Raw genomic sequence first — 140,977 nt, 5'->3', positions numbered from 1 at the left:
CTTGACGCATTTGCTTGTATATCAATCTCCACGAAAGCATCTTCTTCAGAAGATGGCTCTATTGACTGTTTGTGAGCTTAACATCCAGTTCTTTGTATCACTTGCAGCTACTTGAGCACCCAAAAGCTTCATAAACTTCTCCTGAACACTAGCAGAACGATTCTCGTAGGGCTCCACACACATTTTGCTCTAATGTTCGTGAAAGAAGGCGTGGATATTATGACAAAAAAAAATATAACTATAAAGGTAATGATTTACATGGATACATAGACTGTTTCAATAAAACTTGAAGACCCATTGAACACTAGACTAACCAATACTAATAAGCGGCTTCATCTCTACCAAGCAGCTGCTGAGTACTCTGAAGACGACACCAGCCATTGCCATGTTAATTTGCTCCAGATCCTTCTCTGGACTTAGCATTGTTCTCCAGCCATATCTCCTGGGAACTCTTTTCTCGCGGCTTGAACAAATGGATGACTGTAGCGATTAGAACACCACACATGACGCCGTTGTACATCGGCAAATGACTGTACTTTGCTGCCGCAGAGTCCCGCGCACGCAGGTGGTCCCGTGTCATCCGCTTAACCTCCGCGATGGCTCTCTCCCTCTCGCTGCATCGTCTCTGAGCTTCACAAGCACGCCGAGCAGCCGGCCGCAGCACACGGCGGACAGCGGAACGCAGCAAGGGATTCATGTTTGCTCGATTGACTTCTTCAGCGGTAGGCTTTGGGGAACGATTTGACCTAACATATATAGGAGGGTAAGAACCGATTCCATGGGGGTCCGGATTTAGAGGTATACTCGGACCGAACACGGATCCGTGTAGGATTGGGATGAGGGAAATCGGATGGATCGAACACGGATCCGTGCAGGATTGGGATGACATCGGATTGAAACTTACCTGGTCGAAGAAGGCCTCTCCTTCGAGAAGACCGTGGCGGGTGGAGCTTGCGGCTCGCGGGAGGCTGCGGTGGCGGGTGGTGCTCGGCTGCGGCTCGCGGGCGGCGGCCGGCGGGGAAAGCCGAAAGGAATATGGGAGAGACGGTAAATCGGGAACGAGATCGGAGATCCCGGGCCCAACGATTTTGCTCGGTACGCTACAGGGACGTCGGCCAAAAAAAAAACAAATGCGGCCCAGGTCCGATTCCCAGGACCAAATTGTACTCTTCAGCCTACGCCCCCATTTAGGTCATTTTTGTTCTAAATAAGTCACCTATTTATAAATCAGGGGTATTGGATTGTTAAGTGACTTAAAAGATATGAGCCCCACGCGGAAAAAAAAGGATTTATAAGGCCCTGTTTGGTTTAAAATAAGTCACCTACTTATAAATCAAAAAGTATAAAAAGTGACTTATTTTGCCAAACATTTCTAGCTTATAAGTCATCCCAACTTATAAGCAATAAGCAGCTCCACCCCAACTTAAAACTTATAAGTCATCACTTTTTGTGTGGGGCCCACACCTTTTTATGTGTGGGGCCCACGGCTAACCCTATCTCCCCGCCCCCGCCCCCCACCTCCACCCCGCGCCCCGTCTCCGTGCCGAAGCGGCTGCCGCTGCCCCACGCCGAAGCGCCCGCCCCCTGCCGAAGCCCCCGCCGCCGCGGAGACTTCGCCGTCGCCGCGCCCCTCGGCCGCCACAGCCGCCGGCTCTCTCCGCTGTTTCCCACTTCCCCATCGCCATAGCTCGAGCTCGAGGCCGGCATGGCCTCTGTGCAACTGCAGCCCTGCTGGCCCGTAGCCGCGGCCGGTGCTCGCCGCTGCCCTGCGGGCCCGGCGCCGTGGCAGGTGCTCGCCGCCACTCTGCTGGCCCGGCGCCGGTACCAGGCCGCGGAGGGAGGGAGGGCTCGAAGGGGCGCGACGAGGAGGCACCGGGCACCTCCGCCACATCGCGCGGGCGCCGGCCGCGCGGGCCTCCGCCGCCCCGCCGCCATGGCCACCGAGGGAGGGAGCAGGGTGGAGGGCCCCAGTTTTGCGGTGAGCCGCGCCGCCATAGGCAGGGCACCTACTCCGCCTCGCCCTCCGCTGCCATGGCCTCCGCCTCGCCATGGGCGGAGCTCGAGGATCCATCGACCTCCGCGCCCGGATCTCGCCGTCGTGCGTGGATCTCGCCTCCACGCGGCCCTGCTCGCCCCAGATCTGGCCGCGCGCACGAAGGCGGAGGAGGGCGAGGTGATCCGCGTCGGAGGAGGTGCTGGCGTGGGGCGGTGAGGCTTCGTCGGGCGGGAGGGAGAGAAGGGGAGGGGGCGGGCCGATCGGGCTGGTGGAGTAAGGGGCTTAGGGGGATGGGACTTATAGTCACCTACAACCAAATATACTTGACTTATAAGTCATTAGATTTAAGTCACCTGACTTACAAGTCAAGTGACTTATGGAAACCAAACAGAGCCTGAGTTTTAAGTTGGGGTGGAGCTGGTTAAAACTTATAAGTTGAGGTGACTTATAAGTTAGAGTTGTTTGGCAATTTAAGTCACTATTTTTACTTTTTAGCTTATAAGTAGATAATTTATTTGGAACCAAACAGGGCCTTAGACAAACTTCTACTGGTTTGAACGATTTGGAAAGTTTTTATTATCGAAAACTGAGTCAACCCTTGATTATGTATCAAGATTCAAATCATGCTATCTTTGACCAATAATTTGACTATTAATTTTTTATTTTTACAATGTAAATTTTATATAATTGAATTCACAATCAAATATAGTTTACAATAATTATAAGTTTATAATCATAAATGATATAATATATGATAAATATTTAATCAAATTGTTATTTGAAAGACTATACCATGTTTCACTATGCCTTATAAAAGTGGAAGGAGGGAGTAGTACTTTCTTCTTTCTAAATTATATATCATTTAAGTATGCATTACATAAAGTATGTTTTTATTTATGAATAGCAGAAGATATGTATCCAAAAAAGAAAAAAAAACAACTTATAATTTATAAGGGAATGTCTTGATAGACGATACAACGGTCCGTTTGGTTTTCTAGAATTCTACGAAATCAACACTTTGACTGCTAGGTACTGTATTAAATAAAAGCAGTTTACAAAACTAACTTCAGAACCCCTGTGCTAGAAACCCTGACGAATCTAATGAGGCATTTGACCGCATGATTAGATGATGGTTACTGTAGCCAATCATCGATTAACTACAGTCATTAGATTCGCCACAAAAAATTACACCTATTACTAAAGAGATTTTACAAATAGACTTCATTTAGTACGCCATACATGCACGATTTTTTTTCGAGATGCGTGTTCTAAGGATTTTTAGAAGAAACGAAACACGGCCAACAAAGCGACCACAATAACCCTAGAACCTGCTCCCGGCACGCGTACAGGTACAGCCACGCCTCTGCAGTTGACGGATACAGAGCGCGCGCACTTCTACTCCTAGTCTGCTACATGACCGTGGCAGACACATTTGAGGATTCCTGACATGCTATTGGTTAAATTCTAGATTATACCATTGTTGGTGATTGTAGGGGGATCACATATTCACATGTCATAAACACAACAATAGCATGAGAGATTACAAGTTTTCTCTGGCATGTAAGGAAATCGCGTTGTTGCGTGTGCTACAATGAATGAGTTCCACGAAGCATCACACCATGTAAATGAAAACCTGGACAAGTCAAACTGTCTGATACCTAATTATGCGGATGGAAACTATCTGCGGCGGTGCCGCATAGTGCACCTGTGCGACACCGCCCATGATGCTTACGCGTGGCGATCAAAACCATCGCGGAACTGCGATTCTGCCGGAGGGACGCGAGTGCTTCGCGTCGTTCGAGCCGGCTGCGATCGGCCCGCACCACCAGGAGAGCCGAGCCCTCCAGCGGCCTGGCGACCTGCCATTGAGCCAGCTCCACAGATCTTCCGAATAGATCGAGCTGATCCCTTGATCTCCTTGTGAACTAGATGGAAGCCCCAAATCTTGCAGACGCTGCCAGCCGCTAGGTTGTTCTTCATCGTTGAGCTGAGTAGGCACATCGCTCATCTGCAAGTCTGTAGCGAACCAGGCAAAAGCTAGTTGGTCTCCAGCAAGCCAGCGATAACTCTCTCGTTGGTCTGCATGCCAATATTTAGCACAAGAATTTTCTATCGATGATACTGGCCGGCGGCTGCAGAATTCTTTAAGCAACTAAGAGCAGTCCAGCCCGATCCGTTTTTGACGGAGCTGTCTGTGAAACAGACGGATGCGGGTGGAACACCGAACACCGTCCTGATTGATTTGATCATGGCTGGAGGGCTCGGCTCCCTGGTGGTGCGGGCCGATCGCAACTAAGGCTGGACGAAAAAACTCGTAGCTCGGTAGTTTGCTTGGCTTGACTCGTTAGTGGCTTGGTTCGGCTCGGCTCGTTAAAAAATATTATCGAGCCAAGCCAAGTATTTAGCTCGGTTCCTTAATGAGCTTCTCGCGAGCCACACGAGCCGGAGGCTGCAGCCCAACATTAACCCAAATAAGATTCAGCCCAATGAACCTATCATACGAAAGGTGGTCCTCTCAAGTCTCAATCCCTACCGACCTTCGAGCCCCTTCCTCTCCCTCACAGATGCCCTGCCGCAGCCCCATCCCCAGATCACCGCCCGTCGCACAGCCACGCGAGGGCCCAGCGCCCGCCTCCCTGCCCTCTCCTCCGCTCTCCTTGGCCCTCGGGCGGCCAGCGCAGGCGGCCGCCGCGCCACGCCCTGTGGCTCCGTGCCGGCCACGCCAGGCTTCAATCGCTCACGTCCAACACGCCACCGAGTACCCGGGCCCTTGCCTCCTGCGATCTGCGGCATGAAGAGCGGCGGCACAACGAGCATCGCCTGCCTCCCGCCCTCCCCATGTGCCTTCTGTCCTCCCTGCCCTAACCTCTGGCTCCCCTAGCACCGGCGGCCAGCTAGCAGGCGGCAGAGTGTGTAGCGCTGCGCCAGGCTCGACCTCAACGCCCTACGACCCCGCTGCCCCGAGGCCCCTCCCCGCGGGCTGTGGCCATGGAGAGGAAGCACCGTCGGCACGGCAGCCCCAGCACGACAAGACCGAAAGCGTCATTTTTGAGCGGGCTCGCGTGCTAATCAAGCCAGCTCGAGCGAGCTGGCAAACGAGCCGAGCCGAGCCTTACTTCTAGCTCGTCACAATAACGAGCCGAGCCAAGCCAGCTCACTATCTTAGAGCTGAGCCGAGCCGAGCTGGCTCGATATCCAGCCTTAATCGCAATCGGCTCGGACGACACGAAGCTCCCACATCCCTGCGCCAGAATCATAGGCCTGCTACGGTTTGATCGCCACGTGTAAGCATCTTGGGTGGTGTCGCACAAGTGTGCTGTGCGGCACCGCCGCAGAGAATTTCCATCCTAATTATGCACTACCATATTCGCTCATGCATGCTTGTGGATATATTTCTTGATATAAGGACTGAAAGGTGGCGGGCATAGCCCAGTTCTGAGCACTCATGGATGAGAGATCGTCTAATTCCATATAAGCATGATGAGCCAAAATGCTACTCAGTCGGAGTCTAAAAGAGAACACCAGAAGTTGATATTTATTCAGGTCACATTCCAAGCACTTGAGCTCTACAGCTGCATCCGGTACAAATATGTTATCGTAGGTTAAAAACCAGTCAGCAAATTCAATGCTTATCAGATAAGTATCCATCGTATACATGTAAGGGAGGAAAAACATGGCAATGCTTAATAGGATCGCAACTGATTACTTACTGATATGTAAATTGCCGTGTTAAAGCTGTGCACTGGCCAATCAAAATTTACAGAGAAGATCAGGGGGAAGTAATGAAAATAAGAGTAATTTATCAAATACAACAGGACAACAATGTATCATAAAAATGCACCTTATTCGAATATGTCGCCGCTTGGATAATCCACTTCTCAAATCGAATATCTGAGAAAAATTGGATCCACTACAAATCAAATCACAAAGATAAATGGTTGCTCCACAGAAGCACATGAACCAAAGCAAGCCAATAAGCACTAATGCATTCCTTTGAGATTGCAAGACTGGTAAATGAGTGTCTGGACAGATTATCCAAATTGAGATACAAACAGAAACAATATAGCATCTATTATATTAATAAAGGAGTGTTAAAAGAAGCCACCACGTTCGCCGAGAGGGTCTAGAAATTCCCACGTTAATCTAAAAAAGAGAAGAATTTGCACCGTTGGATTTTATGGGAGTGTTAAAAGAAGCCACCACGTTCGCCGAGATGGTATAGAAATTCCCACATTAATCTAAAAAAGAGAAGAATTTGCACCGTTAGATTTTATGAACATCCGACGGTCCAAAGTAACTCTAGAATTCATATTAAATACGATTAATAAATAGCCAATTTCAGATTTAAAAAATATAAAAATTAGAACATGACCAAAGAGTCCATGCCAAAATAGGAAATAAGAAAATTTATAAGAAAGATTGCTTAATTGTTTCAACTCGGTCACTCATCCAACTCAAACACGTGCAGGCATCCCAGGCCAAAACACATGGAGCAAGGCACCAAGGCAAGCACCTCTAGATTGCATCAGCCGCAGTCCATCTCATCAATAATCCTCAAGCGGCCATGAACCCACGAAGGAAGGCATCCTCACCATCCCTGTTCTGCACACGCAGCCGCAGATGCAGGGTGAATGAGTTGGGTATCGCTGGTTGACCATCGCGAGAACTCCAATGCGGTCTGGTGCACAGCAAGGCCCACTGTCGGCCTCATAGCGCGGGAACCCACAGAGCACGACGAGGAGCACAAATCCATCAGCATTGTCGAGGAACCACTGCCGCAGGTGGCAAGAAAGTTGCATGGCACTAGACCAAGAAGCCGCTTAGCAGACATCCGTTCAGTAAAAGGCGTCCATTCACACAAGCTACTCTCTCGGTTCCAAATTATAGGTCCTTTAATTTTCTTATCCCAAGTTTGACCGCCACAGGCACCCGGCCGCTTAGCAGACAATATATCCGTTCAGTAAAAGGCGTCCATTCACATAAACTAACTGCCATCCATTGCATGACACCGCACAAGGCAAAACACATGCACGTGCATTAAACAAATGTTTGGTCATGGCCAACGGCAGGTCTCTTATATTAATGCACTAGCTAATGTGCAGTGTTTTCAAGAGCGCAAATAGCACATACACATACATGAACTTTCAATTAATTAAGGAAGAGAAGAGGGAATTAAAACCCCATAATTCTAAATCAATAATATTTACCAATAATTAATCACAGGTTCCTTACTAAATCTTTAATATTAGAATTAATCTATTATTTACATTGGCCATTTAAAGATTAAACTAATTTTACACTATATGGTAAAAATGGGGTCGAGGAGTAGGCCGAGGTCAACAGCAGTGTGGAAGTCGGCAGACGAAGTTGTACACGGTGTTGGAGCCCCGAAAGCCTGGATGAAATGCTTATATGACCAGTGATTAGGTAAGTGGGTGAGCTTCCCTCTTTTCTCGAAGTTAATGTGGAATAATGGTAGATACAAATAATGGAGTAATATTTTGATGTTAAAAAACTTCAATACAATCTCTCGATAGTATTTTTTCTAAAATTGGATTCTTTTACTAATCCATTTTTTTGGAGATTAAAATATCAATCTGGAAAATAAAAAATATATAATGTTGGATTTTATTATGATCTAATTGTCTACAATAACTTAAAGAGTCCATGTCAATAGCTAAATAATAAAATAGCTAGATACTCTTATCTATCTACTTAGTATATAAATTTTAGTATAAAAATATTAAGCCACCATTTTAATGTTGCGTGATAAGAAATTATCACATTAAATGGTGGTAAACACAAGCATTTTAGACACTGCTAGAAATTATTGGGTCTTCCTCTACCCACACCATTGTAGAGCCAGGATTGTCAGGAAATTAGGTTTAAGAAAATTTAGCCTCACGAGAGCATGACCCGATATTATAATTTAATTAATTTTCAACCAAAAAGTAGTGGAAAGCTCGAGTTGGGTCCGAAAGTTGGCCATAGGATGGAACTAGGTGCGAAGATTAGACCGAATTTAGTCATACTTTTTTGGGCTTGACTTGAAAAATGCTCAAATCTAATCGGTGGAAATGCGAGAAAATATATATTATTGGTAAGGATAGATGCAAGTTACAACCGATCGATATATGAAAAGAATATATAGAAATAAAAAACAAGAAAAAGATTAGATTTGTTGTAGTTGTGTATGTATTGCTATGACTTAGATTCTGTATGGAAATTAAAATTCACGATGAATAGGATAGAAGGAACTCTTCATTAGTATGAAAACAAAAGAATATATAGATCTATCTATTATCACAATCTAACTATTACATAAGAAGGAGCTTGCATCTATGGAACCCTCAACTTCTATGATGTCGTCACCCACATTGGTAATGTGGGCCATCGTGGGAAGAGACACCATGGATGCAGCCATGGCATGCACATCCTTCAGCAAAGTATATCTCTTGACACCAAAAGTGAAAACACAATGTTGCTATGGCTACAAGGCCGATGAATGTATCTGCAATACAAGATTGAATGGAGAAGTCAAATATAGCTAGCCTAGCTAGATATAATAATTTGGTCGAGTGGGGCCAAACTACATTCACAAGCTTTTATTCTATACGGACCACACACTACTAACACATTTATATCTTCTAATAACCTTAAAAATAGCTATCACTGTACCTAAAACTCTCTATGAGGAATTCACATTATAAGACCAAAACTATAATACTTTCAGTAAGAATAAAAGATATATTTCTGATTATAAAAAAGATATATTTTGTATAATGTATTATTTTTACAAAGAATTCATCGTCCACCACAAATATGATGATAACAAATGTGACACCATGGTCTCTGTCATTTGAACAAAAGAATAACAATGACATCATGAATATTTGGACAAATTATTTTGAAGTAAAAAGAACGTAAATTTTAAAAAGAAAAGAAGCTAGCTACCCGCGCTATTTGCGTGGGCCACCTTGCTAGTTGCATTATAGTACGACGAAGAGATTACCAAAATGAGAACCTAAACGAACAAACTTGGTCAGCTTCTTGCCATCAATCATTCAAGCTGATGACTACGCACCATTTAATCAGCTTACCACAGACCTCATAATGCTAATATTGGACTGAAGATCTATCTCTGCTTTTTTAAATTGCCTGCTCATCAACACAATGCAATCAAAAGTAAGATAGGAAGTAAATGGCAGAAACGCTAGGCAAATAAAAGTTGTTACCATCCTAGAGCACCATGATACTTACATCTCATTGAATCGTGAAGGAAACAAACCCTTCCACCAGCTGCTCTTGGTGCTGGGCTGCTGGGCCTTGTTGCCAACCTCAGTCTCCCCCCTAAGATCCCTGTTCTCCTTCTCTAGAGAGATGGTCCTTATCTGCTCCATGGTGAGGGTGTCGGAGCTCTCAAGGTAGCAGATCCCCAAAGTAAGGGCATCAGCTGTGGTCAGCATCCCCGGCAGGAATTCCGCCCAGACCTAAAACAACCACAACTTATATTGACAAAGAAATTGAAGCACTGTGTACGAGGTTTCTGGACAAAGAGTACCCACATCTGGGACTCACCCGTGCGACTTACAACTTCCGAACCCTCTTCACAAACCTTCGACATTGACCTGCTCACAGCTCTGAAATAAATGCAAGAACCCCGTTCAAACCTTCAAATCAGGCAATATTCCACAAGAATTGATGAGATTAGTAAAACATCCAACAAATCTCAAAGAATAACGTTAGAAACCAACATGTTCATGTAGCACAACTAATATTACGGCCCTTAGGCTCCCTGCAGAATTGAAATAATGGACATATTCTCAAGAACTGAAGCAATTAAGTAACACACCCGACAAATCCCCAAAGAATCATTTAAAACCTACGAGCAGCAAGATCATCGCAATGGATTCCTAAGCACTCGGCAGAATTGAAATAATGGACCTCAAAGGATCGGCGAGGGGCGGCTCACCACGCATCTCGCGGAGTGGAGGGGTGCGGCAGTGGTCGGCAGTGATGTTGGCAGCGTGTGGCGGCGCCAGAAGCCCCGAGCGGCGGTAGCCGCGCGCCTGAGAAGATGCAGACCCATAGCGGCGGGAGAAGGAAGGAGGCCGAGCCAGCGAGGGGGGGGGGGGGGGGGGGGGGGGTCTCGCACTGGAGAGGAATTGCAATGGGGATTTCAGATCTCGGGCCATTGTATATGGAGCAAGTGAGCCCTCTCTTCCCCCTTGTCAAAAAAAAACTGCATGGGATGCCCCGATGGGTGGGCCTATGGCAGTCGGGGCCACACACTAGTGACACCCTTCGCAGTTATTGCAGAGAAAAAACCCTCATGATCCATAGAATTATGAAAGAGAAAAAAAAGGTCTAAATTAGCCCCTTCAACTGTAGTCAAAATCCGGATAATCTCCTAAACTATCGTTTGTTTTATTGTAGAGCCAATTCCTTTAGTGGCACAAAAATTGATGCCTCTTCCTTTAGTGCCATAAAAATTTTGAAAATCCTTTTAATGGCATAGAAATTGATGCAGCGGCTTGCAGTATCCGGTAGGATTTCTCCTTCGTGTGCCATCCTTGAAAAAAAAAAAGAGAAGCTAGCCATGGTGTGGGCCGAAACCATCTGCCAGGCCCAATCAAAACTTTTTCATCCTGGCCCACCACTAATCCTAATTTTGATATGGATTTTGAAACCAACAGTGATTCAGCAGATTTTGAAACCAACAATGATTCAGCAGCCTTCGTGGAGACGGCCTTTGTGTAATCCACGCCGATCTTCTTGCCAAGTTCATGATCCAAGGCAACTGCTTTTCCCTTTATCGATTGATTTCCAACATGAGCACCACCGGTACTTGCTGGTGATAAGCCCTGTGAATATGTTCGTTGCTTGCTTCTAAAATTAGTATCGCTTAGCGATTTGTCAATGAAATCCCCAATGCTTCTTGGTTCTGGGTATGGTAATGGACATTGCCAAGATATTTCAGCCATCCTTCGATGCACCAAAGTATTGATAGTTTTGGAATTTTGAATTTTGCAATTTGCAACTAAACAAGGTCTAAAGAAAAGGGTGTTGTATGCTCTTATGTATTGTTATGTTAAGTCTTGTTCTGATAAGTGTTAATCTCCCACCAAATGTAGACCTTGCAAATGGATGGAAAACCGCAAGCAACACCTAACTTTTCTATCCAATTTCATAGAATGTACCAACAAGAAAGCCCTTATACCAGCAAGAATACACAAAGCATAGCCACAGTTCCAATTAGCAAACCAATCTTAGATTATGTTCAACTCTCCCTTTACAATTTGTTCGGAATTAGAAACTGACTTGCAGTTCAAACATAAAATCTAATTTAAAGCCTCGCTTGCTCCTTTTTTTTTTGCTCATCCCTAATATTGGAGTGAAGACCTATCTCTACTTCTTTTCAATTGCCTGCTCATCAACACAATACAATCGAAAGTAAGATAGGAAGTAAATGGCAGAAAGCCTAGACAAATAAAAATTGGAACCATACTGGAGCATCAAGACACTTACATCTCATTGAATCATGAAGGAAAAAAACTCTTCCACCACTGGAAAATTGCAATGAGAATGTTTGGGGATTTCGGATCTCATGCCGTTCTGCAGGGGACGCCCCACTGACGGGTGGGCCTATAGCAGTGGGGCCCACACATCAGTGAGACAGTCCCTTTGCAATTATTGCAGAGGAAGTCCTCAGTACTGCCGCGTTATTATGAATGAACTTATGATCGATGGAAATGTGAAAGGATGACTTGGTTAAGTTTTTTTTTCCTGTTTAGATAATGGTTTGGGAAATGATCAAAAATTAGGTTGGAGATGTATGGCCAGTCTTAGTGAAATTTTGTAAGAGTTTTATAGGTACTTTGCTGATGTTGCAGGTCATTTATGAGAACGGAAATGGCTGAATGTGAGAGGAGTTTTATTCGTATAACAATTATCTGATGGCGGCGTCGTCTTTAATCACGGGAGGCGGAGTCGAAATGAAGCGACGCGGACGACGCGTCCCAGGGCGCCGGACGGGGTTGCTGCGGGGGTTGAGTTGCAAAAAACTGAGATTAGCAAGGCTAATTGCGGGTGGTTATTTACAAAATTGTCCCACCTCCATTCCTATCTATCAGATGCCCATCTAGAGGTCTTGATTGGAGTTTCCAAAGTTTGCACATGATAGCTGGTTTTCATAGGATACGTTGTCATTATCAATAGAACACAACAGTTATGTAAGAGTTAACCAAATTGTCTAATTGAATATAGACAAAATACATATGCATACATAACAAATATTAAGTAACTCACATTTCCCAGATTTTTGGTACTTTGTACCAGATAGGGGACATCCACAATATAGCATTGAAGCAATCGTTTGTAACTCCCATTTTATTACACAACAAACAAAGCTTAGAATCGCCAAACTTCATCATAGATGCAAGCTTAGTGCCCAACAAGAAAAGGTGGTTTATCAACACACTTCGTCGTCAAGGAGTTTTCCATCAGTGATAAACAATTCTTTTATTCATAAGACAAACTGCAAGGATATTACAATGCTGGCACGAACACCCTGGACATCAATACTCATCTTTCTACTAGTATCAAGAAGAGTAGTAGAGCCCTGACAAAAAAAACACTCTTGCTCCAAGTTTCCTATCATTTGCCTCAGATAATTGTGAGGAAGAGACAGCACCACCCGGACACGGACATGAGCCTACATTTGCCTCAGACTTGTTCCTGACGACGAGCCTCTAACCATAATTCCTCTAGAGTCTTTGGAGGCGGCTTAAACTTGAAGGCGATGTCAGCGAAGAGGACACCACCAAACATGGCGCCGCTCCAAACGATGCTCGTGAAACCCAGGCCCATGGGGGCGGACCTGCGCGAGCTCCTCCAGCGCATGCATCTGGGCGCGCACCTCCTGCTGAGCCAGCGGAAGCGCCCCCTTCTTCCCGGAGCCGCAGCCGCCCCGTCGCCAGCCGGCGGCTAATGCCGCACGCTGAGCGAAGGATCGCATCAAAGGATGCATGATTTCTTATTCCGTCTCACTACTTTTCTCCTCTTCCTGCGATTGGATCCAATTGTTCGGGTTCTCGATTTGGGACATGCGGCCTGCGTTGCCCTAGGATATATAGAAAGCTGAGGGGTAGAAATTCTTGCGTTCCGATCCTACCCGGAGCCGAGAATACCACTCCGAATCGGAGTCCAGGGCATGGTCCCATTCCGTTTAGATCTGAAACGATTCAGGATTCTGAGACTTACACGGAGTGATCGAGGAGGGCGGCGCCAGCAAGCAGTGGACGGTGGCACGGGCTGCCTACTCTCGTAGGAAGAGGCCGGAGCGGCTAGCAGGCGAACACCCGGTGGGAGCGAACGGGGGCGGCGCGGTGAGAAATGAAGAAGAGGGGCGAATAGGGTAGGGGTCGAGAAGAGGGGGCTCGCGGGTTCGGGGAAGACACGAATTCGGCCAAAGACATTTCTGTTGATGCCCAGGATGCGGCTTCAGTTTCTTCTTCAAAATAATCTGATGGCCAAGGGGACAGGGGGCAGGGCCCAGGATGTTGCATGGAGCCTGTATTTTTCTTTCCTATTGCTGCTCGACCCTACGGCGACACCATGTAAAGTGAGCTCTCCTTCAAAGAAATCCCAGGAAGACGAAGATGAAGAGTTGTTAGGACTGAGGATAGATCTTTTTTGATGGTGCAATGAAAACAACATAAAAAACTCTGGACAATTTCGAAATCAAACCAAGCGTCTTAATACATATGCAAAAAAAATTCATTATTGGCCCACCATTGATTACAAGATTTAACTTTTATGAATCACTATTGGTTAGATACGAGTAATGGCAGTCGTTTCAGTATGTTAAGTATACAGATGTATCCACAATTCATTTAGAGTTACTTAATAGCCTATTGATAGGAGATCTACGGCTTTTGCACTTGGGCTACAAAAACTCTCTTTCCTCGTTTTAGTCCTGATGACTAGGCCTCGTTTAGTTGCCGCCTGTAAAATTTTTAAAATAGATTTTTTTTATATTTGAAGTACTAAACATAGACTAATTACAGAATTCGTCTGTAAACTGCGAGGCGAATTTATTAAGACTAATTAATCCGGCATTAGCACATATTTACTGTAGCAAATATTATAGCAAATTAGTGTCTAATCATGACCTAATTAGGCTCATTAGATTCATCTCGTAATTTACAAGCAAACTATGCAATTAGTATTTTATTTCATCTAGATTTAATACTCCATGCATGTAAGATTCTTATTCGATGTGATAGTTTTGAAATTTTGAATTTTGCATCTAAACAAGGGGTTAGTTTGCTTGTCTTGTAATAATTAGACTTCAAGAGGCTTTTGGTTTTTCCTAGGAAACCCAGGACTCTTGATGATAATTAGAGGCACCATGCAGTGGCGGATCTAGAATTTAATCACTGGGTATGCCGCAACAATTTTTCATGTACAATTCAATAGTATATAATTTTGTTAGTAATTCTCAGTTTTTTCTAGAATTTAATTCACAAGAATAAAAATAAGAAACCAACTTCTAAATTCAACCAACAAGTGCAAAAGTTGTATAAACTAATTATAAATAGTTCAAGTATAATAAGTTCAAAATATGCAAAAGAGAAGCGTACGCACCTATAAATGTTTAAAGATGAGGGCTCTTCTTCTTGTTGTTCGATCTACGCTTTTTAAAGAACATGGAAGTCTTAATTATCACTACAAAAATGATTTGTATGAAAGTTCTATTTTTTTTAAAGGCGGGTAAAAAAATAACCCGCCTCTGCAAATAGTATTTGCATGCCACCCGCATCTAGAAATAGTTTTTTACCTGCCCCTAAAAACTGTTTTCGTAGTAGTGTACATCCAAAATTAAATTGTTTAAAATGCAATGTCTCCGTTCCTCTTTATAATTTAGTAATTCTAAAAATAAATACGCCAAGAGCATTAACAATAACTACTGAATAATACTCAACAAGTTACATGTGTATGGAACAGGAAGAGGTGGAACCATTGGCAAAAAAGACTAGCCAGCAAACTATAATTCTTGGCGATGAACACGATGAAGAGGGTCTGCAATCCACAACAAATACTACAGCTAATGAAGATGAAATGGCAGAGGGCAGCATGAAGGATAGCGGCAGGGCAACAAAAGGAATGGATGGTGGAAGGGCAGCGACCGGTCCTGGGGCTACCGGCAAACTGCCGGGCGCTACTGAGAGCGTCCGGCAGGAACCATGAATCCCTTCATGGTGAACGGCCATGGTATGGGATGGCCACGGTCAGTTCAGTTCTTTGTCCAGCTTGCCTGGACGATAAATCCTGAGATGGTTTTCTCCTCAGGTCGTGAGCGGAAGGTTATGTTCTCGTGCTCTGTCAATCTGCGAAGTGGCTTTAGTAGCAGGTCCCTGTTCCCAACAAGACTCTGCATGGATGTCTTTGCTGCAGTTTGTTTTTACCCGCCAGATATCCTTTTTCTCCTTGTAATGGCTTCCCTCCCTTATGAAATAAAAGATTGGAGCTGCTTGGGGTATGTGTCTATGTGTCCACTAATCTGGTTATCTTTATTTTTTTTGGCAAAAAAAGATATGTGTTACTTTCTTGGTACCATTCCAGAGAGGGTTTTTGAGCAGGAAACTTGCCTCCATGTTGTGCACAAGTAATGGTTCCCCCCTTGAACCAAATGCTGCCTCGGGAACTTCAGTCAAGGTGCCTGACCAACAGAAATTAGGTGTGATGATACTGAAAGTTCAAGTGGGTAAAAAACAAATGTGTAGTGGAAAGAATGGGTTCAGAGTTTCAATCAAATTATCAGCAAAGAAGGGTATGGCAGTGAATAAGATTGTTACTGTTTTTTTTAGACTAGAAAGTGAACTCCCTGATTCTGATGAGGAGGCAGAGGATGATGAATCTATGGGGGATGCTAGTGAAGATTTGACCTCAAAATGCTGTAAGATAAAAGGCTTAAACACAGTGAGATATGACAACCTGGTGGGAGCTCATGGCGAGCCCCACCAGGAGCAATGAATGCTATAGCCTGGAAATGCCGGGGGTGGGGAACTCCCGGACAGTTCGAGACTTGACTGCTCTTGTGCAGTCCTATCACCCCAAGCTTGTTTTCCTATTGGAGACTAGGCAAAGTGAGCAAAAAATGAAGAATTTGTGTTGGAGAATTGGTTTAAAGGGTGGTCTTGCAATGGGTAGTGATGGAAATAGTGGAGGGATTGCTTTGTTCTGGGACGAATCAATATCGGTCAAACTGATTGGCATGTGCAACAGAATTATAGATGTCACAGTTCAGGAATGTCCGACATCACCTCCTTTCCGGGTTATTTTGCAGAAATAGCATCTAGAGGTATATCCTTACTTTCAATGTTTTAGCCGCATTTTATCAAAAAAAAATTTACTAATCATCTATGTTTGGCGAAACTACAACAATCAAGGTAATCAAATCATTAATTGGATGTCATCAGCCCACATTTCATCACTTCTCATTCTACTCATTTTCCTTTCTACGATGTGACCAAGAGATCAAGGCTCTCATAACCGCGAGACACGGCGAATCGATCCGATTTAACCTTGCAAGGTGAACCTAACCAACACGGCATGCAAAGGCCCCGTCGGACCCCACGCACCAACCTTTCCCCTCCCCGCCTCGAACTACAGGAACCAGCCCAACGACATATGGTCAGCCGAGCTCAATGTGAGACCACCAAAAGTAAACATATGCATCCCAATTCTCCGCGAGTACTCGACTCGCCCCAGGAGTTGGGTGCGGGTTCCTGTACTTTCGAAGCAAAGCAGTACTCGGCTTACCGGTTTCGACTACCTCCTACTCCTGGTATGCGGCTAGTACAATTCAATCCCCGATCAGCACAGCCGACAACGGAACGGTCCTTAATCGACACGGATGAGGCTACTCCTTCCCACATCCGGTCTCCCATCCCATCTCTTTCCTCAGGAATACAGTACCTCTTATAATGTAATATAGAAACAACCTACCTCTCGCGAGTGATAGCATTATCACTCGACTTCTATCGAGCCCTATTAAGCATAGCAGTGCTAGCGACCTATTCATACTAGTAAAAGGCCCAGGAAAACCTAGGGATCATGCAACTAAGGTTTCAAACAATTCCTATACCTAATGCACAATTATTAGAGACATATATACGTGGCATAATGTAACATAGTAGGATGTGCACCGGGGCTTACCTTGCGTCTGCTGCTCAACACTGGGGTGAGTTGGGCCTTGGGCCGACTCCCCGCGAACCTCTTGCTGCGGGGCTTGCCCCTGCGGCTCCTGTGGCTCCGCAACCACCTCGTATACGACCTCCTCCGCCGCGGCTGCTACACGTATGCATATGCGTATGACATGAGAATACATGCATGATTTTATAAAAATTACAAGTAACCCATAGCCAAATACAATACTAACTTTTGCATCAACTAACCCTAATCGAACCCTTCTCAGCCCAGCTATACCGGTCAGACCGGTCCATAATACCGGTCAGACCGGTCCTACTCGACGCAGCAAGCTACCGGTCAGACCGGTCCTACCCAGCCAGAAGCTAGAATCCTTGGCCTGGCGAAAATCGCCCACCAAAGCCATCACCCTTCTAGGCACTAGTTCCTGGGATCCATTAGGACGTATATAACCAGATAGAATCACCTAAAACCATCTAGAGGAGGAGATCGATCCAAACCCCTAAATTACCTTGAATGAGTCTCTCCCCCGCGAAGACTTGAAATCCACAGCACTCCAAGGAGGAACACGTGGAAAAGAAGCTCTCCTCCGTGTCGATTTGATCTTCCTTGGCCTTTGATCAATTGGAATGGATGGGAATCGGGTCCTAGGGTTTGGGGTGAAAAAAATGAGAGGGGGAGAGCCTGAGCTCGGGCTGAGCATGGTGAAAGGGAGGGAGTGGTTGGGGAGAGAGAAGGGAGTGGTTTAAATGCTGTGGGGCCCAACCGGTGAGAATTCAGTTAGACCGGTCAGACCGGTTGCTCCGACCGGTCAGACCGGTCCGGCCAGATTCACCAGCAGAAGTTTCTGGTCTCGGTTTTGATCATGCCCACTTAATCTAATGGTCGTGGTTAGTGTAAATTATGGTGATTAACACCTGGGTGTTACAATCCTTCCCCCTAAAAGAAATCTCGTCCCGAGAATTAATGAGAGCGCTAAATTGAAAAAGAAGTGGACAGGTTAGCTACCTTGGTAAACTTGTAACAACTCCGGGTACTTGGATCGGAGGAATTCTTCCGACTCCCAAGTAGCTTCCCGCTCGGAATGGTTACTCCACTGAACCTTATAGAAATTGCTGGTCTGATTCCGAGTGACCCTGGTCTTGTGATCAACAATTCTCACCGTGTGCTCTGGATAAATGAGATCGGGCTCCAACTGTAAATTCTCCGTATCTACCACCTCAGTCGGAACTCGAAGGCACTTCCTGAGCTGGGACACATGAAAGATATTGTGGACCGCCGACAAATGCGGGGGAAGCTCCACACGATATGCCACCGGCCCACAACGCTCAGTGATAGGAAAAGGCCCAACATAACGGGGTGCTAATTTGCCCCTCATTCCGAAACGCTGCACGCCCTTCATCGGGGACACCCGAAGGTAAACATGATCACCAACTTCAAAAATCAGAGGCCAGCGCCTCTTATCTGCATAGCTCTTTTGGCGGGCCTGGGCGGCCTTTAAATTTGCCTGTATAAGACGAACCTGGTCCTCAGCCTCGCCAACCAATTCGGGCCCAAAGAAATTCCGCTCACCGGCTTCCGACCAATTTAGTGGAGTCCTGCATCTCCGCCCATACAAGGCTTAAAAGGGTGCCATTTTGATACTCTCTTGATAGCTATTATTGTAAGAGAATTCAGCGAGTGGCAGACACTCATCCCATTTCTTACTATATGAAAGTACACAGGCCCGCAGCATATCTTCCAGAATTTGATTAACTCTCTCAGTTTGACCATCGGTCTGAGGATGATAAGCTGAACTATGGATCAATCGTGTACCCAAAGTGGCATGGAATTGTTCCCAGAACCATGCAATAAACTGTGCACCCCGATTCGAAATAATAGTTTTTGGAATTCCATGGAGACTTACAATACGATCTAGGTACAACTGTGCATATTGTCTCGCCGTATAAGAAGTCTTTACCGGAAGAAAATGGGATACCTTCGTAAATCGATCGACTATTACCCAAATGGAATCATACCCTTTTGAGGTGTTGGGTAAGCAGACAATGAAATCCATACTGACATCCTCCCATTTACCTGATGGAATACTCAAGGGTTGAAGCATACCGGCGGGCTTTAGATGGCTTGCCTTAACCCTTCTGCAGGTGTCACACTCGGACACATATTTAGCAATTTCTCGCTTCATCCTCGTCCACCAAAACCTCTGTTTCAAATCTTGGTACATTTTATTGCTGCCTGGATGGATTGAGTATCTAGAAATGTGGGCCTCATCAAGAATCTGCTTCCGAAGCTCCAAATTTTTAGGTACCACTAATCGATTCTTGAACCATAGAACCCCTCCTTATCTTGATGAAAATACTGAACTCTGGGATCATTTTCACTGAGCCTCTGTCTAATCTTACCCATGCCCACATCACTTTTCTGAGCAACAATAATCTGATCTCGAAGTGTAGGAATAAGGGTAACATTAGCAAGTGTGCCTTTAGATACAATATCCAAATTCATCTTCTCCATTTCTTGACACAAAGTTTCTTGCAGAACTGTAGCTGAGACACAGCTGCAACTCGCCTTGCGACTCAGTGCATCGGCAACAACATTAGCCTTGCCGGGATGATAATGAATCTCCAGATCATAGTCCTTGATCAATTCTAACCACCGCCTCTGGCGCAAATTTAGCTCACTCTGGGTAAAGATATACTTGAGACTCTTGTGGTCTGAGTATATATGCACCGGATTGCCCAGAAGATAATGGCGCCAGATCTTTAATGCATGTACGACTGTTGCCAGCTCCAGATCATGGGTAGCATAATTCTCCTCATGTCACCTGAGGGCTCTGGAAGCATAGGCAATCACTCGCTGATCCTGCATAAGGACGCAGCCTAGGCCCGTACCTGTTGCATTACAACATTTATTAATGGCCGAATATTATCCAGCGAAGACAAACAGGGATGAGACTGTAGCCAAGATCCGTACCTGATGCATCACAATACACGTCAAAAGGCCGGGTAATATCTGGCTGAGCGAGGACAGGGGCAGACGTCAGAAGCCTTCTCAGAGTCTGAAAAGCCTGCTCACATTTGTTGTCCCAATTAAATCTCACCCCTTTCTTGAGTAGTTCAGTCATGGGTCTAGTAATTTTTGAGAACTCCGGTACAAACCGGCGATAATAACCTGCTAGCCCCAGGAAACTCCGGATCTCCGAAACAGACTCTGGAGTCTTCCAATTCAGAACATCCTGAATTTTGCTTGGATCAACAGAAATCCCCTTGTATGAGATGATGTGGCCCAAGAACTGGACTTTCTTGAGCCAGAAATCACATTTACTGAATTTGGCGTACAGCTTGTGCTCCCGCAGGCGCTGAAGCACAATGCGGAGATGCTCTACATGTTCTTCTTCATTCTTAGAAAATATCAGGATGTCATCAATGAAAATCACGATGAACTTGTCTAGCTCGAGCATGAACACCGAGTTCATAAGATACATGAAATGAGCAGGGGCATTCGTTAGCCCGAAAGACATGACCAGATATTCAAAAAGCCCGTATCTGGTGGAAAACGCCGTCTTGGGAATATCCTCAGCTCTAATCTTTATCTGATAATAGCCAGAGCGAAGATCAATCTTGGAAAATACTTTGGCCCAGAATAGCTGATCAAAGAGAATATCAATCCGGGGAAGGGGATATTTATTTTTGATTGTGACGGCATTCAGAAGTCTATAGTCCACACACAACCTGAGGCTTTCATCTTTCTTTTTCACAAAGAGCGCAGGACAGCCCCAAGGTGACATGCTAGGACCGATATAGCCCTTATCAAGCAATTACTGCAATTGTTTCTTTAACTCCGCCAGTTCATTGGGTGGCATCCGGTAAGGCCTCCTAGAAATCGGTGCCGTACCCGGTTGTAATTCAATGGTAAATTCCATGTCACGATTAGGCGGCATTCCAGGCAAATCATCCGGAAAGACGTCCGGATATTCACACACCACTGGTATATCAGCTAGCTTTTTACCCTCAACCTGATTCACCGTAGGTGTCAAAGACATATGATCTTTCAAATGCAAAGTCATACACCCATGAATGGAGGATTTGATGTGCACAGATTGTGAGGTCGTATCCAGACTAACTCCCTGACCCTCCATCCAGTTCATACTCAATATAATATCTATCCTTTGGGTTGGCAACATTATCAGGGCCGTAGGAAAATTTTTTCCTTGCAACTGTAGGGGTACTTGCTTAACAAATTGATTGGTGATTAACTTTCCCTCAGGTGAGTGAATATGGTACGGCTTGGGCATACTCTGTATCTTCAGCCCCAATCTAATAGCACACTCCTTGCTAATAAAAGTATGAGACGCCCCTGAATCAAATAACACTGTAACGGGTTGTTCATTTACTGAGAACGTACCAGCCATCACTGGAGCTCCCTCAGGAATACCCTCGAGGGTGGTGTAGTGCACCTGTCCTAGCTTGAAGTGAGCCACTTGCTGCTTCTGACCCTGCTGGCTCGATTGCTGGCTTTGCTTGGGTGGCATTGGGCAGTTCTGTGCAAAGTGACCAAGCTATCCACAGTTGTAGCACAGAAACAAATTGGGGCACATCCCCGGCTGCTGCACCCACACCTTCTGTTCACTCTGCTAAGGAACAGGAGGCCTAACTGTCCCCTATGGCTGAGTGTACTGAGGGGGCCTATATCCCCACTGCTGCTGTGGCTGGTGCTGAAAGGGGGCTCGCTGTGGGCCCGACTGCACCAGACGGAACCTCTGAGGGGCGCTACTAGAAGATCCCGCTGCCGGCGCCTTTCTCTTTTTCTCCGCCTTGTGAGCTAGATGGGCGTCCTCCTGAATGATAGCCATATTGACTAGCTCACTGAAACTGTCGAACCTGACCATTGCCAAGCGATCCTGGAGCTTGCTACTGAGCCCCTGCCTGAAATAGGCTTGCTTCTTCTCATCGGTGTCCACATGGTACCCGGCATACTGTGATAGAGTGTTGAAGGCCTGGGAATATTGTAGCACACTGTTATTGCCCTGCTTCAGGTCCAAGAACTCGGTAAGCTTCCTGTGAATGACCCCTGCAGGAATGTGATGTGCTCTGAAGGCGTTCTTGAACTCCGCCCAGGTGAACCGAGTGCCCGCAGGGAACATGGCCACGTGATTGTCCCACCACGTGCGTGCAGGACCCCTGAGCTGCTGGGCTGCAAATCCCGCCTTGTCCCCATCCTGGTACGGGTGCAGGGTGAACTTGGACTCTATGGTCTGGAGCCAACTATCCGCCTCCAATGGCTCGTCCGCTTTATGGAAGAGCGGTGGTTGAGTAGCCAGGAACTCTGGATATCCAGGGGCAGGCGGCTGGTGGTGATGTTCAGGCCGCGGCGCTCTGCCCTGTGCCACAAGCTCACGGAGGAGTGCCGTCTGCTCATCGCGCCCAGTGAGCATGGCCGCAATGGCCTGGGCCAACTCAGGAGGGTTTGGTGGCTCTCCCATTCTGCATTCAACCATGACTGGGTTAGTTATATTTTTCTGATTTGATAAGAAAAATCTTGACTGCAACTAACGTCCAAATCATGGAAGAAATCGCCGAAAATCGATTATTTGAACACAACTTAGGGGTCTCTGTCCGCGCTCAACCGGTCAGACCGGTGCAACCGACCGGTCAGACCGGTCTGCATGGATCTGCATGGGGTCTACGTAGATCAACCGGTCAGACCGGTGTCCAAGACCGGTCAGACCGGTCCCTAGCAGAGATGAACTTCTAAGTCCTGACTGTGCACCAACCCCATAATTCAAACCATTTACTGCAATTTTTGGAAATCACGATGCCATGATGCATGATATAATACATAATTGTTTTATGTAAATCTATATGCCATGATGCATGATCGTCTTATGTAAATCTCTCCACTAAACTAAGCACCTATTCAATACCAGAACGTAGACTATATATAGGGTTTAGTACGAATAATCCCCACCCTTATTTGAAAACCACTCTCACCCTAAGTCGGAAATTCATTTTCAATTTGTACTTTCTGAAAATTAGTCATGCTCGTACCACCCCCAGTGTGTTTCGGCTCTGATACTAGCTGTGACGGAACCGCCAAATTAAAACTCTAATTAAGCGTAATGGCCGTCATTCGAACACATCGGGCACATTAGCTTAACGGCTTAATTTGGCGATCCTTTCTCAACCCACGGCCCGATCGAAACAACACCGGTAGTCCCACACGATGGTGGGCGCAGATGGTACAAGCACCGCAAAATACTTGAAAATATACAAGGATGAAAGAACCGATAACAAGGGTTTTACAACTGAGTTCAAATTTACACATGGTAGTATCATTTACAAAACTTACAATAGTTGTGACTGAAGTTCGAATATAAAAGATCCTATAACTACTTTAGCTTCCACTAGTTCTGATCCTACCCGACCGGTCAGACCGGTTCCACCATCCGGTCGGACCGGTCGGCGCTTCCTGTCGACGCCACCGGTCAGACCGGTCCTACGGGCCGGTCAGACCGGTCCGCACAAAATAGAGAGGCTGACCTCTCAGCCCTCGAGTGTACAACCCAACAACGCCCTAACCGGAAGGGTCTCTCTCCTCGACCTGCCACCCCTCTGCATCCCGGCGGATGAACTTGACACAACAGGGGCAGAAGTCGATGTCCGGGTGTCCTGTATTAATAAATGTGGCAACAAACCCTGAGTATTCTAATACTCAGCAAGGCTTACCCGACCAGTGGGTATAACATAGCCCACATACCTAGACATGCACGACATTTGGCGGGTGGTTATTTTGCAGAAATAGCATCTAGAGGTATATCCTTACTTTCAATGTTTTAGCCGCATTTTATCAAAAAAAAATTTACTAATCATCTATGTTTGGCGAAACTACAACAATCAAGGTAATCAAATCATTAATTGGATGTCATCAGCCCACATTTCATCACTTCTCATTCTACTCATTTTCCTTTCTACGATGTGACCAAGAGATCAAGGCTCTCATAACCGCGAGACACGACGAATCGATCCGATTTAACCTTGCAAGATGAACCTAACCAACACGGCACGCAAAGGCCCCGTCGGACCCCACGCACCAACCTTTCCCCTCCCCGCCTCGAACTACAGGAACCAGCCCAACAACATATGGTCAGCCGAGCTCAACGTGAGACCACCAAAAGTAAACATATGCATCCCAATTCTCCGCGACTACTCGACTCGCCCCAGGAGTTGGGTGCGGGTTCCTGTACTTTCGAAGCAAAGTAGTACTCGGCTTACCGGTTTCGACTACCTCCTACTCCCGGTATGCGGCTAGTATAATTCAATCCCCGATCAGCACAGCCGACAACGGAACGGTCCTTAATCGACACGGATGAGGCTACTCCTTCCCACATCCGGTCTCCCATCCCATCTCTTTCCTCAGGAATACAGTACCTCTTATAATGTAATATAGAAACAACCTACCTCTCGCGAGTGATAGCATTATCACTCGACTTCTATCGAGCCCTATTAAGCATAGCAGTGCTAGCGACCTATTCATACTAGTAAAAGGCCTAGGAAAACCTAGGGATCATGCAACTAAGGTTTCAAACAATTCGTATACGTAATGCACAATTATTAGAGACATATATAGGTGACATAATGTAACATAGTAGGATGTGCACCGGGGCTTGCCTTGCGTCTGCTGCTCAACACTGGGGTGAGTTGGGCCTTGGGCCGACTCCCCGCGAACCTCCTGCTGCAGGGCTTGCCCCTGCGGCTCCTGTGGCTCCGCAACTACCTCATATACGACCTCCTCCGCCGTGGCTGCTACACATATGCATATACATGTGACATGAGAATACATGCATGATTTTATAAAAATTACAAGTAACCCATAGCCAAATACAATTCTAACTTTTGCATCAACTAACCCTAATCGAACCTTCTCAGCCCAGCTATACCGGTCAAACCGGTCCATAATACCGGTCAGACCGGTCCTACTCGACGCAGCAAGCTACCGGCCAGACCGGTCCCTCAGACCGGTCCTACCCAGCTAGAAGCTAGAATCCTTGGCCTGGCGAAAATCGCCCACCAAAGCCATCACCCTTCTAGGCATTAGTTCCTGGGATCCATTAGGACGTATATAACCAGATAGAATCACCTAAAACCATCTAGAGGAGGAGATCGATCCAAACCCCTAAATTACCTTGAATGAGTCTCTCCCCCGCGAAGACTTGAAATCCACAGCACTCCAAGGAGGAGCACGTGGAAAAGAAGCTCTCCTCCGTGTCGATTTGATCTTCCCTGGCCTTTGATCAATTGGAATGGATGGGAATGGGGTCCTAGGGTTTGGGGTGAAAAAAAATGAGAGGGGGAGAGCCTGAGCTCGGGCTGAGCACAGTGAAAGGGAGGGAGTGGTTGGGGAGAGAGAAGGGAGTGGTTTAAATGCTGTGGGGCCCAACCGGTGAGAATTCGGTTAGACCGGTCAGACCGGTTGCCCCGACCGGTCAGACCGGTCCGGCCAGATTCACCAGCAGAAGTTTCTGGTCTCGGTTTTGATCGTGCCCACTTAATCTAATGGTCGTGGTTAGTGTAAATTATGGTGATTAACACCTGGGTGCTACACTTTCGTCTATGGTGAACCGCGCGTGGAGGATAGAAAAAAGATGTGGGAACTGTTGCAGCACATAAAGGATAAGTCACACGATCCGTGGCTTGCCTTGGGCGATTTTAATGAAGTACTATGGCAGTTTGAACACTTCTCAACTACTAAGGGGGGGGGGACAAATGGAAGATTTTCGAGATGTGCTACAAATATGTGATCTGCATGACATCGGTTTTGCCAGACTTCCTTGGACCTTTGATAACAATAGAGGTGGGCAACAAAATGTGAAAGTGAGCCTTGACAGAGTTGTGGCCTCCCCTTCATGGTCAAGTTTGTTTAGCAATGCCTCTGTGAAACACCTTGCTTCCCCATGCTCGGATCACTGCCCAATTTTGCTGCAGATGTACAAAGAGAAGGGATCTATGAAGCTAAATAAAATTAGGCATTATGAAGTTATGTGGGAACGTGAGGAATCTCTAGGACAGGAAATAGAAGCTGCATGGGAAGCTGCAGGAGCAAAACCATGTCTTGGAGCTGTTTCTAAGGCTCTAAAGGAGGTGATGTGCTCCCTGCAATAATGGAGTCATACTAAATTCGGGTCCATCAGGAAGGAGCTTGAGGAGCTAAGAAGTAAACTGGAAGCCTTGCAGGGACAGGGTGACCAATCTAATGTAATGGAGATAAAAGCAACCATGAATAGTATGAATGAAATCTTATATCGAGAGGAGATGATGTGGCTACAAAGATCGCGAATCTCATGGCTCAAAGAAGGTGACCGAAATACAAAATTCTTCCACCAGAAGGCACAATGGCGCTCTAGAAAAAACAAAATAAAGAAGTTGAGAAAGGGTAATGGTGAATGGTGTGATGATTGGGAAGAAATGAGTGCTCTAACCAGGGATTTTTTTTCAGAATCTTTTCACCAAAGATGAAGAAGTTGATCCTGATTCACTGATGCCTCTTTTTGAGAAGCGTATTACACAGGATATGAATGATCGTTTGTGCAAGGATTTCACTGAGGAGGAGATAGGAGATGCTCTGTTTCAGATCGGGCCGTTGAAGGCGCCGGGACCAGACGGTTTCCCAGCACGTTTCTTCCAGAGGAACTGGAGTGCATTGAGGAAAGAGGTGACGATCGCTGTCCAGCAATTTTTTCGGACTGGTGTGATGCCGGAAGGAGTTAACGACATAGCCATTATTCTGATTCCTAAAGTAGCACACCCATAATGCTTGTCTGAATTTAGGCCAATAAGTTTATGCAACGTGATTTATAAGATTGTCTCCAAATGCATGGTAAACAGATTAAAACCGTTGCTAAATGAGCTGATATCCCCACATCAAAGCTCTTTATCCCGGGGCGTTTGATTACTGATAATGCCATTATAGCTTTTGAATGCTTGCATGCAATCCAGTAGGGGACGACTGAAAGGAATAATTTCTGTGTGTATAAATTGGATCTGTCAAAAGCGTATGATCGGGTGGATTGGGGTTTCTTAGAAAAAGTTTTGTCGAGGCTGGGCTTTCAAAGTTCATGGGTGCAGTGGGTGATGTCTTGTGTTACCACTGTGCGCTACTCGGTGTGCCTCAATGGGGTTCCCCTGGAATCCTTCCAACCATCCCGTGGATTACGCCAAGGTGATCCACTTTCGCTATATCTGTTCCTTTTTGTCGCTGATGCCCTTTCCTATGCTCTACAAAAAGATGTGCAGGACAATATTATTGAAGAGCTCAAAATTTTGAGGCATGCACCTGGTATTTCACACCTCCTATTTGCAGATGATGCTCTACTTTTTTTCAGAGCTAATGCTGAGCAAGCAAGTAGGATCAGAAATCTCATATCAATATTTGAGAAAGGTACAGGCCAAAAGCTGAGCCCAGCAAATGCTCACTGTTAGCTCGGAATTCACTAGATGCAGGGTAAAAAGAAGATATCCGTGCTGTTCTAGGAGTTGAAAAGCTCGAGTTCGAAGCAAAGTACCTTGGGCTACCGACCCCAGAGGGCAAACAGAAAAGAGATTGTTTCCAACGGCATGAACGTATGGGAAAACGCATGGCAATGTGGTCAGAAAAACACCTTTCAGCTGCTGCAAAAGAGGTGCTCATAAAAGCTGTGGCACAGGCTATTCCGACTTATACTATGAGTATTTTCCATCTGTCAGCAAGCTTCTGTGAAGAACTCGCACGTGGTGTGCGAAGGTATCGGTGGGGAGAGGATGCTGACAACCGAAGAACATATTGGATAGCATGGGAAAAGTTTAGCATGTGCAAAGCTAGAGGTGGATTGGGTTTTTGGGACTTTCAGGTTTTTAATCAAGCTTTGCTAGCCAAACAAGCATGGAGGCTTATCGAGTTCCCTGATAGCCTTTGTGCAAAATTGATGAAAGCCAAATATTATCCGAATGGTGATCTACTGGATACAACATTCCCTTTGCAAAGTTCTTCAACGTGGAAAGCAATTATGCATGGTTTAGACCTGCTGAAAAAAGGTGTGATATGGCGAGTAGCAGATGGAACCAAAATCAAGATCTGGAGACACCACTGGTTACCAAGAGCTTGGTTTTTGAGTACAATTGGTAGCAAAAGACCATGCCGACGTAAGTGGGTTTCACAATTGATCCGTGATGGATCCAGGCAATGGAACGAGGAGATACTGGAGAGGTTCTTCCATAGGAATGATATTGATGAAATCCTTAAAATTAAACTGCCAGGAGGAAATTATGAAGATGCTGTTGCATGGCATTATGAAAAGACAGGCTGCTTCTCGGTTAGAAGTGCTTACAGGCTGAGCATGGATTGGAAAGAGATTGGAACGACAACAAGTCCAAGCTCTAATACTAATGGAGAACGAATGGTTTGGAAGAAGCTGTGGGCTCTGCAGCTGCCCCCAAAAGTGAAAGTTTTTGCCTGGAAGCTCGCACATAATGGTTTAGCTACACAATCAAACAAAGTAGCTCACAGAATGGCAAAACAAAGCACATGCCTGATATGTGGGAGGGAAGAGGATGGACATCATGCAGTCCTTATGTGCCCGCATGCAAGAACCCTGCATTCAGCAATGAGGAAATTTTGGAAGCTCCCATCAGAGGATAAACTGTCTTTTGAAGGTTATGAGTGGTTACTACGGCTGATTGATAATAATGAGGCAGAGATAATGGGGCACCTTATCCTTATTCTCTAGAGAAGCTGGTTTGTTCGTAATGAACTAACACACTCCACAAGGGTCCCAACGACAAATAGTTCAATAGGTTTCCTGATGAACTATTGGGAAATAATGTGCAACATCCGAGAAGAGGAAGTGTCTGATAGAAAGGGGAAGCAGGTGAGAAACCATCACAGCAAGGTGAAGTCCACAAAAGAGAAAATGAACCTTCGGTGGATACCACCAGAAGATGGTCACATCAAAATAAATGTAGATGGTGCTTTCACGAATAATGGTGATGCTAGTGTTGGGGTAGTGATGGGGTAGTGATCAGGAACTCGGAAGGAACTGTCTTGCTATCAGCATGGCGAGTAATCTCCCAGTCTTCGTGTGCTGAAGAAGTAGAGTTGATGGCTTGCCGGGAAGGGGTCGCTTTGGCGGCTGAATGGACCCCTTTGCCGGCCATCCTGGAGTCGGACTGTCTATCTGCAATACAGCTTCTAAGCAAGGCAGGAGAACAGTGATCTCCATCGATGTTTCTCGTAAAGGATATCTGTGATTTGGCACGGGGTATGCCCTCAATCCGCTTCCATCATGTAAAGAGAGAGCAGAATGTAGTAGCACATGAGCTTGCACAGCTCGCAAAGCAGTTGTTTCATAGTGCAGTATGGCGCAACCGAGTTCCGACCTGTGTTGAGCAACTTGTTGCTCATGATTGTAATACTGTACTTTTGAGTAATCAGTAAAGTTCTCTCTTTGTCGCAAAAAAAAAGCTATTAGATATATATTTTACAAAGTAGATAGCATATATGAATCTTGGATGCCTGGACAATGTCTTGCCTCTCCTGCACGGCTGCACTTGATTGGGCAGTCGACAAATGGGGCACGTGACCGCGCGAGGCTGGAGGCCACAAGCAGCAATTAGCAGCGGCCCGATGGCGGTGGCCAAGGCCTGAGTGTGCTCAGCAAGGTAGAATTCTAACATGCAGAATTTTTTATATAAATACATGTACTATTTGTTGGATTGTGTTGGGCCATAGGGTATGTCGTGGCCCAACTGGCATACCTGTGGCTCCGCCACTGGCACCATGGCTTGAATGTCAAGTCTTGGAGCTTTCCATTTGCTTGTGATCATCCTCTTCTTCTCCATTGTAAGACTTTTTGGTATTTCCATTAATGAAAATGGCGTAGCCTCTATTCGGAAAAAGAAAGTAAAGTGAGCTCAGCCATCCAATGATAGTTTGGATTTCTTAAGTGGACGGCTGATATATGTTTTATTTGTTATATATGCCATATCTGTCTATGATACAATTTGTGACTCATCAACAGCCACCACACAACCTTCTCTCCAGCCAAACAGCCACGACCGACCGCATCACCTCCACCTAGCCGCTCTGTCAGCCGTCCACCACCCGCCACTCACTCTCTTCTCTTCTCTTACCTTCCCTAATCTGCCGGGCCCTTCCCGAACTCCGCCCACCGCTCGTGGCCGGTGGCGCCACAAGCTACCTCACCACACTGCTCAAAACCCCACAAAAACCATGACAAGAGTAGAGTGTGCCTTGTTAGCGCGAGGCAAGGACCCTATTGCTCAGCGGCGAGCGGCTGCCACCAGCTATCTCCAGGTAGAGCGCGATGGGCCCCATCGGATCGCCAGGGCAGGTGGAGAGGGGTCGAGGAGAGTGCCCAGTGGACAGTGGTCGAGGAGAGCGTAGAGTGTTTTTACGTGTCACACCACGCTCACGTGTGAGCTTTGTCCCTAAAAAAAGCTTGTTCAAATTTACGGTTTGTATTGGAATCATCAGGTAACTAAAATTTACCATTTATGTCAATCACATTTATCAACCATTATATATTGATCTAACTACTCATAATTATAGGGGTGATAAGAATTAAAAGTTTGCCTAGATAATCTAAGAGACGGATTTAAAAGAAACTGGACTTATATTTATATAACTTAAATTAAGAATAATTAATGATTGAGTTGGATTATGAAGTTGGCACTAGTACCACGATCCATTACCACCTACTCACAATAAACTAGAAAGAACAGGGCCCAAACAGAAAGAAACAATAAGCTGACCATTCTAGAGGGGAAAAAAGGAGGTCTCTTTTGCAAAAAAAGAACAGGGCTGACCAGTATTGACATGGGTCGGATCTGATCCAATCCATTATATCGAGATCCAACGGTGAGAAGGGGTTCGGGCGGCTCAGTTGGCGGCTCAGCTCGGACGGCTGGCGAGCGGCTCAGTGGCTCGGCTGCGTGGGGGAGCTGGCGACGCCGCTTGCGGTGGCAGACGGCGGCGGGTTCGCCGGAGTCAGCCGAAATTGACCATCCGGCCTCGGTATAGGTCGGGGAAAGGCCGAGGAGGGACAGGAGAGCATGGGGAGTGTGGAGGCGGGCTTGGTGAGAGTGCGCGGGTCGGGAAGCGACACACCACGATGAACGGCATGACACACACACAGAGAGAGAGAGAGAAGCGGGTGGATAGGGCCCTCACCCTCGTCCGTTGCTTCGCGGCGCTTGGTTGGGGAAGAAAGGCGGCGGATCGGTGGCGAGGCAAGAGCAGGGTATTCCGGCGAGGAATCGCCACGGCGTTGAGAGGCGAGGGAGGGCGAGAAGGGGTTGGTGAGAATCCCCACCATCACGCGAAGCTTCGGCGGTGGTCGAAGCCGACGAGGGCATGGCAATGCGGCGGATCGAAGGCGCAGCGCTTCGGCAAGCTTGTGCGGCGGCACTGCGGAGCTGTGGAACAGGAGGCGACGAGCGGAAGTCAAGAAAGAGAGGTAGGAGGGGCTTGGAGCACCTTTTTATAGGCCGATGGAGGGAGAGGAATGGTCAGCACAGGGGGGAAGAAGGAGGGGCGGGGCTCGGGTGCCATTGATGGCACTTCAAGGGATGAGGCGCCATGATGGGGAAATGGAAGGAGAAGGCTAGGGGATGCGCGGCTCATTACGAGCATTGAAGGTGGTGGTGGGCGCAGACGGGAGGGAGGCGAGCGGTTGCAGGAAGAGAGCGGCCGGGCGAGCATGCGGCACGGAGAGGAGGGCGCGACTGGAGGTGGCAGACGAGCCTGATAGGTGGGGTCCACCTATCGGTGGCAGAGAGAGGTTGGGCCGTGCAGAGAGAGAGAGAGATGGGCTGGGCCGGTTGGGGAGAAAAAGTGAGACATGATTTTAAAAAAAAAAGAAAAGTGAGAGAGGGAAGGAAAGAACTGGGCCAAGAGATAGAAAGAAAGGAGAAACATAGGAAAAACTTTTATTTTTTAACAAAAGCAAAAGGTCCTTTTCTTAATAAAAACATTTCAGATTGAAGCAAATTTATTTTTGATGTGACATCTATCTTCTATCCTATCTTCTATCCATTTGTCAAAAAATCAAGTATTCCATGCTAGGACAAGCATATAGAAGTTCATTATCACTACAAGTCCATTATCACTAGATACTAAGATGGTGCCTACCAAAATAGAAGAGTGGATTGCTAATATCCTCACCAAAGGCCTTCACAAGGCAAAGTTTGAGAAGTTTTGAAAGGCACTCGGCATGATCTACATGACATCTCTATAGAGAAGTTTGCCTTGAGGAAGAGTGTTGAAAAAAGCAAGGCAATCTTCTAGACTATTCTCCACTATGCAAAAAGGAGATATTTTTAATGGAGCACTCTAAAATTAGTAATAAGTACAATTAGAAATGCTACAATGTTTAGGAATCCACTAGAGAAGGGATACTTATCTTGGTACCATGGTCCCTCTTGCCCTATAAATAGAGACCCCCTCCTTTACCATGGCATTCATCCATGAGCATGATAGAAGAGAGGTGGTAGTGCTAAGAGACAGCAAGAGAAAAGGGTAAGTGTTAGGCTAGCCACTAAAGAAAAGAGTGTTGTATGTCTTGTGTAGTATTGTTAAACCATATAGTTACTTTTGTGTCTTGTGATCCATCGAAGGGTCCGGACTTTATTGTAGGTTGACTCTTCCACCCGGAAGCCAGCTTCATTTGTTGGTCTGCCACCCGGAAGTAAAAAGACGGCTCCACCATCAAAATGACTCAATACACTAAGTAATTAGAAATTTAAGAAGTTGACTGTCTAGAGTGAGTTGGTGTGTCATATGTGTAGGTCCTCAGCATAATGAGTATTAGACCCACCCTAAGTTCCAACAAAGACTTATCGATGATGAAGTCTGCAATTCCTTCTCGACCTACTCCGCCACCGTAGCTTCAGCCTCTCCATCTCTTTCTCCTCTTCCTCAACCACCCAGAACTTTGGGAATAAAGGCCGGACACCATGCCTCAGTTTAGTTCTTCCCCAAGTTTTCTCAATGTAGGCAAATATAAGGGTGGTAACAACACTGGAGATATAAACAGCGAGAGTGGTGGTCTTTGCTGCAAACCTAAATGGAGAAAACTTTGATATTTGGTAAATTAGCAATGGAATATGTTGTCAAATTTAAATGATTTTGCATGCAATACCTCAAATTTTCAGCCAGAGAAGCCCCAACTCCCTTTATCTCCAAGCAATTGTCCACGGTCCTCTACACGTTTATAACAGTCTAAGCATAGTAAGGAAGTAAAAACGGGTTAGTTAAAATGAATAACACTAAACAACAACATAGGATCTGGAGCAAATAGCTAAATGTAGCACCAAAATACCAACACCTACAGAAACTTTCAGATCACACTAAATCGCACAGTTTAGGAACCTAACATAACCCCTCACCACCACCACACCACACGCACACCACCCACCACTACCACCAAATTGGCTACCCTAAATTGCCACAAACTAATTATCCTAGTAACGGAAAAAAGGGACAGGTGCTCTTTCCTCTCCAAAGACGAACAGGAAGGAGGAAATGGAGAGAAGCCATCCCCACCAAACTAAAACGGCAACAGCAAAATCCTAAATCGCAGCATGATATCCACACCAGACTAGATTCAAACACCATAGCAAAACCCTTACCATCGGTGATAGCCTGCCTTAATCGCCAAAGCAAACTAATTACAAGAGCCAGATCATTCGCACTCCAAAATCACAACAGCAAACTAATTATTTGCACCGGACTAGATTCAAACACTTGGAATTAGCATAATTTTTACATACATTCATGCAATGTCTGATAAATGAGCAGAAAATTGTTATAGTAGCTCGATTGCTTGATGTACCTTACAGTGGCATGTCCAGACCCCCTGGCCGAACATCCCCTCCTTACTCATCTTTAGCACAGTGATCCTCACCATATCCTCCATCTAATGCAACAAGAATCCATCATAAGAGCCAAACCTACACCCCCTAATCCGCTGGCACCCGACCCAGATTGCAAAAATTGGAGCAGTGGGGCTGTATCCTCAACCAAATAAACCCATCGAGAAACACTTTAAGCCCTAAGGAGAAAATCTCCCAAGAAAATCTTACCAGCGCCTTCGCGCGATGAGCGGCGGCTGCCGCAGCCACCCTCTGCACCATGTGCAGGGACACCATCGACGAGGAGGGAGCGAAGGAGAGGGTGCGTATCGCGACGGAGAGGAAGGGAAACGGGGCGGCTCCGCGGCTTCTGACTCGCAGTGTGGCTGACGGCGGATGGATGGGGACAAGGCGGAAGGATGCGAGGTTTTAGGCCAGTCTCAGTGGGAGTGTCATCGACATAGCTATCTAGACTGGAATCTTAAGAACTGTGTCAGTGGAGTGTAAGGTGATGACACTGCTCTCACATTTCATGACACTCATCTCTTCTCTCTTCTCTCGCCTCATATTATTGGTATATATTAGCAAATTTAATGTCCATGACACTCTCATGATACTTCTAATGAGATTGGCCTTAGGGTGCCGGTTCCCTGCCTTACGGTCTTTCGGATGGGCTTCTGCTGCGTGTCGCGAGCTCTCTGTACACTCCTTGCCACTGAAATTAGCTTGACGTCGGTCCAAAGTCAGACCATTTGCGTAAAGGGCGGCCCAATTGCTTGGCACGGGCGAGCCAGCCGAAGCATAGAGCAAGCAGGTCTAGCCAAAGCAGCCACAGGACGCAGCGGCTTCGAGACGAGCAAACTTTTCTATTTTTTCTTTCTACTAGCATAAATATACACGCGATTTAAAAAATCTAATTAGCATATAATTTAAAAATATATTGAACTATATATTAATTAAATTAATATTCAAATTAAATCCTGAAAATATGTACCATGATAGACGTCACCGCTATCTCGCAGCTTACATTGATACGAACCTATTGCAATAGAAATGGAGCTAAAATAATTAGGCTAATAAGGTTTTAAGATATAGGAATAAGGGTATATTATTAACTCTATACATTGGAGGTTAGCATGAGGTTGTGCGTGAATAATGGGAAAAATCTTAGGTTAGTTATGCAAAATGTTTAGGTTAGTTTGGATCTCAAGATCCTATATTTTTATGGAGGTTTTATAAAACTATCAAGACTCTTAGAATAGAATTCAATTTTAGATTTTTTTTAAGGATCTATTTGCAAACTGGTAGCTATCGCTTGCGAGCAGCGTCAAAGCCCCGTGAGGCGGTAGCCTCCCACACTGCAGGGTCGGTCATGGCAAATGATTCCGAACACGGGGTGCAGGAAGATGGAGGGGGACGAGGACAGGAGAGGAAAGTACATTACAACATAAAAAGTGTTGAAATGTTGAAAATAAAAGAACATCCTTATTGAGTTAAAGAATTTTTTAATTTTCTTTGTTGTCTAACTGCCGAGTCCTTTAGAGGAAAAAAAAAAGTAACTCCCGAGTCCTTGCAGCCCTCGAACACCTCCCGCATAGCTGCTGCTCGCGCCTCCTTGATCTTGTTCATGCACGCGCGGTCCAATAACTCCGGCCGTAGTCCGGCGGCACGATCCAACAGGAGCGACTTGACGGCGTCGGATCGAGCGGATGCCGGAGGCGAACTTGACGGGGACTGCGATCCGCGTGGCTGGACGTGGCTCAGCTTCGATCGATTTTGTTTGATAGGGTTACGAGGGGTGGTGGGCCCATAAGATTAGTTCAGGATGGCTGCAGCTTGCCTCTCTCCTTTACGTGTCTCCGTCCGTGTCCCCTAACACGTGGAAGCCATCAAAGAGCTTCCCGCTATAGGCCGGGCCCTCTATTTTTTCGCGTCGACAGCCCATCGCCGAGAAAAAAGGAAGCAGTCACTCCGTTCGTGTGGTACCGTCACACAACAGTTAACAACAATTAATGGTTAAAAAAAGTTGCATATCCTGAAAATTTGTGCTAATTACAACAGACGTCGATCATCAGTTTAGCATCTTCTTCGACAAGTATTGACGTCGAGGGTGTGGCCCGTGCCATTATTCCACAATCACAAGTACAAAGCATCATCACGCCCCCTCACTCAGATCAGATCGAGATCCCCTATCAAGAATCGAGTTTGTGGTCACCCAAATCGAAATTAAAAAGCAAAATTAAAGGTCCTGAGAAATCAAAATCAAGATCAAACAGCTCGAGATTGCTGCTTCCGCTGTCAAAGTATGAAATTTGTCTCTTCTCAAATCGATTGCCTCAGAGCTACTCCAATAGATTGATTTTCCCTTTTCTCATTTCCACTTTTTAGTGATAAAGGGGGTTTAGAGGAAAAATTTAGCTCCAACAGATTAATTTTCTCTTTTCTCTTTCCCCTTTATTTCCCTCCCCTCTCCCCTTTTTAAAGGGGAATTCCACCTCTCTTTCCTTCTCCCTTTCTATCCATTCTTTTCTAGCCACAAGATTCACATGCATGAGAAGATCATGGCCACTCATGAATTATAGGAGAAAGGGAAAAATCAATCTGCTGGAGCACATCTCTTCAATAAATTAAAATTGTGATGGTGGATTCCCCTATAAAATGAGAAAGGGGAAAGGAAAAAATTAATATGTTGGAGTTGCTCTCAACCTAAATTAATCTTCTTGCCGCACACGCACAAATTAATCGAGCAGAGAAGCGGAAAAGAATAGAACAGAAAGAGGCGATAACGGGGAATGAGACGGTTCCGTTTTCTCGGTGCGGGACTCTTGACGGGTGGAAAAATAGAAGACCCAGCCCTGGCAGGAAGCCAATAGGCGACTTCCACGTGTTGGGGGATACGGAAGGGGATACGAAAAGGGGGACAGGCAAGTTGCAGTCGTTCAGGATTGGGGTAAGTGTGGACTGGCTGAGAAAAAATTAGTTTTTGGCAAAAACACTCTCCAACTCGTGATTTATATGGGTCTACTCTCCCTCTCATCTCCTGAGTAACAAAAGTTTGCAATTATTTTTTTATTTTTATCTATATATATATATATATATCTCTATTTCTAAAGCAAGTAAGGTTTCCACCTAAATTTTTTATTTCGTCACCTAACTTTTTAGTTTAGTCCGTCTTATGTCATTAACAGATGTGCCTTAGTCCATCTCTTATGCAAGTCGTACTAGCTCTTCGTTCATGACTCGATCACGTGAATTCCTTTAAATTAATGGGCAGCTATACATACATATCCGATACGTATACTAATTTTGTTCGTAGCAACGCACGGGCATAATTGTCTAGTCTATATCTATACCTATTTATAAAGAGCGGACCGTTTCTACGGTATTGTTGACTTTGATTCGTCATCTATCAATGACATGTGGGCCTGAACGCGTGCCCTGGTCGGATCTACCGCTTCAACGCGCCTCCCTCCCGCGCCTACCGCGCGCGACGCTCGCAGCGCTCGTGGTTTGAAAACAAGTAGCCTCTCTTTTTCCCTTTTTTCCCCTCAGTTCTTTTCTCCCCCTCACCCGCGAATCCTCCCGTGCGCCAGCCGTCGCCGTCTCCCACGTGCGGCCCGTGGCTTCCCGCGCCGGCCGCGCCCCTCGTCCGCTCGCCTGCGCCCGCTAACGCTGCAGCCACCTCAACCATGCCCTAGCCGCCGCCGCGCTCGCCCGCACGCCCACGCATGCCACTGTGCAGGGAGGAAGGGAGGGCGAAGCCAGGGCGAGTCGAGGCCAGGAGGAAGCAGCCAAAGGGAGGAGTTCGACCAGTGGCCGGACTTCCGGTGGGGGACTACTCTGGGCGGCCGGATATCGATTGATTCAGACCGGGGGAGAGCTCGGTCTGTCTTGGTGATGCGCGGCGGAGGTGGAGGAGGCGGTTGTGGGGAAGCCTGTGGGAGAAATCGGCGAGTGGCTGCCAGAGGAGGCTGGAATCGCCGATGGCACGGACTCGGCTCGGTTTGGCGTGAGAAAGAAGGGGAGAAGGAAAGGGAAGGAGCGATGGGAAAGGAGATAAGGGCAACTCAGATTGATCTTCCTCTTTTCTTTTTTCACTTTTTCCCAATATAGGGGATTTATGTTGAAAAAACCTACTCCAGCAAATTGATTTTCCATCTCCTTTTTCTTTTTATTTTATCTCAATCCTCAATAATTTCTCTCCAATTCCTAATAGAAATGGGAGAATCACATCTCTCTTTCTATATAGAAAGGGAGGAAAATCAATCTGCTGGAACACTTATTACATATATGTTGAAATTGAGAAAGTAAATTTCTCTATACGATGAGAAAGGAAAAAAAAAGGAAGATCAATCTATTATTGGAGTTGCTCTAGGTGGCGTGGGCGAGTAGACGCGTCCGACGTAGGACGGCGATGGTAGGCATCCGGCAGGCCAGCAACGGCAGCTCTGCTTCAAGGTAGAAAAAAATTGTTCTTGCTGCACATGTTCGATGCTGCTACTGCATGCAATTTAATTGTTCGATGAAATGCCTATTAAAGCTGACTGCTACTTTTGCTACTGGGCTAGAATGTGCTAGCTCTGCATGGTGGATTCGTGGTGTGGCCTTTGAACAACCAAGGTGGGCCTGACGCGAAAGAGAGGCAGCGGCTTCAAGGCTGGCTGCTAGCTGCATTGTTGACCGCAGGCAGGCAAGTCATGTATTGATAAAAGTTGTGCAAGAATTTTATTTTTCCTTCCGTTAAGTTTGTAATGACCTCGACGGAAACAGATGCTATTCTTTCGGGTAGGAGTGTGCTAGATTTTTTTTCTCTGCCGTTGCAAGGCATGGACATATCTGCTATATTACTAAAACAATTAATGATTTATTGGTACATCAATTGGAGTCCTAATTGGAATCTGGATGACCGCAGGTGAGCGATAGGTCCGAAACCGTTTAGAATTGGCATTTGACAAGTAAAATAGAAAAAAATAATTTAAGTTATCAACCAATGCATACTATGCTATTATAAAATACTTATGGTATATAATATATAATTTTATATTCTAATTAATATATTTATATAGATTCCGTAGGAACGCACGGGCATGTTTGCTAGTAGTATAGTTAGATACAAAATATTGGCGACGCGTAATAAATTATATTAAATAAGAATTTTATATTTATATAAAGTGTAGTAAATAATAATTTTATATTTTATAATGCAGATGTCCATGCAGAGATAACATAATTTCAAAAACTTTGTAAACAAGAATATAGTAATAAACTAATAATTCAGTATCACATAGATTAAAAACATTCAGTAATAAAAAAAACTTAACCTATGCCATAGTTTTTGTATTCAACCATTCAGAACATGTTTTTAGAAAGATCTCGTAAATAAAGTTTATATTCATGTATCAAAATACGTAATACAATGAATGATGGCAAATGAACATTGTAGCCTTGAATTGAAATAAAATAATATTCATGATGCATGTATATTGCCCATGTATGCCACCATATACTTCAGCAATTTCTATTAATGATTATATAATAATAATTTAACTATTAATTATAACACTAATGGAGTCCCCATAGTTATTGATGTATTCATGGACATCGATCATCTCCACTGGAAGAGTAATCAGGAATAAAAGAACAAATGTTAATTTATTGCATGGCCAAAGCAAGCAAATCCAATGGAAACAAACATTAATTTTATATCCCTACCAATACAGGAGTTCTTCTCTTTATAGTGAGAAGAAAAATTTCAATTTATTGCATATATGGTATTGCAACCCGCTCTTAAAAGGAAACATTTAAAGGAAAACTAAATGTCTGTGCATTTCTATAGGAAAAACAATTTTGCATAATGCTATTGCAATCCAGATTTATTTCTACAGGCAGCAACAATGAAGGACAAAATGACCGATCTGACCTCCTAGGAGGAGCTCTATTGCTGATAAAAAAACATGACGGATCCTATACTACTGCTCTCCAATCAGTTTATTCAAGAATCAACCAGTCTACCAAACTGAATACAGAAAAAATTCACTCACATTTTCCTAGAATTTGAACATTTTCTGCTAGATATGGGACATCCATAAGTAGATCACTGAAGCTATTTCTTTTTTGTCATTTAGTAAACATGCAAATAAAGGCTCAAAACCACTAATTTCATTACAGATGCAAGCATATCGAAAACACAATTCATAATTAACGACTTCCAAAAGCTGCAGTAGACAATTATTTTATCTGTTAAACATCTGAGAAGGAGTACACCCGAAACAAACAAACCAGATTTTATTTGCCAAGATACACTTTCTTCTACTAAAGAAGAGTAGAACTTACAAAAAAAGACAGATCTTATTTGCCCCTGCAGTCTTCTTTCTAGTAAGCAATAGGAGAGTATAACCTGGGACCTTACTTGTCCCCAATACTCTTCCTACTACTCCCTCCTTCCCCGTTTATAAGGCATGGTGGAACATGACACGGTCTTCTAAACAACACTTTGACCATTTATTTATCATATATTATATCACTTTTGATTATAAACTTATAATCATTGTAAAATATATTTGATTATGAATCCAATCATATGAAATTTGCATTATAAAAATAAAAATTTAATAGTCAAATTATTGGTCAAAGATGACAAGGTTTGAATCTTGATATACGTGTATGCCTTATAAATAGGGAAGGAGGGAGTAATTCCTATTTATTAACATGAGTATTACAACCCCAACATTGATAATCGAGATCTTATTTTATCCAAGATCGGGCTCTTCTTCCTAGTAGTAAGGGCGTCCGCAGTGCGCCGGCGATTTGAAGGAGAGAGAGGGACGGCAGACGCTCGGGACTCACGCGCGTGAGAGGGAGCTCTCTCGGCGAGCGTGCGAGTTAGCGACGAGTTCGTCGCTAGTGACTACTGTGCAGCCACTATTCATCGATTAGAAAAATGAAATCGCCGGCTATGTCGTCGATCGTTGCGGACGCCCTAAGTAGAGTGCCAATATTTTCCAGAGAAGCTCGTTCAGAACAGCATTAATCACGCCCTTTGGGAGGAGCACCTTTAGAATAACAAATCTCCATCCAAATCTCGTTGCAAGTCTTCTCAGGGGGTTTGAACAGATGATACAGCAGGCCGACAAGGACACCCAGCCTGATGCTACTCCTCAATGACATTTCGCCGGCATGCTGGTGGCAAACCTTCTGCCTAGCCTCGTCCCTCGGCGCTCTCAGCTTGGGCTCGCGCGCCCCGCTGAATCCGGGTGCTGATTCCCCTCCTGCTGCAAGCGGCGGCCACCGCACGCTGCACCATCGACCGCGTCATGCTATTCATTTTTGCCTGCTCGGCTTCTGTCTCTGCACTACTACTAGCTAGAAGCGGGAAAAATTATCTCGGCTCCGACTTCTGGGATTGGTGCTTTGCCGGGCCGGGACGAGTCGTCCTGTAGATTCAGATTATATAGGGGGGAAGTGAACCTTGTATTCCAATCCGCTCCGACTCGGAGCTGAAAATTCTGATCCTACGCGGAAACGGAGTCGGGAACAGCTGTGGGTCACCGTGTCATTTCCCCACCAGCCACTGCCACCTCGGCCCCACCAGTCATCCTTTCCGACACCTCCCCCACCAACCTTTCCTCCACGCTGCGGCAGTATATTAACCCGGCGACCCCCAATTCCGTCCTCCTCCTCAGCTCAGGCGAGCGGCAGAGCCGAGCAGAGCTCTTACCCTCCTCAAAATCCCGAGCAGGCGACCACCTCCATTTGCCCGTCCGGGGGGAGCCAACCACTTGACCGGCCCAGCGCGATGGGGTCCGTCCCGGAGGACGCCGCGGCGGCCGTGTTCCGCTCCAAGCTGCCGGACATCGAGATCCCGCGCGGCCTCTCGCTGCAGGCCTACTGCTTCGAGCGGCTCCCCGAGGTGTCCTCCCGCCCGTGCCTCATCGACGGGCAGACGGGCGCCGTCCACACCTACGCCGACGTGGAGCTCCTCTCGCGGCGCGCGGCGGCGGCGCTCCGCGCGCTCGGGGTGGGCAGGGGCGGCGTGGTCATGAGCCTGCTCCGCAACTGCCCCGAGTTCGCCTTCGTCTTCCTTGGCGCCGCGCGGCTGGGCGCGTCCACCACCACGGCCAACCCGTTCTACACCCCGCACGAGATCCACCGCCAGGCGGCCGCGGCGGGGGCGGCGGTCATCGTCACCGAGGCCTGCGCCGTCGACAAGGTGCGCGCCTTCGCCGCCGAGCGCGGCGTGCCCGTGGTGTCCGTCGACGGCGCCCCCGGGGGTGGCTGCCCCCTGCTCCGGGACCTCATGGACGCCGCCGAGCCGCTCGCCGCCGACGAGGACGTCGACCCCGACGACGTCGTCGCGCTGCCATACTCCTCCGGCACCACCGGGATGCCCAAGGGCGTCATGCTCACGCACCGCAGCCTCGTCACCAGCGTCGCGCAGCAGGTGAGCGCACGACCTCCCCGCCTGCTTCCGGCTGCCGCTCGCCACCGGGGACTGCTCCATTCCCTCCGATTCCGTTAGCTAGCAGCCGCGAGTAAAAAAAAATAAAAATAAAAACTCTACTACTGGGCGTCGAATTTTTCGGGGATTTCCCCTTTCTGTGCTGCTTCTTCGAAGTGGCGTGATGGCGCCCACGCTTTCCAGCTCGGGAGCATTTGCTTTTTTTTTCCTCCCTTTTTTGTCGGCGCCAATCCAGCCACCATTTACCACCGCGTCGGCCACTAATGTAGACAGCCGACCTCGTGGCTAGCTTCACCTGGACCCCACCTGTCAGCGACACTAACTCTAATCAGCACAGTCAACCAGCCGCTGCCCTGCTGCCATGCATCTCAAGATGCGCGTCGACAGGAGGATTGATGATTAATGGCGCTCCCGTTCGAGTTCTATTTTTCAAATTTCCGTTGAACTTTCTGAATTCTGATTTTTTTTAAAGAAAGTGACTGAGCACGTATTTCGTTTTGAGGGAGACTGAATTATGATTTGAAATGAAATTTTGGTTCAGGTGGACGGCGAGAACCCAAACCTGTACTTCAGGCAGGACGACGTGGTGCTCTGCGTGCTGCCGCTGTTCCACATCTACTCGCTCAACTCGGTGCTGCTGGCGGGGCTCCGCGCCGGGTGCGCCATCGTGATCATGCGCAAGTTCGAGGTCGGCGCGCTGGTGGAGCTGGTGCGCGCGCACGGCATCACCATCGCGCCCTTCGTGCCGCCCATCGTGGTGGAGATCGCCAAGAGCCCCCGCGTCGCCGCCGCCGACCTCGCCTCCATCCGCATGGTCATGTCCGGCGCCGCGCCCATGGGCAAGGACCTCCAGGACGCCTTCATGGCCAAGATCCCCAACGCCGTGCTCGGCCAGGTCCGTCCCCACCATCCACCATACCCGACTGCTACTACTGTTCGTGCATGATTGAACGCGTACGATTTCTTTTTTTGTTGAAGAAATCAAGTGCGAGTTTTGTATACTGAAAATCTTGGGTGGATTTGAGCGCGAATTCGAGTGGGGGGTAGCCGGGTAGGTGGGTGGTAGCGTCGCGCTTTCGGCGTCGTTTGCGGCTGCGCGCGCCGGGGAGGCCAGTCCGTTGGGTTCGCGGGGTTGCTTGTGCCGCATGCCAAGGCGACATCTCAACCACGCGGGGCGGCGCTTCGTGGAGGAGGCGAGGAGCAGGTGGCTGCAGGGGGGCTGGCTGGAGTGAGGTGAAAGGTCGGAGGCGCACGCCAACCCCATGATCCCTCGCGGTTGCTGTCCAGGGTTTACCTTTTCGTTTTTTTTCCGAATCCCGCCGTTTGCCGGAAACAAAATTTCGGCCGAAATTTCGCCGAAATTCGCTAATTCCGAACGGAAAGGGACCTCAAATTCAAAAAACGAAATTTCGATGAATTCCGACCGAAATTTCGGTGATTTCGACCGAAATTTCGGTGATTTCGACCGAAATTCGGTGATTTTCGACCGGAAAATTATGTAATTTGTGTGTTTTCCTACTGTTCCCGAGGTTAAATGAAAAACTTTTGAATACCAACTTTGTTCAGTTTTTCGAGATCTACAACTTTTGTTTTACGAATTTTTTCATTTGAGCAATGGTTTGAAAGTTATTTAATTATTTCAAAAACTACCAATTAAAAGTCTTTCATTTCATGTGACAACTTCCATTTTCTCTCTTAGGCCTCAACTGGACTTTTATTATTCTTGTTATTGCGGATATGCCTATAAATTATTACAACATAATACATCCAAAGTATATTAGAATTATTACAATCCAAAGATACAACAGAGGCAAAGGTATAGTCCATACTAAGTCCATGTAGCATATTCTCTGCATTTAAATACAACAGAGTACACCAATTGTTATATATATTCATCATCTGACAAGGAAGCTTAATTTGTGTAACAATGTTAGAAATTATTCTGTTGACTGCGCATACATTGTAAAATAAGAAAACGAATCTAATCTGTCTCGGTAGTTTACCATCCTTGATAGGACAAAGATACTTTATTCGTGCGTACAAGGCAAGCAACCTATATAGTACAAGCCTAGCAGTCAAATCTCCAGACAAAATTTTATTTTAAAGTGTGAGTTCGGTCATGAAAAACATATTAATAGCTGGTTAAAATTTTCAAGTTCTCAAATACTCCAATCTGTTTTACTCCTACTACTTGCCATACTAAAATAATTACGGTCTCTCACAAATTTTGTCGCTAACTTTAAGGAAAAGCATGCATATAGATATTATTACAGGAAAAAAACAATTCACATGCATGATACGTACGGATTCATCGTCAGAGTTAATTCTACATTACTACAACTTCTCATGGTTTCTGCGTATAGCTAGCAGAAGCGACATAATTAAAGAGTAAACGTGCGTGTGTATTGCACACCTGCCCATGTCATGTCCAAACCACAAGCAAATTCCTGACAAATAAAGAAGAAGCGTTTATGTGTGTATGAAATTGAATAGGTACCTCACCAACATCATGATAAACCAAAGTCTAGTTGAAGTCGAGGGGAGAAAACAAATTTTTGCACATGAAATGACGAGTCATTCAAATTACGATTTCAAATGTTAATTTTAGCCTAGCAAATGATCTTAGATTTGAGTGTGTTCTAGTCCTATTTGCTCAGAAGAACACCTAGTTTTTTATCATATTTTTTCGAATTTTTTATAAATATTTTTGAATTTTTAAATTTGAAAACGAAAAATACCGAAATTTCTCTTCCCGGTAACTAGCGAAAACGAAAAAAACACCGAAATTTCGGCGAAATTCGACCGAAAAGTTGAACCCTGTTGCTGTCTCGCCAAGAAAGCATTTCGTTCGGCTGCTCTTTTGGTCTGTCCTCCCCCCGGGTTCTGGGTGGACCAGTCCCACCACGGGTGCCGGTGCACCGAGCCGTGCCTGGCTCGCCACGTTGCTGAACAGATAATACTCATAACAGTGTCAGGCCCTGTTTTTCCCACCCATAAACTCTGTAAACGCAAAAAAATTGTCACATCGAATGTTTCGACACATGCATGGAGTACTAAATGAAGTCTATTTACAAAACTTTTTATATAGATGGGCTGTAAATCGCGAGACGAATCTAATGAGCCTTCTTAATCCATGATTTGCAACAGTGATGCTACAGTAACCATTCGCTAATTATCGATTAATTAGCATCATTATATTCGTCTCGCGATTTACAACCCATCTGTGCAAAAAGTTTTGTAAATAGACTTCATTTAGTACTTCAAATTAGTAAGATTCCAACGCAAAAAAATTTTGCGCTGGAACTAAACAGGACTGCAATTTTACTGCCAAAATGTGGGTGCAGGTGGATGATTTTTTTGGTACCAAATGTGAACTGGATGGAGAGTTCTAGGTTGCTGAGAAAACAAAACACTGTTCTGTTCGTGTGCCGTGGCAGGGGTACGGGATGACGGAGGCAGGGCCCGTGCTGGCCATGTGCCTGGCCTTCGCCAAGGAGCCGTTCGAGGTCAAGTCCGGCTCCTGCGGCACGGTGGTCAGGAACGCCGAGCTGAAGATCGTCGACCCCGACACCGGCGCGTCGCTGGGCCGGAACCAGCCGGGCGAGATCTGCATCCGCGGCGAGCAAATCATGAAAGGTCCGTTGCTCTCTTCCCTCCCACCACGTCCACGTCCAGTAACTTTTTTTAGCGTAGACAACGACCGGCTCTGCGATCGGGCCGTGCTTACTGATTAGTTAGGCACCGTTGCGTTGGAGCCATCGCTGGCCAATTAAGAAAGGTCTCTCTGAACGTCTGAACGTGGGGGGATTGGTCTCTGTCGCAACACGGTGATGCAATCACGCCCGCGTTGGCTCTCAACACACGAGAGCAGAGCCGCCACGACTCATGATAGCCTGATAGCGTGCACAACATGACAAGTTTAGCTGGAACCTAGAATCACGTAATCTAGTTTGTCTTTGCTTTGGCACCAGGCTTTCAGGCAGGCCTAGCCGCCTGGGTAGCATCGGGAGTTGAAAACACCGTTTCCTTGCGAGCGCAAGGGTATTCTGGTAATTGATTTGGCCGGTAACAATTGGCCCTTTTCTATGTGAAATCTATTTTCTTAAAGTTTCCAAAACAACATGCAGTACTTGTAGGATAAACTCAACTAATTTCTGAAAGTTTCTGCTCCTTTGGTGTTGGAATGGCATTTAGTGTTTCAGTTTCAGTTGGTTCTCTACCAAAAAAGTTGGCTAGTAGGAGTAGTTGTACCAAAGCCTTCTCCTTACCAAAAGTATGTGTCCGGTGCGCGTCCAGTTAGGTAGATGTACGCCGCTCGTTCCAACCTACCACTACAGACATAATTTCCTCCTAGCACACGTCTGATTGCCAGTCGCTTCCCACGGCTGTTGGCATATGACTAGCCATGGAGGCAGGCACACGTTGGTAACCAATCGTCCGCAGCTTGCCAGTCAGCTCGTCATGGCAGCTTGGTTGACGATTCCAGACAAGAACCTGAAGTGTTCTTGGTAAACTGAGACCAGAAAAAAGGAAGTGTTCTTGGTATGTTCCAAGCTCAAGGAGAGCCATCTTTTTTATTCTTTGGCGGCAGCACATCCTGACCACTGCCGCCAGCATTGGGAGTGCGTGGGACGGTGGGAACAGCTCAGTATCAAGTATGGGAAGCCTCGGGTCCATGGATTCAGTTCAAGGCTGCTTCTTGGAAACAGACATGTGCCAGTTGTGCTGTATGCACATCCATTATTGCGAAAGCGAACTGCAAGTGAATAATTCAGACCAAACCCATGGTTGGCTCTCGCCTGCCCAGTGCTCGGACCTGCAAACCCATTGACGCCTAGCGTGTGGATGGTCTCAGCACAACTGTTCGTGTCATGGATAAACTGGCTGCATCCCCTGACTTGAGCATGTGACTAGTATAGAGGTGAGTCGGTCAGGCAAGGCCCTACCACGCGGGGTTCACACCCTGCCCCTGCATGTGCTAGCCTTGATAGGCACTAGAACCAAACCAGACGAAAGAAAAGGCAAGTTCTCCATATCAGCCTGGGGGCGGGGCCATGAATCATGACCCATCATCAAGGAACCCACAAGACCCCTCTGGGACAGGAATCGGTGAATGGTGATCCATCATTTCGTTCCATCCCCTTAATTAATATAAACATCTAGGCACGAGTCTCTCTTTTTTTTTTTTGAAGTGACGCTAATTTTCTTGGACTCTAGCACTGAACTGGTTAAAATAACAATGCCGTGTAAACAAGAAAATGGAGGAATCAAGAAAAATAAAATAGGCATACATTATGGAGGTTTTCTCAATACTTTTAAGTTTCCATTACCTGATCCAATTCAACACGAGCTCCTGAATTGCATGTGACGCTACGGAGCATCCATCCTGGCATCTTCTGGATGGTGCATTTATTTATACCCTATATTCATCGACGCATCAAGCTGGCCATGTGAAAGCATTTCCCAAAGTATCTTCGGAAATCTTAGTTTACACAGACTGTTATAACCTCAAACAACTGAAGATCATCATAATTGGATTCAATCACAAAATTCTTCAAAATGAAAATTTTCGAGCAGGGAGTTTTGCAGATAACCAGTTTTGCAATCTCTGTTTCTCATAAAGATAGGTGCAAGCAAGATACAGACAGACAGCTTCCTTGCTTCCGGTATCTCCTTTCCATGGAGTTTAGTTTGGTTTTTTACCTGATCAGTAAGGTGAAATATCTCTTGGCTGTGAATACATTGTATCCATTGATCCATGATAGCAACAGGCTGGTCTGTGGTCACCCATGTGCATGTTTCTTGATAGGAATCTTCCACATATTCTGTCCTTTTCTTTCTCCTTCACTGCCCCAGTGCCCTTGCATCTTGAATTATTGGTGTAGTTCTTTTTGCTAAGAATTAGATTTCTCTTTCGTAAATAAAACACAAGTCTGTCCTTCCATTCTTGCAACCACACAATATCTGTGTTCCAAAATAGAACTACTGATCTATGTTGCTTTCGGCAGTAATTGTCGAATGCCACCTCAAGTCTCAAAGACTGACCTTGTAGAAATACCTGAAAAATATTGGCGACGTTTTCCTAGTATGTATAAAAAAAAAGAAATGTTGGCATTAGTATATAGGTTACTGTAGGTTGCAAGTGTAACTGATGTCAAGCAGTGTTTCAAAGGCGTCGCCTAGGCATCTAGGCGAACCCGGCTCGCCTTGGGCAACAGTCACGCCTTGTCGCCTAGGCGTCCAGGGGTACCGAGCTTGCCTTGGGTCGCCTTTAAAACACTGATGGCAAGGTTTCACAACTAAGTCATCTCATCTCTATGTGATTTTAACCTGAACTTGACTCTAGACTCTATCTTATAGTTTCTTTTGAAGAATGAACTGTGAGGAAGTTCCCCAATCGGCCAATCCTATAGCTTTCTTTGAGCTGTCTTTTGCTTTGTTTGGACCATCTGGTTTTGTCTCAGCAGTTAACATATTTTCCTGTACTAGCTATCAGATTACATTCTAAATGTGCAGCAGAAGGTAATAATTGTCATGTTTGCTATTAAAACCTACGATGTGCAGGTTATCTGAATGATCCAGAAGCCACAAAGAATACCATTGATAAGGATGGATGGCTGCACACAGGCGACATTGGTTATGTTGATGACGACGATGAGATCTTCATTGTTGACAGGCTCAAGGAGATAATCAAATACAAGGGCTTCCAAGTACCTCCTGCAGAACTTGAGGCCCTTCTCATCACACATCCTGAAATTAAGGATGCTGCTGTTGTCTCGTAAGTCGATCTACTTGCTTTAATCATCAAATAGAATCAGCAGGTTTGCATGGCACATGTTATCTTGAAGTCGAGGAATTAATTATTTGGGATCGGTTGCAGAATGAAAGATGAACTTGCCGGTGAAGTCCCCGTTGCATTCATTATACGGACTGAAGATTCTCAGATCAGTGAGGACGAGATCAAGCAGTTTGTTGCAAAGGAGGTAATACCAACCTTCTGAAAATAAATAATTTTTCGCGTACCAATGCATGTCTGTACATCATGTATAAACATAAAGAATGCTTGCTTCAGTTCATGTGCTTATATTACTTGAAGAGGATCAATAATACTAACAGACTCTACAATATTATAGGTTGTATTCTACAAGAGGATCAATAAAGTTTTCTTCACGGATTCCATTCCGAAGAATCCTTCTGGCAAAATCCTTAGGAAGGACCTGAGAGCACGACTTGCTGCAGGAATTCCTAGCGGTGACAGCACCCAGTCCAAAAACTAAGCCTGATACCCCCCCCCCCCCCCCAAAAAAAAAAAAGTTTGTACACCCTTGTCAAAAATCATGCTGTAATATTCATGATATGGCAATAATACATATAGAAAGGCCAAGCAATTGCTATTGATTCTTTTATATGGGTAAAAGTGTACTTTGTTTATTTGTTCTTATTTATGTATTGCATCATGTATAGATACCCTTTTGACCCAAAAAAAAAGCTGATTATTATATGTACCATGTCTGAGTTCAATCAACCTTTTGTTCAGTAATAGTCATCCTCAGACCCGAATGGTGTCTGCTCTCTGTACGAAAATTCAGACTGCTTTGATGAAATGACAGGCTGATCCAAATTCAGACTGATCGATCCTGGACTGGTTCTCTACAAGACTGAGCCATGTCGCGTTGCTATTGAAATTCGAAACATGAATTTTGGCCGTGTCTGGAGCAACAATTTATGGAATCTTGTGTTTCTTTTTTTTCTTTCCAAATGAAACGTGATATTCAGAATTGGGATGTGAATGACCTTATCAAAGCCAAACTGTAATATTGTCACTACAATTCTACACCAATACAAATACAAACCCTTAACGGCTGGCAGCAGTTGTTTTTTCTTCCCCCATTAGCTGCACAGCAGGTAAAATGTAGCATATTATTATCTATGAAAGTATACTGCAAATACATACAGATACATACACACTCTTGTCTCCACTAACATATCAAGTGCAACAAAAGCAAAATCCATAAAATTACAGTTGTTTTTAGAGAGCACACAGTCCAAAGTAGGTAGAATTCTATTATCTCCATCCTCACAGCCCAGGTCACCTTTCCCAGGGCCCATTGTCAGATTCTTCATAGAAGCCCACGCGCCCCAGCAGCCGCCGTGGGCACAGAGCGAGCTAGTGCCCGGCGGCGTAGGGCGGCGGCGGGTAGAGGCGGACGACGTTGCGCGCGGAGACGGCGGAGAGGACGGCGGTGCCGACGGCGGCGAGCATCCCGAGCACGAGGCTGCCGGCGACCTGCTCGCAGAAGCGCGTGTAGATGTTGCAGAGCTTGGTCCACTGCAGCGCGTGCGCGCCGCCCAGCGCGATCACGCACGCCTGCGCCGCCGCCACCGTCGTCGCGAACGTCGTGTACGCGCACGCCTGCACCCCAACGGCCTCGGTTGTCATCATTCGTCAAGCGAAACCGGAGCACATTAAACAGGTCACGAGCGAACTCAAAGGAAATAGTATTTTCTTTTAACGAAAGACGTGGTCACATGCGTTCGCGAAAAAAAAAAACACACAAAGAAAACGGCATGAGATCGTGCCGGTCTTAACGGTGGTTTGTTTTTGTTGCTGACTTGCTGTGGCTGGTGTGTCCTCGAGGGGGGGGGGGGTCATGGCGGCATTGTTGGAGCGTTTTCCATGGATCTCTGTAGCCGCGGTTGTTGGCAACGCCGAGCTGCAGTGTCCTTCCAGACCTTCCCGCCCGTGTGTACCTCGAGGTGTCTCGTATCGTATGGCTTCCATCGCCTTGAGGCTTGAGCTATCAAGGTGCTGCCCTACAGTCCTACAGTTGCTGCTGTTTACGACCGCTTGGGTGGGGGTTGGCGGCTCAGTCGCTCAGACACAGCACTACCGAGTAAACAAACAAGAAAATTGATGGAGGCACTTAAATCACAAGGCTAAAATTTTATCTATCCTTCTATTTATTTGATTTGACTAAGGTCTCGTTCAGTTGGAATTTATTTCAGACTGAAAATAATAGATACAATAAGAGAGCAGAATTTATTCCGACCTATCATTGGTCTATTTTATTACAATTAGGTCCTCATCTCACTATGTTTGGCAGGCTGTGGCTGGTGACTGGCGCTGACTTGCTGTGAGAGAAAAATACTACTCGCTAGCTGGTGGTTGATGGTTGGTGCTGATTTGATGTGAGAAAAGCACTACTACTAGTTGCCAGCAGAATAGAACAAAAATCCTAATCTTCTGTTGTATCTTTCGTAAGTTTCTTGTTATACCTATTATTTCGAGCTTGGAATCAAACCCATATAACCGAATAAGACCTAAAGTTTTTCTAATGAGGGAGTACTGTAAAGTGAAAGCCTCCTCTGTGTTTAGTTTCTCCAAAGTTTTCAAACTTTCCGTCACATCAAAAACACATCGAAATATTAAATATAGCAAATGACGCATGCATGGAACACTAAATGTGGGTAAGCAAAATAATTTATTGCACAGTTTGAATGTACATTGCGAGATGAATTTTTTGAGTCTAGTTAACCCATAATATGACAATATTTACCACATATAAACGAAAAAATATTACAATACTTTTCAACTTCACTTTTCGCAAACTTTTCACATCTAAACACCGCCCTCCATCCTTTTGAGGTCCTAGCTGCAAATAGATCCCCTACTACGGAGTACAATTAAAGTGGTTCTTAACCGACTGCGATCACTCGCTCGCAGCTCCTCACATGGAGACGCGCCGTACTACTCCACCGGGCGGATCCACATAACCACATGAGCACGCAAGGCTAGCTGCTCTTATTAATGGACGGATGGTGAGGGAGGGCTTGCATAAATCCCCGCATTCTCTTGGAACCACCTCCATTAATGGCGGATCTTGGTGTGCTTAAAGGAAACAACAGTGATGCAGATGATGTGGTGCAACAAACCCTATCCTTAACTTTCAATCATGTTCGAAGTAAACTGATGAGCACTTTTGTATCTCTCCTTTTTTTTCTTTCTTTCTTTCTTTCCGGTAAAAAAAGAACTGATGGGGGGCAATCTGAAAATTGGGGTACTGAAGTACCGTCTCGGAGCAGCTACAAGCATAACAACGACAAGTGTGTGTTGGACTAGAGTACAGTGTCATACCTACCGTATGCTGAAGGTAAAACAACTGTGAAATTAAATGTGCTAATTAATAGTAGGGACGATCAGTTGATAGCTCAGTGCTATCACTAGTTAGAATCATTTGATAAATTCGGTGATGGTGATGCTCCTTCCAAGTATGGTGATGGTCAGGTAAACTGACAAAAAAAAAGCTGCACACAGTTCTGAATACTCATCGTCCAACGAACGAAATCGATGGCGCGGCTAGACTAAGGGCTCGACTCAACACACCAGTGTAGCCTTGTTTTTGTTTCCTTTCCGAAGGTCGGAGCTTGAATTTACACCAATTTCATCCGATTTCATTCATGGGCCGTGTATGTATGCATATTTTGCTTTATGATTTCCATAGGATTTGATTACGTTGCGATCGATTGTGAGCCGGTATACACTGTAACAACAAGAAAGGCGTTTCTTTTTCCTCCATCGGACTCCGAAAGGAGGAATAATGAAATCCTTCCTTCGGAAAGGAGATCGAGTAGGAGCGACGAGGGAGTTGGCTTGGCGAGGCTTACCTTGTCGAGCAGGAGGCACGCCCATGCCAGCGCCCTGCTGCTCCGGCGGCAGGGGTTGACGCCGCCGGCGCCGGCGCGGCCGAGGTAGAGGCACTTGAGCAGCTGCAGCAGGTGGTACCCCGCCGCCGCGGCCGCCGACATCGCCAGCACCCTGCGGGTCGAGGCACGCACGCACGCACAGGTCAGCGTCAGCGCGCGCCCGTGAATTGAGGCCGGCACTAGCCACCGCTACTCACCAGAGGGCCTGGACGTCCTTGACGGTGGCCTTCTTCTGGACGAGCAGCACGGTCTCGGTCTGCGTGCTGAGCCCCACCAGCGCCGCCGCCGCCGCCGCCAGTGCCGCGCACGCGCCCCGCAGGAAGCCCTCCGCCTTCACCTCCGACGACGCCCGGGCCGCGCCCACCATATCGCCTCGCCGCCGCTGGCTAGCTGGCTGGCAGCTCTGGCCGGACGGCCGGTCCGCTCCGAGCCTCCGACGCCCCGCACCGGCACCTATAGAGTCTAGAAGAGGCACGAGGAGCGTGAACGCTCGCGCCGACCAGTACAACGAGCGAGGCCGCGCGCGCGACGCCTGCAATGTGATCCCCCTCCGCGCCGCGGCTCGGCCGGGTCTTATAGGCGCCGCCGGCCGTGCGCCGCGCCGCGGCTCGACACGTACCAGACCACGGTGTGCCGCGGCATGCCGGCGAACAAACTTGTGGTGCACGGTGCCCGAGCCGATACGTCGCACAGTTTTTTTTTTGACGGGGTACGTCGTCGCACGGTTGGTGAATGGTGATAGGCTAATATGCCGCAGCGTGCTGACGGGGTACGTCGTCGCACGGTTAGTAACAGCAGTTAATGGGGGATTATTCACGAGACGTGACCGGACGGCAGTGACAGTGAAAACGCGGCGGCGCGCCAAAGTGTTGTGGTTTACACTTTACAGCAGGATTTAGCAACCATGCGGTAGCCGGTTGGATCGGAACCGAACGGCTGCACGCCGCCACCACCGGATCGCTTTCGGGAGTGGACGCGGCTTTGGATAGGGGTGGTAAAGCGACCAATATATTGAACTAAAAAAATCTAAGAGTCGGATTTAAAAAAAATCGGACTATAATTTTATACAATTTCGAACTAAAAAAATTTAAGGATTTTATTGAGCTGTGAAAATGCCACTAGAACTATAGCCCGTTACCACCCTAGCCTTGCATTGCTCCAACTAACCTGTGCAGGAGGGGGAGCGTGTTAATAACAACGACGAGGCCAAGGAAGAAGCACGTACGTACCGGTGCAGCGGCCCAACTGCCCGGAGCACGACGCCGCCGCCATTGCTAGCTGGTGTAGGTGTGGTCGAGCACTATGCCAAGCCGGAGCCGTCGCGTCCTGCTTCGCGTTCGCCACTGCCACAGGACGTCTCGTTCTCGATCAGATAGCTGACGGACCCCGCGGAGGTCTAGATCCGCTGCCAAGGGTTTTTTTTTTTTTTTTGGCGTCGAGCACGTACAGCGGCACACATTTACTTTCGCTTCACCGAACCATTGGTTGGGATGCTACACCGGTCGCCGCGCGTCACAGTTTTTCAGCGATGTGGTAGCTCCACCGGTTATATACACCAAGTCATTTTCCTGTCAAAATCTGCCGTATCCGCTTTGTTCGTCACACCTTATTTTTAACTCTTGTCAAAATTTTGCCAAAACCTCTGAGAATTTGAGTGAAATCTAAAGGCCCTAATTGGATCTCCAAAGCTTACTAGGAGCTGGCTTAAAGCTTTTCTGTAAGATACTAAGCAGTTGAATAGTTGAAAGTTGGGCTACAAAGCTAAACACTTAGCTCTAAGGCCAATCTCAATGAGTTCCATGGAGAATTTTATGATATTAAATATTATCAATTTTACTGACATGATAAGGAGAAAGAAAGATGAGGTTTTATGACATGTGAGGAGAGTTTCATCACTATAAAACACATCTAGTATAGTTATTTAGTTCTTAGTCTAGATAATTATGCGCATAAAACTCCCAGTGACGTCAAGACAGATCCAAATCTAATCCAGCCAGCTTTCAACGAGACCCTGCACTGCACGACCAAGAATTAATAATTGCGTGTAGCTATCTGTATGTTCTATCATCTACTTCTACTTGATCGATCAGCCCGATCACGCCTGATTGCACTAGCTCGGCCGGATTCCCCTTCAGGGTCAATTCATTAGTACTCTGTACTCCCACCCCATGATGAGCTACGCTGTCAGAATGGTTGAGTACCCTGCTCAGCGGCTAATCACTCCCACCCATAACCCCATCGTTTTCCACCGCTTATCAGACTGCAGTCCAGTAGCCACTGGTCATCCAAGAGTCTTCAACAGTCAGGTCCGGTCAGGTAAACTGCCACTGCAGGGTTCTGAAGCGCTGCTGCGTAGTGTGTGGTCGCCCGAGGCACCACGTACGAAGCTCGCAATCTTTGCCGCTGCAACAAACACGTGCTCTCATCAGATAACGAAATGGATAATGCTCCACTTGCTATCAAATTAGGACCTGTTTAGATTTTTAACTGTAAATCCCGTAAACACAAAAAAACCGTCACATCGAATGATTCGGTACATGCATTGAGTACTAGATGAAGTATATTTACAAAAATTTTTTGCATAAATGGGCTGTAAATCGCGAGACGAATCTAATGAGCCTACTTAATCCATGATTTGCAACAGTGATGCTACAGTAACTATCCGCTAATTATTGATTGATCATGGATTAATTAGTATTCTTAGATTCGTCTCGCGATTTACAATCCATCTGTGCAAAAAGTTTTATAAATAGATTTCATTTAGTACTTCAAATTAGTAAGATTTCAACGAAAAAAATTAGGCTCGAACTAAACACGCCCACGGCGAATGCGCTTTCCTTCCATGACTCCACTGACAACGCAAACTCTGCTGATGATGATGAAGAACAGGTAGGTAGGTAATTGGCAGGCGGAGCCCGAGACGGAGCGCACCACTCGTCCACTCCGGCGCCGGAGCACGCAGCGTGCTCCGGCGCCCCTCGCCCGGAATCGCCACGTCAGAGTCTCGTCAGACGCATGCGTGCCATGGGCGGAGCGCACGCGCCAGCTCGCCGCCGCCGCCGCCGCCGCCGCAGGAGACGGCCGACGTGGCCTCTTGTGATCGCCAGGCTTCCGGAGACGGGAGGGTTCAATGCGGCCCGTCCGGTCTCCGTCGCCCGCGTTAAGGGCAGTCCCAGCGGAAGAAATCATGCACGCATTCCATAGCAGCCACGTCATCTAGAAACTACAGACTTCCCAATGGACAGTTTCTATTAGCAATAAATGTCAATAAATCAGACTCCATCTCTTCATCGTTTTCTCTCTCCTTAATCTTTCTTCCTCCCGTCACTCCCTTCGTCCTGCGAGCGGGCCCCGGCGCGTTTGGAGGTCGATAGAAACGACCCGTTTCCTCCCAACGGCGATTTTGCCGTTTCTTCGTGCCTCTTTCATGCGTCGACGTCGTTCCTTGCCGTAGAAACCGTTTCGATGGTTTTTCTTCTCTTTCTTCGTTGCTTCGTGTGTCGCCTTAAATTTTTGCTGTGGTTAATGAGGATGGAAACGGCTTCTTCAATGCCGTTGGGACTGCCCTAATGGTGCTCCTCCGGATGCGGTTGGAGTTGGCCAAGGGCTACGACGAGTAGGCGGCCATGGGGCCTCGCACTAGCTGCCGACTGAAAATTGAAATGTCCATTTGCAACTGCAACCGGCGGGGGAGTCTGGCCGATCACGCTCTCTTGGATGGATGGATCGTGGCCCCGTCTGGTTTGCGCTATGCTAGTAAATAGTAACACTTTGATTGTTAATTACAGTGTCAAACAAAGTCAGTTTACAAAACTAACTTCAGAACCCCCGCGCTAGGAACCCTGAAGAATCTAATGAAGTCTTTGACCGCGCGATTACAGAATAGTTGCTGTAGAATCACTGTAGCTAATTATCTATTAATTACCGTCATTAGATTCGTCGCGAAAAGTTATACTCATCTCTGAAAAGGTTTTGCAAATTAAATTCATTTACTACTTCATGCATAGAAGATTCTCCCGTAGAATGAAATAGCGTAGCGTGAACCAAACGGGCCCGTGGATGTATGCAAGACCTGTCCATCCGTCGTGCTCCTCCTAACTGGTAGCACCACACTGATCACTGGCTTTGATTGCGTGCTATAGTGATTGTCCTCGAACTGTATGGGTGAAAGTGATCGGGTGCTCTAGTCTAAGAAGAGAAGGTGGTGAATTAGGCACAATTAAAACCTTAACCTATGACTACAACTAGTTTGCACAAAACTTAAACTAAAACAATCTATCTAGATGTGCAACTACGGTTCACCTTAGTGTGTAACTCTCATCCCAAAAGAGTTTTACAACCTATAGCCAATCCTAGCACGATACTACACTAAGAAAGTAAAGGCATACAAGTTGCAATAAGAAATGTGAAAGCTTAAAAAGAGGGATGAGAGGAAGCGAACTCTCGACACGAGGATTTATCCCGTGGCTCGGTTTGCCACAAAGGCGCCCCTACGTCCACGTTGTTGAAGCACTCACTAAGAGTATCGCTTTCCGGCAATCAAGTCTCTTCCGTGAACACAATCACGGTCACGTTGATCCCGATCTTCACTAAGGGAGATTGCCCACGAAGGAGGGGTCTCCGTCCCCCGCACAATGTCGTCGACGCCGCTCCACACCAAGTCGGAGGGTCGTTGACTTGCCGGCGAGCCACCAATTGCTCCAAGAGGCCGGCGCACCGTAATACAAGTGTGGTCCACTCTAGAAACAGCCACAAGGATCTCAACCTTACTTGTTCACTCACTCAAGAGCTAGTCTAGCACTCACACTTTACAAAGCTAGTGCTAAAACCTAAGGATATGATCAATGAGCTCTTGTATGGCTTGGAGGTGTTCTTGGGTGTGTATGAGATGTCTTGGGACTCCAGTAAAGTTCAAATGGCCGGGGTGAGGCATATATATAGGCAACCAAGTCTTGTAGCCGTTGCTCCAACGGTCAGCAGAAAAAAGCATACCATCGGATGAACCGATACCTCTGTATGGGGCGACGTTGGTTCATCCGGTCACTCTTAGACCTGAAGTAGCCGTTGAGCTTCTAACGCACTGTCTGCGATACCACCGGTTTAACCGATGACTGTGTGTCGGTTAAACCGGTCACTCACAGCACTCAACTAGCCATTGGCCTCTTTCTCTCCTGCTGACGTCATTACACCGGTGCTATGCTCCGATGGACCACCGGTTCAACCGGTGCTGAAAACTTGGCTCCTGCGTGCTTGACATCGTCTCTGGAATATAGTACATCTAATGCACCGATGCCTAGTTTGACGCCGTCGGTTCAACCGGTGACTTGGCTATCTTGACTTGGTCTTCGCTTGATCTCCATTTGGTGCTCAGATTTGCACCGATGCCAGGGCGTCGGAACTTCCGACAACCATCGGATGCACCGATGCTACATGCATCGGTTCTTCCGGTGCTCTTGTTTTCTGCAGAATTCATCCAATTCAGCATTTTTTGAGTTCTTTCTTCGTGTATTGCTTTGTATGGCCTTTTTACTTCATCTCTAGGATCTAGAAATATTCACTTAAGAAAACCATCAGTCCCATTGATTGTGTTGTCAAACGATCACCAAAATTACTCGAAATTGCATAAATAGTGCCATATTTGTTACAACGAGGCTACAGGAGCACAAGATTGTTCAGTGCGCACGACTGTGATTGGCAGGCCTCTGATGCCAATTCCCAAGCTACTTGTACTCGTGAACAGAAGCTGTAGTTTGGTCTGCCATCTGCACAGAAGCTGCAGCTGTCCGGCGCGGCACAGCGCAGCTCTGATCGGCACAGCACAGCTCTGATCCACCCTGTGTTTCATCAGCAGATCCAAGAACATCTGCACATCGACACAGGAGAGGTGACCGTACCCATAGGACTGTACTGTTACATGTCCGTGCTCATGGATCACGGGCTCTCGAGGGCGAGGAGGCATTGAATGCCGGGCTCAACCGCAGGCTGTATCGGCATTGATTGGTCGATTCAGTTTGTGCCGCGCGCCGGGCGATCCGGCGGGTTCCATCGTGCCCCCGTTTGGTTCACGCTACCTACGGGAAAAAAATTTATGTATAAATTAGTAAATGAAGTCAATTTACAATTTTTTTATAGGAATGGGCGTAACTTTTCACGACGAATCTAATGACGGTAATTAATAGATAATTGACTACATTGATGCTACAATAACTATTCTCTAATCACACGGTCAAAGACCTCATTAGATTCTTCAGGGTTCCTAAGGCGGAGTTCTGAAGTTAATTTTATCAACTGACTTTGTTTGACACTATAATTAGCAGTCAAAGTGTCACTATTCACTAGCACAGCGCAAACCAAACGAGCTCATATCACGGCGACACGTCGAACGAGTGCCGTGCCCCTCTCGGCTCATCCTGCCAGCGGCGGCACGAACGCTGTGCGTGCGCCGCGTCGCGCCCACACGGTGCGGGGCGAACGCCGTGCGTGCGCTGCGTCGCGCCCACGACGCGACGTGGCCGCCTTCCCAGGCTCGTCCCGGCACGTCCGCCGTGCCGCGGTGTCCTTTTCCGCGGCGCGACGCCGCAGCTCCACGAGCTGCCGATCGATGACCTCGCGGCAGAGCCTGCTCTGTGCCCCGTCGGCCGGCGAGTGGCGTGGTGGACTGGTGGTGCCGCTTGCCGAGGCGAGGCGGAGGGGCCCGCCGGCTTCCTGCGCGTAGCCGGCGGCGCGAGGCTCGTGCAGCGGCTGCGCGCGGCGCGAGCCGCGTCGTTCCGCCGCCGCCGACTTCAGAGTTACGTGGGCCGCGGCCCAGTTACGTTACCGCAATAGTGCCCAGCGAATGGGCGCGCGGGGCGCAAGTCAGCGCAAAAGGCAAGACTCAAGTAGACACAGGAAGGTTCCAAAAAAAAAAGTAGACACAGGAAGGGTCAGCCTCACCCGCGCGCGATTGGTCGGCCGCACGAGACGCTGACAGTGGGACCGCGCACCCCTGCGCAGTCGCTATCTTCCGGGCGTGGTTATCTATCGCTTGAGGCGATAGGTGTGCCAACCATCACATGAAGTAGTAGTAATTAAATTTTCCTACTGATGAGGACAGAATCTTAAGCTGGGCCCATCTATTAATTATTTGCACATATTGAACTGGGAGAAGTACAATCCAATCCATCCTATAAGGGACGGATTGAATTATGATAAGTCCACCCAAGATTTCGTCCCCGCTGAGGTAACAAAACAATGGCCACCAACGATTTGTACCCAGCAAATCCAACCCCCACTGCAACTAACGGTGGAGATTTGGTGCTCTGAGATCCGACGCTGCAGGCGAGAAGGCTTCAACGCGTTGAAGCGCCACTCCCCCCCCCCCCCCCCCCGCGTCCAATCCCCGCCCTTTCGCGCCTGTCTCTCCAAAAAATTGAAGCGCCGCCGCCTCCTCGTCGCCCGCCCCTGCCGCACCGCCCATCCTCGTCGCCCCAGCCACGCCGGCCCTCCGCCGCGCCCCGGCCCCGCCGCCCTCTCGTCCCTGCCGCGCCGCCCCTCCTCGACGTCGGAGGGGGTGGGGGGAGGGCCTCCGCGTCCGTCTCGCCCCTGTCGTGCCACCCCTCCGCGTCGCCGGTGAGGGGTGGTGAAGGCCCTCCGCGTCCAGCGCCGAGGGCGGCCGCCGTGCGGCGCGCCAGCCGCGGACGGCGTGCGGCCCGGCCGCCGTGCGCCTCTGCTTGATCGAGAGGGGGAGGGGGAGGAGGCCGCCGACCTCTGCATGAGCGGCCCGCCGACGGATCTTGGGGCGGCCGGCCCAGAGCCAGCGAGCCGCCACCGGATCTCCTGCCGCGGCCCGGCCACGCCGCCGTCAGGGGCGGGGGAAGGGAATCCCCTGCCGCGTGCCCTCCTCGGCAGGCGTGGGCGGCCGGCGGGGTGCGCGCCCTCCGGCGTGCGCCATGCGGCGCGCCCTCCGCGGCAGGCGTGAGCGCGGTTTTTTTCCTCGCTCCCCAACCCTAGCGCCTCGGCCTGCCCGCCACCGCCGCTCCCTCCCATTGTCGGAGTCCGACCGCCGTGCAGTGTCAGGAGGTCGCAGCTGCGCCGCCTCGGGGCGATGGAGTCATCCCCGGCCCTCCGCGTCCATAGCAGCACCCCCTCCTGCAGGCCCTCAGCAGGTGGACGTCGCTCGCAGCCCCGTGCAGCGGCCCGTCCAACTCTGGCCTCCCCGTCGCGCGGGGGTCTCCGCGAGATCGAGCCGCTGCTCCACCGTCGATGCACCGTGCCATCGTGCCGCCGACGCCCCCTGCACTTCACCGCCATTACCACAGGTCCATCTTCGTCATCCCTACTCTAAGTTGTTCATGGCATGGTCTGCAGGGATGAACATGCAATTTGGAGGCTGCCAGTGGCTGCAACTGATTTATCCATGTCAATCCTCACTAGGATCTAGGCCCTCTTACGCTTCCTTCCTTTAATTGCTTGTGCTAATGGAAACAATAAGTTTGTCCTTGCCTCAAATTGTTTGGTTGTGCCTCTAGATTTTCTCATCATGAAGAATCAAGTAAGTGTTGCTTTGCTTGAATTGTCTGGCTACCTATATGTGTTATTGTGTTTTAAATTTCTAGGTGTCAACTTTAGATATTTCATGACTCTTCTGTTAATTTTGAGTAAGAACTAATTCTTCTTGCCCCTCTGCTACTCCTTATCAGTTTATTTTTTTCAGGCTATGAACAAGAGCTATCTGATGTGTTGCTGATTTGAAAGAAGCCTAAGGTTGAGTGTACACTTTTGAGTGGATCAGGTTTTGGAGAAGCAAAAGCTTCAGGTGATGTTTTTTCCTGGTTTCTGCTTGATCGAGATAGAAGATGCTAGCAGTAAGCAGTGTGCTACTAGATAAAAACAGAGCCAAGCTGGAATTTAGTACCTGTTTCCTCTGCTTTTAAGTTTTAACGACAAGATGTCCAAGTCCTGAAGCTAATCATATTAAACTAAAAAGAACAACAGATAGATAGATTTGTTGGACAAAGTTGATCGCTTTTACAGATAGATTTGTTGGACAAAGTTGATCGCTGGCCACAACAACCAGACATGTCTTCTCCTCCTAATGAGAAGTTTGTACTCACATTTTTTCTTCCTATTTTATTATGCTTTATTTCCTGGTTCAGGTGCTCGGTAATCTCAATATTTTGCTTGCTCTCATGACAGCTGTTTGTTACCAGGTTATATTCTCAACTATTCATGCTTGTGGCTTGAACCTCCATTTTCTGACCATTTTCCCATTAACTGTAAAAAAATATCTTAATATTTCTCTTGGACTCTGCCTGTTAACTTCCATTTTTATCGCCGTGGCATTGCTTATAAATCATCAGGGCCAACTATTATATAGTTTTGGGTGATATATTCTCACTATTGCAGGAACTCCTTATAGTCAGCAATCATGCAAGGTTAGTGAATCATTCCCTTACAAGTGGATCAATAAAAAATGGAAAGAAGGTTTCCATTAATTGCTTTATGAATATTTACGAAGTATTTTCTTACTCGAACTGTTAGGTTGTAGAGTTGGATTTCTTGTACCCAAGCAAAGACATCCAACAAGACATGTTATTAATTATGCAATTTAAATTTGCAGGTAATTGACCGCACATATATGTTTGACATTTTTATTTAGAAAAATAATGGTTGATATCGTGTGTTCTATTTTTATTTTGTATACTGATCATTTGATGATCTATTTCAGACATACGTGAACATTCATAGCTATTCGGGGGAAAGCATTAGTTTTGTGTTGATGATAGTGCTTTTGGAACATGTGTTTTTTTATAATCTGTAATTTATCCGTGGCGTTAGCACGGGCACCTTACTAGTCTCGATAACAGATCCACTCATGCAAGTCGCGGTAAAATTGATGACATCATCCAGGTGTAATACCTTCTGCAACGGTTGCAGCTAGCGTAAGCGATTTCGCTGGGTGGCACAAAAACAGCAGCGCCTCAGGTAGCGTGATTGAGAGGGGGAGGGCCTTCTCGCTCAGCGAAAACTGCATCGCTAGCTATAGGTATTTTACACTGTTTATTCATTAAAAAACTAGTTTCGCCGGCGATTTCGTCAACCACTGGAGGCCTAATGGGATCAAGCTAAAAAAAATTATAAATCTTGAATTGTACATCCAAATTAAATTCCGATCACACCATTGTATTTCTTGCGACAAGATCTTCAAAACAAGACCACACTTGACTATGTTTGCATGATATTTTTTAGAAGCATTTTTAATACTAAATAATTTATTCTGGATACTGAGAACAAATAATTATTTTTAAGATCAAAAAATTAATCACAACGAACAAATAATAATATACAACGAACAAATATTAAACATCATAAATATTTGACTGTATAGCCTAATAATGAAAAATAAATATCATGAACAAATGAGTCAACATGTCGGAACAATTTAATTTACATAGCGAACAAATAATTTGGCACTATGAACAAATAGTAGAAAAGGAGAAAATAAAAATATTAAAGAAAGAGCAAAATAAAAAAAATATTGGAAGATCAATATGTGTGGGAACAATATAATAAGAATACCATGGAACATCAAATTTTATTACTAAAGAAACTATACATGTATTTACAAGATCCGTGGTTACAAAAATTAAGAATAAATAAAATTATAAACATATTATGTACATATCAGTTAAAAATAAATCTATACAAAGATTAGACAGATAGAAAACATAAAAAAATTAAGAATATCGGAATGGAGAAAAAGAGCACAAGAAGACATGAATTGACAAGTACAATGAAAAAAGAATAATAAATAAAAGAAAACAAAAGAAACTATAAACTTCAGTAGCACTAGAAGAGTGCGCGGCACCATATGCCCTTGGTGAGGCTAGTGAAAGTACATACATATTCGTTAGACATAGGAACATAAAAATATACATATGTGTTTCACAGTTGTATTAGTCTGCAGAATCTAGTCAAAAGTACATATTTCGGCCTTGCAATATAGAAAGGTCTGAAATATTTCAAAAGGATGGTTCTATTTATTAGAACCATCAGAAGGAAGCACTATATATTTAACAGAACACCATTAGAAGGCACTTCTGTTCAAAAGATTGTCCTCACACTGTCGTTTGTCCCTGGTCCAAAACAACATAATTTGTAAGTAACTTTGAAAGCTGGAAGTGTCAAAGTATAATATTGAGTGAAGACACGTTGCAAGTTTACCTGTTAACAAATAGCTTATATTCTCTGTCTCTTCGATGATCCAAGGAAGTCTTGATTTTCTTTCAAGTCTTCGTTATCCTATCAAGGGTGAATGTGTTAGGGTTTTTATTTGGTTGGGGGGATTATGTCAGTAAAGAAAGTGGTGCTTTAAGATAATATTACCATTGCATTTGGAGTTTTTTCCCGTTTGGTACCCAAATTTATTTTTTTGTCTTTGACGTTATCGCTCCTTGATTAAAAAATAGCATAGTAACAGGCAATGAGTTTTTTTTGTAGGAAATAGAAATGTAAAAGAAATAATTAAAAAAATATATTCAGATGATATTAAGGAAGAAATGTACTCATGCTTTTGAACTTGCATCATTTCATTGTCGGTAGAGTGGTGGTACTCATGCTGACTTTTTCGTTGGATCTATATTTAGAAATATTGTATGCAATTAATATTAGAGTAAAGGCAGGAATAAACGAAAGCATATATTTGAACGAATTTGTACAATTTTACCTTTTTAGGTTCCATTGGGATCAGTGATGGTAGGCTTGTCTGAACAGCTTGGGAAGAACTATTTGTAGTGAGAGAACTGGTCTTTCGAAATACTGGTATATTGGCTTGCCTTCCAAGTTGCTCTTTAACGTAGATAACTTCGAAAGATGGCTCGTCACTGTTGATGCTTTTTTTAGCTGATATTTTCACAACAAAAGTATACCTCTGACCAATCAAATCTGATATCTCAGCTGGAGTTTCGTATTTGTCGTACATACTTTTTAATCTTTGTATTGGTTTCCCAATAAGTTGTTGTGCCTTTTGATCAAACACAATGAACTCAAGCTCATATGTTTCATCAGCTGCCATGAACGATAATTTGTACTTGTATTTTAAGTCATGAAAGATAGTTAGTAAGAGATAATTGCATTCGATAAATTAGAAAGATCATGCATTTGATAATGGAAATAGTTTCTTTAAATGTTGGTATTGAATGGAGGTATTAATCAATTTATGAGAGAAATGGTATAAAGCTTTTTTCAACAGTTCTTGATTGACAATGTGTGAACTTCAAGTTTAAGAATGTTGGTATACGCAAATGGTAATAGCAATTATATTGGTAATGGTTGGACATGAATAATGAAAAATTTTACCTGTCTTCTACTTCAGTGCAAGGACATGTATCCTTAGAGCACTTGTATGTTGAATTATTGTAATAAGACCTTGAGTTACAAATCTTGCATGCTGGATAGTACCAACGCTGATTTGGAGATAACTTAGTGATAGTGACAGTGCATTGGAATCTTGTGTTCTGTCAAATAATAGGAAATTGCGGTTAGGACATTGGGTGAAGCAAGTAGGGTCCGCCGTCCATGCCGGCCGCCCGCTCGCCCATCGCCGCGGAGCCTCGCTGCCCGGCGCCGGGAGGGGAGCGGAGCTGCCGGGGGGCAGGGGCGGCGCCGCTGAAGGACGGCCGCAGGCCGGAACAGGGGAGGGGGCGGGTCCGGCCGCCGGCGCCGTCGTGGCCAGGAGGGGGAGAGGTGGGAGCAAGAGGGAGAGAGAGGCCACGTAGGACCGACATGGCAAGCCACGTAGGCGGTCAGACCCGGTCAAAGGGGTTTTGGACCTCCAGTGACACACTTAAATAGATTAGGGGGCCGAATCTGCATTTTCGGAGTTCGTGGACCTACTTGACACACCCTCACTAGTTTAAGGACCCCCAGTGCATTTTACTCTTTCTACAACTTATGATGTCTTAGCGTGGGTCTCTAATATCAGTCTCAGTGGGGAGTGTCATGTCATAGTTACCAAGATTGGGAACTTGGTAATTAACTGTATATGCCGTAGGAGTGTCATTGTGATGACAGAAACTCTATCTCCACATAAATAACTCTGCTATGTATATCTGCAAATTTGCTAATGTGATGACATCACATAACACTCCTATGACACTCCCATTGAAATTGGTCTAATAAATTTATTCTCTCTCTCCTCTCCACATATCATGTTTATTTTCCATCTACAATAAGACACTCCCTTTTACCAATGCAATAGTATCTAGTATTTTGGACTTCATGTTGAAACAGAGCCTTGCATGGTTTTTTCCCCTCTCTCTTTCCTCTCTTATTTATTATAATGTTACGGAAGCTTAAAGTTGTATGTGGTAAGTCATGAACACCATCATAATGGAGGTGTTGGAATGCCCTGATGAGCCAGCTTCCCCGAAAGCAGCCGGTCGGCGCCTCCAGCAGTGGTAGTACTGGGCCTCCCGCGGCATTATTGTTGTTGATTCCGATCGATCTTCGTCAAGATTCAAGAACAAAACAGCACGTTAACTCAGAACCGTACCGGCCCATCAAGTCCATACTAGAACATTGCGCGGCGTTGCCGCGCAGAAATATGCCATCCAGTTCAGGTTTAGTTTAAAAAATTGAACTGCAAAAAGTCCGGGGGGATTTTCGTAAAATTGGTAGACTACGGGGGTTATTTGGTATATTTGGTGTCGACGGAGTACCGGTCGATTACTGAAAAGTTCAAGGGGTTTTTCATAAAATTGATGGACTTCAGAATCATTTTAACAAAGTCCACGGTTTTTTACAAAATTCACGGAGTATGGCACGATTACTAAAAGTTCAGGGTTTTTTTTAAAGTAAGACTCCACGAAGTCCGAGGGGTTTTCCGTTAAATTGATGGACTCCATGTTCATTTTGGGTCCTACGTGGCCTCTCTCTCCCTCTTGCTCCCACCTCTCCCCCTCCCGGCCACGACGGCGCCGGCGGCCGGATCCGCGCAGGTCCGACGGCGACGGCGGCGCTGCGAGCTCGGGCCCGTCATCGGATAGGATCACTGGTACCACAGCCCAATAATGACCCAAAATTTGTTCAATTATATATTTACGATACACAAAATGAAATAAACAATAGGCTACAAGCTATAACACATGAAGATTCAGAAAATACAGATTTAGATCTTGGGATTATAGAAGGATTAAAAGAAATGTTGGACAAATATAACCCATTAGTAAAAACTTTTAGAAAAGCAAGAGATTTACTTCAACAATATAATGGAATAGATGATGTATTTGTCCACTAACACGAAATACATGGGGACCATCACCTTGATTGATACATTTATCTATGTTACCTCCCATAGATGTAAAACAGAACAAACTATTGTATTGTCTTATTTTCTCTAAGAAATGTTTTGATCTACTATCACCATTATAATTTAATAAGGTGCATAAAGGTTCAGGTGGTACTTTAAAAGGAGGTATTTTGATTTTTCCTTCTTTGCAACATTGTGTGTATATAATATTTTTATCTCTATTTCTTTGATGTCTGATTCTTTCCTCGAACCAAAATATAGCTCCACAATATTTGCATTGATTTGAAGCTACACCATAATATGAACGTTGAGGATAAGAGTTTTTTAAATATTGTATATAGTCTGGGGAAAAATGAACCATGCTATATGGTATAGATAAATATGCCAATTTTTTTTGCAGGTTAATATTTCTCCGTCTCAGTCTATTTTCTTTAGTATCAATATTTAGTATGTTTCTATCTTGTTGCCTTTCTGGCAAACATATCGTCTCATATTTCATTTTTTTAATTGTTTATTTGTGTTTGAAGTGGAAATTATATGGTCACTATTACGTTTTTTCTCTTGCTTATATTCCAACTTTACTTTCTTTGTTTGTATCTTGGTAATGTCAATATTAGAGTCAGTATCAACTTTTGTACGTTTTTTGTTATTAGTGTTAGACATATCTTTGTAAATGTAAATATATATGTATTTGTAGGTAACCATATCAGAAGGTCAGTAACAAATAGTTAAATGTAAATAGTAGTACAATAGAAATACATATATCTTAAATAGGTAAGGAAAAAGAAGAAGATAAATTACATACATGTGGAAAATTAAAAAAATCATTAAAAAAGTTCCATTGGCTACTTTTTGGCACACAAAGGATTGTTGCTCTCAGGGGCGAAGCTAGTGCTGGAATTACCATGCTGCACTGCTCAAGAGAATTGCACAATTTCATAGAGTTTGTGGAAGTTTAAGCTTAATTAGTGGACAATAAACCAGGGAATTTAAAAATTGTGTTGAACTTGGTTGTTTTGTCTTGTATTTTATCAATAGATAATACCATTTTGTAGGATCTGAATTTCGAACTTTATAACATGGGTATGAGTCAGAGATGTACCTTTTTTCTTTTACTAAAATGGATTGTCCCTTCTTGTCTTTAGAAATCTTCTATCTTCCCGCTTTGGATCCTCTCCTGTTTGTTCATATTAAAAAATATAATTACTATTTGCATTGTTAGACTAAGACAAATGATAATGTCATAAAATATGTAACTGATGTACATAAGAAATCCAGGTATACTGTAATATATTATTTATCCAAGTGCACTAAGCAGAGAAGGGTCAATGTTAGGATGCAAAGACAACAGAGAATAGAAATGGACAAAGGCATAGGTGTTTTATATATCAGTAAGTCTGAAATTTTATTTTTATGGTGAGCATGGGAAGGAGACATAGTTGATTCACTGGGCATTGTGGGGGCTCACAGGCTGGAGTCCATGGCGAGTTCCTCATGGGCATGGTAAAGGTCGTTTAGATGCACCATGTAAGAGGGCAGGTACGACTGTGTGTGCTGTAGAATGGCAGGGCAGCTCTGCGAGCAATTGACATCATGGTTTTTCAAGTTTGCATCCTCTTCTTGTGTGTGCTGCAAAAGAAGAGGCACTTTGCGTGGCCTACATTTAGTCGAACAGGTGGCCTGCAGAGATGAGAGATATATTCAAGTAGCGCCCATGGACAGAGCAGATGGCAGGCGAAGGCAGCCTACACCTTGCGCGCGCCCGGACAGAGATGTGATGCCTAGGTGCTCGCCGGAGCAGCTAGGCGGACGGCACGGCGAGTCGGCCAGGTGGAGGGGATCGTCGCCCTCGACTGGCCACTGACGGAGCGGTCAAGTGGAGCGGCGCCCGGACGGGGAGTGATGCCCGTTGGGGGAGCGCCGGCCGAGGGTGAATGGGAGGGGGCGGCGCTGTGGGAGCGACGTTCGTTGGGGGAGCGCCGACCGGAGGGGTAGCGACGGCCAGAAGGGGAGAGAAGTCCGTCGGCGTCTCGCCTCCCTGCTCGATCCGATTGCCATGCCATGCTGTTGCCGCCGTCGCAGCATGCAGCAGCCTTCTGGCCGCCGTTTGTGCGTCCAGTGCAGGCTGGCCGCCGTTTAGGCGTATGCAGGTGCTAGGGAGAATGAAGCGCTTGTTCTCGCCTTGGGATGAAAAATACCTAGAAGAAGAAACGATTCTTACCTTCTATGAAAGGCGTTGATGATTGATCCAGCAGAACGAGCAGAATGAGATGGGATGGCGATTCTATGAGAAGAGATGGGATGCGGGATGTCTTTGTTATAGCGTACGAGAGTTTGGTAGAAACATTTATTATCCTGCTCTATTGTATCTTTCCAGAGAACTCTTGACCTTGTAACTTTCCAGAGAACTTTTGACCTCCGTCTGGATATCTGGATATCAAAGGAACCGAAGAGTTTACATTTGCGGGCGGATGTCGTGATGACGTGGCCAAATATATGCTCGCTCCCGCGACCAGGATTCAGTCGTTAAAGATAGTATGCTGGTAACAGCAAGAGCAATTGCGTACAGCGCTAACAAAAAAAACAGTCCTAGCAGTCAATCGCAACAATTTAATTATTGCTGATAGTTAATGCACCGCACTATGGAAACCACCACATGCAAAGAGCAATATAATATTGGGCTTCTTATGTGGTGCTGCTATTGGTCCAAATAATCTAACATATGGCCCACTAGCGAATTCTGTGTTACTTCAGGCGATGGATTGAGAATTCTGTAGCGTGAGCGATGCATAGCCCCCACGCTGTCTTCCTCCCGCTGCTTCACCTTTTTTCACGTCTCCTCTTTGGTTTGTGAAGGAACAGCATCAATATAAGGTTACATTATGAAAAAAAAACTTTTTATAGTAAATCTAATAATATTAGTACTTTACTCAGAACAAATCTAGGTGATCTGTGGTGAGACAAAAAAACTATGTTTCCCCATCTTGAGCTATAGCTTCATTTCGACCGAGCTGACAAAAACTCGCATTTCATCTTGAGCTACAACTTCATTTCAACCTAACTGACGAAAACTGAAAACTCCACTGTTCGTGCATATTGAAAACATGGGCATGCTCACGCCATGATTATGAGGTTGGATAAAATAAACATCATTTTTACAAATGCGCTCAAACATGTGAATTATGATGATTATGTTGAGGCAACCGCACCGTGCGACAAGCGCCTTCGGACCTCTATTTCTGAGCGACCGTAATAACAAAGTGATACTTTGGCCATCTCCCCCCACCCCCCCCCCCCTCCTCCCCAATAGTCCAATGGGTGAGCACTCTCTCGCACTTGTAAGTTGTGCTACCCCACTCTTCACAAATAAAGTGGGACTATTTCCAACAGATTGAACGATCTGATGATGAATAAGTTTGGTATGTATGGACGCAATGAGCTCTCATGAAGTCACGAGAATTACCATGTTCGTAGAAAGTGGCGGATCCAAGAATTGAGCATTGGGGGAAGGGGGCTTATTTCTCCTTCTTCTTCCTCCTTTCTCTCTTTTTCTTCTTCTTCCTCCTTTCCTTCTTCCTCTACCTCATACATGGCCAAAAAAATATTGGGGAGACTTTGGGGGGCTCCATGCGATGCATGGGGGTAGGGGGCTCCAGCCCCCTCTGCCCCACGCTGGATCCGCCCCTGTTCGTAGACATCACAAAGCACGTAATCCTAGCCTTTACACTCATCAGAAGATTTAACCACATGTCTTTCAGTGACACAATTCGCTAGCCAAAAATGCAATCTCTAGGCTTTTGTCTTGATTCCCGCTTCCCTTCCCATCACTATGCACACACGAAAAGGATGCCCATGCTAGTACTCTATACAGCATACTAGTAGTAGGAAAAAGAAAAAGAAAAACAGAAACAGAGAGCAGTGTGGGTTAAAGGAAACATATGGTGCCCTCCTCACATGTTGATAGAAAAACTGGCTGCTGCAGGGTCAATCTTCCAGGGCTTGGATGAGGGCTATGATGGTATAACTGGCCTTCTGCTGTGTCTCTCCTCAATCATCTTCAGCCCCACATACCTGTTCAGCATCAATAAGCACGGGTTCCATGTTAATTCCTACTACAACATTGCCAACAAAGTAATCACAGTGAACATTAAACACATTGCTCTAGATACAGCCACTACCAATCAGGTTCAAAGTGCCATTCAAATACTAAAAGATAGCATCTAGATGGTCGATGGATATGATCATCAGATCATGTGATATACTTCACGTTTTTGCACTACATGTAGTTTTCTACCAACAAAATTTACCTGAAATTAATGAGGAGGTTCATACCTGCCCATCATCAAGACTGTAGCTTGAGGGTTCGTCCCAGGTGTCTCACTGAATGTTGAAGCATCAACCACACGAAGTGCACGGGTGCCAATTACCCGGAAATCTCTATCAACCACCTTCCCGGCGACACACCCTCCATGATAATGCCATAGCGTTGCCACGGTCTGCTGGCAGTAATCTGCTAGAGCTCTGTCATCTGTTCTCCATTCTACCGGCAGCTCCATCCCAACAATCCTGAAATCCCTCCTAGCTGCCCCTCTCCTGTTCGCCGATCCGACCGGTGAGCGGAATCCATCCAATGCTCTGCCTTCGAGCACTTCTGCAACACGGCGCACTCCCAGGACGCATCGCGCCAAGTCCTCAGGGCGGCTCAAGTAGTTGAACCGCAGAGGGGGGCTCTCCAATGGATTTGTTGACGAAAGCCATAGCGAACCTTCAGATAAAGGCCCAGGGACCTTTTCCATGATAGTTGCCACAGTGACATAGAGTGGTGAAGACGAGCCGATGAAAGGACCAGCTGATCTCAACGCCGGAGCAAGCGGGACAATGTATGATGCCGCCTCAAGGTAGGAGGCAGCTCCATTAGCTGAAGGGATGCCGACGACCTGGATGAGGGAGTGATCGATCGGGACTGACGGGATGATGGAGATGCCGTTGCGAGGGTTGTCGAACATGTGCTTGCCAACATCAGGGATATCGGCAGAGACAGGGATGCCGAGGTAGGAAAGATCGCTGGCAGGGCCAATGCCACTGAGAAGAAGCAACTGGGGACTCCCCAGGGCACCTGCTGAAAGTATAACCTCCCCACCTGGGCGCAGGAGGGCTTGGTGCTGATCGAGGAGACGGTCCTGGTACACAACGCCAATTGCTGCTATTGTTGGTTGTGGAGACCTTCCATGGCGTGCAGCTGACCAATACAACAAAATGAAACGCAGTTCATTCAGTCATAAGTAAACAGTAATCTTAGTTGAATTCAAGTACAATGAAGCAATGTGATAGTCCAAAATCAGTCGTACAGACACTTTTTTTTCCAAATTATCACAAGGATCAGGAAGAAACAAAGAAAGTAGTACTACTAGAAGAATGCATCATCTCTCACCAGGGTCAATCGGGTTGGTGATGATACGGGTAACTGTGGCACGGATGGCGACACGGAGACGGCTAGGACGGGCAAAGGCGAGCAGGTCCGCGGCGCTGTGCCGCCGGCCCGACGCATCGAAGGTGGTGGCGCCGACCTTGGTGCCGGCGACGTGGTCCACCGTGAAGCCGTTCCACGGCGTGACGTTGGCTTCCAGCAGCGCCGCCCTCACCGCCGCCTGGAACCCGCGCACCGCCGGCTGGAACGTCAGGTGCCTCTCCACCCACTCGTACGACGCGTTCACCAGCCGCATGTCCCAGCTCGTCACCTCGCCGTCCTGAACCTCCAGCAATCGAACCAAAAAAAATCACTCGATCTCCGCATCGCCCAACACGATCATCGCAGATGGAAGGAGAGGTGTTGGTTGGTGTCAGAACAGAGACGGACCTCGGCGTGGCCGCGGAACCATTCCGGGTGCGCGCGGGAGTAGAAGCCGGCGTTGATGGCGGTGCCGCCGCCGAGCACGCGCGCGCGCACGTTGGGGACGCCGTCCTCGGACGTGAACCCCTGCGCGGGCGCGTCGGACTCCGGGGCCGGGTCGGCCATGGCGAGCGTCCGGACGAACCCGCCGGCCGTGGCGAGCGCCGGGAACTCGCTGGGCGCGCCGCCGCGCTCGAGCAGGAGCACGCGCCCGCCGCCGGGACCCGCCAGCGTCGCCGCGAGCGGGCACCCCGCCGTGCCGCCGCCCACCACGATGTAGTTGTACAGCTCCACCGCCGGCATCGCCGCCGCGTCGACCAGGTACCGCGCGTACACCGGCGGCGCCCCTGCGAGAACGAAACCACATCCACCCGGCATAGATCATCAGCCCCTCGCGGGCGGATAAACTTCGATTACAAGCTAAGCACTGGAGGCGCGCCGCCTCGGTACCTCCGAAAGCTCGGGGCTGAGCGGCGGCGAGGGACGGCACGAGGAGGACGCCGAGGAGGAGGTGGAGGAGGCGGAGCCGCGCGGAGACTGCGGCCATGGAGGGGTGTCCTTGGGCTCGTGGGGAAGGTGGGTGCGGTTAGCACCGGAGCGGAGAAGACGAAGCGGTGTCTGGGGAGTGGAGGGAAACGCGAGGGGCGCTCGCGCCGCGAGCGCGAGGTGGAAGGAGGGCGGCATAGCGAACGTGTTGGCTCGCTTGTTGCCGTGTTTGAGAGTTTGGACAGACGGCCGGCATCATCACGGTGCTTGTTTGGCCCACCAAAAAGGAGGTACGCGGTGCAGCCCATATATATTTGGCCCGGAAGTCTTCATTTCTAGGCCCAAGACTTTTTGTAGGCCTATTTCAGCTTGGTGGTCAAGAAAAAGCCCAGGAGCAAAGGCTGAGTTCTGTCCTGTCCACGGGAGCAGCTCTAGGACACGGGACTACGAGAAAATTGGGGTTGGGCACCAAGGCCCATCATCCCTTTTCGTACATTTCTTCTGGTCATTTCTTGGTGATCCGTTGTTGATTACTCTACTCCCGCAGATAACACGGCACGCAACGCGGTTTTGACGTCATCTGATCTCTCGCCATTATAGCTTAGCAAAGAAAACTGGAGGACAGCTTTTAGCTGCACAGTGGCACGTGTACACTCGGAGGCAGGCGGAGAGAACCCAGCAGCGCGTGCGCCGCTGCTCGCCCTCTGATCCCGTGGAGGAGACGCCGGGCCGCGGAGCACGGGAGCAGGCCGTGCCCTTCGCTCCAAGGACACGGGCTCGGCACGCACCCGCACCGCCCGCCCACCTGCCTCGCCGTCGCGCATCTGCTGGCCCCGCGCCCCCCGCGGCTGCACGCGCGAGCACGCCGCGCTGGGGCTGCCTCCCCACGCGCGGCACCGCCTCGGCTGGAGCGGCCGCGCGCTCCCCCGCCAGGGATCGCCGTGTCCCTGAAAGGCGAGGCACGCGACTTCACCACCACGCGCGCGGCGCATGCGTCGTCCCGTCGCGGATCGCACCGTATCCTCCTCTCTGGCCAGGGCCACCACCCTGCACGGCGGATCCGCGGCAGGAGCCCTCCCGGCGCACATGCCCGGCGCGCGCGCGCGCCCCGCACCGCGGCTCCTCCTCCGATCCTCCCGCTCGCTGTCCGCAGATGCGCTCTGCCCCCCCCCCCCCCCCCCCCCCCCCCGCGCGGCCGCCACCCGCGCCGACACCGCCATGTTAGCCGTGTCCTCCGCCGCCGCGGCCCTCGCCGGCACGGCCCCGTTGGGATCAAAGATGACTCCCTCGCGCACCCGCCGTCACAGTGTTGCCGTGCCTCTCTCGGTCTCTCCGGAGAATCCAGAGACCAGAGCGCGCCCAGTATTCATTTCCGGCCTCGAGGCGGACTCGTGGCGCAGACGCCTGCGACGTCGCTCCGTCCGGGTGCCCGAGTAAACAAACCCAAAAAAATCCCCGTCTCGACCTCGAGATCGATCGGTGGGCGCCTGCAGCCGGCCTGCGGATGCGAGCGGATCTATCATTCGATCCCCGCGCTGCGTGCCACGCATGATTGCCTTGCCGCCGCCGCTCCCAACGATTAACGGATGTCCCCGGCCGGCCTCCTTCTCGAACCACGCCCCCCATTTCTTTTGCTCGTTTCGCGGGGGAGGAGGAGAGGAGACCCACATGCCGAACCCACCCCCGCTAGCTCCACCGATGATTGTTCCGCTGCTCCCGTCACTAGATCGTCGCGGGGATAAACTAATCCCCCCGGGCGGGCAAATCCCCCGATCGAATCGGCGAAGAATATGATCCGAACCTGCCCGCCTCGAACTGAAAAAAAAAACAATGCGCGCGGCGCGGCTGCGGCCGGCGGCAGGGACGCTTGCGCGCGCGCCAGTCGCATGGTTTCCTCGTCCGCTAGACTAGTAGCTAGGCTCGGCACATCGATCTCGGGGGATCTCCCCAATCAGCTGACCCCTCCTCGCCGCATTTGTTTTATGCTGCGTGGTGGAACCCGCGGAGGAATACTCTGATCAATCGAGCTGCGTGGCGTTCGTTGTGGGCGCAAGTGGTGGTTAAAGCAGCAGAACCTTCTGTTCTGCCGATCCACCCCACCAAACCGAGAGAGGAGAGAGATCGCGAGCAGGCATGCTACTCGTCAGCTCCGAACAAGCTGATGACAAGGCGCTGCGCCCTCGCGAGCGGCGAGCGTGCTATTTTAAATTTTTAATCCAGCCTCGCTCGAATCTCGCGGGAGTAGTAGTAGCCCAGTAGGGGAGTGAGAAAGCAACTTGCGTGGCTCATCGGCCGTGCATGTGGATCAGCTCGTGTTAATCTTTTCGTAAAGCAGGCTAAAAAAGAAAAAAAAAAGGTCAGGGAATGCTGCGAGCTGCAAATGCAATGATGCTGTGTGATTGATGGGGAGCGCGAGACAGTAGCAGGGAAGAGCCGAGGAATTGTTTAGGGGATGGTTGGTTTGATAATTGCAGGCACTGATTCTGCTGCCCACTAACCTAATAGTATCTACTAGTCTCTGAATGCGGCTGCTTGCCGCACACCCATTTTTTCTTCTTTTTTGGCCTGGCGGAAGCGGAATCGATCCTTGCCATCAGTACATTTTTTAAGCGTTTCAGCTCACGTTATGCGGGCAGCAGCTACTCCTAATGATTCGGCACGAATCCACCTGCAGGAATTTTTCTATGCCAACGGATGAAAGCAGTCTGGACAATTATCAAGCAGCAACGGGGATAAACAAATTCAGAGCACATCGCATAGAGTATAATACTGCTTAATTAACTGAATATACTACGGTATTACGTGAGATCTTGGGAGGTCGTTTGGAAATCCTGCGAGTTGCGAAATGATGAGCTCTCAACTCAAACGAAGATATCATTTTAGGTTATCTGGTTAAAGTCAACAGTCGTACACGCAGCTCGTTATCATCGTGCATTCATGCTGTCGAGCTCTCGTGCCCCAACTAGGTCATGTCAACCCCATGGCTTCCATCAGCGTCAAGAACGGGGATCACAGCGCCACAAACTTTCAACAATCTTGGAACCGGAACGATCCGCGTGCAGCAGACAAGATCTACGATTCCATCACATCCTGTTGCAAACTCCCAGCGGAAAGGGGCCCTGCACGGCACATGCTCGGGATTTTCTTCGGAGCTCTGACAGCCAGGCAGGCTTAGTGCGCAACAGGATCATTGATAAGATAAAAATCAGCTCAGCGAGCTCTGAATTCATACATACTAGCATACTGCTAGGGGTGGCAATGGGCCATGAACCTAGTGGGCTCTTCACAGCCCAACAAGACTCTTAAATTATTTAGTTCAAAATTGTATAAGATTAGAGTCCGGCTTTTAGATTTTCTAGTTTAAAATCTTAGACCCTTTACCACCCCTACATACTGCATCGTCAAGCATCCCCACAGGATTTTCAACGAGGCTCTGCTCGATCTGACGGCCACTTTTGAAGGCCGCTTCCCATTTCACATCCTGGTCGACAATTTTCATGGGACTGCTGGAGTTGAACGAACCCTAGCTCGACACGAACTTCAGCTTCTAGTGATGGAGAAGACTTCCTAGAGTGACACACAGGCAATAGGTCAAGCCGTCAAGGTGTGTAGTCGCATTGGGGATGGATTATACCATTCCAATTCGGGAGTGGACAGGCTACGACCACCGCAAGAGGAATTCAGATGTGAATGGTGGTGGTGCGAGAGTGCGAGAGGTGCGAGGGATCTCTCGGTATCTTAGATCGCTGTGTCTACTCGCGGTCCTGTCTGTCCCTGGCTCTTTGCCGATTTTTCGTCAAGCCAGCTTCCTCCACCAATGATCTTGCTCTGTTTCACCTGCCTTTCACCAGCAGGGCGTACAGTGACAGGCACAAGACAAGTATCTGCACGACTGCTGCACCACATCGACTGAAAGAATTCCCTTCAGTTTTTTTTTCACGTTGTTATCTCTCGTTGTTGCCCACAGAGATCCAGGAAGGATTTGACAAGATGTCAATTTTTCACATTATGTTGCATGAGTCTGGTAATAACAAAATAAGGTTGCTTATATTTTTTTAATTGTTTATGTGACACAAGACAAAATCCCATGCAAAATTGATTGCAGCACCAATTGATTGAGGCCATTCCCATCTTGATTTAACATGTGGCTGACTTCTTTGGCAGTGGGGAAAAAAATCAAAAGGTTGTTTTTTTTTGTGAAAAAGAAAAGGAATGCCCGAGAGCTCAGGAGGAATCAACGAAGCAAAGATTTGATAGGGTTGCGGAGTGCGATTCCAAGCCCCGCATCATCATAGACCAAGCAAAATCCCAACTTTACGCCACATCAGGATCAGGTTATCAGTCCCGTCGTCTCCGGCGTCCTGGTCCTGTCAACTAAGTTGCCGCTCCTGATGATTCATGGAGCCAAAGTTGCTGCTGAATCGTCCCAATGCACCAGGATAAAAAGGCGATTAGACACGAGGATCGGACTCGCGATGATTAAACCCCACGGAATTTCTCGCAAAGGTGCCTGCTACTGGTATCGCAACCGAATATCCAACTTTAGCCGAGCCTCATCAGTGGCGTTTACGAGGAGCTTTACGAATATTAAATGTTACTTCTATGTCACATTATCAAATTTGCTAACATAACATGGTCATTATAAAGAGAGAAAAATGTGAGTCTGGCAAAGATGACACTCACCCAACTTGGTTAGTGCAATGAAATTATACCCTGAAAGAATCCTAGCTTGCTAGCTACCTACTCCTCCTAGTAAGAGATAGCTGACCTTTTTTTATATGTATTAAATCAACTGTTTTAAACATTGGTTGCATTTTTTCTTTTTTTTTTTGATACTTCATTTTTTCTTTTTGATGTGCTGGTCTCCATGTCTGAAGATGGCATGAGTACACTTACCTTTTTTTTTTGCGAGTATGAGTACACTTACCTTGAAATGCAGTTTCGTGAAAGTAGATTTGTCCTGCATTTTATAAACATTTTGTAACGAAAAGTACCTGCCAAAATGTGTTTTGAAGATCATGTCAATGTCCCAAACACTTGACTAGAGAGTATATGGTTCACGATATCCCGCTGATCCATGCCCAGTCCCAAACAGGTGACTAGAGAGACTGTATGGTTCACAATATCACGCTGATCCGTGCCCAAATTAAAGGATGTTTTCTAGTTCTTTTTTAATACTCAAAAGAATTTTAAAAAAAGTTGGATTTGAAAATTGATGAAGTACAAAAAAATTGAGCAAAATAGGATGTTTTGTGAGCTACAGAAAAACAAAGAAAACTTCACCAGCAAAGAGCCGTGCAAAGTTCTCTCTTTTTTATCAACTAAGGAATGATGGTATATATTTCACGGTTTAAAATGATGCCCATGTTACGTGAATATTATACACGTGAGAAATTTTTATAAAATTTATATTTGTCCATCCTCGCAAAAAAAAACTTATATCTGTCCAAAATTAAACGGAAGCCTATGCACCTAGACAGCAGTCGCCCACTTTCCCCTGTCCTGTACCGAGCCGCACTCCACAATACAGGTTGGATTTGACTCGAAAACGAAAGCGCACAGGACAGGGGACAACACGCTCTCCTCTCGGTTCCTGCTGCCTCTGTATGGGTGCGTACCCGCGACGTCCGCGCACAGCGCGCGCCCCCTCTGGAGCTCGAATGGGCGTGGACACGACCCATCACTCGAAGCCTCCTCATATGCCGACATGCCGTGCACCACGGCGAAGGGGACACGGGAGGAACGGCGCCCCCGTTTCGTACGGGCCAGGCGCGAGGTGTCGTCGCGGTCGCGGCCACGAGCGCCATGCCGCGCTGCCCTGCGTGTGCTGGCGGGCACCGGGCCCGTTTCGCGCAGCTCGGGCGCGGGCTGGGAGGTGGAGCCAGCAGGACGGAGTGGGGACGGTGTCCGGGTTCCCCTCGCCGCCGCGGCAGTCCGCGCGCGCCCCATCGCTCGCGGCGCGCAGGTGTCCATGTCCCGCGTGCCGGCCCCCGACATCTCACCTCGCGCGTCCTCGAGGACAGGGTTAGGCCGAACGCTCTGCCCTGCCCTGCCACCGTACCGGCCCACCGCGCCGTCGCGATCGAGGACCACCGCGCATCGGAGGGCGCCGGCGCCGGCGCCGCCCTGCGCTAGCTTTCGTCACGACACGCACGCGACGGTGCAGCAGCTGGCCTAGCCACCACGCGCCGACGCCGCGCGCGGTTGGTCAGAGGACGGCGAGTAGGCGATCGAGGGTGGAGCGCCGAGCGTGCCCGCGACGCGTCGCGGTGTGGGTCGGACGCCGGCGGGACCGCCGCGATCGCGTGCCGCGCTCAAAGTCTTGCCACTGGTCACGGCGACGGCGATTGGCACCACTGGCAGGAGCCAGGAGGACCAAATGACCAACAGCGACCGCTACACGACTGCCGCAGCCGTGCCAGCCACTTGTGTGCCAGGCGTCAGAGATCGACCCTGTCGATCCCATTACCAGGCTGCGAATCACGGGCGCCACGTCCCCATCTCGACCCTGTAAACGCGCACGCCACGGACGCCGGCGCCGGCGCCGGCGCGGGTTTTCACCAGTTGATCCTAGAGCTGGGACTTGGGCCGTGCCGTGCCGGCCGGGCCCGGCCCTCTCGTGCCGTGTCGGGTCTAAATTTTTAGGCACGATCGGCACATCGTGCTGTGCCGTGCTGGCACGACAAGTCTATTATCAAGCCAAGCACGGCCCATGGCACGCCGGCACGCCTTCGTACCGTGCCGGCCCAAGCACGGCTCTCCGGATACTTGCAATTGAATTTATATGCATCGATATAGAAATATTGTTATTGTAATTAGAAAGCACATAAATCATCGATGGTATGAAAATTATATAATTTTATTGAATGAATAATATTTTCTTTTATGATTGCTGTTAATTAGAAAGGAAGATTAATTGTCATAATAGAACAACGGCTATGTAGATGGGCTGTTTTCGTGCCGTGCCGGCCCAAGCACGGCGCAAAATGCGGGTCTGCCATATGGCCCGTCGTGTTGAGATTCTAGGCACGACACGATCCTCGTGTTCGTGTCATACCGGCACGGTCAAAAATATTTCATACCGTGTCGTGCTTTGAGTCGTGCCAATCAATCGTTCCGCGACCCGTTCAAAAATGGCACGGCCGAAGTCCCGGTCGTAGTTGATCCGTGTCGAGACGCCGACGCCCGACCTAACCCCACCCTATGCAAGCCCCACTCCACGCCTGCTTCTTCAGAGCAGAGCTCGACGCCGGGCCGTCGTTTTCAGTTTCCACCGCTCCCATCTCGATTCCCGGCGATCGCCTCCTATCGCTGCCCGCCAATCGCGTGCCTCTTGGCAGCTGCGAGCCTGCGACTGCGACGACGACCACCGCCGCTCGCAGTCAGTCAGCAGGCTGCTGGATGCCTCGCGGCTCGCATCATCTTTTGGCCATTTCCATGCGCTCCAACTCCAAGTGGAGCGCAGAATCTACTCGCGCCCGGTATCGTATTTCCAGTTTTGACCAGGATTCGCGTCCTCCATCCGATCCGTGCATCGTCTAGTGAACTCGACTCGATGGAACTTGGTTTCTGTGTGGAATCTCAGGCGCGTAGTCCGCAGAGGTCATTGTGTGGAGAAGAGGGATCTTTCTCCACGACTCCATCGTGTACGTGCTGCAGTGATCCTCCTGTGTGATGATGGAGCAGGAAGGCGTGCCTGTAGCTGTCATGGGGACTTACGGTAGCAGCAACCCGCAACTCGTAGCATTGACCGCCATTGTTGCGTCCCTCTCATGCCAAAAAGGATGCATGGAAATCTAGTGCCAACCAATAAATACTGTCCTCAAAGTTTATTATCATCCCATACCATGTTGTCATGGAGACGAAATTGTTCATACTATAAAAAAGGGATGGAATGAATTCTTGAGGTTTGAGTCATTGCCCCCATTTTCCCACCTCCATGAATACTGAAGTTTTGCCAGGATTTTGACGATTCTGGGTCTAGAATTTGATGCTAATTAAAGGACCCAACAAATTTTCACCATGTTTGAAGTTTGATAATCTACTTTCCCTTAAGGTGTGCCGCCACTCAAAATTTACTCACGGCCCGACCCTGAGTGGGATTTATACATTGGGCTGCCCAAACCTCTTCATCGGTCAACCACGATTGGAAGAGGATGAAAAGTGTCCACATCTTGCAGCTCGTAAACTAGTGCTTTTGCTGATTAGTGGTGCGTTGTTGTTTCAATCATTCAGCTCGCACTGCACATGGCCATATACGTGATGTATCCTTTTTTGTCATTGTCACCAGTCACCACAGTAACATAGGTATGACATGTATCTTTAAATATTTCAATATTTTTTTAAAAAAATTGAATCTCCTAGGCAAATCCTATTGAATATTTGAACCCCTCCTTCCCCGTGGACATGGCCTCTTAATTTTTTGCCCGGCCAGCGGATGGTCACTCGGCTGGTGGCCCCTCAACACCTGAAACTGAGTAGTGCTCCAACGGCCTTCTCCTTCCTCGTCACGACATGATCGCTATCTATAACCGGCTCACTCGTTCGGAAGAAATGCTTGTGGTAACAAGTATTTAGGTTTCCAAAAAAAAAAGATGCAACTTTATTGCCAACCATGGTAGCATCAAAACTTTCTCCACTAACCTGATGACACCTCAACCCCCCAGCTAGCAAAAACACACTGGGTTTTCTATTTTTGTTTTGCAATCCCTTCAAGTTTTGATTCCCTTCAAGGGAACCACGGTGCACGACTGCACTCCATGCGAATGCTTCGTCTCCTTGTAGTACGCGACATTCGAGAATGTCGGTGGCCATTCTTCTTAAAAAAAACGCCACGTAAACGCGTGTGTCCGAAGACCATTGGGTGGCATTGTCCGAGGGAAAAGGGCGTGGCGTGGAGACGGGATCGCGACGGCAGTACGATCCACGCCGACGCGCCCGAAAAGGGGAGCCGCACAAACAAACGAGCACGGCAGCGCGAGTCTCTAGGCTCGTGCCGATGGATGGTCACGCCGAGAGCACATCGGAACGGGAGAGGTCGGTGCCTCGGACGGCCTGCGCGCCCAAACTCTCACGCGCCGCGGCGCACGCCACATCCTTTCTTTCTATCCACCGCGAAGCCGAAGCCACACGCTAGTCGCTACTCAAGGAAAAGCAGCTTCCACCCAGAAAAAGGCATATCGATCGAACGGCAGAAAAAAAATACTAAAATAAAAAGAATTAATTAATTATCTTTATTACGGGCAGGACGTCTGGGCCCACGCACGCCGCAATCCCGTGGCTTCTTCCCTTTGCGGACACGCCCGGCCGGGGCCCACCAGGCCCACTGGGCTGCTATCCATTGCGGGTGTGGGTGCATGCACCTCTCGGGCCCACGCACGCGCGGACCTATCCGCCCGCCTCGCTCGCGCGCGCGCCACCCTGCCGTCGTCATCGTCGTCGTTCCCATGGCGACGGCCACGCGGACGGGCGCGGCATCCTGGCGCGCGACGGCTCGCGGCCGGAGAACTCGTCAGCGTACGGCCAATCGAGCTCGCCATTTAACTATCAAAAAAAAGGAAAAAAAATAAATCGAGCTCGCCATTTAACTATCAAAAAAAAGGAAAAAAATAAATCGAGCTCGCCATCTCCCTTGCCACCGGGGTCCGCTAAATACAAAACCCCGGACGCCGGACCTCGCGCTGACGGCAAACCGCTCCGGCCGGAAAAAAGGCCAGGCACGTGTTCGGCCAGCATCCAGCACGGAATTTTGCCGTGAGGACGCACGGCGCTCCACTCCAGAGTCCAGATTTAGGCGCACGGAATGGCGAATCTTTCACTGTTTTAGGCCGTTTGCTTCGAGGCTCGTTTGCTAATTGCTCGCGTCCTCGCGATACCTTTGCTCGACGCGCTCACTTGGCTTTGCTCGCTACTTTGAGCCAGGGCAGGGCTACGCTTGCACTGTTTGCCCACCCTTTTAAAGACTTGCTTGTTACTAGCAGAATATTCGTTTGTTGCGAGGGAGTCGCTGGTCATCCTTACATCTAATTCTTTTATTTTTTTAAAAAAAATATTTCATGACTGTCTGAATTAATTTCATCTCTATTTAACTCGATCGTACAAAATATTCTAATTCATTCGCATCAAAATTGCATAAATCCATATATGGATTTTGCTCTAACTCACGGTACTTTGCTCCATGCACTCAGTTTGCTTCGCCGCAAATTCAAGACTGTGAATTTTTTTTAGATCACACAGTATAACTCTGACCCTCACAATACACAGACACTCACACCCCTATGAATACACGTACACAAACTCTATCCATATGCACATTTTTTATGATTTAGCCGACAAATTCTCGAGATTGACGAAGGCACCACAGACGCCTCGCTGTCGACGAGAACGTCGCCTACCACTGAATGCACAACACCGTTAAATTCCAGAATATTCGCTCCCATGGGGAGTCGAACTCAGGACCTCAAGTGCGACCGGGGCTCTTATAACCACTAGGCTACAGCACTATCCACCCACCTTTTACAATACTTATTTAGGCCTTGTTTAGTTTCTAAAAAAAATTCTACAGTACCCGTCACATTGAATTTTTGGTCATATGTATGGAGCATTAAATGTAGTTGAAAAAAATAACTAATTATACAGTCCAACTGATTAGCACGAGACGAATCTTTTAAGCCTAATTAGTATATAATTGGACATTAATTATCAAATAACAACGAAAGTTCTACGATGTCAAAACCCAAAAATTTTCGCGAACTAAACAAAGCCTTACTATATTTGCTGGCATATCCCATTTTCGCGTCTCGTTTGAGCTATCACATTATGAACACGAGATCTGCATAACCGAGCAAATATCCATGTAAACCTAGGAGTAAGGAAAAGAGGCTGCAATTTTCAACGGTAATATCATTTTCCGCAACCGGAACAATTCCTTTTTCTAATAAAAAATTCATTATCTGCATAGAGTGACCTCCCGTTTTCTTTCGCCGAGAAAATACTGTTACACATGGTACTAGTTCTAGACGGTTGAAGCTCATTAGACGGTGGAAAACGCTACAACATCTCCCAACCAACACCAGATCCGAAACTCTGTACCGCGCAGGCGCGCCAGCCCACTTGGTGCAGCGCGGCGCAGGCGGAGCCTGGCCAGCTGAGCAAAGCCGCGCACCGGCACCTCTATAAATTCGCCGGCCCACCCCCCGCTTCTTCTCCAAGTTCCATTCCCCATCCGCCATCACCCAAGCCGAACCGAAAACTGACCCCAAACCCAACCCGCGAATCGCACCCAATTCGACCGGGGAATCGCGCCATCCGCCACCATGAGCTTCTCGTCCATGAGCAAGCAGCAGGTGCTGGACGCCGGCGAGGGCGCGGGGGAGGAGGTCGTGGAGCTCATCCCGGGCCTGCCGGAGGAGGTGGCCGAGAAGTGCCTCCTCCACCTGCCCTTCCTCTACCACCGCCTCTTCCGCACCGTCTCCTCCACCTGGAACCGCTTCCTCACCGACGCCCCCGCCAAGCCGCCGCTGCTCGCCCCCGCCCCCGCCGCGGCGGCGGCCGCGGTGTCGGTATCCTTCTCGCTGCCGTTCCTCTTCGCCTTCGCGTTTGAACCCGCGTCGCGGCGCCTCCAGTGCCAGGCGCTCGACCCGTTCTCCCGGAGGTGGCTCCTGCTGCCGCCGGTGCCCGGCGGCGCCGCGGCCGGGTCGTTCGCGGTGGTTGGGCTCCCCCGCCGCGGCGAGATCTACGTGATTGGGGGCGTCGAGGAGGGCGGCGACAAGGCCGTGCGCAGCGTGGCCGTGTACAGCGCCGCGCGGAACGGGTGGGAGGCGGCGGCGGCGATGCGGACGCCCCGCGGGTACATGGCGGCCGGGGAGGTGGGCGGGCGCGTGGTGGTGGCCGGGGAGGACGGCGAGGCGGAGGTGTTCGACCCGGAGGCCGGGCGCTGGCTCCCGGCGGCGCCGCGCCGGGGCGCGGCGGTGGCGCGGTACGACGCCGCAGCGGCAGGCGGGAAGCTGTACGTGACGGAGGGGTGGGCGTGGCCGTTCGAGCGCGCGCCGCGGGGCGCGGTGTACGACGCGGCGGCCGACTCGTGGCGCGAGATGGCGCGCGGGATGCGGGAGGGGTGGACGGGCTCCTGCGCCGTCGCCGGCGGGCGGATGTACATCGTGGCCGAGTACGGGGAGTGGCGCCTGAAGCGGTACGACGAGGCCCGGGACGAGTGGCTAATGGTGGCCGGCGGCGGGGTGCCGCCCGAGGTCCGGCGCCCGCACGTCGTCGCCGGCGAGGTCGGGGAGGTCGCCGGCGGGAGGCGGAGGATATACGTCGTCGGCGCCGGGCTCGACGTCGCCGTGGGCACGGTGTCCGCCGCCGCCGCCGGTGCCCCCCACGGCGTCGAGGAGGAGGTGGTGGAGTGGGAGGTCGTCAAGGGCCCCGCCGAGTTCGCCGGCCTCGCGCCCTGCAACGCGCAGGTCCTCTACGCTTGAGGCGCGCGCGCCGGAACCCCCCGCGCACTCCGCGGGTGGAACGTCTCTGTCGCCGGACGATGGAGGGAGCTACTACGGCTCGGCCCAAGCGCCCACGGGCCCCACCTGCTCCGTCCGTACGCGTCACCTTCTCGCCGGCGAAGCGCCATGCTGGCTCACATGTCAGCGGAACGTGACGGCTCCAGCGCCTCGCCGGCAGCCGAGCCCACCGGCTCGCGACGTGGGACCAGTCTGTCAGCGAGCAGTTTGCGGGAGGGGCTGAAGGGTCTTTTGGGCCACTGTCCTCTACTACTAGACTCTGCAAGCAACTAATCAAGCGTGCAACGGTGCAAGCAGTAGATTTTTTTTTTTTTGCCCCCACAGCTTTGGAGGGTTTTTCTTGTACTAGTAGTATTTGTTGTATTTCTGGAGAAACAAGAGGACAACAAAGAACGGGACGGATGTGATGTCCTCGCCAAAGAAGAAGAACGGATGCGAACGTGGCGATGTGAAGTGAACTCGACGTCGACGCGATGGGCATTAGCCGAAGAAGCAAAAAAGGAGCCCCCCCAACCCAAAAGCCCAAACCTCCGACTCAGGAAACCCGTAGCTCCGACGGGAGAAATGTCTCGCCCAATCACCCGTACGCCGTAGCCTTTTCGCCGCCCCGGGCCACCACCACCACGGCGCCCCGCCGAACCGAGGAGGCGCGCGCCGCGCCGCGACGGGACGGGGTGGGAGTGGAACTGGAACTGCTCGGTGGCGCGCGCACTGCGCGCCGCCCGGCGCCTCACTCCCATCCATATCCCGCCGCCACGACCCACGAGCGAGTGATGATGATCGCGTCGTGGTCGTGGGAAGGAGGAGGAGCTGGAACACGAGCACGTCTGTCTCTTTCGCCTGCCGCGGCTCTTTTCCGGGAGCGCAATCATGGCGCGACGGCGACCGCCGAGCCCGAGCACGACGCCGGGAGGCCGTAGCGCGGCGTCAGGCAGGCACGCCCCGGTCGCGGCCTCCACTCCACCCCAGTCGAGGAGGAATGGGGGCGCATAGGGGTGGTAATGGGCATGGCCCTAATGGCTTCTTCACAGTCCAATAAAGTCTTTAAAATTTTTAGTTCAAAAATACATATGTTTAGAGCCCGGCCCTTTTAGTGCCCGATCCTTATATTTTCTAGTTCAAAATGTTGGGCCATTTACCACCCCTAGGGGCGCATAATGGCGGCGTGGGTGGTAGGCCCGTGCAGGCCCGCCAGAGGCCTACCTCCCCGGCTTCTCCCTTCCCCTCTCTCCCTCGAGCGAAGCTATAGCTGCGACTGCGAGCGTGCACGATCGGGGAGGGGAACGGCACCGACAAATGCTAGGCCATGTTTGGTTCCCCCGCGAAATTCTTTAAAAAAAACGAATGCATACAGAGTACTAAAAGAAATTTATTTGCGAAATATTTTTATGGATGAGTGTAATTTTTCGAGTCGAATCTAATGAGCCAAGTTCCACCATAATTGGCTACAGTGATACTGCAGTAACCGCCTCTAATCATCTTCTAATCATACGGTCAAAGGCCTTATTAGCAACATCACATGCTACAATATCGTAATTTTAAAAGTTATTTTGTTATTAGACTTCATTTAATATCTCTAATTAATGGTCAAAGGGGCGAAAAGTTTTTATGAAAACTTTTTCACCCCTAACCAAACACGGTCTATTCTTCCCTGCTAGGCTGCTACTTGATCACTGCAGAGTTCAAATGCATAGCAGAATTGATATATCTTAAAAAAAATGGCTAATAATTGATTGGAAGGAGTAGTATTCTACTCGTGTAGCCGCGATGGCACCGAAGAAGCCGATCCGAATGATGAGCGCCGACGCGGAGCCGTACTGTGCCCCGCGCACGGGCTACCTGCGCCTGCACGCTCACGCACAGCTGGGGATGAGGTGAGGGTGTCAGGCTGCCTGGCTGTGCGCGCGTGGGGGTGCGCCCGCCCGTGTGGGGGGCTGCGCCTGCGGCGGCGATCTACTCTGAACCGATCGACGGATCGAGGATTCCTGAGAGGTCCAGTGATGAGGATGTCAGAGCTTGTTTAAGATGATGGGGCAGCCTTGTTTATGGGCGCGCGTACGTACTAGGAAGGAGACGCCGGGGCTTAAGAAAATGGAAATCGGAGCGCCGGCCCGGCCGGACCCGGCGGAGCCTGCCCTGAAGCAGCGCGCGCGGTGGCGGTCCTTGGGTGATGGTGATCGCGGGCGCGGCGGCCTGCCCGACACGTTACGCGTCGCGACAGCTGCTGCTTCATTTCGGGTCCCAAATGGAGAGGGAAAAGGGCAACGACGAGTATCCGCGGGGTAGAGATGCAAGTAGCGTGGCCTCTGCCAAGTGCCAAGTCTGCCAACCCATTGGGTTGCCGCGGGGTCAGCTCACCTGCATCCGTACGCTGGAGGAGTACAATACGACACCAGCGCATTTCTTACCTTACAGCACAAGACGGCTATTTTGTTTTTGAAGTAAAGACGGCTATAAACCCAAGGGATTGCGCAACAAAATGGCTAGAAATGCACATGGGCATCGTCCCCAGGGATCTACTTGACCGACCCTGACAGTAGCGATTTCTGAAAGGAGCCCATACTGGATATTTTTTTTTAAAAAAAGAACAAAGCCAACGAAATCCAACCATGCACTGATGCACATCTTTGCTGCCAGTCTACCCGGACTGGACACACAAGCTCACATGTTCTAATGTAAGTGGAATTTCTTTTTTTCTCTCTTTTTTTGAGTGGAATTTCCACATCTCCTGCACTGATTTCGTGCAAATGGCACACTTGGGGGCAGCCACTTGCTGCGAATCTGTGCAGTGTGCTAGTTCGGTTCCAGATGTAAACGTGACCGACCCCCCTAGCAACTTGGGGCATATATGATAGATATACTCAACTGCAATCCTGCTCAAGCTCAACTGCTGCATGATGAGTGATCACTGACAATTTGGCCACAGGATAAGCGAGAACCTAAGCCACTTGTGCTGCCTGATCACGACCCCTGACGAAGTTCTTCCACGGGCACGGTCCAATTTGCATTGCATCCGTCCAGCGCGGTGTTATTCTTCTCGGATCCGTGCCGTCCCAGCTGCTATCGCCGGAGCCGCGAGACCAAGTTGCAGGCAGCAGTCACGCTGCTGGCTTTTCTTCAGCTGCTGCTGCTGTTCCGCAATGATGAATCTGCGGGCGACCGTAAACTCACCAACTCACGGTCGACGACCGACCCATGTGATGGACCCCACTCGCGCTCTCTCCGCTGATCCGCTGAGCTCTCTCTCCTCCCCCGCTCTCTTCTCTCTCTTCCTTTTTTCTCCTGGATCTCGGAGCTCCCCATGGCGACCGCGCCTCTCCCATCCCCTTCCCCTTCCCCCGCGCCCCTTTCCTTCCCCTTGCTCTCCTCCATGGCCGGCCGTCCTCCTCCCCATCCCTTTCCTCCGCCTCCCCCTTACTCTCCCTCCCTTCCTCTGCTCCATGGCCGGGCGTCCTCCTCCCCCTCCCTTTTTTCTCTGCTCCATGGCCGGCGGCGGGGGAGGAGAGGCGGGCGGGGCCTCTGCTCCGTGGCCGGCGACGGGGGAGGGGAGGTGCGGCGGGCCTCTCTTTGCTCTATGGCCGGCGGCGGGGGAGGGGAGGCGCGGCGGGCCCCCTCTGCTCCATGGCCGGCGGCGGGGAGGGGGAGGCATAGCGGGCCTCTCTCTGCTCCATGGCTGGCGGCGGGGAGGGGAGGCGCGGCGGTCCGGCGGTAAGGAGGTGAGGGGTGGCGTGGCGTGGCGGCGGCAGGGACGGGAGGCGCGGCGCCGGGCCAGCGGCGTGGAGGGGAGGCGGCGGGGTGGGGAGGAGGCGCCGCCGCGCTAGATCCAGTTTTTTTTTTTGCAAAAAATTTTCAACAATTTTTTCTGAATTCCTTTGATTTTTTCGGATGAATATTTTTTTAATGATACAAAAAAATTTCTTGAATTTTTTCTGCTCTCCAATTTTTTTTCTTGAAATTTTTTCTGCTCTCCTTTTTTTTGCTTGAAATTTTTTTTGGTCTCCAAAATTTTTCGTCAAAAAAAATTCTCTCTCCAAAATTTCTCTTACAAAAAAAATTCCAAAATCGCAAAACGACAAAAAAATTACTAAAAAAAGAAAAAAAAACGGTCGGGAGATCGACCGTAGGGAGGGGCTCCCTACGGTCCACCGTAAATTAGCGAGACCCCAGGCGTTTCAGCTCGCTGTTCACTTGATCACTGCAGGTTCATGTAGGGAAACGGGTAGGCTACGCTAGCATCACTACCGCATAAACCCAAGATACTTGCGAGTAAAAGATCATAGATCGTTACCACTAGACGCGCAGCGCAGCGGAAGAAGTCGCGCGTCGATGTAGAGGAAGTAGTCGATCACGTCCCACGAACCGAGCTCCTCGTACTTGATCCCAGCAGCCGATCAGCGCAGCAGTCGCAGCAGCGCCTCCACGGAGTCCACACGTACGGGGATGAAACGCCGGGTGTCGGTGTGCTAGCACCGCACGCACGGCAAGGGCGGCGGCCGAGAGAGAGAGGGAGGGGCGGCGGCTAGGGAGGTGGCGCGGCTCAGGTCTTCGCCCCCCTAGCCCCTCCCTCATATATATAGGGCGTACTAATGTGCTTCTATCTCATAGGCCCATTAGTAACCATAGTCCCTCTTGGATCAATATCCACTTGGGCCTTTAAACCGTATTGTGATGATGGGCTCTTGGGCATATCACCAACAATCTCCCACTTGCACTAGAGACAATCATACATGCAAGCTTTTTAACATTCCAAACCCCTTAAGTGTGTGACCCGTTAGGTTCATGTGTAGGTGGTCGTGATCGGAAATCATTTCCGAATCACAAGTCAATAGCGGCACCTAGCAGGGCATAGTGACTCACAAATACACATAAAGATCATATCGGCCGAACCATAGATATACTCATACACCGATCCCTTTGCCACACGATACCAGTCAAGCTCAAAGCGAGATGCGTGCCACCTTTGTGATAGCTCGACCATTCTCTCGATCTAATAGTGGATTCTATTCATAACTAACCTTTAGTCATCATGATTAACTCTTTAATCACTTTGGCATGGCCATGCACTTTCAAATCCAACTATCTCGAGGGGCCAGAGATATCTCTCCCGTTATCTAGGAGGGGCAAATTCCATCTTGATCCGCTCACATCCCATTCCATGTTTCATGACATACCTGTAAGCTGCTTTTGTAACTACCCAGTCACGGTGTAGCGTTTAGCAGCCCCAAGATGCACCACTACACACAGTGAGAAACAATGGCGATCTCAGGTCTAAGGATTCAGTAGGTATAACACTCAAGAACAACTGATGGCACATACAAAATAACAATCCCAACATTGTCTTGGAGTGGGTCAATCCAACACCATGTTCACCAACATGTGTCCACATCATTAATCTGATATCTCCATATCCATGATCCGTGAAACATGATCATCAATTAATGCATGTGCTAGTCTCAACGTCGTTGTTGTCCCACACAACGACATAAACTAGGGATAATTTAGAATCATATCATTTTCAACAAAGAGTTTCACGAACAAGTCACATACTTGATAATCGATGTAAAATAATCATCCATGGAACAAATAACAATTATTTATCATTACATAAACATACTCATGACACAAAATCTCCCACGCACACTAGGATCACTGATGTAAGTATCTAATACCCATAGATCTCATGTGCGCCTCATGCTTTGATTGTGGGAGAGGCTTCGTCAACGGATCAGCAACGTTTGAATCCGTGTGCACCTTGCAAACCTTCACATCACCTCTCTCAACAAAGTTACGGATGAGGTGATACTTTCGCAGTATATGTCTAGACTTCTTAGTTGTTCTAGGCTCCTTTGGTAGTGCAACGGCACCACTATTATCACAATAGAGGTCCACTGGACTGGACGCACTAGGAACAACACCCAAGTCAGAAACAAACTTTCTGATCCAAACAGCTTCTTTTGCAGCTTCGGAAGCTGCAATATACTCGGCCTCTGCCGTCGAATCAGCCACCGTATCTTGCTTGGAACTCTTCCAACTCACTGCCCCACCATTGAGGCAGAAAACAAAACCGGATTGCGATTTGGAGTCATCTTTGTCTGTTTGAAAACTAGCATCGGTGTAACCCTTTACAAGGAGCTCATCTTCGCCTCCAAATATTAGGAACATATCCTTAGTTCTTCTCAAGTACTTAAGGATACTCTTTACAATTGTCCAGTGAGGTTCACCGAAATCTGACTGATACTTGCTCGTAACACTTAGAGCAAAGGAAACATCTGGGCGCGTGCAAAGCATAGCATACATGATCGACCCTATGGCTGAAGCATAAGGAATCTTATTCATCCTCTTTTGCTCATCAGGTGTCGTAGCACACTGACTCTTGCTTAGAGTAATGCCATGTGACATTGGCAAGAAACCTTTCTTGGAATCTTGCATATTGAACCGATTCAGTATCTTGTCAATGTACGTGTCTTGGCTCAATCCAATTAGCCTTTTTGATCTATCTCTATAGATCCTAATACCCAGAATATAAGCCGCCTCTCCTAAATCTTTCATCGAAAAACTCTTTTTCAATGAGGTTTTAACGGCTTCAAGCATTGGAATATCATTTCCGATCAGTAATATGTCATCCACATATAGGACCAGAAACACAAGTGCGCTCTCACTAGCCTTTTTGTAAACACAAGGCTCATCTTCATTCTTGATGAAGCCAAACCCTTTGACTACTTCATCAAAACGAATATTCCAACTCCGAGATGCTTGCTTCAATCCATAGATGGACCTCTGAAGCTTACATATTTTCCCAGCATTTTTAGGATCGACAAAACCTTCAGGCTGTGTCATATACACATCCTCACTTAGATGTCCATTAAGGAAAGCGGTTTTGACATCCATTTGCCATATCTCATAGTCATAATATGCGGCAATTGCTAGGAGAATCCGAACAGACTTTAGCATTGCGACGGGCGAAAAGGTTTCCTCATAGTCAACACCTTGAATTTATCGGAAACCTTTCGCCACCAATCGTGCCTTATAGATGTGAACATTTCCATCCATGTCTAATTTTTTCTTAAAAATCCACTTACAATCGACAGATCTTACACTGTCAATCTGATCGACCAAGTTCCAAACTTGATTATCATGCATGGATTTTAACTCGGATTCCATGGCTTCAAGCCATTTGTCGGAGTCAGGTCCCATCATTGCTTCTTTGTAGGTCAAGGGCTCATCATTTTCCATCAATAATACATGGCGCTCCTCCGTAATAAGGAGGTTGAGCTTGTCAGTAGCGCGACGTGCCCTTATAGACCTTCGTGGGGCTGGTGCCTCAACTACGGGTTGTGTAACATCTTGCACATCCCGTGGATCTTCAGTGGGTGCTGAAACAGTTTCGGGTGTTTCCTGAATTTCTTCAAGTTGCACCTTGCTCCCACTAAATCCTTTTGAGAGAAACTCATTTTCTAAGAAAACACCATTGCGAGCGACAAACACTTTGTCTTCCGCCTTATTGTAAAAATAATATCCTTTGGTTTCCCTAGGATACCCCACAAAGAAACATTTGTCTGACTTTGGAGTGAGCTTATCTGACATCAAACGTTTGACATAAGCCTCACATCCCCAAACTTTGAGAAAAGATAATCCGGGACGCTTCCCAGTCCATATCTCATATGGTGTCTTCTCAACAGACTTACTTGGAACCCTATTCAGTGTGAACGCAGCAGTTTCAAGAGCATAACCCCAAAATGACAATGGAAGATCAGCTTGGCTCATCATGGACCTAACCATGTCCAACAAGGTTCGGTTCCTCCGTTCGGAAACCCCATTCCATTGAGGCGTTCCGGGCGGAGTTAGCTGCGGAATAATTCCACATTGCTTCAAATGATCACCAAATTCAAGGCTCAAATATTCTCCTCCACGATCAGATCGCAGAAATTTAATTGTCTTGCCTAATTGATTTTGTACTTCATTCTGAAATTCTTTGAACTTTTCAAACGATTCAGACTTGTGCCTCATTAAGTAGATATAGCCATATCTACTAAAGTCATCAGTGAAAGTAATGAAGTACTGAAAACCACCTCTGGCTATTGAGCTCATTGGTCCACATACATCGGTATGTATAAGTCCCAACAAGTCACTCGCCCTCTCACTCTGACCAGTGAAAGACGCTTTGGTCATCTTTCCAAGCAAACAAGACTCACATGTGTCAAATGATTCAAAATCAAATGAGCTTAACAATCCATCTTTATGAAGTTGTTCAATGCGCTTCTCATTTATATGACCTAAGCGACAATGCCAAATAAAAGTGGGATTCAAATCATTTGGTCTAAGCCTCTTAGTATTAATGTTACAGACAGATTTATCCTCAAGATCAAGAACATATAATCCATTCACCAATGGACAATGAGCATAAAAAATACCATTGCAAAAGATAGAACAACGTTTGTTCTCAATTACAATCTTAAAATCACCAACTTCTTCCAAACATGAAGAAGAAATAATGTTCTTGCTCAAAGCAGGAATGCAATAACAATTATTTAATTCCAAAACTAATCCGGAGGGTAGAGACAAGTGGTAGGTGCCGACCGCCAACACCGCAACCTTTGCGCCATTGCCGACCCGAACGTCCAACTCGCCTCTTGCAAATCTTCTAGTCTCACTTAGATCCTGCAACGATTTGCAAGTGTGAATCATCGATCCAGTATCAAATACCCATGATTCACTAGAAGATAATGCAATATTTATTTCTATAACATTTATACCTGAAGTGGAAGTCTCACTTCCCTTCTTCTTCTTTTCTTCCAAGTACTTCTTGCAGTTCCTAGACCAATGTCCATTTTCATGACAGTGGAAGCATTCATCTTCAGAAGTAGGGCCAGATTTGGCCTTAGGTGCTGGCTTTAGCTTAGAGCCCGATGTAACACCCCGGGTGTTTACACAGTATTTTATTTTGGTGCCTGCACAGTAATGGTGTAGGTTTGCTATGCATCATGTGCTTCAATTACTTAAAAAGGATCTTTTTGTAATTATGAAAGGTTATATGTGTAATTATGATTTTATGCAAGGTCCTTTATATAGTTAATTGTGTTTATAGCTTTTATGGAGGGTGTTTGTGCAAAATTTCAGTGCATTTATTGCATGGCAACCAATTTTGCTTGTAAGTCTATGTTTGTAGTGAATTTACGTTGAAAAAGACAAATTTCCTAGATTTCAAAATCCCTTCAATGATTTTAATTTTAGCTCTTGAATCTTTGGTCAATTAAATTTTTGCACAACATCAAAGTTGTAGATCTTGAAAAGTTGAACAACTTTCATGTTGGGCACTTTTTCATTTGAGCTTTAGTTCGAAAGTTATTGTTTGTTTACAGAAAGGTCCCTGGAACTTTTGGAAATTGCAAAATCGTCCTTATGACCATCTCCCCACCCTGCTCTGCTTCTCGCCGCCGGCCACCGACAGCGCCGCCCGCCGACGATTTCCCGGCCTTCCCGGCCATCAATTCGCCGTGCGCTGGCGCCCACGCGTCGCGGACGAGCTCCTCCCCCGCCTGTTGCCTCGCGCTGGCGCCTCCACCCCTCGCCACGCCGCCCCGCCGCGCCCAGAACCTCCCCGCCGGCTGCCACCTCGCCGCCGCCGCGGAGAGCCCAAACCAGAGGCCCAGCTCTCGATCTTTCGCGCGCCTGAGCACTACCAGAAGCCCCGCGCTCTATTCCCCTCCTCGTTTCGCCAGTTCCCTAACCCCACGCCCCAGAACGCCGCCGCCGCTCACCCCGAACGCCGACGAGCTCCACTCCACCGCGGAGCCGCCAACCCAGGCCCGCTCCACCCCTACATCCCCCACCTTTAGCACCGCCTCGACCTCGCGCAGCTCCCAGGCCACTTCCCCTCGCCTGAACCTCACCGGAGCACCCTCGCCGTCGCTTGCCTCCGCCGCCGACCCGCCCTGCTCCGCCGAGCCGCCGATTCCGAGCCCCTCCGCGCAACCCTAGGCCACCCAGAGGTGCGCCTTGCACCCGTGAAGCTCACGCACCCCTCCCCTCTCGCCGCCGGTGAGCCCCTCGCCGGGAAACGGCCGGTCAACCGCCGCCTCCCCTCTCTGACCCGGCCCAGGGACCTCGGGTTGAAAGGAAAGGAAACCCAGGGGGTTATTTGCATAGGCATAGACTCAGATGAATAGTGCCAGTAGGGGCTGCTTTGTAATATTTTCAGTGAACTTTGAAATTCTAGATCAATTCGTAGAAAATTCGTAAAATAGCAAATCTTGATGTTTTGGAATCCTCTTGAAGAGCTCTATGCAGTAAAACCAGAATATGTTAGGCCTTAGTTGCAAGTTTTTGCTGTAGATGTTGTTTTGTGTTACTAGGTGTATAACTACTTGTTCTTTAATCTTTTTCTTATCTGATGCTTGAAAGCTTGTTTTGCTTTGAAATTTTGGTGGTAGTTTACTCATGTTACACTAGCTTTGCTATAAAAATTTCATGATCAGTTCTTTGTTGTAGCTTTTTATTTGATTTAATCTTTGTTTAATAGACTTTATTCATGGTAAATAGTTTCTGTTCTTAACAAATCCTGAAAATATTCATGAGTGTTCTTCTGGAGTATGTTAGCTTGTCCAGGAAGTTTGAGCTTTAGTTCATGTCTAGAACAGGAGCAAAAATTAAATCTTGCTAAACTGATGTCTGTTTAGTTTAATTTTTCTGAATTAATTCCGTGCAGATAAAATCATGAAAAATTCACATCAGCTAGATCATCCCTGTTTAGATCTCATGTTAAATTTTGAGCTTCTGATCTTCTTTGGTTTGACCTGTGTAATTCTTGCTTGTTCTAGAGGTTATCTGAGTAAATGATTTATTGTGATTAAATGATTACATGTCTTGGCATGATTTTTGTAGGGTAGATTACTTTATTCATGTTATGTTTAGAGTAATTTTGGTAGATTTTATTACTGTTTGTACTTTGATTTGTTGATTTATTTACAAACCATGACTTATTTGTATAGGAAATCGCCACCACTCTTTTTATGAAGTTAGTTAACTTCTTTTGTGCTTTTGATCATGATGCCTTGTGTAGTTAAATTTGTTATTTAACTACTCTATAAATGATTGCCCATGTTTGTTTATAATGTTGTTCTTGCATTACATATAGATACGACTACTTTGGCAGACGGGACGTACGAGTTGATTCCGGAGTCTGACGGAGGTGATCTCGAAGCTCAAGTGAACACTGCGGAACTAACTGAAGCCCCGAACCAAAGTTCGGAAGAGCCTAGCGCTGAAATAGTTAGCAATTACCGAGAAGGCAAGCCCCGGACATAACCTATATTTCAAATTATTATCTTTTTACTGTTATTACTTACTTGTGCATTTACAGTTCTTAGGATTTGAATTGGAACCCTAGATGCATGATCCTAGGAACCTATGTACTGAACACTAGACCTGAGTTCGACTATCTGCTAAGCTTATAGGAACGGTAAAAGTCGAGTGATTGCCTGTCACACGCGAGCTTTATAGGAATTGCTTGTTTACTTTCTGTTATTAATATAAGGACGACGGACGGGGTTGTGTTCGATATTATGTCCTATGTGAGACCCCGTCTGTGTTGATGAACTTGCTAAGGTCGCGGTGTGTGGTAGTGCTGGTTAAGTTTTTGAAAGTACTAGTCACATGCCGTAAATATGGTACGCGGCAAGCCTAGTAGCCGATTGGACCGGGGAGTGGATATACCTCCCACTCTCTCAGTAGGGATAGGTTTTATTTTATGTTGCGCAACACTACGACTTCTAGGGACAAGGTTCGGCCTTGGAGCCCTGTAGTCGGGGAGAGTGGCACTATCCACAAGCCGGAAAGAAAGGTTAACGGTTGTTTGGGAATGACCCGACGGTATTCCAGACGTGTGTGCTAGGTTACCCTTGCAAGGTTGAATTTCGATTCAGAATCGTCCGCCTCTCACGATGAAATGAGACTGCTTGATCTCTTTGCCACACAGAGTAATAAGAGCAACAATATTCTTATTAATCTTGATGTTTGCTTAGAAGTTTCACCATGAATGGTTGGTAGATGCTTACATAGAATGGTTAATCAACTAGAATCTTGCAGCTAAAACTTGAAAGTAAGGACCTACTCTTTATTGCTTTTCAGCAAAGGAAAACCAGAGCCTTACAAAGCCTTGCATAGTCTAGCTAAGGTAGGCTACTTATACCCGTTGTCGGTTAAGTCTTGCTGAGTATTAGAATACTCAGCCTTGCTGTTGAAACCCTTTTTCAGGTATGACTTTTGAGGATCAGGTCGCTAGCTTGACCTATCCTTGCTCGTTGCCTCCTGGCTGGTCCGTAGAATGGGATACGTCTTCGGCCGGCAATGACTATGACGAGTGATACCCGGCTTGGGCTAGCTTGGTATACTTTTGGCGACGTGTTGTAGAGATCGTGTTTCTTCTTCCGCTGTTTAGACTCTGAACTGATAATCATGGCTTGTATAACTGTTTTACTTAAGTTGGTTTTGTAATAATGGTTTGAACTATTTTGTAATCACTACTGAACTTGCCTGTGTTGTAAATTTTGTGGTTGTAATATCTCTGGACTCGCCTTCGTGCGAGGTATGCTTGTTCGATCCGAGAATCGGTGGTTGTATCGGGACGTTACCCGACAGACCAAAAATTGTTCCGTTTGAAGTGCGTTTAAGCTAATGTTGCCTTTATGGTGATGGTTTACGCACTTGAGCCGGGATAATTTAGGCGGTTCTGCCACAGCTGGCATCAGAGCTACAAGCATATACCAGAGGTGTTGGAACCTTAAAAATCGTTTTCCATATAAAATTGGGACCATAAAGAATTTCGGAAAACTATGTTGGATTCGTTAAGAGTTGTGTTTAGAACGTAAAGTCCTAGGGAATTTATGGGATTTACTAGGTGGTTATTTTCTGTATGGTTTATGTTATCTGACTTCCAGCACTTTACATTTTGTCAAACCATACTCACAAGCAACTCTTATTATTGTAACGACGCACCTACGTGAGGTAAGATGGTAAGGATCCTCAGTCAGCTGAGAGAGTCTGACCTTCCCGTCGGTGATGCGAGCCGAACGCTGCCCTCAAGCAGTGGCTTACTTGAGGTGCTCCCAATATACCAACGATTAGTTGACTATATTGGAAGTAAAGTGTGCTCAGTCAGCTGAGGGAGTCTGACCTTCCCGTCGGTGATGCGAACCGAACGCTGCGCTCAAGCAGTGACCTACTTGAGCTGCTGCCAATATACCGACCTCGGTCGACTATATTGGGAGTAAAGAAATTTGTGAATACGCCTCTGAGTAGCGTATGCTAACGCTGGCCATACGGCGGAAATTGTATGGCTGCCGCTTCTATAGTGAGCGGTAATGTTTGGGAACGCTTTCATGAATGCTGGCATGAAAGGTTCATTGGATATATATATATGTCTGTCAATCTTATGCAGGTACACTAACCGCGATTCGATAAGCTAAGAACGGTTAGAATGTATCGAATAGCTATATAGGGAGAGCCGTATTTATGTATACCACCGTGCTAACCACGTAAGCCCAACGATAGTTGGCAATTGTTTATCTTGTGAGGACGGTCAGGACGTGCATACATATCTGGTTGATGTTTGATTGGTTCATGATATTTAAAGTTGCTACATGAGCTTTTTAAGGAATTTCTAGTATGAATCCTTATAAGATAAGTGTTAGTGTGCTTAAAACATGAGTGAGTGAAACTCTGATTTTAGTAGCATGCTTGTTACGATGCTTAGATTTTCCTTAGATAAAAAAAAATATGGTTTCGAGTCATGCCTTCCTCCTAAGCCCCATCTTGTTGTTATAAGGATCTTTTCATTCCTTAGAATCTCAAATGATGAACCAGTACCGATTGTGGTTTATTATTCTTTGAGTTTGGAATCATATCATCTTGTGAATTAGAATCACATTTGTTTTACCGCAGTCTTCTTAAAGCTTTATTTGAGAAGTCTTGAGATAATTGTATTACTCACATTTGAATCCTTTTTGATTCAGATGGCGACTTGTTCCCAGATCTTTTGGGATGAGGAGGGAAATGCTCATACCGATTGTCTGTACTGGGAGGGTTTTCCGAGGATTCTTTGGGATTCACTTCGTATCTTCCACTACCCAGATCCACCCCAGTACACGGGACGCCAGTTCTCGGAGGATGGAATTAAGAAGAACAGAGTTAAGATGACCATTCCTCAGCACCCCACCTTGGAGTGGCCACCGATGGAGATCGAGGTGATTGGGTATCGTCTTGTGGATGCGTTTGAGAAAGCAGCTCTCAACGCTATCACCACTTTTTGTGAGCACCACCCCGAGGAGGTAGCAGCATATCCTATTGGTTTGTTTCCAGCAGTCCGTACTGGCGATGCAGAGTGGCTGTTCAGGGTCACACACTTTGGGCACTTGATTGGAGATGTAGCGGATGAGACTATCGAGGCAGTAGTCAGATATATGAATGCCCAGTCTCACTACCAGATACTTCAGCAGCGACACATGGACCAGGTGATAGACTTGGCCCAGAGTTTTCAGCGAGGTCTTCGTCTGAAGGATATTCAGATTGGGGGACTTCAGGATGCCGTTGCTGGGAGGGACACTGCTATTGCACAGTTTGAGCATCAGGCTATGGAGTATGGTGCTGAGATAGAGCAGCGCAACACAGTTATCGGATTTCTTCAGGCACAGGTGAATGAGCTGCAAGCAGATTGGGCTGATGCTTTAGCACATGTTGGTATGCTCCAGGAGCAACTAGATGCCCCAGCTGAGCCTGCAGCAGCAGAGGAGGACCCAGAGGAGATTGAGGGAGTATCTGACTTAGATTCAGAGCACGCACTTGCTGAGCCTAACCCTCAGCCGGACGACTCTTCTTCCGGCAGTGCCTCTTCTGTGGGCAACCTCGACGACTTCTAGGCGTCTTAGACTTGTCCTAGATAGTTGTGTTCTCTTGTTGTAGCATATGTATATAGGGAAGATGTTATTGTAAAATAGCCTTAGGGAGGAGTACCACTTGTTGTATTATATGTGGTAAGGTTAAGCGATGTTAGGTTGTAAGAACAAGGCTGCTTTGGATGTAATATAAGTAGCGACTACCAGTTTGGAAATAATAATCTTCTACTTAGCAAATCTCTTTATTTGTGCATTTTTCACGCCCTTTGATGAATACAAGAGGTTGCAAATTTTTGTGGCATATGTGTTCATCAAATGTTAGCATGTTGAATCTGTGAGACTAAATTTTAGTCCAACCCCTTCTATGATCTCTGTTGTTTAGCAACATAGCACATAGCAGGGAAGAGCGAATTGATAGATTATTTCCTTTACCCTTTGCTCTCAGCATTGAGTCTTTATACGATGGAGCATGAAGCTATCTAGCAGCTGATCAGTTTTAATTTTTGTGGGTTGCACATTTATGTGTTGTGCACATTGTGCTACACCGCATCTAGTTACATTTTTGCTGATGTTGTTTTATCCAAATGTATGATCATTGCATGTACCATTGATTTTGGAAGCGAGAAATATGTATCTAATGGATGTCTTCCATGATTACAGATGGTTGGTCATACACGCGGAACGCCTGATGGCTTTGGTTGTGAAACTGGCAGTGGATCTCAGCAACCACCGCCACCCCCGTCAAATCTGGCCGAGTTAATGGCCATGCAAACAGAACTGCTTCGCCAGCTAGTCCATGGGCAACAAAATCAGCCACGCCAACAGTATGGAGGAAGGGAGGCACAACCAGCGGGTTACCAGGAATTCTTTGGTACCCAACCTCCACTTTTCAGCAAAGCTGATGACCCATTGGATGCCGATGCTTGGCTTCGTACAATCAATTCCAAGTTTGCTTTGTTAGCGGTACCATGTATTGATGCGAACAAGGCCCCCTTTGCCGCCCAACAGCTTCGCGGTCCTGCACGTTTATGGTGGGATAATTATTGTGAAATGCAGCCTGCTGAACATATCATATCTTGGGAGGAATTCAGAACTGCATTCAGATCACATCATATTCCGGATGGACTGATGGAGAGAAAGTTGAATGAATTCTTGGCTCTAGATCAGGGAACCCGCACTGTTCTTCAATATGCACAGACCTTCAATCATCTGTGCCAATATGCGGGCCATCATGCTGATACTGATGCCAAGAAACGTGATCGTTTCCGTCGTGGCCTCAATACTAAGCTCAAGGAACGTTTAAACTTGGTTCAGCCCCATACCTATAATGAGCTGGTGAATATGGCCATTACACAGGAAGATTGTATTGCTGCACATCGTGCTGAGAAAAAGCGGAAGGCACCAACGGGACCCTCGAGTGCCCAGCCACCAAGGTATCGCCTGGTGCAAAATACTCCACCTAGGCCTCCACAAAGAAATGCCCCAGTGGGTAGGTTTGTCTTTAGGCCGCCTCAGCAACAGGGAGGATTCAGACCTCCAGTGCCTCAGCAACAGCAACAACAGCAGTTTAGCCCAAGGCCGAATGCCCCACAGTTCAATAGTGGGAATAGTAATAATCGATGTTTCAACTGTGGCAGTGCTTCTCATTTTGCCAAGAATTGTCCACAACCCAGAAGAAACAATCCAGGGCAAAACTCTAATCAGAACAACAACAACAACAACAACAACAACAAGGGCAAGGGCAAGAGGCAAATAGTGCAAGTCCGGCAAGGGCGAGTTAATTTCACTACTCTTGCAGACCTTCCAGCAGGAGCACCAGTAATGACGGGTACTTTCTCTATCCACAATAAACCCGCAGTCATATTATTTGATTCTGGTGCAACACATAGTTTTATAAGTGCCAAATTTGGAGCAAGATTAGGATTGGATTTTTGTCATACTAAGGGATCGTTTATGATAACAACCCCTGGTGGGAAGATAGCTTCCAATCAAATCACTAGATGTGTGCCAATTAAGCTGGGTAGCAAATTGATAAAGACAGACTTGATCTTGCTGAATTTAGAAGGCATGGATGTTATTCTAGGCGTGAATTGGATGACTACACATAAAGTGCTATTAGATATCTCTTCCCGGGCTGTCGAGATAGATTCACCACATCAAGGAGCCACCATACTCTATCTACCCCAACGAGAGTACATTAACTCTTGTGCCTATGTCGCAAAAGAAATTAAACTTGAAGATATCCCTATTGTGTGGGAGTATGCGGATGTGTTTCCAAATGATTTACCTGGAATGCCTCCTGATAGGGACATCGAGTTTGTTATCGAACTTCAACCCGGTACCGCCCCTATTTCTAAGAGGTCGTACCGAATGCCTCCAAATGAATTAGCAGAATTGAAAGTCCAACTCCAAGATCTTCTTGACAAAGGTTTTATACGTCCAAGTTCTTCACCCTGGGGATGTCCAGCCCTGTTTGTGAAGAAGAAAGACGATAGTTTGAGGCTATGTGTTGATTATCGACCACTCAATGCGGTCACTATTAAAAACAAGTATCCTCTTCCCCGCATTGATATTCTGTTTGATCAGTTAGCTGGAGCTAAGGTTTTCTCTAAGATTGATCTTCGTTCTGGCTACCATCAAATAAAGATCAAGCCTTGTGATATTCCAAAGACTGCTTTCTCTACCAGATATGGACTATATGAATATTTGGTTATGTCTTTTGGTCTTACCAACGCCCCAGCATATTTTATGTACTTGATGAATTCAGTCTTCATGCCGGAGCTGGATAAATTCGTCGTGGTTTTCATTGACGATATCTTAATCTACTCCAAGAATGAAGAAGATCATGCTGAACATTTGCGTATCGTTCTCCAACGATTACGAGATCATCATCTTTATGCCAAATTCTCCAAGTGTGAATTTTGGTTGGACAGTGTGAAATTCTTAGGTCACACTATCTCCAGTGACGGTATATCTGTTGATCCAACTAAAGTACAAGAAGTGATGGATTGGGAATCTCCTATTTCAGTTCATCAAATTCGCAGTTTTCTTGGTTTAGCTGGATATTATCGTCGATTCATTACTGATTTCTCCAGAATAGCCAAGCCTATGACGGAGTTATTGAAGAAGGGAGTGAAGTTTGTTTGGAATGATAAGTGTGAAGAAGCTTTCCAAACTCTCAAAGCAAGATTAACTACCGCTCCAGTATTGTCTACACCGGACAGTACTAAACCTTTTGATGTCTATTGTGATGCGTCGGGTACGGGACTTGGTTGTGTGCTTATGCAGGACAACCGGGTTATCTCTTATGCATCAAGAGCTCTCCGAGATCATGAGAAGAATTATCCAACCCATGATCTGGAGTTAGCAGCTGTCATTCACGCTCTTAAGATGTGGAGACATCATCTTATGGGAACTCACTGTAATATTTACACTGACCATAAGAGTCTCAAATATATCTTCACTCAAGCGGATCTCAACATGAGACAGAGACGCTGGCTGGAGTTGATAAAGGATTATGATCTAGAAGTGCATTATCATCCAGGAAAGGCTAATGTGGTTGCGGATGCACTCAGCCGCAAGTCACAATGCCATTGTCTATCTGTAGAACCATTCAATGAAACTCTATGCCAGGAAATGATGAAGTTAAACCTAGAAATGGTACCTCAAGGAAGTTTGAACCATATATCCCTTGAGCCTACACTTCAGGATAGCATCATCATGGGACAATTACATGATGAGGGTATCAAGGTTATCAAGGAAAAGTTATCACAGGGAGAAGCAAAGTATAAATGTTTCAGAGTGGATCATAGGGGAGTTCTATGGTTCGAATCCCGACTGGTGGTACCTAAGGATCATCAGCTTAGAAAGCAAATCCTTGATGAAGCACATCTATCGAAGTTTTCGATTCATCCCGGTGGTACCAAGATGTACCATGATCTCAAACAAAATTTCTGGTGGACTCGAATGAAAAGAGAGATCGCCAGATATGTTTCTGAGTGTGATGTCTGTCAAAGAGTTAAAGCTAGTCATTTGAAAGTAGCTGGTACTCTCCAACCTTTATCTATTCCATCCTGGAAATGGGAGGACATCAGTATGGATTTTATCGTTGGTTTACCCACTACTCCTCATAAGCATGATTCTGTTTGGGTAATCGTTGATAGACTCACCAAGACCGCTCATTTTATTCCAGTACACACCACTTATTCTGCCAAGAAGTACGCAGAAATTTATCTCGATCAGATTGTTCGTTTACATGGCATTCCAAAGACGATTATTTCTGATCGTGGGCCTCAGTTTATAGCACGTTTCTGGGAGCAAATGCAAGAATCCCTTGGAACAAAACTGATTCGTAGTTCAGCTTATCATCCACAAACAGATGGGCAAACTGAACGAATCAATCAAATCCTTGAAGACATGTTGAGGGCATGTGTTATTCAATATGGCAAGAATTGGGTTAAGTGCTTAGCACTGGCAGAGTTTTCATACAATAACAGTTATCAATCTAGCTTGCAAATGGCCCCATTTGAAGCATTATACGGTCGAAGGTGTCGAACTCCTTTGAATTGGTCGCAAGCTGGGGAACGCAAAATTTTTGGGCCAGATTTAGTCTCTGAGGCAGAGGAGCAAGTCAGAGTTATCCAGGTTAATCTTAAAGCAGCCCAATCAAGACAGAAAAGTTATGCAGACAAAAGAAGAGATCCTTTACAATTCGAGGTAGGAGACTTTGTATATTTGCGAGTATCTCCTACTAAAGGTGTTCAACGCTTTGGCTTAAAAGGGAAATTAGCACCCCGATATATCGGACCATTTGAAATTATCGAAACTTGTGGACCCGTTGCCTACCGACTCCGTCTTTCATCTCAATTGGCCGCCGTTCATGATGTCTTCCATGTCTCACAACTTCGGAAGTGCACCAGGGTACCTACTGAAATCCTTGAACCACAAGATATCGAAATTGAATCCGATCTATCTTATACGGAGTATCCAATCAAGATTCTTGACACAAAAGAAAGAAGTACTAGAAGGGAGAAAGTTAAAATGTACAAAATCCAGTGGAATCAGCATACTGTAGAAGAAGCTACTTGGGAAACTGAAAATTTTCTCCAAAGAAACTTTCCCGACTTTCTTAGAACCAATCCAGGTACCAAATCGTTGCACCCTTTTCTTTCTATAATCTCGGGACGAGATTCCTTTTAGGGGGGAAGGCTGTAACACCCCGGGTGTTTACACAGTATTTTATTTTGGTGCCTGCACAGTAATGGTGTAGGTTTGCTATGCATCATGTGCTTCAATTACTTAAAAAGGATCTTTTTGTAATTATGAAAGGTTATATGTGTAATTATGATTTTATGCAAGGTCCTTTATATAGTTAATTGTGTTTATAGCTTTTATGGAGGGTGTTTGTGCAAAATTTCAGTGCATTTATTGCATGGCAACCAATTTTGCTTGTAAGTCTATGTTTGTAGTGAATTTACGTTGAAAAAGACAAATTTCCTAGATTTCAAAATCCCTTCAATGATTTTAATTTTAGCTCTTGAATCTTTGGTCAATTAAATTTTTGCACAACATCAAAGTTGTAGATCTTGAAAAGTTGAACAACTTTCATGTTGGGCACTTTTTCATTTGAGCTTTAGTTCGAAAGTTATTGTTTGTTTACAGAAAGGTCCCTGGAACTTTTGGAAATTGCAAAATCGTCCTTATGACCATCTCCCCACCCTGCTCTGCTTCTCGCCGCCGGCCACCGACAGCGCCGCCCGCCGACGATTTCCCGGCCTTCCCGGCCATCAATTCGCCGTGCGCTGGCGCCCACGCGTCGCGGACGAGCTCCTCCCCCGCCTGTTGCCTCGCGCTGGCGCCTCCACCCCTCGCCACGCCGCCCCGCCGCGCCCAGAACCTCCCCGCCGGCTGCCACCTCGCCGCCGCCGCGGAGAGCCCAAACCAGAGGCCCAGCTCTCGATCTTTCGCGCGCCTGAGCACTACCAGAAGCCCCGCGCTCTATTCCCCTCCTCGTTTCGCCAGTTCCCTAACCCCACGCCCCAGAACGCCGCCGCCGCTCACCCCGAACGCCGACGAGCTCCACTCCACCGCGGAGCCGCCAACCCAGGCCCGCTCCACCCCTACATCCCCCACCTTTAGCACCGCCTCGACCTCGCGCAGCTCCCAGGCCACTTCCCCTCGCCTGAACCTCACCGGAGCACCCTCGCCGTCGCTTGCCTCCGCCGCCGACCCGCCCTGCTCCGCCGAGCCGCCGATTCCGAGCCCCTCCGCGCAACCCTAGGCCACCCAGAGGTGCGCCTTGCACCCGTGAAGCTCACGCACCCCTCCCCTCTCGCCGCCGGTGAGCCCCTCGCCGGGAAACGGCCGGTCAACCGCCGCCTCCCCTCTCTGACCCGGCCCAGGGACCTCGGGTTGAAAGGAAAGGAAACCCAGGGGGTTATTTGCATAGGCATAGACTCAGATGAATAGTGCCAGTAGGGGCTGCTTTGTAATATTTTCAGTGAACTTTGAAATTCTAGATCAATTCGTAGAAAATTCGTAAAATAGCAAATCTTGATGTTTTGGAATCCTCTTGAAGAGCTCTATGCAGTAAAACCAGAATATGTTAGGCCTTAGTTGCAAGTTTTTGCTGTAGATGTTGTTTTGTGTTACTAGGTGTATAACTACTTGTTCTTTAATCTTTTTCTTATCTGATGCTTGAAAGCTTGTTTTGCTTTGAAATTTTGGTGGTAGTTTACTCATGTTACACTAGCTTTGCTATAAAAATTTCATGATCAGTTCTTTGTTGTAGCTTTTTATTTGATTTAATCTTTGTTTAATAGACTTTATTCATGGTAAATAGTTTCTGTTGTTAACAAATCCTGAAAATATTCATGAGTGTTCTTCTGGAGTATGTTAGCTTGTCCAGGAAGTTTGAGCTTTAGTTCATGTCTAGAACAGGAGCAAAAATTAAATCTTGCTAAACTGATGTCTGTTTAGTTTAATTTTTCTGAATTAATTCCGTGCAGATAAAATCATGAAAAATTCACATCAGCTAGATCATCCCTGTTTAGATCTCATGTTAAATTTTGAGCTTCTGATCTTCTTTGGTTTGACCTGTGTAATTCTTGCTTGTTCTAGAGGTTATCTGAGTAAATGATTTATTGTGATTAAATGATTACATGTCTTGGCATGATTTTTGTAGGGTAGATTACTTTATTCATGTTATGTTTAGAGTAATTTTGGTAGATTTTATTACTGTTTGTACTTTGATTTGTTGATTTATTTACAAACCATGACTTATTTGTATAGGAAATCGCCACCACTCTTTTTATGAAGTTAGTTAACTTCTTTTGTGCTTTTGATCATGATGCCTTGTGTAGTTAAATTTGTTATTTAACTACTCTATAAATGATTGCCCATGTTTGTTTATAATGTTGTTCTTGCATTACATATAGATACGACTACTTTGGCAGACGGGACGTACGAGTTGATTCCGGAGTCTGACGGAGGTGATCTCGAAGCTCAAGTGAACACTGCGGAACTAACTGAAGCCCCGAACCAAAGTTCGGAAGAGCCTAGCGCTGAAATAGTTAGCAATTACCGAGAAGGCAAGCCCCGGACATAACCTATATTTCAAATTATTATCTTTTTACTGTTATTACTTACTTGTGCATTTACAGTTCTTAGGATTTGAATTGGAACCCTAGATGCATGATCCTAGGAACCTATGTACTGAACACTAGACCTGAGTTCGACTATCTGCTAAGCTTATAGGAACGGTAAAAGTCGAGTGATTGCCTGTCACACGCGAGCTTTATAGGAATTGCTTGTTTACTTTCTGTTATTAATATAAGGACGACGGACGGGGTTGTGTTCGATATTATGTCCTATGTGAGACCCCGTCTGTGTTGATGAACTTGCTAAGGTCGCGGTGTGTGGTAGTGCTGGTTAAGTTTTTGAAAGTACTAGTCACATGCCGTAAATATGGTACGCGGCAAGCCTAGTAGCCGATTGGACCGGGGAGTGGATATACCTCCCACTCTCTCAGTAGGGATAGGTTTTATTTTATGTTGCGCAACACTACGACTTCTAGGGACAAGGTTCGGCCTTGGAGCCCTGTAGTCGGGGAGAGTGGCACTATCCACAAGCCGGAAAGAAAGGTTAACGGTTGTTTGGGAATGACCCGACGGTATTCCAGACGTGTGTGCTAGGTTACCCTTGCAAGGTTGAATTTCGATTCAGAATCGTCCGCCTCTCACGATGAAATGAGACTGCTTGATCTCTTTGCCACACAGAGTAATAAGAGCAACAATATTCTTATTAATCTTGATGTTTGCTTAGAAGTTTCACCATGAATGGTTGGTAGATGCTTACATAGAATGGTTAATCAACTAGAATCTTGCAGCTAAAACTTGAAAGTAAGGACCTACTCTTTATTGCTTTTCAGCAAAGGAAAACCAGAGCCTTACAAAGCCTTGCATAGTCTAGCTAAGGTAGGCTACTTATACCCGTTGTCGGTTAAGTCTTGCTGAGTATTAGAATACTCAGCCTTGCTGTTGAAACCCTTTTTCAGGTATGACTTTTGAGGATCAGGTCGCTAGCTTGACCTATCCTTGCTCGTTGCCTCCTGGCTGGTCCGTAGAATGGGATACGTCTTCGGCCGGCAATGACTATGACGAGTGATACCCGGCTTGGGCTAGCTTGGTATACTTTTGGCGACGTGTTGTAGAGATCGTGTTTCTTCTTCCGCTGTTTAGACTCTGAACTGATAATCATGGCTTGTATAACTGTTTTACTTAAGTTGGTTTTGTAATAATGGTTTGAACTATTTTGTAATCACTACTGAACTTGCCTGTGTTGTAAATTTTGTGGTTGTAATATCTCTGGACTCGCCTTCGTGCGAGGTATGCTTGTTCGATCCGAGAATCGGTGGTTGTATCGGGACGTTACCCGACAGACCAAAAATTGTTCCGTTTGAAGTGCGTTTAAGCTAATGTTGCCTTTATGGTGATGGTTTACGCACTTGAGCCGGGATAATTTAGGCGGTTCTGCCACACCCGAGGACTCACCACCGGAACTCTTTTCCTTGCCTTTACCTTTGGCATTAGGAGGCGTCCAACGCTTCCTCTTTTTGTTCCCCTTCTGAATCATCATCACATGATTGGGATTCTTCTTAATGCTCTCCTCTGCTGTTTTTAGCATCCCATGCAACTCACTCAATGTTTTATCCAAGCCATTCATCTGAAAGTTCATGATAAAAGGCTCATAGCTCGCCGGGAGCGACTGGAGAATAACATCAGTAGCCAAGTCTTGGTGAAGTTCAGAACCAAGTCTATCCAAAGTCTCAATGTAACCAATCATTTTGATCACATGAGGACTGACTGGGCTACCTTCTGCCAGCTTGCACGCAAACAAGGACTTTGAGATATTGAACCTCTCAGTCCTGGCTTGGTTCTGAAACATCCCACGCAGCCCCTCGATCATGGTATGAGCATCCGCATGCTCATACTGCTTCTGCAGATCAGGGGACATGGTGGCGAGCATCAGACAGCTGACATCAAGTGAGTCATTGCAGTGCTTCTCATAAGCTCTGCGATCAGCAGCAGTTGCATTGTCAGGGAGATCATCAGGATATGGCTGCTCAAGAACATACTCCTTTTTCTCTTGCCTGAGAACAATTCTCAGGTTGCGGTACCAATCAATAAAGTTTGTTCCATTCAACTTTTCTTTCTCAAGAACAGAACGCAAATTGAAAGCGGAATTGTTACTGGCAGACATGATCTACAACATTAAAGTAAAGCAAGATTTCAGCACTAAGTTTATGTAAACACTTTCATTAACTGATTTAACAAAAGACAACCTACTATATCAAAGTCATCTTCCCTCTAATGACATATAGTGGTTCAAGATCCATAATCACTAAAATTCTAGTGAGCTTTAGCATCACGGCTAGAAAAGTAGTGATACAGGTAAGTAACAAATTACTAATCACATCTCTATGCGACTCTTGTTTGTTGGGTGGCATCCAATGCCCCGGCCCCAACCCTATGCCTTAAAGCCCAAAACTGTTTTGATAGCTTTGCTGAGTAAACCAATACTATGCTTGTGAATGTCCGACATCCACCCTATACAAAAGTGATAGCTGAGGGTACTCTACTTTGGTAAACCTACCACACAACGATCAAAATTTATAGGTGCAGCTATTGGTAAAAGGCATCAAAAACTCAAACTTTTCTGAGGGAAGCTATTCTATCATGATTAAAGCATCCACCATATGTAAAAGCATGAAAGAATAGTATGACAGGAAAATAAACATCACAGGCATATAATCATATTATATTGTGAATAGTATGGCCTCTTGTATCACAATGGGCTCCAACGCCATGGCTCCAAGGTGACCTCCATTGCCATCCGTCCTGTCTTGTGGTGATCATCATCGCCATCATGATTGAAACCTCCATGAAAAGATACTAAGCTACTACATCTAATAGCTAGTGGAATAATTACATGAGGATTCAAACATCACAAGTCGACACGCAGGTCGTTATACAATAATGGTGCAACCTCAACCCGGTTGTGTTAACTTGCGACACGCAGGCCGCACAATTCATCACATACATCATCACATGACATTGAGGCCATACCATTCACATCACACCCTGCAAAAACAAGTTAGGCGTACGACGTGTTCTACCAAAGTAGCGCTTGGGAAGCCGCTACAGCGAGAAAGCAACGGCGGTTCTATGGAATCCCTATGAAATCTCATCAGAGTGATCGCATCATCTCAAATCCGAACCATTCATAATGCCTCAATTTTCACTAGGTCAATCACCTTGACCGTGCAAACTTTGCACTTGAGAAGACTGCATCTACACATGACCTTGATCTGTTGGTTCAATCTGCTGACTATGCACACAGTTAGTCCCGATGGTGATTCCAGCCGGTAGGGACATGTCGTATGCATAACAGAGAAAGAACACAAACTAATCTTTTGTCACATGCCGCGCAATCAACTCGCTCCAGTTTTAACCCCTTATGACCAATTGATCTAATCAAACCGTGCAAAAGTAATAGATCCAATCTACTACAACAACATATCACCTATATGCAAAAGATTCAGACCAAAAACTACGCAAGATGGCTCTGGTACCACTGTAGGGAAACGGGTAGGCTACGCTAGCATCACTACCGCATAAACCCAAGATACTTGCGAGTAAAAGATCATAGATCGTTACCACTAGACGCGCAGCGCAGCGGAAGAAGTCGCGCGTCGATGTAGAGGAAGTAGTCGATCACGTCCCACGAACCGAGCTCCTCGTACTTGATCCCAGCAGCCGATCAGCGCAGCAGTCGCAGCAACGCCTCCACGGAGTCCACACGTACGGGGATGAAACGCCGGGCGTCGGTGTGATAGCACCGCACGCACGGCAAGGGCGGCGGCCGAGAGAGAGGGAGGGGCGGCGGCTAGGGAGGTGGCGCGGCTCAGGTCTTCGCCCCCCTAGCCCCTCCCTCATATATATAGGGCGTACTAATGTGCTTCTATCTCATAGGCCCATTAGTAACCCTAATCCCTCTTGGATCAATATCCACTTGGGCCTTTAAACCGTATTGTGATGATGGACTCTTGGGCATATCACCAACAGTTCAGAGTTGCATCGCCGCAAAAAGATGCCCAGCTCCACGAGATGAGTGCGTGCAGACAGACAGCGCACGCGAGCTGACCAAGAAAGTGTGTAGAGATACGACCAGCAGCGAGCAGAAACGCCCGCGCATGTCATCCATCAGCTGAGAACGCGCGCGCCCTGCCTTGCTCTCGGAACGCCCTGACGCCATCGTCGCCAGGATGTCCGCATCCGGCAGGCCTTTCTTACTCCCCTCCCCGCGGCGCGCCGCCCGCACGCGTTCCTCGACCGCGGCGTGCGCTCCTCGCGCGCGGTGTCCCTCAGGCGCAGCGGAGCGGGGCGTCCTGGCGGTTGTCCCCGCGGCACGGCGCGGCGCCGCGACGCGAGCCTGCCTGGCGTGTCCGTTCGTTCGCCGGTGTGGTGTTCGGCACCGGTTCGGCCGGCCGGTGTGCCTGACGATGACGAAGTAGCAGAGCCGAACGGTGCAGGTTCGCACAGAGAAAAAGCAGTGGTGGCGTGTCGCCGTTTAGGGGGTTCTCGTTCCGGCAGTCGTGTCCGCCTCCGTCCGCGGCGCCGCCGGGTCTGTGACGTTGGCTGCCGTTACCTATTTTGGGTCTGGAGCAGTAGTGGCCTAGTGGGCCTACGATGTCCTCGGCCCGGGGCCGTGCGCAACCCGATGGGTCCAGTTGGGCCTTACTGGATAGACGGCTGTACTCGGGGCCCGTTTAGCCTCGTCGGTACGTCGGATCATATGGGCTGAAGGCAGAGATGGCCATGTAATTGATGCACCGGCCCTTGACATTGGTTTGTTTTTTTCTAGGGTCAACGGGAGGGGAGAGAATCCCCTACCTTGACAAGTTGACATTGATGGGGCCACGTTCGAGCCAAAAGCTTACAGCATTGATCTTCAGCAAATTTGGAAAACAACAACCCAACAGAGCAAAGGAAAGCGTATTAAAGCCCTGTTTAGATCTTTACCCGTAAATCCCGTAAACGCAAAAAAAAACGTCACATCGAATGTTTTGACACATGCATAGAGTACTTAAATGAAATCTATTTACAAAACTTTTTGCATGGATGGGCTGTAAATCACGAGACGAATTTAATGAGCCTATTAATCCATGATTTGCAACAGTGATGCTACAGTAACCATACACTAATTATGGATTAATTAGCACCATTAGATTCGTCTCACGATTTACAATCCATCTATGCAAAAAAATTATAAATAGATTTCATTTAGTACTTTAAATTAGTAAGATTTCAACGCAAAATTTTAACATGTGAAGAACTAAACACGGCCTAATACATGGGAACAAGCGTTTGGCACCAGGACTCTGCTACAGTACGGTCAGGGATCTTCAGGCGGGACCTCCATAGGCCCACATCTTCCTTGCAAGCAGCAATCGGTCTTGACGGTGACGGAGGGAGTTGTCTGAACACCACGTCATTTCAGTGTTTCCAGGTGTGCCAGGCTGCCAGCAGATGAGAAGGATGAAGCATGCAGAGTGTTCCTCGGGCACAGTGGTCGGCCGTTTGATCTCCCAAATCCGCCGGGCTGTGCATCCAGCCGGGGGACAAATCCGATGAGTAACCAGATACTAGTCACACTCAAAAAAAAAAAAACAACAGATACTAGTGGCCCTTGACATTGGTAGTTCGATTTTGTGTTTCGGGGAAAGTCGCCGGTCCGACCACACGAACGTGTCTCAAGCCGGCCCAAGACAGATTTCTCACAGTTCAAGGGGTCTTGGGCTTGGATTATGGATAACAAGTATCCTAATTAATTTTGGATCCTTGCATATGCATATGCAATAGTACAACGGAAATGGTCGTTGAGGTTACTTTCATAATGGATGTGAATTGATCTCAAAACTTCAAACAGATTTGACGATCCGCTACTTCGGAACCTTCCCCAAATTACGACTCGATATGATGGAGATACTCTAATTCTGCCACATTGGCCCTTTTCTATATGTATATTTTCCTTTTTTTCTTTCTTTTCTATCATTTGCGAAAAGTGAAAAGCAGTATATTGAAATGGCCAATATCTTTTTTTTTACTCATTGTCATAGAAAATCATAAAAAATGGCCAATGTCATAAAAAATCATTTTGAATCCTGTCAACGGCCGTCGAAAGCAGAGGAGGCGAAGCGGTGAAGCCGCGATAACGTTCAACGTCGTTTCGTCGGTCTTCGACTCTTCTTGATCGTCTCCCACAAGCTCCCGCGATCCACACCGATTCACTTCGCCACTCCACTCCAAGTCACACACTCGCCACACGAGCCCATGGCCTTGGCGACGCCGCTCCGCCACCTCCTCCCCGTGGCGGCGGCGCCGTCCACGGCCCCCGACCCCGCCGGGCCCTCCCTGACCACCCGCCGCGCCCTCTCGCCCCGCGGACCCACCTCCGCTTCAGCCTCGCCGCGTCCCCGTCCCCCGACCCCAGGCCCAGGCCCAGGTCCGCCGTGACGGCGGCGGCGTCCGCGGCGGCCGGGCGGCCGACGGTGCTTGTCACGGAGAAGCTGGGCCCCGCCGGGCTGGACCTGCTGCGCGCGTTCGCGAACGTGGACTGCTCCTACGAGCTCACGGCGGAGGAGCTCCGCGCCAAGGTCTCGCTCGTCGACGCGCTGGTGGTGCGCAGCGGGACGCGCGTCACGCGGGAGGTGTTCGAGGCCGCGCGCGGCAGGCTCCGGGTCGTCGGCCGCGCCGGCAGAGGCGGAGCTTCGTGAGGGCCAACGAGGTCCATGGCCCCCCTAGCTTTTCCAATTCTACACTATATGAACAGTGATTTTGATACTGTTCATCACTGTAGCAAAAGGTGGCCCCCTCATTCTTCCGATTTCTTTGATCAAGCTCCGCCAGTGCGCGCCGGCGTCGGGATCGACAACGTCGACCTCCAGGCGGCCACCGAGGCCGGGTGCCTCGTCGTCAACGCGCCCACCGCCAACACGGTCGCCGCCGCCGAGCACGCCGTCGCGCTCCTCGCCGCCATGGCGCGCAATGTCGCGCAGGCCGACGCGTCGCTCAAGGCCGGTACGCACCTCGTTCGTTGCTCCGAACAGACGCGCCTGCACGATAGCACAACCATGTCGTTCAATTCCTACCACACGTTGTGCGAATAGATAAGGTTCTACTACTACTGTTAACAATGCGGGCGTACTCCCTGATAATGAAATCAATTTTCTGCTAGTAGTTTCTGACAGGTGATGCACATTACTCCCTAATGAAATGTAGTTCCTGTTACGACGACCAGCCCACATGTTTGTTATTAGGAAAACCAGGATGGGAGCTTGGCTGCATCACGTTTCTATAGTTGTATGCTTCCGATGGTTTCAAAAGTTAGGTTGTAAACGATGCTGGCGTTATGTCCAATGCAAATTTGCTTATGTGCTTCCAACAATCGTGTCACGCCAGTGGCATGATGAAGGTGTTCATCTGCATCATCATCTTTCATGGATTGTGTTTGGTTAAGGAACAAAGTGGTTCATACTGCATACTGATCAGAGGTGATTGCAAAGCACATACTAGATCAAATACCGATTTTGTGATGTTGCCAATGTCATTCTAGAAAATGTAAACAAGTACTTGCAGTGTAATGCATGTGTTTGTCTGCTGACATTAAAGAGTAGCAGAAGCTTTAGTCTTTTTCTAATTTTTGAAGCATGTATTGGGGTTTTATGATGATTTTCCTAAGGCCCATTCTGCTATCCGCTTATCCTCTTACAATTAGCTGCCTGATATAGTGATATTCCTACTTGCCATAAAGAAATCCGTTCTTTCTACAGTTCTTCTTAATAACCAATACAGTTCTTATCTATCGATCATCAGTTAGTTGTTTTTAACTTCTGGTATCTGAGATTTTATCCTGTATTCTTTCAGCACTGGATAATAACAGTGCTCTTATTGCCGATTATCAGCTGCCAGCAGTGATCATTTTGAGACATAAAATCCACAATTGTTAACTAACAGATTTCAGGCATACCATGTTCCACCAGTAGGTTCATATTTGAGGTTAAGTAGTCATTGTGAGCAACAAACGATAACCGTTGTGTTCAGAATATGTTTATTTATGAACATTATCATTACAGCTGATATAAAAATACTTAGTGACGATATTGTGGCCAGTTCATTTGTGATGAGTTGGTGTTGCGACTGGCTTTGCATAATTCAGGCAAATGGCAACGGAGCAAATATGTTGGTGTTACCTTGGTGGGGAAGGTACTAGCAGTTATGGGCTTTGGAAAGGTAGGCTCGGAAGTAGCTCGACGCGCAAAAGGACTCGGGATGGATATCATTGCTCATGACCCATATGCCCCAATTGATAGAGCCCGGGCAATTGGTGTAGATCTTGTATCATTTGACGAGGCCATTTCTACATCAGACTTCATATCACTGCATATGCCTTTAACTCCATCCACGGCAAAGATTTTCAATGATGAAACTTTTGCAAAAATGAGAAAGGGTGTTAGAATTATCAATGTTGCAAGGGGTGGAGTTGTTGATGAAGATGCATTGCTGAGAGCACTTGACAATGGAACAGTTGCCCAGGTAATTCCTGTCGTTCTGGCTAATCATGAACCATCCAAATGTTGACAGTGCATATTGCTGTTGCCTGTTATCCAATTCTCATATGCATCTAATATCTATTCACTGCACAATGTTTTGTCAGAAAAAAAGAGAGATATTTCAAGCCTTTTTCCTGATTGCCTTGTGGTGTGAGTCAGGCTGCACTTGATGTATTTACTGAGGAGCCACCACCGAGAGACAGCAAGTTGGTGCAGCATGAAAATGTCACCGTCACACCGCACCTTGGAGCTAGCACAACAGAAGCGCAGGTTTACTAGTCTTTTCCTAGAAAAATTATTTATCCTCTTCACTGAAAGAACTCTTGTACTGCACCTCTACAGGAAGGTGTAGCCCTTGAAATTGCAGAGGCTGTTATTGGTGCACTGAGAGGAGATCTGGCTGCCACAGCTGTGAATGCCCCAATGGTCCCTGCTGAGGTACTTCCATTACCAAGGAAGAAATTATTCATAGTCTTTACAGTACAATTGTGCAAATCTGCTTGAGTTTAAATGGTACAATCTCTTAATTATCACAGGTTTTATCAGAGCTGTCTCCCTACGTTGTCCTTGCTGAGAAGCTGGGCCGACTTGTTGTGCAACTTGTAGCTGGTGGGAGTGGGGTTAAGGTCGTCAAGGTTGTCTACTCATCAGCTAGAGACCCCGATGACTTGGACACAAGAATTCTTCGAGCCATGGTCACCAAAGGCATCATCGAACCTATTTCAAGTGCGTTCGTCAATATTGTCAATGCGGACTATGTCGCCAGGCAAAGAGGCCTTCAGATCATCGAGGAGAGAATTCTCCTTTACGGTTCACCTGAAATCCCCCTAGACTCCATCCAAGTCCACCTCACCAATGTGGAGTCCAAGTTTGCTGGTGCCTTGTCTGATGCAGGTGACATCAGAGTTGAAGGCAAGGTTAAGGATGGCTCCGCGCATCTCACGCTTGTCGGGTCTTTCAGTGTTGACGTTAGCCTTGAGGGCAACCTGATACTGTGCTGCCAAATTGATCAGGCAGGTATCATTGGGAAGGTGGGATCGATCTTGGGACAGATGAATGTGAATGTGAGTTTCATGAGCGTTGGAAGGACTGCTCCTGGAAAGCAGGCGATAATGGCCATTGGGGTTGATGAGGAGCCCGAGAAGGAAGCTCTCAAGCTGATTGGTGACATACCGTGTGTCGAGGAGTTTGTCTTTCTTAAGCTTTAGAGAGGAAGTAACCGAGTAGGTAGGTACCTTAGATAACATTTGTGCTATGTTAGCACGATATTGATTTTTTCAAGCTGCTAGGAGCTAGTTTTGGGGTACTGTACAATGACATTCTTTGTATGTATCAAGAAGTGCATGTAAAAATGCAATTTTTCCTCTTGGGCGTGCTATCCTGCTTATCAGTTGAACTCTGTTGTCATTCCGTTGGCTTATCTCATCTGTGTGGTTGATCTGAAATATGTTGGTGATCTTGTTAGAATATGTATCTCTGGTTTCAGTTTTTTTTTTCTGGATACTGAACTGGAGAGCTCTGTTCTTACTTGCGACACTCCTGCTGCCCTGGCAAACAGGCGCGTATAACAGTGTTCACATTCTGTTGTACCCAAAACCGTTCCAGCTCTCTGAAGCCTGAACCATTTGGTTTACATCCCTGAAGCTGTACACCTATTGTCAGTGCATGCAGATCAAACGCTACAGTATTAGTATGCCTAACTTGTTAGCTGTTACGATCATTCCAATCGCGGCCTTTTCTTCTCTCGACTAAATCGTATCTAGTATACTGTTTTGCAGGATTTGAGCCACGCGAAATCATTTCACTGAAGTGGACACAGCTTTCCCCTTTCGTTCCTATCAATCATGACTCATGAGTGAAGCAGTGAACAATCGGCGCATCATCTCCAGAGTTTTGAGCACGTTTTCTTGTCCCCAGCCATGTGATCCGCCAACTGCATTGTCGAGTTCAAGTCCAACCCCTGTTGGCTGTTAGGCGAACGACACTAGACGCCGAGACCCTCGCATGTTCTTACCACTGTACCCTCTGCCGACCCATCCCAAAATCCCATGCCCCAAACTTCTTTTCGGCAGGAGCCAATGAGCCATCCATCGGCAACTCATCATCTGCTCTCTCCTTTTCCGACCCACCACCGGATCAGATGGTCCATCACCCGATTCACCCCCATGCGGCCGCCGCTGCCACCGATCTCAAGGCCCCGCCGAGCCGGCGCGTCGTCGTCGGCCTCGTCGCCGTCCTCTCGCCAGCTTTTGGGAAAGGGGTGCGCTGGACACTCAGCCGGGAGCGGTGAGTGCCCCGCACACTAGCCGGATAAAGGCCGCCCCGACGGCGACGGCGACGCCCATCGTGGGAGGGATCGAGTGGAAGAGAGAGATCCCGGCGGCCGTCCCGGTGGCACAGAAGTGCACGCAACTTGCTCCTCCCTCCTCCCTGTAGCTGTGACTGCTACTCGCCTACTCCCCTTGTACCTGTCCTGTACCAGTCCGAGTAACAGTCATCTCCTGCTAATCCTTATCGTGTCCACGGCCTGTCTGAACTCTGAAGCATCACAATTCACAACTGTTGTGAGCTCTGAACCCTGAAATGGACGTGGTGTCCAGGTTTTCCTTCTTCGATCTGAGAAGAGAATGGCTGCTGCAAGGTCAAGCTGGTTCAGGCTTCAGAGTCCAGAACGCGGAGGGCGAGCGTTTAGCTTGAGGGAGAAATGTCTGATCGTTCCCACTCACCGAGCCGGAGATGCTTATCGCGGCACGCGCGTTCAGGGCACACGACCGACGGCGACGTCCAGCCGCGGGGATGGTGTCCGGCTGGCAGGCTGGGACTGGGAGCGGCCCGGGAGAGCCGGAGACGCTTGGCTGAGAGTTTTAGTTAGCTCCAGATTCAGATTAGTCCTCCTTTTCTTTCAGGAGTTGACGCTGGATTTGACAAAAAAAAACTCGGAGCAAATCTTGTGGCTTCCCTGAATCTCAACGGGCAGCGCACCTGATCGATGATCATGGAATTTGCAGTGAATGGAAACTACTACCGGGAAGCAGCAGCCTACCGGCGCGTGTCCACTTGTAAACGTTCTTAGCGATGGAAGTAAAAATGGAACATGTTTTCGGGCAATGAAAGGAGGGCTCTCATCATGGGCTTGCCGGAGCCGGAAGCAAATCTTCTGGAAATTTCTGATCGCGATGAGTCAGCAAATTATGAGATTTCGCATCAATGGCGGAGCCCGGATCTTCCAAGCCCTGCCGCCTGCGGCGGTCACGTGAAGAAAGCTTAACAGCACGGGGAGGCGGGCCCGCCTGAGATGTTGGCAGCAGCAATACCAATCGCCGTCCCGTCGAGTTGGTGTTGGCCCGGGACCCCACAGCCCCCAAATCCCCAATCCGGTGCGCGTGAAGCAAAGAGTACCACTTTGTGGCGACCCAAATGAAACGCCACCACTTTTGAGCCTTTGAAAGTCTTACCGGTATGCAGGGGGCGAAGCTAGAAACTGCGGTGGCCACGGTCATCATCATTTTAAAACGGCATCATCAACAATAAAAATAGTGATGAACATTACCTTTACATAGAAACACTATTTGGGTCGGTTGACCCCGACATCAAGCTGTAGCTCCGCGCCTGCTAGTATGGACCTGTATGTGCCACTGGAACTGAAGAAACGCCAAGAAGTGCTTCTAGGAATGAAATTACTTTCACATACCAGTTTGAAGACCTAGTGTTACTTGATAATTGGATGTTCAAATATCTACATTACAATTAGATGACCAACAATATCTGATACATTCAAAAATAAAAGGTGCATATTATGAAAAGTATTCAGATACAAATACACAATTCATCATACAAGTTTCGCTTAGAAAATAGTTATCATACAAAATAGTTCGACAACAGCGAACATGTTAAAATTGCCTTTTGCGCCATCCTAATTAAAGGACTTCCACATGAAATTAATTCCCATCAAACGCATCTACCTCTTTTGGGAACGTAGCTCCAACCATTTGCGAGATGCAAACCAAGATGACCAAGACGTAGACCACGACCAACTTAACTCTCAGCCAGGACACTCAAGGACGTGCACAACCAAGCACCATGCCATCTTGAAAGGACAAATGTCCCGTGGCGTTGACCCCTTGGGTCAGGCAACACACGGTCACATGGGGCGCCACCGCACGGGATCGCCGGCTTCACGAGATGACGGCATCCGGTTCGTCACCCGGCTCCCGTGCCCAATGACGCTTCTGCCCCCGGGGGGGTGTGTCGCGGGCCGACGCGTCGACGTCGGGCGTTTGGGTCAAGATCCCCGCGGGCCGGGACGGTGACGCGACGCGACGCGACGCGGCCGAGTCGCCCGTTCCTGCCGCGGAATTACCAAACTGCCCATGTCTATCCTGTCGCGGCAACTAGTAGTACAAACTTGCAGTTTTCAAACCTGAAATGAAAGCTTTGTCCGTTGCAAACATAATATTATTTCTCCTAGGAACTTTTGTTTGTGGAGCCATTGACTTTTCGCCCAAGCATTTTTCAAATGTGATTGACGTGATGACGTGTTATTTAGCATATAGGATTTTAAGGAGAAAAGGGGCATTTGGGAATCCATAAGAAGGATTTTATTTTATTTTTCTCTGGAAATACAGTGCACGAGTGGATACACTAACCAATTAAGCTATGCTCATTTTGTGATTAAACTTTTTGTCTATAAATGACTTATAGTTTGTAATGGAAAGTGTGTTTCATGATAACTCTAAAACATCAATTTTATATACTTTTTTCAAAAGACAAGATTATAATACCCAAAATTATGAGGTTTACAAAAAAGAATCATAAAAACTACACAAATAATCTCTCTATTGGGTTGATCTGATCTCGGCTAACTTTATCAATACCACAAGTGATTTTTAATATATTTTACATGATTGCACCGAGTAGATATAATTACACAGTTGTATTTTCAAAACGTATGCTACAAGATTTTATCACCTCGCAGTTTTTTCAATAGTGACCAATGGATGTCATACATATTGGTCAAATTCTACAAGATACAATTGAAATGACCCCTTTCTGTATATCATTCAGGAAGCAATGGCATGAATGGACCAGCACAAGATATAGTTAAGGTCTCAAGGACATGACATAAACGTAACAGCTGACACAAACTATATACAAGCTATCGTTTTATTCTAGTTTTGAGCGGATTACCAGCAGGTTACTAATGTTGAGGTTAAAAGGCGAGGAAAAATGATAAGAAATAACAAAAGATATACCCAATAATATTTTATCACATAAGTACCAAAGAGCAGACAGCGACACACCTTGGAAGAACAAAATTATTTATTATATGTACTTTTTTTGATCATATATACTCTTACTAGACATGTTTGTCACTGCAAACTATTGAGGGTACTTTGGACATTTGCTCACCCAGCATATCTATTTAGGTGGCAGAGAAAGGTGGGCTGATTGTGACGGGGAGCGAATCACCGGCTAATTATTGATACTCGGCAGCTAATTTTCTAACGTTGCAGTTTGACGGTGTCAGATCCGTAAAGCTAATCTTTGTCCTTTTCAGCTTCGAGGAACTATAGAGGTAGCAGCTTGTGGCCCTAGACGGGTGGTTGCTTTCAAAATATCTTTAGTTAAGCTCCGAAGCTCCTAGTATGCGCGTTCTAATCTATGATAAAGTTTGACTTAAGAGCGTATCATATAATAGAATAATCACTACAATGAGTTAATGACAAATGCAATGTACAGGAGTAGGTTTCACACTCCAACATTATTGGAATTTGGAGAACTGACATAAAGCTACATGGGCCAGCAGCTAGCTGTGCAGAAGCCATGGCTTAAGATATGGTGTACTGAATAAAAATACGTAAAGTAATTTCTACTCCACAAAAATATGGAGTGCATGGTTTCTTGATATAACCCACAAAAAGGTAGTCATGTGGTATCGAGATTAGACCGCATCATTGATACTTTTCCAAACATTTTTAGTGTATGCTCCTTTGACAGAGCAATTGAGATTAGACCGCAACACTGACACTTACTAATACATACGGAATCCATAAAATCAAGACCGAGCCAGTAGCGTATCTGCAAAGCTTGGATCCATAGAATCCATATATATGGTCATACGGTTACTTCGTCACTTGAAATTTGCAGTCCAAATGCATTTCCCAGATGGAAAGCAGGTCGCTTCTTGACATTTGACGTCTGTATGCTCGACCTTTGTGCGGCATGGATCTTGGGGAAATGATCGTTGGGGTCACTCTCACTCCAACTGCAGATCCTTGAAAAATTTACAGGCTAGGTACAAATTACAATCAGCACGATTCACCAGGATTAAATTAGGACATTGCACTGACTCACATGTGTGAAGTGGCCCAAAGACATACAAGTTAAAAACAAATAAATCTTTTATGCTATGAGTTTTGCTCCGGTGCACCTTTCCATAAAAATAACACGAATATTAAAGCAGTAAAATAATTATTTTTTCCCACTGGGTACTATTTGGGCCTAGCCCTACTTGTACCCTAAGCAAGCTCAATCGATGCCGATCCACACTACCCAGCCCACATGCCGTCAGAATCACTGCGTTCGGCAGCTAGTTCCTGCTCCAGTCTAACAGTATTTTCTTCTCACACCGCTCCAACCACCAGCTCCAGCTCCAGCCAGCCCAACAGTATTTTTCTCTCACACCATTCCAGCTCCAGCCTGCCAAACGCAGCGAATATCTAGTTCCAGTTAATCATTTGTCCCCCTCGCCATTGTTCAGCAGTCGTCGCCTTGGATGCATGATGCCGCTGCGGCGGCGGGCAGCAAGGTGGCGCTCGTGCCTCACCAGCCGTCGGTGATGGTCGCATGCGGTGGGGGCAGGCCTCCGGCAGAGCGACACGTCGGTGAGACAAGAGAGACCGAAGAAGAGGCGGGCACAACACTGGTGCAGGCGTCAGCAGCTGCGTCCGCACATTTAGAGGATAGAGGTTGAAGATGAATGTGAGAATCGGATGTGTTCATGTGCTAGTAAAACGGATCGACTCGAGGTCGGCCCTCATTAGGCACGTGTAGGGCTGGGCTCAAACGGTACCTAGGTGGGGAAAAATAAAATTAATTATTTCGCTGCTTTAAGATTCGTGTTGTTTTCATGGGAGGGGCCACCGAGCAAAACTCTTATACTATACATATGTCTATAGTTCGTTAATTCTCATTTAAAAAAAATACTGAGCTGAAAAAACTGTGCTGCTATTCACTCCGTTAGCACAGCACGATTGCACGAAACGTGAGGCCAGGAGGTCTTCCGTTATCCAGGCGGCAGCATCACCGTCCCGTCTGGGTGATTAGGCCCCCAACATCGATCCATCCCCGCGAAAGGCCAACACGGCCCGGCCCCGCCCCAGCGCGACGCAGATATCTTCGGCGCTTTTTTCATTTTTATATTTAAAAAAAATTCAAAAATATATGTTGAATAAGGAAATTTTCAAAAATAGGTGTCTGTCGCCCATCCAATGAGCGATTAGACCTAAATGTGAAAAAAATTAACATTTAGGTCCTGGCGCTCATGGCGAATTAAACAGTAAACTTTTAAAATCGATATAAAATCGTAGAAAATCGGAAAATACAAACTCAACTGTTCTGGATTCTATGAAACAAGATCTACAACTTTTGTTACATAAAGTTTTTCATTTGATCAATGTATCTAAATCAAGAAAAATAGTTCTTGTACCTAGAAAAATCTGAAATAATTCATTTGGTCTAGTTGTGCTTATCTAAAATTTACCAAATTTTTTTTATAGCTCTTAGGAAATAAAATAATGGTACTGTAAAAGTTATGGTTTCTAATACTGAGTATAGCAGCATGGATACATAACCCATTTAAACTAGACATATTGTAAGATCTAATTTAAAAACTTATTCTATAAATATTTTCTGGGCCTACCAATTTTGTACAAGCCTATGCTCACCATATGCAACACTCTGGCCAAAGATGACATACATCCAAAGGATGGATCTTGATATTTAAATAAAAGTGCATTAAATTGATATTTAAAATAGAGCAATATACATTGATCAAATCAAAAACTTTATGTAACAAAAGTTGTAGATCTTGTTTTATAGAATCCATAACAGTTGAGTTTGTATTTATTTGATTTTTATATGATTTTATATCGATTTTACAAGTTCACTATTTAATGCGCCCTGGGCGCCAGGACCTAAATATAATTTTTTTTACATTTAGGTCATGTCGCCTAGGGGGGCGACAGGCACTTATTTTTGAAAATTTCCCTATTCGACATATATTTTTGAAATTTTGTTTTTTTAAATATAAAAATGAAAAAAGCGCGATATCTTCGCCGCTTGTGCACGGGGCCCACCTCCCTCACATGCACAAGATGACAAGATCGACCCGCGGGCCCCACGGCCCACGCCGAAACCCCGGAACGACTATGTATCGCGCGCGCTGCAAATTGGTGAACCATCGCCTGAAGCAGGCCCCGTGCGCCTACTTGGACTGTTTTTGGGTGCTTTATTGGGCCGACTGTTTTTCTCCTTTATTTTTTATTTTTATTTTTCTTTTATTTACCTTTTTAAGGATAGACAGGCATTAAGTAACTTGGCCTGTACACATGCATGCACGAACTGCTACCTATAGCTGACCCATTGGCTCGTGAACAAGATTATTTCTTTTGCTTGCTAGCCTATTACTACGTGCCCTATGAGGCAATAGGAGGTCCAATTTATTTTTATTTTTTCTCCTTTCTTTTTACTTTCTTATTATGTTCCTTGTTCCTTTCTTTTCGCTAATCCCAGCATTAATTAGATTTTTTTTGACATATGCCATGTATGTAGTTAACCTCTCTTTTTCACAATTATTTGTAGCATTCATCATTGTCTCTTTAATTTTGGCTCTTAGCAAACGTATACCCTATTTATATTGTTTTGACATTAAAAATTTATTTGTTGCAATAAGACATTATTAGTTCACGATGTACAATTATTTATTTACTAGGTTAATTTATGATATATGGATTTAATAGTTTGATTGTTAACAGATCTATACTTACATATCAAATTATTTATTCACATTTACGAGCGAGTCATACTCAATCTATACTAATTTATTTGTATTGTAGACTTATTAGTTGGTGTGTGAAATAATTTATTTATTTTATATACTATCTGTCTAGCATGTTTATATATGTTTATAAGAATCTTTTTGCAGCTCTGTTGTTTTTCTTGATGTAAATTATTTGTCTGTGTGTAAATAATTTGTTCGCAATGCTAAATTATTTGTTCTCTTTGTAGACTAAATTGTTCCGTGATGTTGATCCATTTGTTCGCGAATTCATTTTTATTATTTAGCCCATACGATTAAATGTTCGTGATGTTTAATCTTTTGTTCGATGTGCATTATTATTTGTTCGCTATGTATAATTTTTTGTTCGTAAAAATACTCATTAGTTCGTGTTGTTAAAATATTTGTTCTTAGTTTTTGTTCGATGTGCATTATTATTTGTTCGCTATGTATAATTTTTTGTTCGTAAAAATACTCATTAGTTCGTGTTGTTAAAATATTTGTTCTTAGTAGCCAAAACTAACTATTTAGTACTAAAAAATATTTTAAAAAATTATCATGCAAATATAGTTAAGTGTGGTCTTGTTTTGAAGATCTTGTCATAAAAAAATAATGGTGTAATTCAAATTTAATCTAAATGCTCAGTTTAATAGTTATAACTTTTTTAGTTTTGAATTTGCATTAATGTGGGTGATGTCAGCATTGTCTGTCTACCTGTGCATGCATAGGTTCTCTTCAATTTAACCAGAGACATCCGCGCAAATTTGGATCGATCTGCATGTGGGGATCCGTAACCAGTTGGGCCTAATTTCAGCCCAATCAACTCTACACTCAATCTAGCAGTGGAAAACAGTCCGCTTCACGCGACGGTTGTGGTAAATATCACCTAAAGCGATGTATAATCGCTCCCACGACCCCCCCCCCCCCGCCCGAGAAATAATATTTAATCCGATTTCGCTTGGCTCCCAGCCCCCCACGTGTTCCGCCCCCGCCACGTCACCGTCCCCCACCTACGACTACATGTAGCGCCCCCACCAGCACACCATGCGCTGCCTACGCCCGCGCGCGCTCCCTCCCACCCCTCCCCTCCACCACCACAAGCACCGCGTCGACACCACCTGCCATCGCCGCGCCGAGCTCAGCCTCTAGCTAGCTGCGCCAGGAGGGCGCCCGCCTCGCTCCCTCCCTGCCGACGCCAGTGCGATGGAGCTGCACAAGTACTGGGGCGTGGGGGGCCGGCGGTGCGGCGGCTGCGAGGCGGCCCCGGCGGCGGTGCACTGCCGCTCGTGCCCCGCCACCGCCGGGGGCGCGTTCCTCTGCGCTGCGTGCGACGCGCGCCCGGGGCACGCGCGGCTGGGCCACGAGCGCGTGTGGATGTGCGAGGTCTGCGAGCTGGCCCCCGCCGCCGTCACCTGCAAGGCCGACGCCGCCGTGCTCTGCGCCGCCTGCGATGCCGACATCCACGACGCCAACCCGCTGGCGCGCCGCCATGCGCGCGTCCCCGTCGCGCCCATCGGGTCCGAGGCCGCCGCCTCCGCCGTCGAGGCCATGCTGTTCGGGACCGGCGACGGCGACCCGGCCGCGCCCGAGGCCGAGGAGCCGCAGGACGCGGCGGCCGGGCACGGGCACGGGCAGCTCCAGCACCACCACCAGCACGCGCTGAACCTCAACGTGGAGGCCAAGGACATGAAGCTGGACTACCTCTTCTCCGACCTGGACCCCTACCTCAGCGTCGACATCCCGCGCTTCCAGCACGCCGACAGCGTCGTCCCCAGCGGCGTCGGCGCCGGAGCCGCCGCCGGCGCCGTCGAGCTGGACTTCACGTGCGGCATCGGCGTCAAGCCCTCCTCGTACAGCTCCTACACGGCAACATCCTTCGCCCACAGCGTGAGCAGCTTCACCTTCCCTTACCTTGCCTTTCTCGATGCTATGGACTATCCTCCTTGCTGATCAATCTTGCCGGTTGCTTGACGATTTGCAGGGCTCCTCCTCTGAGGTCGGCGTGGTGCCGGAGGCCTTCTGCGGCGGCGGCGCCGGGACCTTCGAGCTCGACTTCACCCGGCCCAAGCCTCAAGCCTACATGCCGTACACCGCGACTCCTCAGAGCCACAGCGTAAGATCCCAACCAAGCTCCGATCCAACCTTTCGGACGCACACGTGTGGACACTCCACGTAGGACACGTACTGATCATGTAGACCTCGGTTATTCCGTACGCACGCAGGTGTCGTCGGTGGACGTGGAGGTGGCGGCGGCGGAGCGGGGGGACATGGCGGCGGCGAGGCCGGTGCCGCTGGTGGGGGAGAGCCGGGAGGCGCGGCTGATGCGCTACCGGGAGAAGCGGAAGAACCGGCGGTTCGAGAAGACCATCCGGTACGCGTCCCGGAAGGCCTACGCCGAGACGCGGCCGCGGATCAAGGGCCGGTTCGCCAAGCGCGCCGACCACGACGCCGACGACGCCGAGGCCGAGGCCGCCGTGCCGTCGCCGGCGTCGTACGTGCTCGACTTCGGCTACGGCGTCGTGCCCAGCTTCTGATCGATCGACGACGGTCCGGCGGGCGGCGGCGCGCCTGACCCGGCACTGGCGCGCGCGCCTTGTGTACTTGTATCGATGCATCATGTATAGGGGAGGAATAGTAAATCCCATGTACTACTCTCTTTTTGGAGCTGTGCTAGCCTTGCGCACGCTAGTGATGTATAATTTGTATACTACGCGCTGCTACTTACTACTAGCATGTTCTTGCTGGAATTAGCCCCGGCTATTTTTGAATCAAATCTATGCAAGAAATTTGTAACGGTAGCCGCTACTGAGAACGAACCCCACGATTCATCATCTTAAGTCATGGATAAGTCTATTTTACAACCTCGAACTAGTCAAGAAGTCCGTTTTTCAACCTCCTACTACGAAACCGGGTAACCTAGGCCCTCGAACTGGCAAAACCGTCCGAATCACCCCCTCGAGCACTGCAGCAAGCTGTTTTGAGGGCGGTATTGCTACAGTAATATTTTCGAATTTCTGGAATTTCACACCTCTCTCAATTAAATAAGAAAGAAAGCATAGTTAATATTGTCTAAAAATCATGATATTTTTTTAGGAGGTAGATAAAAAGACAAGAAATTTATTTTGGCTAGATGTGATACATTAAACATAATGAAATTTGAATTATAAAATTTTAAGCTAAACCTTTGATAAAAATGAAATAAAAATATGATAATTCATAATTTTTTATTTAGTTTAATAAGGTATTTTTTATTGGCCCAAGTTTTTATGAAAGTTTTTGAATTCCTTCGCAATGCTCAAATTTGAATCAAATTTGATTCCTCAAATTTTAATTTATGAATTTTCTATAGAACTTGGGCCAATAAAAAGTACTTAACTAAACTAAATAAAAAATTATGAATTATCATATTTTTAATGCATTTTTATCATAGGTTTAGCTGACCTAAAAATTCAAGGAATTTTGAATTCTACCTATTTTTAAAATTTTATAATTCAAATTCCTTTATGTCTATTGTAGCACATCTAACCAAAATAGATTCCTTGTCTTTTGATCTACCTCCCAAAAAAATATCATGATTTTTAGACAATATTAACTATACTTTCTTTATTATTTAATTGAGAGAGGTGTGAAATTCCAGAAATTCGGAAATTTTACTGTAGCAAAACCGCCTTTGGCTGAGTCAGGGTTGTTTTTCAAACGGTTTCGTTAGTTGGAGGTGTAGGATGTCCGGTTTCGTAGTTTAAGGGCCAAAATCGGACTATCGTGATAGTTCAGGGTTGAAAAACAAACTTTTCCCTAAATTCTATATCAAGCCTATGTATCTGCAGACTACAGCACGTGGGAGATGGATTGAGAAAATGTCTGATAGATTGATTCAAGTGTGCATGTATGTTCTTAGCGCTTTGGCTTTGGATAACTCAATCGACTAGCCAGTAATCTTGCGTTCTGCGGTAATAATCCTGAACTCACATACACGGATCCAGTCCATTGTGTGCTAATGTAGCAGGGATAAGCATATAGGGATACCAGTTTTGATTGGTGTGGGTCGTTCAGCCAACCCAAAACTGATCAAAACGAGCCAGCTCGGAGCTACCCGCGCACTGGCAAATGTCCATATTAGGAACAACTCTCCCTTCAAACCTAAATATATGTAGCTTACTAGAATCCCTAAGTATGATTATTTTCTTTAACAAGGTAGGTTAGTATGAGCAAAGCAAACTAAGGAAACATCCCATGTCTTCGTGGCTCAATTTACGAACCATTTTCTCTATACTAAGTGGATAGTTTCTCTAGAATAGCTAATCGAAATCCATAAATTTAGTTCATAGTTCATACACCATTGGCATAATAAGAACTTTAAAAATCTTTAAAAGTCAATGGACCCAGGAGGAGTGAATTATTACAGATTTCACTCAATGCATTTGAGAATAACATCACAAAAAATAGTTTTTTCTTTTGAGAAACCAGGTTTATATTTCATTCATATTTTGGTGATTATAGGCTGTAACTTACAAAGACATCCCTGAAAGAAAGCGAAATTACATTCCAGTCCTTGCAGCACCTCCCGGTCCTCCTCACCGCCTGCAGCCGGAGCCCGCAACTTGAAGTCGATTTCCTCCCTGACGAAGAAACACAATTTTTGGACGCTGTCTTGAGCAACACATAAAAACGACATGCTTTGATGGTCGTTGATCATCGCCAGGCAACAAGGACTCCGATGGCTCAAGGACTGCCAGGAACTCCAAATCGCCGGACGACGAAGAACCTTGAAGTGGAAATCTATAACCAACCTAATTTAACCTCGAGTTGGTAAGCAAAGCTTCTAAGATTGCTGCCGAGAATATAAGCATCGCCAACCAAGATAAAAGAGGGATAAAAGACCCAATGATATCTGGAGCTTCGGATTTGGGAAACTCACACCATACCGGCTCATCGCTGGCACCAAAAGACTCACCAGCGAGGCGGAGAAGAAGCCGGCGACGCTTATTCCAACATCACAGTCCCGCCTCCACCCTGCGAGCGTCGCATGGATCTAAACTATCTATACTATGAAAAAAAATGAAAGTTACTCCTTACAATAAAAGTTTTACTACTTATGCACCCCAAATTAGAAATATATGCATCTCTTGGAGCAACCTAGTGCTAATGGTGCACTCCTTATTTGCTTTAGTTTTGTTCCATACACCCACCTCAATCCCTGTTCCCCATCCTCTCCGACGCCATCCCGACTGTCGAGCCGGAGTGGAAGGAGAACCAAAGAAACCAGTGCCGGCCGCCGGTCTCCTGATCTCCATGCGCACACAACTCTGCTCAAATGTTGCAACCTTGATCTAAGAAAGTAGCAATTCAACGGCGTCGTCAAGCCAATTTTGGTTGGATCACACATCCTACTTCTATGTAACCTCTCCTTTAAATGGGCCCATCTTGAAATGGGCCTAGGGGCCACGACTCTAGCCCAAACTAGAGGGAAGACAATGAGAATAGCTACAATTCCACGTCCATGTACGTCCAACAGGAACCAGAGCAGCCAGAACTGGTTTTGCATTTTGCGCCATTTGTCACTCTGCATCGGCATCACTGCCAAACAGGCAATGACTAGGAACGAAACTTGCGATCAATTCGAGGCAATCACAAACCTCAAAGTCGACATCCGCTAAGATCCACCAGCGATCCAATAATTGTACAGTACCATCACTAAGATGCTTGACATTTCTTATATTAGTCAGGTACGCCTGCAGGGTTGCAACTGCAGACAACACCAGCTGATTGTTCAGTGAGAAATGTTTGCCATCAGATGTACTATCATACACAGAACGCAATTGAATTTTAGCATACAAGAACTTCATCATAAGATCCACAGATCATCACAAGATAAGGAACTCTGAAACTATAACTCGATCGACTACGGGCAGGTTTACTCCCAACAAAATCAATAGAATGTTCGTAGTAGAGTACATGATCAGATCCTGACAGCATTAGCATTATTCCCTGATGAAGAGAACCTCTTGGCGTACGGGTCGTGCATCGTCTGCACCGGCATGGCGCCGAACGCGCCGAAGTTCATGCTGCTCTTGTCGTCGATCAACGAGTACTCCTCCACCTCCTCGTCGTCGTCGATGTCGTCTTCTTCTTCTTCTTCCTCGTCGTCGCCGTCCTCTGGCTCGCCGTAGTACGAGCTGCTCTTGTCCATCTCCATCAGGCGGTCCGCGTACTTGACGCTCTCGATCCTTACCGGCGGCCGGCCGCCTTTGTCGCCGGGCCCCGCCGCCGGCACGGCGTCGCTGTCCCCACGCAGGATGCGGACGACGGTCCGCATGTCCGGGCGGCGGTCGGGCTCGCCCTGCACGCAGAGCGCGGCGCACTCGACGACGCGCGCGAGCTCGGCGGCGTCGAAGGCGCCGCGGAGGCGCGGGTCGACGAGGTCCCCGAGGCGGCCCCGCGCGATGAGCGGCTCCGCCCACTCGGTGATGGTGCGCTTGGCGCCCGAGGGGAGGCGCTCGATGGGCTTCCGGCCGGAGATGATCTCGAGGAGCAGGATGCCGAAGCTGTAGACGTCGCAGGCGCCGGAGACCTTGCCCCACATGGCGTACTCGGGCGCGAGGTAGCCGAGGGTGCCCTTGACGCGGGTGGTCATGTGGGAGACCCCCTCCGGGACGAGCTTGGCGAAGCCGAAGTCGGCGACGAGCGGCGCGAAGTCGGAGTCGAGGAGGACGTTGCTGGCCTTGATGTCGCGGTGGATGATGTGGGGCGCGGCCTCGTGGTGGAGGTGGACGAGGCCCTCGGCGGAGCCGAGCGCGACGTCGAGGCGACGGCGCCAGTCGAGGCGGGCCTCGGCGGCGAACTGGCCGTGGAGGTGGGAGAGGAGGCTGAGGTTGGGCATGTAGTCGTAGACGATCATGCGCTGGTCGGCGCCGGCGCAGTAGCCGCGGAGGCCGAGTAGGTTGCGGTGGCGCACGCGGGCCAGCACCTCCACCTCCACCGCGAACTCCATCTCCGCCTTGGAGTTGTTGGTGGCCTTGAGCTTCTTCACCGCGATCTGGAGGCCGTCGGCCGTCTTGCCCCAGTAGACGCTGCCGAAGCCGCCCTCGCCGAGCTTGTTCTCCTCGCTGAAGCCGTTGGTGGCGGCGTGGAGCTCCTTGTAGCTGAAGATCCTCCACGTGCTGCTCATGGACGCGCTCACGCACCTACTCATCATCATCATCAAATCAAATGAAATGAAATGGTTTCAAATCAAATTCCAAAATTAAAAGAACGTAACCGTAAAGGCACGCACGCACGTACCCTTGCTCGACCTTCTCCGAACCGCAGCAGGAGCTCGCCGCCGCGCCCATGGCGACGCCGGAGTCTCGCCGGCCGGCGCGGACGGCGACGTGCCCAAGCTCGCTCGTGTCTCCTTCACCAAGCAAGGGGCGGGCACGCACTGCAACTCGAGCGGCCTGTGTCTAGCTGACGGCTGACGGCTGATGATCTATCTTGGCAGCAGCTGCTTGAGCGTTGGTGCCTTGGAGTGAACGAAGAGATGGAGCGAGCAAGTGCGAGTACTTATGCTGCGGGCCGGAGTCCCGACGCGAAACCGTCCACGGCCGGCGGACATCGTGATGCACCATTTGTAGAGTCGTGCCAGCACCGTCGCTTTTCGTCTGATAAAAGAAAAAGAGGCTCGCGCCGGTGTGAGACCGCCCAGGGTTGACTTGGTTCCATGCTCCCGATGACACGAAACAGGGTGGAAGAGAGCGAGCGAGCAAGTGCCACGTGGAGAAAGGGCACTGGTCGCGGCGCAGTCAAACGGGCGCCGATGCGAGCCAGCCGGCGGCAGAGTAGGGGAGAGAGAGCCGGGGCCCGGGGGAGAGCGGGCGGGCTGTCCACCTGGGCCGGTGTGCAAGCTGCCGGCGCGCGCTCGGGCGGGCCGCGGGAATGGAAAGCGTCGATGGCCCACGCGGGCTGCATGGCCTCGGCCCAGACGTTGGAAATGGGCTGCGGGATGAGTCGCAGCGCGGCCACGAGGAATGGACCGTCCTACGTGGGCTGCATGGTCTCGGGCCACCGTACGGCCCACGCTGAGAATGGGCTTCGAGACGAGTAGCAGCGCAAGGATACGGCCTATGACTCTGAGAGCCCAAGCTCGGCACCCAGACTCGAAGTTTTCAACACAGAAAAAGAATCTCAAGAAGAAGAAGAAGCTGAGAACGGAGATGGCTTTGGCATCAGAGCACAAACCCGGCAAGGACCAGGACCCTCGTTTATGGGCACTGCCATGAATCACTGATGGATATTAAAAAGCACGATCCATTCCAGAGAGAATCAAATCAAATCCCTCCGGGACTTGGCTGCCGTGCTCCGGCACATCCGGGGGGCATCTGATCCAGCCGGCATTCCAGCCCTGCTCCTAAATTCCTTGTGCTCCATTCAGGTGCCCGGCGCAGCACGCAGCACGCAGCGCAGCGGGCACAGGTGGGATCCGGGAGCCGGAATCCGAGCCACGGCGGAATCGGAGACTGGTGCCAGAGCCCAGCCCGAAGGGGACTCTGCATGCCTGAAAGCCAGGGATTCCAATTCCTCCTCTGCCGAGCTAGAGAAAATGTTGGCCGTGTACAGAGCTGGGGCCGGGGGCCTGGGGCTTGGGAAGTTGGGATCGGCACGGGGACGCGACCGGAGCCGCCACGCGCGGACCCCGGAGTCGGCATCGTTCGACCGTGGGAATCGGAAAAGCGGCCGGAGATGGAATGAATGAATCCGTCTGATTGGACGACCGCGACGGGCGACCTCCCCGCGGCCGCACGAACGGCCTCGTCGGCGCCTCTGCCACGCCGTCGTTCCGGGAGTCGGGGTGCGAATCCGGCTGCGAATGCAAATGGGGAGGATCTGAATAGGAAATGGTAAGCTCGGCCGTTCGAGTTTATCCGTCGGACGGAGCTTAATACCTGTGATGATGAGAGAGGATCAGCTACGACGACCGTGGCGAGTGGACGGATCCGGTGCCAGAATCCGTGCCAGTGGCCACAGCACGCCGCAGATCCTTCCCCGTACGTGAGAGAGTGACACCAACCGGTCCAGCTAGAAGTGTTCTTCAGGGCACCACACGACAGAGTTCGATTACTCTGTCCGGTCGATGGCCGACGAGAGCGGACATGCGCTTTGATTAACCGTAGTCATTTATTGCAGCAGATGAGCACGAACTGACTCACAGGTCCCAGAACAGCAGCTCGCCGCAACACAAATCTGCATAAAGTTTTGGGTGTAAATTATTGTAGCACTTTGGTTTGTATTTGATAATTATTATTTCGTCATAGTTTAACTAGACTCAAAAGATTAGTCTCGCAAATTATAGTTAAACTGTATAATTAATTATTTTATTTAACTACATTTAATATTTTATGAATGCATAAAAAAATTCGATGTGATGGAGAATTTTGTAAAATTTTAGAATTTTGAAGACAAATAAACAAGGCCCGAGCTGGGCTAACCCACCATGTCTCTGCTCCTGCCCTGGCTGCATCCGCACGGAAGATGGAACAGACCATGTCGCTATCTACCGTCATTAGATTCGTGTTGAAAAGTTACACACATCCGTGAAAATATTTTGCAAATAAACTTCGTTTAGTACTCCATACATTGAAGATTCTTTTTTCGAAAATCGTGTGTTGCAACCAAACAGGGCAAGGAAGGTGATGCCATGAGCAGAGCCTGAACGAGCTGTACTGCCTGCACCGATAGATACGACAGCTGCAGCTAACTGCAAGTGTCACCGGGAGCCCCGGATCGGACACCAACGGCTCGGATCACACGACAAGTCCTGATCAGCTGACTTCACCGTTGAAGGAACGCCTTTCTTGTTCTAGACAGAGGAGGGGTCGTGACTTAAACACCAAATATTTGTTTTCTCTATAAGCAGGATGAACTCTCCTTTAAAAAAAAAGGGGTTGTGACTCTATTTTTCTCATGCTCTTTGAGCTTTAACAATGGGGCCTCCTAATCCGCGAGCGCCCGCCAGTAGCGCTCGCAGCGGCCGATCCCCGACAACATATACTTTCTTTTTAAGGAAAGTTTTATCTCCAGATTTTTCTATATTTGGATGGTTATAATTTATAAATATGATTATACCTATAAATTTTTGTGTATAACTTTTGAGAGTATAAATTTTTATCCCTGCTTTTACCATGCACATATACAACTTTTATGCATAACTTTTTCTCTAACATCTAGATAACTTTTTAGTATAACTTTTATGATAAGTACAATTATAACTGATAAATATGATTATACATATAATTTTTACGCATAACTTTTGAGAGGATAAATTTTCATCATAATTTTTATGATGCATAAAACTTTTACGCATAACTTTTTGTTAACACCTTCTTGAAGGATATTTTCTATATAACTTTTACAATACCTACAATTTTAACGCATAGCTCTTAAAAGATCCTGTAGGCTGTAGCTGATAATTTATTAGTACAACTTCTATGAAGATTGTTATCATGTAGATTTGTTGCACAACTTTTTCACACAAGTTAGCTATACAACTTCAAAGCACATCTTCAATATAGTCTATTTAGTACGATTTCCATAAAATAGTTGTACTCCATAGAAAACATAATCGAGGGTAAGGAAAAATCTAAAAAAAAAATGATGACACTTGCCATTATAGAACGTAAAGTAAAAAAATCGTAAAGCAAAAAATGGAAAGGAAAAGGAGAAAAAAAAATTAATATGTGCGCTGTCACGTAGGTGGTCGCAGATAAGCACACAGCTGCTGCAACGCGGCGCACCACGAAGATGTCTTTGTGCTAGTTCAAGTGAACTGGGAAAAAAAAGAATGAAACAGATAGTGGGACCCACGCCTAGGAGCGTGAGCCGCGCGGTCGGAATATCGACCGCTCCGACGCCTGCTAACGAGCGCGTGTAGAACTGGATCCTCGTTTAACAATTCCGGTTACCGTGGAACTGCAATCTAGTGATGAGCTGGCCAACACTGATTTTTTGGCCGGCGGTTGGGCCGCGCCGGCATGGCCGTCAGCTCAACTGCCTGTCTCACAACTATGTACTCCTCTTTCTTCTTTCAAGCCTATGTTTGCCGATTTCGGCTGATTCTTCAGCAACACAGCAAGCTCATACAGACGAACTTATTCGAGCGATCGAGCATGTTACTATGCTAGAGTTAGGACGTCAACAATGTGGTTCAAAAATAGTCTACATGCATCAAAACATTCCTTATAGCCTACCTGAACCATTGTTATATGGGGGGAATAACAAAATACGTCTATAACATTGCGGCCTTGCCATAAGACAGTAAAAAAAAATACTTTTACATTGCCACTACTGTACATGGAACAAATAAAAATCAGCTAACGCGAGGAGTGAAGACAGATGATCTTTCCTTTCTTTGATGGGATCTGCATTAGTTCCTAACATTGCGGTCCTCTTTATAGCTAAGAAATGACTGCGGTGGATCCTACTCCGGTTTGCTGAAAATAGTGGTTGCCTTTCATATGAGCACTTCCGAGACACTGCCCTTGGTACGATCATTGTGGCGACGATCAAACGGTTGGCCCCATATCCCCTGCAGCTCGCTGAAGCTAACACCATTTATTTCTACCAAGAGAATGAAGGCATTAGTCATGCAGGAGCCGTGATCCCATTTTCAGGCTCACTGAGCTGTAACCATTCCCAGTTGACGTGGAACCGGATTCTGTTGGCATCGTCAGCGCGGATGCTATCATGCTACTAGGAGCGCAGAGCAGGCACGGCCATCACCAACGTGCTTCACTTAAACATTGCCTAAATTGTTGCCCTGGTGGCTGTACCCTGTACATCCATCTGTTACATTACAGTCGTTTTCTGAATTTCTGAATCTGCTGCTTCAGAAAGTTCCTACAATCCTCGAATTCTTCTTCAGACATTGGCAGAGTTTACAAATGTTTGCAAAAACTCGCATTGACGTCTCGTTTTCCATTAATTTTTCACAGCAGGCCCAACCAATCACGTCAAGAGTCAAGAATCTACACGTATGCCTAAATCTAACACACCAGCAAGAGGGAAATGGAGAAGGAAAAGAAAAGGAAAAATCACTCGATCGCCTGCTTTTTATTGCAAATTTTCTTGCAGCGCCGTCGCACTGCTGCTGCTGCTTTCACAGCTCCGGCTCACGGCACCGGCGTCGTCGTCGACTCCGACCCGCGGCTGCGAGCTGGTCTGCTCTTCGCAGCCACCGTCGTCCTGCGCCTGCGCCTTCTTCTCCTCCGCCGAGCCGGAGCCACCGCCGGAGCTCGGCGCCGTTGGCACGGCTCCTAGCTCCACGACGGCTCGGCTGGCCGCCGGGGTGGCGAGGAAGGTCGGCATCTCCTCGCCTGCCATGATGACCACCACGTGTTCCTGGAACCCCGCCGCCGGCCTGTCCGCCCCGGCCGCCGAACCCTTCTCCCCGTCGGCGCCGGCCACCCCGGCCCGCCGGTCGCGGTCCGCGTCGAGGTACCCAGACAGCTTCCAGTAGGAGCAGGCCAGGATGAGCAGCGCGAAGGCGATGAGCCCCAGCATCGCCGCCAGCCCGCCGAAGAGGTACGGCACCGGCGACTGCCACGGGGAGTGCGGCGCCGTCGCGTTCGCCCCCGGCGCCGCCGTCGGCGCGCCGTGGCTCATGGTGGGGAACTCTGCTCCTGGCCTCATGGTTGCTGTGAAAACCAGCTAGCTTGCTTGAGACTTGAGAGAGGGAAGACAGAGGAGAGATCAGGGCAGGGCTTGTTCTTGCAGGTGGTGTGGAATGGCGAGAGCGAGTGGCAGCTATTTATACAGAGGCAGGAGATCACATAGGTGTGTACAAATGTTTGTGAAGTGTGATGCCAAGGGGGATAGCAAAAAAAGACCAATGGGGAAAGGGTTTTATGTAGCCAACTTTTGTTAGTTTAATCAACCAGTTAGTTTATATGTTGGTGCTTAAGGAGATAAGATGGATATGCTTCCATGTCCTAGATAATTGTAGCTTGTAGGTTAGTTAACTTGGGTGGAATTAAGCAACCATCGCATGATGAAAAGTTTTGGAGTTCCCTATGGGGATGTGAGTAGTTTAGCTTCGATTCCACACCACGTGTTGAGGAGACGAGTTCTAACTCTGCCCAAGAACAGTTAAGCTGAAGCCTTGCGTGTATCATTGGTTCAGAGCTGGGATAAACTTCTCATACTTTGAAACTCATGGTTCTGAATTTTGTTTCTAAAAGACAGGCTTATGATCAATTTGCTTTTGAAAAAAGCAGGTTGTAGGACTACACTTGATTGTTAGGTCTTAAAAATCTAACTATGTATTTCAGGGCGCAAATTTTGTACAAATTGCGCATTGATTGCATTATGTGATCATGTGGTTGGGCATCTAGAACTGTACAAGAATGATTGCTTGTGCACTGATTACTGGAAGACTCCAAACCGGGAACTAAGAGCAATTAAGTTAATGATAAGGTTTAGGACGTACATAAGCATCATCATATCCTAGCTTCAATTCTTTTGGCAACTAAATTAGTGCAGAGACAGAGATATGCTGGTACCAACAAAGGGGAGCATTACAGATGTGTCCTAAGTGTGGTACTAGCTATATAGTATTTGCCCTACATAAATTAACTACCTAGCTAGATTAATTAAATTAAACAGCCCTTATAGAGTTTCTTTTGATTAGCAAGACAATGGTAATATTCATTTGAGCAGGTGATGTTCAATTTACTCAGTGTAATAAAGGTCCTGTCCTTATCCTTGAGCATCAATTAGCTAGCTTAATCCATCACTTAGTGGAGCTTTACCAACAACAATATGGATTACGTCTGCCAACTTTAGCTAAGAGCTAGCGTGACAGATATGGTGAGTGGAGAACTCAAGCAGAGCAGGTCCCAATAGAATGATCACACTCTGTATACTTTAGAATCACATATCCTAGTCTACTTGCAGTAGTATTCCATTAACCTACTTTTAATCAAAACATATATTCCCTCATTAACCTTTTCATCAACACTTTCTGCTTGGGGCTATTCTTTTCGTTAACTTAGTATGCTCATCTAATAGTGATGCATCAGAAGACACCTTTTTTGCATTACCTTCAGGAGGATATGTATGTGCATGAAAATTTAAACTATACACAGTGCATGTCATTGTTGTTGCTTGGTGTGAGCTTATCCACAGGGAAAATGAGGCCACTACCTAGGGTTTGTATTGTATCCAGAGACATGGGTATAATGTCTCGAGTTCACAAACAGCCTTTCGCTGCCACTCAAAGAAAAAAAGCAACACCAATATATGTTCTGTAACGCATCGTCGATCGATCCATTTGTATTGCGGATAAAGCTACATGTATGACTCTAGTATAGCTAGGTTTTTGGAGTACATGTGATCTGATCACCATATCCTTCAGAAAATTTCACCCTTTTTTAAATAC

The 140,977-nt window shown here is 47.4% G+C and overlaps 10 protein-coding genes and 4 long non-coding RNA genes across 17 annotated transcripts; 6 read left to right on the top strand and 8 right to left on the bottom strand.

Annotated features, from left to right (window-relative positions):
• Positions 1-199: 199 nt before the first annotated feature.
• Positions 200-4,813, bottom strand: LOC120702249. The gene is made up of 4 exons (XM_039985969.1): positions 4,534-4,813; positions 1,629-2,277; positions 905-922; positions 200-746 (listed from the first exon to the last, which is right to left on the bottom strand). Exons 1-4 carry the CDS (start codon positions 4,811-4,813, stop codon positions 389-391), a joined length of 1,305 nt encoding a protein of 434 aa, XP_039841903.1. The 3' UTR covers positions 200-388.
• Positions 4,814-8,173: 3,360 nt separating this feature from the next.
• Positions 8,174-10,144, bottom strand: LOC120704930. 4 transcript variants are annotated; one of them, XR_005687737.1, is made up of 4 exons: positions 9,969-10,144; positions 9,562-9,666; positions 9,257-9,486; positions 8,174-9,154 (listed from the first exon to the last, which is right to left on the bottom strand). It is a non-coding gene; the product is annotated as an uncharacterized LOC120704930 (long non-coding RNA). The 4 variants fall into 4 exon arrangements; XR_005687735.1 differs by having other exon boundaries at positions 9,562-9,636; positions 9,969-10,143; XR_005687736.1 differs by having other exon boundaries at positions 9,575-9,666; positions 9,969-10,142.
• Positions 10,145-12,498: 2,354 nt separating this feature from the next.
• LOC120704929 lies at positions 12,499-13,472 on the bottom strand. The gene is made up of 2 exons (XR_005687733.1): positions 13,259-13,472; positions 12,499-13,118 (listed from the first exon to the last, which is right to left on the bottom strand). It is a non-coding gene; the product is annotated as an uncharacterized LOC120704929 (long non-coding RNA).
• Positions 13,473-41,782: 28,310 nt separating this feature from the next.
• On the top strand, positions 41,783-50,093 carry LOC120704927 (probable 4-coumarate--CoA ligase 4). Its single transcript, XM_039989464.1, has 6 exons — positions 41,783-42,550; positions 43,110-43,463; positions 46,006-46,204; positions 49,133-49,346; positions 49,449-49,551; positions 49,702-50,093. Exons 1-6 carry the CDS (start codon positions 41,906-41,908, stop codon positions 49,843-49,845), a joined length of 1,659 nt encoding a protein of 552 aa, XP_039845398.1. The 5' UTR covers positions 41,783-41,905; the 3' UTR covers positions 49,846-50,093.
• Positions 50,094-50,346: 253 nt separating this feature from the next.
• LOC120704928 (CASP-like protein 2C1) lies at positions 50,347-53,828 on the bottom strand. The gene is made up of 3 exons (XM_039989465.1): positions 53,470-53,828; positions 53,234-53,384; positions 50,347-50,981 (listed from the first exon to the last, which is right to left on the bottom strand). The coding sequence occupies exons 1-3, from the start codon at positions 53,637-53,639 to the stop codon at positions 50,736-50,738; spliced, it is 567 nt and encodes a 188-aa protein (XP_039845399.1). The 5' UTR covers positions 53,640-53,828; the 3' UTR covers positions 50,347-50,735.
• An 8,311-nt stretch (positions 53,829-62,139) lies between these two features.
• LOC120704926 lies at positions 62,140-63,107 on the top strand. Its single transcript, XR_005687732.1, has 3 exons — positions 62,140-62,685; positions 62,792-62,870; positions 62,979-63,107. It is a non-coding gene; the product is annotated as an uncharacterized LOC120704926 (long non-coding RNA).
• Positions 63,108-64,162: 1,055 nt separating this feature from the next.
• Positions 64,163-65,320, bottom strand: LOC120704925. The gene is made up of 5 exons (XR_005687731.1): positions 64,977-65,320; positions 64,816-64,886; positions 64,637-64,703; positions 64,475-64,552; positions 64,163-64,386 (listed from the first exon to the last, which is right to left on the bottom strand). It is a non-coding gene; the product is annotated as an uncharacterized LOC120704925 (long non-coding RNA).
• Positions 65,321-71,266: 5,946 nt separating this feature from the next.
• LOC120704924 ((R)-mandelonitrile lyase-like) lies at positions 71,267-74,093 on the bottom strand. The gene is made up of 5 exons (XM_039989463.1): positions 73,900-74,093; positions 73,417-73,796; positions 72,991-73,306; positions 71,892-72,798; positions 71,267-71,630 (listed from the first exon to the last, which is right to left on the bottom strand). The coding sequence occupies exons 1-5, from the start codon at positions 73,994-73,996 to the stop codon at positions 71,570-71,572; spliced, it is 1,761 nt and encodes a 586-aa protein (XP_039845397.1). The 5' UTR covers positions 73,997-74,093; the 3' UTR covers positions 71,267-71,569.
• A 10,944-nt stretch (positions 74,094-85,037) lies between these two features.
• LOC120704923 (F-box protein AFR-like) lies at positions 85,038-86,870 on the top strand. Its single transcript, XM_039989462.1, has one exon. The coding sequence runs from the start codon at positions 85,251-85,253 to the stop codon at positions 86,409-86,411; it is 1,161 nt and encodes a 386-aa protein (XP_039845396.1). The 5' UTR covers positions 85,038-85,250; the 3' UTR covers positions 86,412-86,870.
• A 28,263-nt stretch (positions 86,871-115,133) lies between these two features.
• LOC120704922 (D-3-phosphoglycerate dehydrogenase 1, chloroplastic-like) lies at positions 115,134-115,692 on the top strand (the record flags this gene model as incomplete). Its single annotated transcript, XM_039989460.1, has 1 exon — positions 115,134-115,692. A coding segment is annotated over one exon (540 nt), but the record flags the coding sequence as incomplete, so codon positions are not given.
• On the top strand, positions 115,674-118,905 carry LOC120704921 (D-3-phosphoglycerate dehydrogenase 1, chloroplastic-like). The gene is made up of 5 exons (XM_039989459.1): positions 115,674-115,977; positions 117,116-117,492; positions 117,669-117,779; positions 117,852-117,947; positions 118,046-118,905. Exons 1-5 carry the CDS (start codon positions 115,689-115,691, stop codon positions 118,715-118,717), a joined length of 1,545 nt encoding a protein of 514 aa, XP_039845393.1. The 5' UTR covers positions 115,674-115,688; the 3' UTR covers positions 118,718-118,905.
• Positions 118,906-127,621: 8,716 nt separating this feature from the next.
• Positions 127,622-129,408, top strand: LOC120704920 (zinc finger protein CONSTANS-LIKE 5-like). The gene is made up of 3 exons (XM_039989458.1): positions 127,622-128,454; positions 128,549-128,680; positions 128,790-129,408. The coding sequence occupies exons 1-3, from the start codon at positions 127,771-127,773 to the stop codon at positions 129,099-129,101; spliced, it is 1,128 nt and encodes a 375-aa protein (XP_039845392.1). The 5' UTR covers positions 127,622-127,770; the 3' UTR covers positions 129,102-129,408.
• A 2,925-nt stretch (positions 129,409-132,333) lies between these two features.
• On the bottom strand, positions 132,334-134,150 carry LOC120704919 (PTI1-like tyrosine-protein kinase At3g15890). Its single transcript, XM_039989457.1, has 2 exons — positions 133,849-134,150; positions 132,334-133,751 (listed from the first exon to the last, which is right to left on the bottom strand). The coding sequence occupies exons 1-2, from the start codon at positions 133,896-133,898 to the stop codon at positions 132,527-132,529; spliced, it is 1,275 nt and encodes a 424-aa protein (XP_039845391.1). The 5' UTR covers positions 133,899-134,150; the 3' UTR covers positions 132,334-132,526.
• A 4,152-nt stretch (positions 134,151-138,302) lies between these two features.
• Positions 138,303-139,408, bottom strand: LOC120704918 (protein GLUTAMINE DUMPER 5-like). The gene has a single exon (XM_039989456.1). It carries the CDS (start codon positions 139,228-139,230, stop codon positions 138,652-138,654), a length of 579 nt encoding a protein of 192 aa, XP_039845390.1. The 5' UTR covers positions 139,231-139,408; the 3' UTR covers positions 138,303-138,651.
• Between the last annotated feature and the right edge of the window lie 1,569 nt (positions 139,409-140,977).

The sequence above is a fragment of the Panicum virgatum genome, chromosome 4K (assembly GCF_016808335.1).
Source record: "Panicum virgatum strain AP13 chromosome 4K, P.virgatum_v5, whole genome shotgun sequence".
NCBI classification, from domain to species: domain Eukaryota; kingdom Viridiplantae; phylum Streptophyta; class Magnoliopsida; order Poales; family Poaceae; genus Panicum; species Panicum virgatum.
The sequence above is the reverse complement of the archived record's forward strand: the minus strand, read 5'-3'. Positions and strand labels throughout refer to the sequence as shown.

What these genes read in the sequence shown, in the direction of transcription:
- LOC120704918 (XM_039989456.1), bottom strand. Translation starts at nt 139,230, where the DNA reads ATGAGGCCAGGAGCAGAGTTCCCCACCATGAGCCACGGCGCGCCGACG.
- LOC120704928 (XM_039989465.1), bottom strand. Translation starts at nt 53,639, where the DNA reads ATGGTGGGCGCGGCCCGGGCGTCGTCGGAGGTGAAGGCGGAGGGCTTC. An exon ending in AAGGACGTCCAGGCCCTCTG is followed by an intron (nt 53,385 to 53,469) that starts GTGAGTAGCGGT and finishes CTCGACCCGCAG; the next exon opens with GGTGCTGGCGATGTCGGCGG. An exon ending in CGTGCCTCCTGCTCGACAAG is followed by an intron (nt 50,982 to 53,233) that starts GTAAGCCTCGCC and finishes GTTGGGGTGCAG; the next exon opens with GCGTGCGCGTACACGACGTT.
- LOC120704924 (XM_039989463.1), bottom strand. Translation starts at nt 73,996, where the DNA reads ATGGCCGCAGTCTCCGCGCGGCTCCGCCTCCTCCACCTCCTCCTCGGC. An exon ending in TCAGCCCCGAGCTTTCGGAG is followed by an intron (nt 73,797 to 73,899) that starts GTACCGAGGCGG and finishes TCGTTCTCGCAG; the next exon opens with GGGCGCCGCCGGTGTACGCG. An exon ending in GGTTCCGCGGCCACGCCGAG is followed by an intron (nt 73,307 to 73,416) that starts GTCCGTCTCTGT and finishes CTGGAGGTTCAG; the next exon opens with GACGGCGAGGTGACGAGCTG.
- LOC120702249 (XM_039985969.1), bottom strand. Translation starts at nt 4,813, where the DNA reads ATGCTCGTTGTGCCGCCGCTCTTCATGCCGCAGATCGCAGGAGGCAAG. An exon ending in GGAGAGGAAGGGGCTCGAAG is followed by an intron (nt 2,278 to 4,533) that starts GTCGGTAGGGAT and finishes CATCCCCCTAAG; the next exon opens with CCCCTTACTCCACCAGCCCG.
- LOC120704921 (XM_039989459.1), top strand. Translation starts at nt 115,689, where the DNA reads ATGGCCCCCCTAGCTTTTCCAATTCTACACTATATGAACAGTGATTTT. An exon ending in ACAATGGAACAGTTGCCCAG is followed by an intron (nt 117,493 to 117,668) that starts GTAATTCCTGTC and finishes GGTGTGAGTCAG; the next exon opens with GCTGCACTTGATGTATTTAC. An exon ending in CTAGCACAACAGAAGCGCAG is followed by an intron (nt 117,780 to 117,851) that starts GTTTACTAGTCT and finishes GCACCTCTACAG; the next exon opens with GAAGGTGTAGCCCTTGAAAT.
- LOC120704919 (XM_039989457.1), bottom strand. Translation starts at nt 133,898, where the DNA reads ATGGGCGCGGCGGCGAGCTCCTGCTGCGGTTCGGAGAAGGTCGAGCAA. An exon ending in TCGGAGAAGGTCGAGCAAGG is followed by an intron (nt 133,752 to 133,848) that starts GTACGTGCGTGC and finishes GATGATGAGTAG; the next exon opens with GTGCGTGAGCGCGTCCATGA.
- LOC120704927 (XM_039989464.1), top strand. Translation starts at nt 41,906, where the DNA reads ATGGGGTCCGTCCCGGAGGACGCCGCGGCGGCCGTGTTCCGCTCCAAG. An exon ending in TCACCAGCGTCGCGCAGCAG is followed by an intron (nt 42,551 to 43,109) that starts GTGAGCGCACGA and finishes ATTTTGGTTCAG; the next exon opens with GTGGACGGCGAGAACCCAAA. An exon ending in CGGCGAGCAAATCATGAAAG is followed by an intron (nt 46,205 to 49,132) that starts GTCCGTTGCTCT and finishes TACGATGTGCAG; the next exon opens with GTTATCTGAATGATCCAGAA.
- LOC120704920 (XM_039989458.1), top strand. Translation starts at nt 127,771, where the DNA reads ATGGAGCTGCACAAGTACTGGGGCGTGGGGGGCCGGCGGTGCGGCGGC. An exon ending in CAACATCCTTCGCCCACAGC is followed by an intron (nt 128,455 to 128,548) that starts GTGAGCAGCTTC and finishes GACGATTTGCAG; the next exon opens with GGCTCCTCCTCTGAGGTCGG. An exon ending in CGACTCCTCAGAGCCACAGC is followed by an intron (nt 128,681 to 128,789) that starts GTAAGATCCCAA and finishes GTACGCACGCAG; the next exon opens with GTGTCGTCGGTGGACGTGGA.
- LOC120704923 (XM_039989462.1), top strand. Translation starts at nt 85,251, where the DNA reads ATGAGCTTCTCGTCCATGAGCAAGCAGCAGGTGCTGGACGCCGGCGAG.